This window comes from Puccinia triticina, chromosome 11A, assembly GCF_026914185.1.
Source record: "Puccinia triticina chromosome 11A, complete sequence".
In the NCBI taxonomy this organism is placed as follows: domain Eukaryota; kingdom Fungi; phylum Basidiomycota; class Pucciniomycetes; order Pucciniales; family Pucciniaceae; genus Puccinia; species Puccinia triticina.
Window position 1 is genome coordinate 958,477 of NC_070568.1, and position 122,772 is coordinate 1,081,248.

At 46.5% G+C, this 122,772-nt stretch overlaps 13 protein-coding genes across 13 annotated transcripts; 5 read left to right on the top strand and 8 right to left on the bottom strand.

Moving 5' to 3' along the window:
• Window positions 1-8,703: 8,703 nt before the first annotated feature.
• On the top strand, window positions 8,704-9,301 carry PtA15_11A96 (uncharacterized protein; the record flags this gene model as incomplete). Its single annotated transcript, XM_053161672.1, has 4 exons — window positions 8,704-8,756; window positions 8,863-9,048; window positions 9,129-9,161; window positions 9,268-9,301. 4 exons carry the CDS (start codon window positions 8,704-8,706, stop codon window positions 9,299-9,301), a joined length of 306 nt encoding a protein of 101 aa, XP_053024963.1.
• Window positions 9,302-11,870: 2,569 nt separating this feature from the next.
• PtA15_11A97 (uncharacterized protein) lies at window positions 11,871-15,006 on the top strand (the record flags this gene model as incomplete). Its single annotated transcript, XM_053161673.1, has 8 exons — window positions 11,871-12,356; window positions 12,461-12,613; window positions 12,686-12,835; window positions 12,901-13,637; window positions 13,717-13,933; window positions 14,003-14,144; window positions 14,221-14,897; window positions 14,983-15,006. The coding sequence occupies 8 exons, from the start codon at window positions 11,871-11,873 to the stop codon at window positions 15,004-15,006; spliced, it is 2,586 nt and encodes an 861-aa protein (XP_053024964.1).
• A 12,037-nt stretch (window positions 15,007-27,043) lies between these two features.
• PtA15_11A98 (uncharacterized protein) lies at window positions 27,044-28,076 on the bottom strand (the record flags this gene model as incomplete). Its single annotated transcript, XM_053161674.1, has 3 exons — window positions 27,044-27,378; window positions 27,483-27,543; window positions 27,627-28,076. The coding sequence occupies 3 exons, from the start codon at window positions 28,074-28,076 to the stop codon at window positions 27,044-27,046; spliced, it is 846 nt and encodes a 281-aa protein (XP_053024965.1).
• Window positions 28,077-28,992: 916 nt separating this feature from the next.
• On the bottom strand, window positions 28,993-31,677 carry PtA15_11A99 (uncharacterized protein; the record flags this gene model as incomplete). Its single annotated transcript, XM_053161675.1, has 9 exons — window positions 28,993-29,321; window positions 29,404-29,495; window positions 29,576-29,999; window positions 30,065-30,236; window positions 30,340-30,445; window positions 30,538-31,049; window positions 31,121-31,230; window positions 31,310-31,418; window positions 31,492-31,677. 9 exons carry the CDS (start codon window positions 31,675-31,677, stop codon window positions 28,993-28,995), a joined length of 2,040 nt encoding a protein of 679 aa, XP_053024966.1.
• An 884-nt stretch (window positions 31,678-32,561) lies between these two features.
• Window positions 32,562-33,967, top strand: PtA15_11A100 (uncharacterized protein; the record flags this gene model as incomplete). The annotated part of the gene is made up of 3 exons (XM_053160975.1): window positions 32,562-33,314; window positions 33,389-33,694; window positions 33,779-33,967. The coding sequence occupies 3 exons, from the start codon at window positions 32,562-32,564 to the stop codon at window positions 33,965-33,967; spliced, it is 1,248 nt and encodes a 415-aa protein (XP_053024967.1).
• A 1,026-nt stretch (window positions 33,968-34,993) lies between these two features.
• On the bottom strand, window positions 34,994-36,934 carry PtA15_11A101 (uncharacterized protein; the record flags this gene model as incomplete). Its single annotated transcript, XM_053160976.1, has 6 exons — window positions 34,994-35,056; window positions 35,143-35,255; window positions 35,361-36,248; window positions 36,354-36,382; window positions 36,456-36,546; window positions 36,646-36,934. The coding sequence occupies 6 exons, from the start codon at window positions 36,932-36,934 to the stop codon at window positions 34,994-34,996; spliced, it is 1,473 nt and encodes a 490-aa protein (XP_053024968.1).
• Window positions 36,935-50,195: 13,261 nt separating this feature from the next.
• On the bottom strand, window positions 50,196-50,684 carry PtA15_11A102 (uncharacterized protein; the record flags this gene model as incomplete). Its single annotated transcript, XM_053160977.1, has 1 exon — window positions 50,196-50,684. A coding segment is annotated over one exon (489 nt), but the record flags the coding sequence as incomplete, so codon positions are not given.
• A 3,793-nt stretch (window positions 50,685-54,477) lies between these two features.
• On the top strand, window positions 54,478-56,290 carry PtA15_11A103 (uncharacterized protein; the record flags this gene model as incomplete). The annotated part of the gene is made up of 2 exons (XM_053160978.1): window positions 54,478-54,597; window positions 56,210-56,290. The coding sequence occupies 2 exons, from the start codon at window positions 54,478-54,480 to the stop codon at window positions 56,288-56,290; spliced, it is 201 nt and encodes a 66-aa protein (XP_053024970.1).
• Window positions 56,291-64,898: 8,608 nt separating this feature from the next.
• PtA15_11A104 (uncharacterized protein) lies at window positions 64,899-66,343 on the bottom strand (the record flags this gene model as incomplete). The annotated part of the gene is made up of 4 exons (XM_053160979.1): window positions 64,899-64,994; window positions 65,118-65,583; window positions 65,683-65,916; window positions 65,988-66,343. 4 exons carry the CDS (start codon window positions 66,341-66,343, stop codon window positions 64,899-64,901), a joined length of 1,152 nt encoding a protein of 383 aa, XP_053024971.1.
• A 54-nt stretch (window positions 66,344-66,397) lies between these two features.
• Window positions 66,398-66,757, bottom strand: PtA15_11A105 (uncharacterized protein; the record flags this gene model as incomplete). Its single annotated transcript, XM_053160980.1, has 2 exons — window positions 66,398-66,601; window positions 66,683-66,757. The coding sequence occupies 2 exons, from the start codon at window positions 66,755-66,757 to the stop codon at window positions 66,398-66,400; spliced, it is 279 nt and encodes a 92-aa protein (XP_053024972.1).
• Window positions 66,758-80,122: 13,365 nt separating this feature from the next.
• On the bottom strand, window positions 80,123-80,419 carry PtA15_11A106 (uncharacterized protein; the record flags this gene model as incomplete). The annotated part of the gene is made up of 1 exon (XM_053160981.1): window positions 80,123-80,419. One exon carries the CDS (start codon window positions 80,417-80,419, stop codon window positions 80,123-80,125), a length of 297 nt encoding a protein of 98 aa, XP_053024973.1.
• A 614-nt stretch (window positions 80,420-81,033) lies between these two features.
• On the bottom strand, window positions 81,034-83,204 carry PtA15_11A107 (uncharacterized protein; the record flags this gene model as incomplete). The annotated part of the gene is made up of 6 exons (XM_053160982.1): window positions 81,034-81,326; window positions 81,396-81,449; window positions 81,512-81,737; window positions 81,805-82,072; window positions 82,455-83,043; window positions 83,111-83,204. 6 exons carry the CDS (start codon window positions 83,202-83,204, stop codon window positions 81,034-81,036), a joined length of 1,524 nt encoding a protein of 507 aa, XP_053024974.1.
• A 19,113-nt stretch (window positions 83,205-102,317) lies between these two features.
• On the top strand, window positions 102,318-102,887 carry PtA15_11A108 (uncharacterized protein; the record flags this gene model as incomplete). Its single annotated transcript, XM_053160983.1, has 1 exon — window positions 102,318-102,887. One exon carries the CDS (start codon window positions 102,318-102,320, stop codon window positions 102,885-102,887), a length of 570 nt encoding a protein of 189 aa, XP_053024975.1.
• Window positions 102,888-122,772: the final 19,885 nt, after the last annotated feature.

A 122,772-nucleotide genomic window follows, 5' to 3' on the forward strand; every position in this document is an offset into this window, starting at 1 on the left:
AAAGCTACAATGAGGTATTTTGACTGGTGGTTGACAGGTCACATGAGGTCATGATGTCATATAAGAGAATTTAGCTAGTGAGAGACAGGAGGTGAGGTGTTTTAGCTGGCCTGGCCTGTCAAATGATGTCATCTGCAAGCTGCATGAGGGGTTTTTGCTATCTTGACACCTGCATGATGTCATCTGTCAACTGTCAGACTGCAGCCCCTATTACACTAGTCTGCATGCACCTGCATAAGACTGCATAAGCCTGCATCAAGTGTGCATAACACTGCATGAAATGTGCATAGCACAATGTAATGAGTGCAGCTGATGAGGTAAAGTATATGTAAAGGGTAGACAAGCTGTCAGGGTGGTCCATGTAACGGATTACATGTCCTGGGTAAGTGTGGTTCATGTAACGGATTACATGACCTGAGTATGGTGTTTGTGTGTGTGAAACTGACTGATGGTGTCTTGTGTAGTTTTAGCCGTAGAATCCAGTGGTGCTGCCGTATTGGTTGATTTGAGAGTGTACATATGAGAAAAAAGGAAATTTTGAAATGGGCTTAGATGGGCAACCATAAAGCATACCACAGCGTATTGGGCAATTCAATGGCGGACAATACAAGCCGGTGGCAAAGAAGGTGCGGCCGCAGAACTTGGCAATGCCGCAGGAGCTCAATCCACCGTTGCAGAAGATTGAGTGGAGTTGGGACCCGTTCAAGACACCGTTACATAAGGTTCTGCCAAAGTTTGTGCCAACAGAGCAGATGGCTAGCCTCAAATTTGGCCCACTGGAATGGCTTTACCAAGAGGAGTTCCATTTTTAGCAGAGGCTATTACGTTGCAGGAAAAAGTGTTGTCATTTGGTCCAGAGGATCATGGGCTGCTTAAGCGGAGTATTGGGGACCCTTATTGGATGCCCTGGGGGACACAAACAAGCAAGCTGAAGCCTACTTTTATAGACAATACGGTACTACAGCTCACCACCAGCAAGCTCGACTGCCACATTCATCAAGCCATGACAACTACGCCACTGCCACACCCCTCCAGTACCCGTGACCTGCACGGCGGTTTTTTGACTGGCTAGGCGTTGTCAACAATAACCTTGTGTAAGACTATCTTTTGGGTTGCGCTTGACAACAGCAACCTTCTTGGCTCTTCCTTAATTATCATGAAGATATTACTGTTAGAGTTGGACATGCACTTATGTGAAAACTAGGCTTTATCTTCTATGTACTTTCCCTTATGTACATAGTTGCTAACCTAGTCGGTGACAGGTACCAACCTTAACTGTCACCGACGCGCACCTACAGTACCGGTTCTCACGTGCCCGGGATCCTCTCTCTTTCATCACCGAGATTGGAGACCCGGGACCGGCACGTGAGAGCTGACCCCACCGCCGGACTGTATCGTGCAGGTTAGTCAGCTCACTTAGCAATGCAATTACCGAGATTGGAGACCCGGGACCGACACGTGAGAGCTGACCCCACCGCCGGACTGTATCGTGCAGTTTCCGAGCCTTTCTAGTTACTAATCTGCTGACAGTTGCTTGGCAGGAGTCGAAATGGATCCCAAATAATATCCAGAAGCCGCCCGAGCTGCGAGCAACTCAAGCCCAAATCAGTCCCAGGGCCAAGATTTTCACTTGAATCCACGCCACCGGCCTGGTTGTCCCCTTGACCAGCAACGCCTTCCGCTTGGGCTCTTGAGCATGTTGAAATCCATCGACTCATAGATCTGCGACCGCCCGCTCAACCTCCCCCAGTGGCACGGTAGGTGTCCTCTGTCGTCAGACTCCTCTGATATGTGTTGTCTGTCCGTCAAAGGCCCCATCCACACCCTTGACAAGCACTTAACCAGCAGGCCGGCCGTCGACCGCTAGCAACTTTGTGATTCCTTCCATCACCCCTTCACCTCAACTCAATGGCAATCCGGGAAGCGTAAGTGTCCTCTTCACTCCTTGGCCCAAGCATCCACCCCTCCCCAAGACTAATGAACCTAGCTCTACCTTCTTTGAACCTAATTAGCAGACTTGCTCTAGCTTGATAGATCCACCGACCTTTTTGCTCTATTCCGAGAAGGAGAAAAACCGCCAGCAAGCAATACACGAGCTGATCCAGACGGAGTCGGGATTTGTCGAGATCTGCCAGACCCTCTCGCAGGTGTTTTACCGGTAGCTCGAGCTGCTGTGCTGATTGGTGTGTGGGCGGCGACAAACATCTTTGCGAACGTCAAGGAGATCATGCTGTTTGGGACGACTTTTTTGAGCGCGCTGGAGGGCCGCCAGCCCCAGACAGCCGGCGCCCTGGTCCAGGTCCTCGGCGGCATCATGTTCGACTACATCCGGGGCGGCGAGATATTCAGACACTACTGCAGCAACTAGCCTAACGCTTCCCACACCCTCGCCGACTTGATACTCCGACAGTCTGTTGCTGACAGGCTCAATGGACTCAAATCCAAGGGCCTCAAACTCAATCATTACTTGCTGCAGTGTATTCACAGATTCACGCACTACCCGCTGCCTTCTGCTTAGGTATTTGGAAGGCGAGCTGGCTGGCGTCCGCTTGGGCAGCCCTTCTTGGCCTCTTCTTGTCTTTTTCTTCCTTCCCCTCAAACTTCAACTTGCATATTGGCCCGGGACTCAGCGCCGACGGGAACAGCAACTATGGACCCAAGGTACTGAACGGTGATCCACCTGTGCAGAAAAGTCCTCTGTATCTTAACATACTATCTGTTTTCCTTGACTATAGAAACAAAAAAGAGGATTAGATTGATTGAATTCTGACCAAAAGATTAAGAAGAAGAAAAAAGCTCGCTCACAAGACATAGACCAGTTTGCAATATTCATTGTCACGTTTAGCGCCTGGTCCACGAGGCTTTTCCCCTGGATGGACGAGGAAAGGAATTGTGGGACTGTCTTTAATTGGACATGTCTTTAATTGGAAAAGATTTAGATGAGACAAGGCGGCGAAGGGCGGGACACCCGGCGTCAAGCAGACTCGCGGACTGGTTCAGGCAATCCAGAAGCCTTCCTACGTCTTGTTTTGTGTGATCTCTGCATCCCGGTCTTCATGTGTATATGTTTATGTGGGCTTTTCTATTTTTCTTTGCTTGTTGTGTGTCCCTTTGGTGGGTCATGGGGCCTGCGAGGTAGATTCCTCTTTTTTTACCTCTGAGCAGAAGTAACACATTGTCTGCCTGTAGCTTGCCACAAGCCACCCCTTATCAAAAATTCAATGTAGACCTGACCAAACTGACTGTTGGCAATGACCAAACATTGAATGCTGCACTGAAGCACAAGACTGAGTATCAACAAAAATCCTTGTATCTGACAAGAGTGTTGAATTAATATGATTAATAAAATGGTGTTGGAAGCAATCTGTTGAATATGATAAATCCATGCTTAAGTCTACATTTAGGTTTCTCAAAGTTTTGACATGCCAGCATATTTCCAAAAAATTAACACCTTCTTTTCAGGGACTGAAAACTATCTGTTTATTTTCCTGCAGAGAATGTGATTACATCAGTATGCCACAATGTGAGAAGTTTTTATGTTTTTAACTTTGAGATTCCCAAGTGATAACACACACATTCAGATCAATTCAATTTCCATGAAATTTTTGTTTGACAGACCAGGAGTAGAAATCAAGTTGTTTCAAACAACAACATAACATAATTTATGCTGCTAAAATAACAAAGCAAACTATGAAAACAGGCTCTGGGGGGTTGCAGCGGTCAACGGTGGGTCGCTACTTTACGGTTATCGATATCGTAACGTTATCGTAGCAATTTTTGGTCCCTTTACGCTAACCGGACCGGTAGCAATGGGGAAATGTGGTGCGATATCGATATCGCACCGGGCGGGTGTTTTTTTTTCAAGGCCGCTACGATATCTATGGGCAGCGCAGCAGGTATTTATCAACATATTGAGCAAGAAAAGGCCATTTCAGGGCTGATTTGGCCTTTCACTGCTCAATAAAGGGTTTCTCTGCTTGATAAGGGCCAATTTGACCCTTAATTGCTTAATAAAATGTTAATTTTCTCAATAACACGTTACTTTACTAGTGACGGCTGTACAAAAAAAGGCCAGTTACAATAACCGTGACGCGGCGATCCGCGCGCTAGCGTTAACAATAACTGTAAAAATGTTAGGCGCAGCTCGCTACTTTACTCTACAGCCCCGGTTATCGTAGAGTAAAGTAGCGACCCACCGTTGCAGCGGTGCAGCCGCCTTCTGGGGGAGGTTGAGCAGGTGGTCGCAGATCTATGAGTCAATGGATTTCAACATGCTCAAGAGCCCAAGCAGAAGGTGTTGCTGGTCAAGGGGACAACCAGGCCGGTGGCGTGGATTCAAGTGAAAATCTTGGCCCTGGGACTGATTTGGGCTTGAGTTGCTCGCAGCTCGGGCGGCTTCTGGATATTATTTGGGATCCATTTCGACTCCTGCCAAGCAACTGTCAGCAGATTAGTAACATCTTCATGATAATTAAGGAAGAGCCAAGAAGGTTGCTGTTGTCAAGCGCAACCCAAAAGATAGTCTTACACAAGGTTATTGTTGACAACGCCTAGCCAGTCAAAAAACCGCCGTGCAGGTCACAGGTACTGGAGGAGTGTGGCAGTGGCGTAGTTGTCATGGCTTGATGAATGTGGCAGTCGAGCTTGTTGGTGGTGAGCTGTAGTACTGTATCGTCTATAAAAGTAGGCTTCAGCTTGCTTGTTTGTGTCCCCCAGGGCGTCCTCTGCCGCTGTACTTCCAGCGTGCGGTTTATCCTCAACCCCCTCCGCTGTTACACTTGCGCAGTTTGAGGGGCTAAAGCTTGCCCCCCCCCCCCCCTGGTTCTGCAGCCTTTGCTGCGGGATGGGGGCTTTCAACACCCTTCCTTTTTGACCCGTGCGCTTGACGCGGGCTAGAGGTTGGCCCAGACGCAACAGCCATTGCTGTTCACAACACCTTTGGTGTTGTTTGGGGGCATCTCATATTTCTTTTTTCCAGTTCTGTTGTATGTACATTAAACCTTGTATTTTTTTGTGTTTTAAAATAAGGGGAAACCCTTGATGTTTTTTTTTCTATTTTGACAAAATGTAAGGGGAAACCCTTGATTTTTTTTTTTTTTGATTTTTTTACAAAGCTGTTTCTTTAATAAACTTGGATTCAGAGGATCAGCCAGCTGCAAGATGAATCCTTTGAGCATATTTATGTCATGTGAATTCCCATATCAAATTGGGCAGAAATTAGTTTGAAATCAATAATTTGTATTCTTCAAGTATCAAGCAGTGTCAAAGCTAAGAAGACCTGCGTAATGTGGGCTTGCACTCCAAGCAGTATGAAATGTGAAAATACCGGAGTTGGTTTTCCTTACCATTTTTACCAAGGTATGAGCCATAAAATAATTTTCAGTGTGAATAGCTGTTCATTTGGGAATCTACATCTTGCCTAGTACATGACTACACTTGGTACAATTTCTGAAACTTTACCTACAACTGACTGGAAAATGCACGGCCTAGAGGCCAAAATATATAAAGGGAAGGGGGGTATATTTGTGGATATTGACAGGCGCACCAATATTCCCTTGCTCCTGGAACCAGCTGGAGAAATAATTCAACAGCTGGTCTGAGAACTCCACAATGAGCAGTCAATTCTTAAATTTTCACGCACATCCCAGTGTGGGTAACACCTTTTATCTTGTGGATTGACCATCTTCACATCTTCTCTGCAAATGTTTCCCGCAAATTATCTCCTACTTGAAGCATTATTTCATCACACGTACCTTTATTTCCATGTGCATGGGTCAAAAAAATAGTACTGAATGCTCTTATCACATACAGGTGCTCACGTAGCACTGGCTTTTAATTATTAATTCCGCACTGTGGACCTGCTGTATCAAGACCACTCAAAATCATTGGCCTTAGGATAGCAGGAGCAGCATAATTATGTGAGGACAAATATTAAAAAAATTGTCTCTGGGTGTTTGAAGGTTGGCACAAGTGGACTATGGCCGGGTGAGGAAATTTGGATTGGCTCAGCATGGCCCTTAATTTCACTCAGGAGGGTTTTTTTACTTCTTTAATGTCCACCCCCATGTTCGCCTGAACGTCAGGGTGGACATTGGCCAGCAGCTAACACATGTACCCAGACTCAATGAACAGGTGGTGCTGTCCATTGCGCTGGGAAATTCCTGGCTTGTTGACCACCACATGCTGGTCTTATAGCTGGGCTTTCCCGAGCTCTTTGGACAGTATGTGCTGTCAAACAAGCTCGGAAAGGCCGGTGCGATGTCCAGTATCTGCTGGTTATCGGGATAGGGCTTCCCCGACTCGGGGACCCCTGTCATTTGTCCACTGCAATTTTTGCCCAAGTGTTGTGGTGGACAAGTGCCATGGACACCAATCTGCTGCCTATCCAAGCTCAAAACCAATGACCAGTACCTATTGGTCATTACATGGGCAAAGCCCTAGCGCGATGAACAGCACATACTGGTCATCAAGCCAACATTACCAAGCTCTGTAAGCAGAAGTGGCGCCCCAGCTTGCAAAAGCGCCGCCAAATGGCCAGAATTTACTGGCCTTTTAGCTGGGACTTGCACAGCTCGATGTACAGTAATGGCTGGTTCATCAAGCTGGTAAAGATACTCCTCAATTACCTACATGTACTGGTTGTTGAGCTGGTCCTTTCACAGCCCAGTCACCTGTAATCAAGTGAAGGATTTCTGCACCCAATGGTGGGTATACACAAGTAATTGAGATAAGATGCTCTCCACTCAATGAACATAGAAAATGTCCATGCAGTGGAGGATTTCTCCACTTGATGGGCTTTATACTTGGTCAGCAAGTGGAGGATTTCTCCACTCAATGGTCAATAGTGAAGATCATAGAATGGAGAATTTCTCCACTTGATGATCATCTAAACCAGTCATCAAGTGGAGGGTTTCTCCACTTGATGGGCATCCAACCAAGTAATCAAGCAGAGGATGTCTCCACTTGATGGCGGGTACAAATTGGTTGGCAGAGAATCCCTTTTTGTGCACTTGCCACTGAGTGGAAATACCCATTAGTTCAGTTTAACTTGCCAGACACAACAAGATTAGATACAGATAAGATCAGTATGATTTGATTATAAACATACAACCAACCCACAATTCAGTTACACATGAGGCAATGGAACATATCTGCCAGAATTCTAGATAGAAATTACAGTCTGGCACTCTCTAGAGAGTGCAACACATCCCCCCCTGGTGAAAGTTTATGCTGAAAAGCATGATGCATATTCATTTTGGGATTAGTCCCAGGATTAGTGGGGTCTATATTTAGACCCCACTAGCTTCAAACAGAGCTTCGGGTTAAGTTGATCCCTGGTTGATCCAACCCGATGCGGGTGCGGGGTCAAACTAAGTGCCCTAATCCGGGCTAACTTAGCGCCCGGTGCGTATCACATCAGCTGTATGCGCCGCAGCACTTTGTATACACCAGCGCGCAAAGTTCTGGTTTCTCTTCTCCACCAATTTAGAGGACCGGAACCGGACGCAACGGTAGCTAACCGTATTTGCATTGGGTCACCTTAGTGCCCGTTTGGTTTCTCACAGTAAACACCTGTTGTATGTATTGCGCTGAACTCCTTTGCCTGCGGGACAGCCTGCCCCCCCCCCCCCCCTGGGCCCCTGGTAGTTGGCGGTGCATCAGATTCATGCTCCTGATTTGCCCCGAACTTAACACATCATGCCTACACTTGGGGGGAGGGGGGGCTACGGAGAGCGTCCCGCGGGGTTTGAAAGGCTTTGTTCAGCTTGGATTTGCTCCGGGTGCGTCAATAGTTATGGTGTTCAAAGTTGGTTTGCATAATTTTATGCATGCATAAATCATAAAATCATAAAAATATTTTGGTGAGGAAATTTTGCATTACATAACCAGACAGTCATATCCCCTCCAAAAAATATTTTATGATTTTATGATTTATGCATGCATAAAATTATGCAAACCAACTTTGAACACCATAAGTGTGTGTGTGTGAAAACCATAAAAAGTCTGGGTTTCTTCTGCATACAGATTTATTTATGTAGATTTCTGAAACTAGTTCCTTCTCTCTTGCAAGGGGCGGGCCCTGGATGACTCCTTCAGTACCTTCAAGTCCTTCACGCGTCGGCCAATCAGTTTTTGAGACATATGTATGTAAACTTTGTACCCAAGACTTCTTGATGCCGGTCTGCATCAAACAAAACTCCCTGAACCTGTTGAGTCTTGACATCGAGCGTGCCGGGTGTGTCATGAGAGCCTCGCGCTGAAACTCCATTCGCTTGCCCACCCTCAACAAGCACCTAGAGTAACTTTGATCCAGTCCTATCCCCGTCCCGGAGCCTCGAGTCACTGAACTGCACACGAGGAGAATGTTTCTCCATCCCGGTGCACTGCTAACGATTTTAGTCTTAGTATCTTTCTCACATGGAAGATGTTTGCGTCGAGGTCTGTGGAAGCGCATGAACGAGCTGGAGGTTCCTCTGTAGGTGCCAAAATAAACCTGTGAAGACAATTTCTTCAATTTTGATGTGCGTTGCACTTTTTCCGCTGGCAGACTTTCCAAAGATTATTCCAGGGAAGGGGCAGAGTAAGCAAGCATCAGTGAAAACACCATAATGCTTGAGCAAGATCAGCTGATTTTTTCAACCTTGATCCATGCCATTGTGAAATCCGACGTGACTCAATGAAAACAGAGCAGCCGATAACGGCATGAATATTGCAAGGATAGCCGATGGTACCCAGATTCCTAAGTATTCCGTCATGTGAGCATTTCTTTCAAAAATTCTCCGATGAGCCGAGTACCCTGTGATCCAATCGCCCTCCTGCTATAATTGATAAGTAATGAACACCTACACCCATCATACGCAGAGAAAAGCCAGATGGGCTCAATGGCCTCAAACACAATCCTAAACCCCCCAAAACAGTCTCAAAGAGTCAAAAGGCATTAGTGGCCTGGTCGAAGTTCAAAAAAGGCATACATGTGATCAGAGGACAACGGATGTACAGAGAGGATGGAAGGAAGTCCAACGGTCTTGGGCAGGAGCTGGTTCCTCTGTAAGTGTCAAAATAAACTTGTGGAGATAAGTTCCTCAATTTTAGTGTGCTATGTAAATATGTTCTTTTTCCTCCGCCAGAATTTCCGATGACGATTTCATTGAAGTCACAGGGTAAGTAACCAGCAGTGAAAACCCCAAAATGCTTGAGCAAGATCAGCTAATTTCTCCAACCTTGATCCATGCCACTCTGAAATCCAACATGAATCAATGCAAACAGAGTAGCCGAGGGTCAAAAGTATTCCATCATGTGAGCATTTCTATGTTGAATTATCCGATCAACCGAATATCCCAAATCCCCTCTCCTTCCAATTTGCTAATACATATTTGATAAATCATAACCATTACCTATCATACGCAGAGAAAAAGCAGATGTACACAATCACCACAAACACAAGCCCCAACCCCTCAAATTAGTGCCAAAGGATAAAAGTAAAACGGTGTTAGTGGCTTGGTCAAAGATCAAAAATGGCATACTTGAAAACAAAGGATCACATCTAAAAGGCAACGTTAGAAGGATGTCCGGCGGTCTCAAAGGACTCAAGAATCCTATGATGTGAAGATAGTTTCAACTTTATTTGATAAATTCTGCAACCATCCTAATAGGCTTATTTGTATCTGACCAATCCTCTTTGGCCAACATTTGTCCTGGATAACAACCATATTCATACAGCATAACATCTCATGGCCCAGAAATACACATTCCCCTACCTTCTGAATTGGTTCAATGGGATGATGGCGAGCCAAAGAAGATGTGAGTGGCCTTTTTGACAATCAAAAAAGGCATACCCTCATTTGACATCATTGGATGCATGCCAAGTAACTGAAATAAATTCCTTATTTGCAGCAAATATGATGTCCTCTTGGCGATTGGACCCCGCATGACAGGTATACCCCGCACCGCTTTCAATATGGCAGCCAAATACTATCAGTGGGTTACTGTTTTGTCTTGAAAAAAGCGGGCCAGGTCCAATTCATCAAAACACATGACCACCTATAATAGTATGATTCAGCTTCATTGGAGATGGCTAATTTATGATCACTCACCCTCTATCTTAGAATGGAATACAACCATGGTCAGGAATATGTTGAAGCCTCAAAGTGCCTGCCACAGCTTTACCAACTCATGGAAGGACAAATTGGCTATAAAAAGTCGGTTTTTTTCCTTGTTTCTATCATTCTTTGGCATTCTGCCAAAAATCTTGAGCATAATTTTTTTACCATTCTTCCTCTCTTGGTCAATCAAGTTTCTCCCTGGACAAAGATATACAAAGAAAACAATTTGAACAGAAGTTAAAAGAGTGGTTACCACATCTTAAATATATGTAAGCATCTAGTCCTAATTTCTGTGCTCTTATCTATTGAAGAATGAAACTTGCCATCCGTTGATCCACTCACATCCAAATGGTTTCGTAAACTTGAAACAGGAAATTGGCAGAGTGGCTTGATTACAATCATCCAGAAACCACCAAAACCATAAAAACCATAAAAAGAAGCATTTCCAAACCTTTTCACTGAAGTTCAATAAATCAAATCAATGTTTCTACATTCAACTGGGATCAAGCACAATTTGAAGTATTTTATGAATTCTGGAAGGAAGGTGAAAAACCAAGCACCTTTCATACACGTGTTCTCAAAGACAGGTTGAAATCTGTCAGTAAGAAGGAAAAGTGATACCTTTTCATGGGTTGTTTCCAATATCTGTATTTCAAATTAGCCTCTTTCATTTTTTTAATTTCTTCCAATTTGGCTTGTGTTTTTTTTTTTTTTGAAAGCGTTGTTTCTTAACAAATTTCATCCCAGTCACTTGATTGATCTGTTTTCAATCTTATTCAAGGTCCTTCCGAGCATCATTATATCCCGAGTATTGCTTATTTGTCTGGAGTGAGCAGAACCTCCTAATTTCAAAGCTCAATTATGAAAATATACCGCTGGCAGTGGCGAGTGCGAGACAGTGACGAGAGACCCTTGAGAAGTGCAAAATACAAAATGGCTCTGACCTATCTCTATTATACTTTCCTAGAGGCCTCGTCATTGGTCAAGCAGGTCCGTATGAGTATTATTCAGTCTGGAGGTTTTGGTGCCCAGTCATCATCCTGATGTTTTTACTTGGTCGACGTGACTTGCCTCTATGTCCCTGGCCTTATTCTCTTGTCCCTCGGCACGCATCATCGCAGGGTCGTGCCCTCATGGAGGGTTCAAGACGCTCTTTCCATCGCTGCCCCCGCTTAAGAGAAGTCATTGAGTCATCAAGCCCTTAGAGTCAGCTATTCAAAATCAATCGATTTCAAACATGTTTTTCCAGCAAAGTCTCCATCCTGGTCATTGGTTTTGGTTCAATGCTGGCTGCGCGATCCGGAAAGAATCGTTGGCACTCTTTTAGGTCCTGTTGTAAGTTGCTATTTGATTCAGCGGTAGCCCGGCCAAGTGGAAAGACTTTGAGGTTCAGTGCGCTGTGCCCGCTGTCCGCGGTGGGTTTTGGATGTTTTTTCGGTGGTTTTTTCCTGCTTTTTCCCGTTTTTTTTCTGTTTTTTCGAGTGTGTTCCCTCTCTCGCCTCGCCCAGCTCCCTTCACTCGCCTCGATCACCACCCTTTCATTTTCACCATACTCCATCACCACCCCACTCCCAACCACACGTAGGTCACCCATCGCCAGCGTAGTCCTTCCCATATACACATTGTCCAGCCACCCTCCCCACCTTCCATCCTGTCTCTCTCCCTCTCAGGGCATTCCCTTCCAGACAGAGCTGAGCCTTATCTACGGAAAACTGATCCTCAATTGATCTTCGTTCGCTTTCTCTTGACGGTTTAGAACCAAGCATCATGGACGCTGCAAGCCTGCTTGCCAATACTCTGTCGCCCGATCTGACCCTCCGAACCACCGCGACCACCCAGCTCGAAACCGCGTCGAGGGAGCATCCCGCTCCCTACCTCGACTCGCTCCTCGGCGTCCTCACCTCGGCCGATCAGCCGGCGCATATCCGGAATGCGGCCGGCTTGGCCCTTAAGAATGCGCTGACCTCTCGAGATGCCGGGCGGAATGAGGAGCTGGTCGAGCGCTGGAAGTCGATCTCCGACGAGCTCAGGCTCAAGATCAAGGACGGCCTCATCCGCCTGCTTGCCGACGACCAACGCGCCGTCCGTCAAGTGTCTGGCCAGGCTATCTCCGCCATCGGCGCCGTCGAACTGCCTCTCGGTATGTGGCCAGGCTTGATCGGCCAGCTGCTTCAAATCATCAACAATCCCGAGGGTGGCGTACCACTACGGCAAGCCACCCTACAAGCCATCGGATACCTGTGTGAGAGTACAGTTAGTATCCATCCCCCGTCACCTCCTTTTTGGATAGAATCCGGAGTATTAATCATTCACCTGCTTTCTCTCTCTCTCTCTTCTTTGCCTTGACGCCATCTCAGCTTCCTGAAGTCCTGGCTGCCCAGTCCAATGAGATTTTGACAGCCGTAGTTTCGGGGGCCCGGAAGGAAGAACCCAGCCCAGAGGTCCAGCTTGCAGCAGTCAATGCCCTCTACAACTCGCTCGAATTCGTCCGAGCCAACTTTGAACGCGAGGTGAGTCCCCTCAAGCTTCTTCCAATCGAGCAGAGCTCTCAACCTTTGTCTCTTTTTCGTCCAATATTTCAGGGTGAACGGAACTACATCATGCAAGTCGTCTGTGAGGCTACTCAGTCGCAAACACCTGACGTACAAGTGGCTGCGTTTGGATGTCTGGTCAAGATCATGCAATTGTTTTATGACAAGATGCGATTTTACATGGAGAGGGCTTTATTCGGAGTACGTATCGGTCATCTTTTTCCATTCATGGAGTTGGATCTGATTTTTTTTTTTACCCTCTCAAGCTCACCGTGCTAGGAATGAAGCATGCCGATGAACGGGTAGTACTCCAGGCGATCGAATTCTGGTCCACTGTGTGTGACGAAGAAATCGAACTACAGATCGAGGCTGAGGAAGCTCTCGAGTACTCAGAGCCGACGGAAAGAGAGTGCCAGCACTTTGCTAAGGTCGCTCTTCCGGAAATCCTGCCAGTCTTGCTCCAGCTCCTAACCCGGCAGAATGAGGATGCAGACGAGGACGAATGGAACGTCAGCATGGCCGCCGGAACGTCGCTCGCCCTACTCGCCCAAACCGTTGGTGATGCAGTAGTGACGCCGGTGATCCCGTTCGTGGAAAGCAACATCAAGTCTGCTGACTGGCACCAACGGGATGCAGCCATCATGGCCTTCGGCTCAATCCTTGACGGGCCAGATCCCAAGATGCTGGACCCACTCGTATCACAGGCTCTGCCGACCCTGATCGAAATGATGCAGGATCCCTCGATCCATGTCAAGGATACCGCCGCCTGGACGTTGGGTAGAGTGACCGATCAACTGATCGGCACCATCAAGCCCGACGTCCACCTCGAGCCACTCATCACTGTCCTGCTGGGTGGCTTAGGCGACAATACACGTATTGTCGGGAACTGCTGCTGGGGGCTCATGAATCTTGCCGAACAGTTGGGTGATCCTAGCAAGCCTAATTCTGTTTTGAGCAGATTCTATGAAGGAATCGCCAACTCATTGATTGCCTTCTCCGATCGGTAAGCCGTTTGATCAAACTCCTCCGAAACTTTGATCGGTCTGATACTGATATCAATCTGGCCACTTACTTACCTCCAGTGTTGCCGATGAGCCAACCTCACGCACTTCGGCATACGAGGCTCTTGGCACTTTAATCAAGTTTGCCTCCTCCGAAGCACTGCCCGTTGTCTCCAACGCACTTGTTGTCATTATGGAGCGGTCCGAACGCCTATTGGGCATGCAAGCCCAGCTTGTTGGTGACGATGATCGACGCAACTATGCTGATCTTCAGGTCGCCTTCTGTGCCGTTTTGACAGTATGTGACCGTTCATCATCTTGCCGTTTAGGTTAATATCGTGCTTGACAGACATTTTTTTTTTCACAGCATGCGATCCGAAGATTAGGTCCCGAGGTAAAACCTATGGCCGATAGAGCCATGACATTGATCTTACGTCTCATCCAAGGTGCCGGGCCCAAGTCGCCGATTCTTGATGATGCTTTCCTCGCCGTTGGTGCAATGACTTATGGTGAGTTTTCTTTTTTGTCCTACCACGCCCCGACTTGTTGATTTTTGACATAAATCTCTTGCCCTGCCAACTTTAGCACTTGAAGCGGACTTCCTGGCATACCTCCCTGCTTTCTTACCATTCCTCAACGCTGCTCTAAAATCCCATGAAGAGTACCCGCTATGCTGTATCGGAGTGGGTATTGTTGGTGATATTTGTCGTGGTTTAGGTGAACAGGCAACACCATTTGCACAAGGCTTTATGGAACTACTGCTCGAAGACCTCCAGAGCACCGTTCTCCATCGCAGCGTCAAGCCTCCTATCCTGTCCTGCTTCGGAGATATCGCATTGGCCGTCGGTGGCAACTTTGCCCCGTACTTGGAAACGACAATCGGGGTCTTACAACAAGCTGGAGCGATGCGTGCGGATCCGACGAACTACGACCTCGTAGATTACATCAATCAGCTACGCGAAGGAATCCTGGAAGCTTATGCTGGAATCATCGCCGGTCTCAAGTCAGCAAACAAGACCGATTTACTGCTCCCACACGTGCCGACGATATGCGCATTCCTCCATGTGGTGGTGACTGACCAAGACCAGACAGAGGAACTATTGAAAGGCGCACTGGGCATCATCGGCGACTTGGCTGAGATCTTCTCGGGCGGACAGATCAAAGCCGCGCTCGATCAACAGTGGATTGCGGAAGCCATGAAAACCGGAAGAACGCGCGTGGGAGGCCCGGAGACCAAGAAGTTGGCTAAATGGGCCAAGGAGGTCGGTGCCGTTCATCTTTTCTTTTCCCTCACACAGTCTAGCACCCTAAGACCACTTCTCTGAGAATGTTTCTTGCTTTTCATAGATGGTTCGACGAGCGACTCAATGAGAACTGTCCCCGGGGGCATTCATGGGAACCTGATCGAGCTGTGGGGTTTTTGTTAGCCTTGTAGCCCTTGAAAAGGAGACCTTGCGCTCGGACGGAATCGTGTCTGCGCCCCTCGTACCCTCCCGGCCACCCATCCCCATCAGCCTTATATTCAACTCCGTTTCATCCTATCCTTCTCATCTCCAAACAAACCGACCTACACCACTTCAATCCATGATCGGCCACCATCTCCTCGTCAATCATCTCTGCCTACCGACTGTTCCGCTACTACTACTTCTTACTACTACTACGACTCTCTTGGTCCTGCCTCACCTCATTGTTGTTTCGGCCGAAGCGGTCGACCCTACTAACCTGGTCGTTATTTTTTTTGGTCCAATTAAGAGGTCCAAAGGATCCATGTATTCTTGAAACCATATCAAACCGACCCACCAACATCCACTAGGAAAAAAGAAGACTCTTGACTGTCGTTGTGACTATCACACATATATATACATATCTATATATAGTCATATACGATCCTTCACCGATCACTCTTCTCGCGCTATTTGTGATGAAATTCATCTGCATCCATCCACAAAAAGGCTCGATAATCATAGCTTGTCATACAGCCTACCTACTACCAAGATTGTAAAACCTTGTGAGATATCTTCCCCAACCCGGTTCACATATTGCAACCAAATCAAAAGGATATCTTCTCCCGGTTTATCTTCATAACAACCGTACCCCCCCCCTTTTTTTAACTTGATCACCCTTTTCTTTGTGTGTTGTCTTGTTTTTTGTTTTTTTTGTCTTCTTATAATTAGCAAGAAAAATATCAGTTTTCTTTTTTACATTTCTCCGAGAATTTTGTAGGATCCCCCTTGCCTCTCACCCTGTCCCCTTTTCTTTGGCCATCATTTTTTAGATCTTTTTTTTTTGGTTGGTTGGTTGGTTGTGTCTGTCTGGTTTCTGATCCCACGTGCCTTTTTTATATATAAACATAATTATTGTTTCAGTATAAGAGCAACTCCAGTGGGGGGGCTTTCCGCGGTGCTAAAAGTTTGCCATGTTTAGCTCCCGAGATGCTGCGGCCCACTGCGGCATCCACCGCGCGAGAGCTATCCTCTTAAAGCAAAACTTGGCTTTCACCAAGCCTCGAGGGCGGTAGTGGGTGGGGGTTTGGGTAGGCATGGCTATCAGGCGGGCTTGCCAACAGGACACCCGAGCCCGCCCAGGTTTGGGCCGGGTGCGGGCCATCAATGTTGGTCCGGCCTGTCAGACCCGCGGCATAAGGGGGCGGGCTAGGGTTGACGGCGCCACAGGTAGTGGCGCGCCAAAGTGCGCGCCCCCTGCGGGCGCGCCCCTGGCGCCCCTCATTTGGGAAAAAAGGGGGGTGGCGCGCCCTTTTAAACCTAATTTTCCAAAAATGTTATCAGTGAGTGTTCCGAGTCTGGGAGTGGCCACGGGGCTCGCGCCGCATTTCAAGGAGGACATTATGCAACTCTCAATGACACACATGAGATCCCACAAATAGCAAAGGCAAGGCTCTTACTCTACAAGATGCTACCAATTGGTATTACAATGTTGACAAGCCTTTGGATTACTGGATGACAGTTCCTGAAACACCCGAGTCAAATGCTTTAAAAAAGCTATCCATCAGTCTCCTTGAAATCGTTCCTCACGCTGCCGGAGTCGAGGGCCTATTTTTAATGATGAATGCAATTAAAACTAAAGCTCGCAATCAAATGTCTACAAACACGTTGAAGATGATGACTCAACTCAAGCTTCATCTACTTCAAGGAGGACCCTGGCAAGCGCGGCCAGAGGGTACGCATGAAAATGTATGAATGTTTAAAGCCACTTTGGCTCACAACCAAACATGATAAATGGATTCTGAAAAGATGGGCACATGTAGGCTTAAAGGGAGAATAATGTACTGCTAACTTTTCCTCAAAATGTGGTAAATGTTGGCAAGAAAAGCCAAAAATGACTTTTAAAAATGTATGAATCCCACAATTTTTGAATTGATTTTCATGCGTACCCTCTGGCCGCGCTTGCCAGTGTCCTCTTCAAGGCGATTCATTACTCAACAACAGAAAAAAAAGAAAACAAAAAGACGGAAAAGACTCTACATCCAAATACAGAAACATGAATATTTACGATGCATTTCTCGCCACAACAGAATTGGAATAATTTGAAAACGGTGTTTATACCGAAGAGCAAACAGCTCTAGTTACTGTGAGGGAGAACGCTTTCATGGAAACACTGTTTGATTTTGATAAATGGGAAAACCCCACTCAAGAAAAAGAAATAATCAACCTTGATCGAATCCAAGAAGACCCTGCTGAAACCAACTGGAGCCCAGACAAAATTTGGGCACCTTGAACAATTTTCCATTTGTCTTGATATCTCCTTGTACATATTTTTCTCCTTTTATACATGTGAAATCAATCTTTGAACCACAATCAAGCCTGTTTTTTTTTTTTGGTGGCGCCTGGCGCGCCGGGGCGCCGCCTGCCAAAGGCGCCATGCTCCGCCTGCCAAAGGCGCCATGCTCCGCCTAATGGGAAGGCGCCCCTGGGCGCGCCCCTGTCCCAAACATGGCGCCGTCAACCCTAGGGCGGGCGCAGGCTGCCCGACGGGCGCCCGGTGGGCTTCCTGTCCTCCCCCGGGAGGCCCCCCAATGGTGACTAGTGCGGTGGCAATGCCCATACATAGTTAGTAACTACCGACTGGCCGGGCAGAACTGGTCACTATCAAAGTCGACGATCCCGGATTCCCAATTCACAAACATCATTTGGCGGCCGGCCACCCTTTGGTCAACATGGCAGCTTCTGATGCCAAGCAAAACAATATCACCGTGATTCCTCAATCTGATTTGCAAGATACTACAACCGGGTCCGTCACCAATAATATTAATACAGGCGTTAGGACTCCAGCAGCAAACACTGACAACACCAGTGAATCACAAGATCAAGATGAGATGACCTCAGTTGCATCCAAGCAACGGTGAAACAATCCAATACAATCCAGGTATTGGCTGATACGGTGTATTGTATTGTTTTTTCAATAAATACAAATTTGATACCATGTATTGTATTGAAAAAGAGATACAATACACTGTATCACGTTGAAACAAACAATACAGTGTAGATCCCACCAATACACAGAATATGGGACTATATTGGCAACCCACTATGCATGCATGTATTGGACTGTATTGGATTGTATTGGCAACCTGATACACCGTATTGGATTGGATCAGCCAACCAATACCATACTGATACAATGTATTGGGACCAAAAACAATCCAATACATATATTGGATTGGTTGCAGTGTTGATCCAAGTCCGCTTTCTCTACAGGCGGACAAGTTCTTGATGATTTCCGGATGCGCTTGAGCAAAGACACGGTCAAGGCATTGATTTTCACTCAAGATTGGATGAAGGCCAGCAAGCTAGCGGCCAAGACTGAAAGGGTTATTTTTTCTTTGATTTCTTTTGTTTATGACTGGCCACTCCCTCCATAATAGTAAAGGGAGTATTTGATAGGCTCAAAAACTACATGACATGCTCAATTATCAAAAAAAATGTTTTTTCAATTTTTTTGTTGGAGCCTGTGGGCAGCCCGTGGGCTACCCAGCCTGGCAGCAAAACAGGTTTGGGCCGGGCGACTATTTGAGGAAAATTTGCCCGGCCCAACCCACTCAATAATATTGCGGCCCAACTCGGGCTAGCCTGCGGGCAGCCTGGCCCGCCCAATAGTCATGCCTATGTTAGGGGGTGTGAGATGTCAACAAGAGTTGAGGTGTCACAGGAGCTATTTGGGAGCTCAGGTGTTGCTATGTTTGGCACCAAACTTATCCCTTGCATGCCAGGGGCGCAAAGCAAACAGTCAGTCCTCCCTCAGGGTGTAAACAGGTTGGGTTTGGGTCAAAAAACAGCACCTGAACCCAACCCAACGTTTAGCGCGGGTTGGGTTGGGTCGGGGCAGATTTTAAAATATGCTGCCCAAACCCAACCCAATGTCATACTTTTTTGGGTTGGGTCAGCTTGGGTCTTGGGTTGACCCAACCTATTAGGCGCCAAAACCCCCCAACTTGACTGTTGGAGGCGCCATAGCTGGGTTGCAGGCTGACCCGATTAGGAAATAGGCTGACCCGATTAGGAAATAGGCTGCCCGGACCCAACCCAACAATTTTACAAGACGGGCTGGGTTGGGTTTGGGTCATTCCATTTTCTTTAAGAATGTGCCCAAACCCAACCCAAAACCCGACAGGTCTCGGGTCAGTTTTGGGTTGGCCCAACCCATTTACACCCTGAGTCCTCCCTTCTGGGTTGGTGTGCCCCTTGCGCAAAGCGCAAGCCTCCAAAGGAGGGACTTGGGAGTAAGCAGGGAAATTTGGTGTGAGCGCTGAGGACTGCCTCCAACCATTTGGCTAGTGTCAAACTTTGACACCACACTAAAATTGTCTCCTGCGGGCCAATAAGGTCGCCCTGGTGCCAGATTGAAGGCCTGCATCTTGCCTTCAATCCTACATAGATAAAATGTCATTAAGTTAAATGGTCTTGAAGTTACAAAGCTTGTAACATTATCTTCCCAAGATTCTTGGATTGACTGTACATTTGTACATGCAAGGCAAGTACATGAGAGCTAAATACACATGCCAATGTGCATATTATCATTGTGAGGGTGTCTTCAAGGGCAAATAAACTTGTGCTAGAGGCTGTTATTTGGTCATCATAACTGAATAATAATTGCACTGCTATCAAGATGTACAGTTATGGTGGCTTCTATACTATGTGTTTGTCATGGTACAGGTAGGATACAGCAAGTTTATTGGATACTGGTGTGTACAGGAGTGAAAAAAACAAGAATTTTACTTTTGGAAAACAGCTCATTGTGTTTTTTGAAAGGATGTCTAGCACTGCTCTGGGGGGGTGGATAGATGGATGGCTGCGCAAGAAGCCAGGCCACAAGGCTGTGCTACTCATGACCCCGTATGTTGCGTGAAAAATGTGTAGGCATTGATTTCGTGAAAATTGGGTGCTGGCCAGGACTACGGTCTGCCAGGCTGAGCAGCTCTCACACCGGAATTTGCTACTTGGGGGCAAACTTCTCTGTGAGACAGAGACTCTGAAGGGCTCTCCTCCAGATAGGCTTGGTTAAGCTTGGGCGCAAAGCACCTCACACAAAGTGTGACCTCCTGTCAGGGAGGGACTTGCGTGCAATTATGGTATTCAAAATTGCATAAGATTTTTTTACATAAAATCATAAACTGCAATTTTGGCTGGGAGATGTCACTTAGAATTTTAACTTTTTTATGCATGCTGAAATCTCCCAGCAAAAAATTGGCTTCATGATTTTATGTAAACAGTGACATATTAGGGGGTTCACAATAGGATAAAAATAAAACTTAATTTTGAGGCCTTTATGATCCACTTTTTAAAAAATGAAGAATTTGCTTTGATTCTCAGGGGACAACCAGTCCTGTACAACTTGCCAGATTTAAAAAAAAAACTTGATAAAGGCCTTAAAATTGACTAAGTTTTATTTTTATCCTATTGTGAACCCCCCTATTAGGGGGGTTCACAATAGGATAAAAGTAAAATTTTAGAGTCAATTTTAAGGTCTTTATCAACAAAATTTTAAAAATCTGGCAAGGTGTACAGGACTGGGTATCCCCTGAGAATCAGAGCAACATCTTTATTTTTTAAAAAGTTGTTCATAAAGGTCTTAAAATTAGCTCTAAAGTTTTATTTTTATCCTATTGTGCACCCCCCTATTGTCTTTTGAAGAACTGTTGGAATTTTTCCAATTTTTCCGGTTTTGTTATGCACTTAACTTAAAATTAAAATTCTCGCCAAACTTTAGGCAAACCTTGCATTCAAGGTTTGTTAAGCACATGCACGCAAAAATCCACACCTAACCTTAAAAAAACTCAGATTGACTCCTGCCTGGGATGTCCGTTGGTAACAACCCAGCGCTTGGTTGGCGCTTGGTTGGGCAGAGGGCAGCAGCCAATGGCCATGGGCAGCGGGTGGTAGGGTAAAGAAGGCGCTCTGGTTCTAAATATGAACTCAGTTTGTCTCTAACCCAACTCCAAGGCAACCTACTGGAGGATTTTGGCTCTGGGGGTAGATTTGGCCTTGGGCCTCATCTGACATCTGTCAGGTGCACCATGCGGAAAACATATAAAAAATGGGGTGGATGATTTTTACAATGCCCACCCATTGCAAAGTGTGCACATTGTAAAATTGCATATGAGCCCCAATTAAATTAATTTTGCAATTTATTGGGTACATACCACACAATGTAAAGTTACAAATTTTAAATCACATTTTGTAAAAATTTACAGCCTGGCTGCCTGTTAACTTTACTTTTACAGTGCCGCTGTGGTAGACGGAAAAGTGGAAAAATAAAAAGTTTTTTCTATGCCACATAATCACTCATACTAGGCCTCAGTATACCATCAAATGGACCCCAGAAATGGATTCAATGGCCAATTTCACCCCTAGTCACCACTGGAAGTACCCCTGGACCCCCTCAAGTGTGGAAGTTACACCTCATGGACACCTATCACACAGCCAGCCCCAGTAACCCAGCTGTCACCTGCCTCAAACCAAGTTTCACAGTAGTACACATATACACATCACAGGATACAAACATACATCTCCCTGTCAGGCTACACTCATTACATATTAACTACATACACTCCTTTATATACATAGTATGACATCATTTACACTGTTTCTGCAGCCTCAGACTTTGTGTATACACTAATTCCCCCTGTATGACAGCTCATGCAGTCTACTGTCACCTCATGCATGCGTTAGAATGCTCTGTTTTATATTCTGACATCATGTATGCACCCCTGGCATGTTTAGAATGTTCTGTTGTATATTCTGACACCATTCATGCGCCCCTGAGGGGTTATGACATCATTTGTATCTACTCCCACCAGCTAAAATCCCTCACCCTGTTGTCTAGATTAGCTGAAACCCTGACCCACAAGCCCCTTTGGGGCTCCACTTTTGTCTATAAAAGGAGCTCTCTCCACCCCCAGTGGCCTGCTCCCCAGTTCCTCACCCAGAACTCACAAGTCACCCAACACTCATCCACACTCAAATCCTAAAACCCTTACAATAATAAATCAACCCTTATAACAACTGTCAGCCTTAGAGTCATCACAGCTGACCTAAAAGCTGCCTGTTCTACCTTTGTTACATATAAATTACTTTATATCTTTTTCATCTTAAGAGATAACCTTGTTTTGACTTCATATTCTGTTTCCTCATGCAATTTTAACCCTAGTTACAACTTATAAATTCCTTGTAACTATACTCCTTCCCTGAGTTACTGAGTTATGGCGCCCTTGCACAGTTGTGACGTGTCAGCGCTACCAGGCGCGCCAAACCACATGTACATATGTAAATTACATAAGCAAACTGTGAAAATTTTCGTAGTCAGGATCCCCCTTGCCTGAGGCGGATCTACAGACTTCAGCACACCAGAACCACCACCCAGATAACCCCAGGATCACCACCAAAGAGCCTACTCTACTCCCAGTATACCTACCGTCACAGGCGCCTAGGATATTGACAGTAAGTAACCTCTTTCACTGAACCTTGATTATCTCAGAGGTACAACTCTGTGTCTTGCTTGATCTGCCTTTTCTTCTTGCTTTGCCTCCTCCTTGATCACAGGGCTGTCCCTCCAATTCTACAGGCCTTTGCCTCTATCTTGATCACAGGGCTGTCCCTTCAATTCTACAGGCCTTTGCCTCTATCTTGATCACAGGGCTGTCCCTTATAATCACTTGGCCTTTGCCTCAAAATCTAGGTTGCAGGGCTGTCCCTCAGGTTTCCCATTAAGAACCTTGACTGTCCAGAGAGAAGTCTAAAAAACTGTGGCTGGATTAAACTTATCTAATCCAGATACCCTCCTGAGAGGAAGCTGTAGCACTTCTAGCACAGATTAGCAGCACTCTTCTGAAGAGTAGCATTGCCAGTGGACGTGCATTCCCACTAGAATAACCTAGTACTTCTCTTCTATCTTATCCTGCTTGGTTTCTTTCTCTCTCTTTCTCTTTTTCTCTTACAGTTGTATTTTCTTTATCCCAAGAAATCAAACTGTTGTCCCCCATTTCTTGTGTCCTGCTGTCACTATAGAGACTCAGGCTCACAACAACAATCAAAGCCTTATAACAAAGTAATTAAAACACTTACACGTTGCCAGTCAAACAGATTTCATCTTGAACAGACCAGACCTATCACTTAATAAAACTTGCCAAGCTGAGCTTGGTGGGTCTTGTTGACTGATAACAGAAGGGCAGAGCTTGCAACTCCATCATACCCTTCACCATTCAGCAAAAGGGTTTCATTACAACTTTTGAGTCTTACACTGCATGTAACAATGCATGTAAAACTGTACATAGCCCTACAAACAAATAAAATTACCCGTCATCGCCCTCACAATTTACATTCCCTTAACTTACAATGTCCCGTCATCACCCTCAAAAGATCATTACCAAGCTTAATTGTACCTCTGGGAAGCTTCTATATATCCTTTGCAGACCTAGGTAAGGCTAAATAGATAGATAGACACACACAACCATCATCTGGTTGGTCAAAATGTGTCCAATCACTTTTTTTGCTGCTATTTGCTGATTTACCACCTGCAGCAAGGCTCAATAGAGTTTCTGATTACATACCCTGCGCTCAAGCAGCAACCTAATCCAGATAAGCAATAAGCTTGAAATTCTTGTAGTTCATAGAAACACCGCTGCTATGCCCCGCAAGCAATGATTCACAGCAAGTATTCCACTTCCCACCCCTGCCAGCCCCTCCACTCAAGCCTCCCACAAATTCTGCAACATCCAATAACACCACCATCTGTTCTACTGATAGCATCCCATCATCCACTGCCCCTAAGAATAACACCAACGTCAATAAAGAGCCCAAAGACATCCCAAACTGGCAATATCCCGTCGGCATGGACCATGAATTCAGTACCTTCATCAACCATGGATGCGGGTTGGACTGCTAGGGTTATCCCCTTTACCCAAACCGATTGGCCACTTTTGTCCTCTCTCCCAGCGCTGACATTGAAAATTTTGGAAACACTGGGTACACCAAGACAAGTAGCAATGGTGTGAAGTCCAACGACTGGAAAGTAGTTTGAGTCTATTGCAAGGGAGTTGTAGTTTGTGATCGTGAAGGATGTGATTATACCGCCGCCCCCCCCCCCCCCCCCCCAACTGGCAAAGGTAAAATTGAGGAGCTGCTCAGCAGGTTAGTCCCTTTTCTTTGATTTACCTTGGAACATATTCTCATTGCCATGATTTAGACACTTTTAACTTTTGCATTATCATTATCAGTAATCCCACCTGCAAAGGTCTTTAATGCATGATTTATTCCAATGGCAACTGTAATTATCTTGTTTTTGGCCTATTTGTTGTATACTGTTCAATTTGTTAATTTTACCATATCTAAAAACATTACAGGAATGGTATGGAGTTCATTTCAATCGTGGTCACAAACACATAAACCTCCAGACCAATTGGATGTCTCAGTGGCTTCTTGATTGTGGCGAGGATGGCCATAACTTGTACTCTGGTGGATTAATTTTGGATGTTACTTATTGTTTCTTTGAGTCTGGATATCTTCTCACTACCTCAATGTATTGCAACAACATAGGCCAATGGATTCCCATACAACTTAGCTGGATCTGTGTTCCAAGCAAATCCTACTACACAGTTCACTTCACAGTACTTTTCCGTCAATTTCTCATTCCATCTCTCTTGAAACACAAGCGCAAAAACATGGCACGGAGTATTGTGGATTTCTCAAAGGCTCAGCAAAGCGGCTTTGTTGCGGCGTACATGGAAGTCTTTGGCGAATCCAACCCTGATGAAGCTCTGCGCCAAATGAAAGGGTGTCGGGAACACTCTCACCTTGCAAATAATATTAATTCTGCCTATTTTTAGTTGGCTGCAGGCGCTGTAATTGATTCATGCTGTAACGTAGAGGTAATCTATCCATTCTCCAAAACACACCTTTGCAATAAACTCTGGTTGATCACCAAACATCACCTTATCCGGAGCTGTCAATGGTTGATGTCTCCCGTTGAACTATGTCTCAAAGCTATTCAAAAATAACCTTGGGTCTTTAGAAACTATCCAAAGGCAGGACTCACTTATTTTTGAATCATTTGATTGTAAGTACATTGTTGCAACTGGTTGTTCTTGAGTTTTACTTACATATTCTAAAAAGAAAAAATTAAATTAGTGTTACCATTGGGGGCAACCAACTTTTGGCATCAACCTGAATTTTTAGTGGTTCTTTGCACATGAAAAAACATTAAATCCTCATTCAGTCAAATTGTAGGTACATACACTGAAAATAACATTTTACAATCAAATTTCCACTTGATTTTGATGTTCACAGGTGGCTTTCCTGACTGGGATTTCATTGAGAGCCCAACATCTGAATCTAAACAGATTGGTAGCGCGACCAGCCATACACGGCCGGCTAAGTCTTGCGATACCGTAAGTATGATTGGCAATGGAAGCATTATCTCATACGACAATGAATACTTATGCTTCAATCAACTTCAAGGTAATGATTGAATCAAAAGGCAAAGTCTCAAATAGTACAAAACCAACATGGGAAGATTTTTTGCACCACTGTTGGGATTACAGTGTACCTCATTGCCTTGGGCTGTGTAACAAGACGTGCACGGGGTGCGCTGCACTTCATTGGAAAGACGAAGCAATCATCATTGACTGATTGAAATTATGTGCAAGTTATACAATGTTCTGTCAGAAAAACAAGGTGACAATCCCATTTGCGGACAAGTCAGCCCAGAAGTATCCTGTTTTAAGACAGCTGCTTATCAAGAAAGATGAAGGTTAGAATTTATTGAAACCTTAGGCCCCGTTTGGCTGCCGCGTTATACATCATAAATGGTTGAATTTATGACGCCGTGACCCAAAGTTTGCCCCCTGTTGCCACCAAAACTTTTAAACCCCCAGGGGTTGCGCGTCATAAATTTGACCATTTATGACGTATAACGTGGCAGCCAAACGGGGCCTTATGCTTGAGCAGTACTCATTGAGTTGCTTTTATTAGAATTGGTTCAGTTCCAGCAATTAGCGCGAATGTACAACAATGCTATTTATTTCACATCTCTTGGCGCCACTATTGACCCATCCATCCAAGGACCCTACGGCTTAAACATTTTTAAGGTACCCGGGGCTTTGACACATCTCATTTCAAGCTTAGAGCCAACTTCTGGAGGCGACCCCGGGTTTGCGCAAATTTATGTTGTTGGCAACAAGGGGCTTCAAGAAGCCAAATTTTGAGTTGACAAAGCACAAGGCATCAATGGCGACACCGGGAGGGCATCAAATATGGATCCAAAGCTCGTTCTAAAACTGATGCAGTTCTTATCTGCTAACAATCCATACGCTAACCAGGTACTCCAAAGACCATGCTTTCCTGGAGTTCTCAATGACCGGTCTATACCGGTCATTGGAAGGAAATGACCCTCTAAATGACCAGTGCTGGTGATTGGGAGGACTCATCCCTCTCAATGACCGGTCTGTACCGGGCATTGGATGGCCTTATCCCTCTCAATGACCGGTCTATACCGGTCATTGAGAGGAAAAAACCCTCTCAATGACTGGTGCTGCCATGGGTCATTGGGATGACTAGGCCTCCCGAGTCCCAACGACCAGTCTGTACCGGTCATTGAGAGGGATAAGTCCTTCTGATTACCGGTACAGACCAGTCATTGAGAGGGATGAGTCCTCCCAATCACCAGCACTGGTCATTGAGAGGGTCATTTCCTCCCAATGACCGGTATAGACTGGTCATTGAGAACTCCAGGAAAGCATGGTCTTTGGAGTACCTGGCCTGCACTCCATGGAGCTTGGAGTGCACAGACATGCACACCAAGTAATATGGTGTGCACAGACTTGCACACCTTTTTGGTGTGCGCGGGGGAATTCTTTGGTGTGCAAACAGCAGACCCGGAAAAAAAGGGAAGTGAGGTGTTAAGATTTTTGCTGCCGATGAAGGTCCATCCAAAGTTTGAAATCAACAGGAGGTTCCGAGATGCCGAGTGAGCGCTTGAGCTGACTGATGGGGGTTTCCCAATTCTTCTCCCATTCAACACAGATCAGTGGTTTGCAACTGCTTCCCATGCGGAGCGCCCAAGGCACATAGGGCCTCAACAAGTCCGTCCGCCTCTGTGATTTTAGCCGCAGTGGACCAAAGATTGCCGAGAGCGCTGCTACCGGTAAGCCCATGTTCGCTAACTCGACCCATTTCACTACTATCTCCGCTGATATGTTCACTGGGAATGGCCCCGATATCACATGATAAAAATCTTCACCAAGAATCATTTCACAATCTCAGTTTTCATTCTAGTGCTTGGCTTTCCCTCTGTCCAGTAGTGTATCTTCTTGTTTTGGAAATCTTATGATTACTTACCATGACATTCACGATATCTTTGCATCACATACGCCAATTCGGGTGAATCGATGAAGCGCACCTAAGACAGCCCAAGATATGACGAAAAAGTCAGACAAGTTGAAGGAAGGGACCCGGGCGAGTGGATGAGAAGGATGGACCAACGGGTTTTCTGGTATCAGGCGAGACGTTACACCACCGCAACCAACTGCAGTACTCTTTCCCAAAGGTTCCCTTGGGTAATTTATCAAGCAGGTCAAGGTCGACGGTCGAGGTGTTAATCCTTGGGCGATCTCTCAAGAGTCTGCGGCCGCCCTCGTCCTCCAACATCTGGTCCCTCAGCCGGGCCGGAAACGGGCCCCCAGTCGTCTCTGAAGGCACGGCAATCATGTCCGCTGGATACGGATTGTTCAGGGACGCAAAGGCCAAACCGATCGCTAGGAAGCCCCGCTGGAAGTGATTCAGACGCACATGGTTCGGATAGATCGGCTTCGGCTCCACCGTCTGGTCGACGGAGTTACTGAATGCTCGCAGCGGTGGCCCGACTAGGTGAGAAGCTTGGACCGGAAGTCTGGCTGAAAGAATCCTGGGGGCTATGGCCAATATTCGAGTCATTTTCCTCAAGCTTGACAAATCAAATGAATTGTAATGGGTTGGCTGTCATCTGATCGTGCACCCCTGGAGATTGGAAACAACCTGCCCAATAGCCTGCTTAAGTGATTTATACAGGCTATAGGAGGTCTAACTTAACAAAGTCCCTCCTCTGCGGGGCTGAGTGGGGAGCAGAGTGTCGCCGACCGTAGGGAGAGACTTGATGTGTTGGGGTGGGTAGTGCTGTGTCCCCCTCGTCGGAGTAAGATCCTTTTCGGGCAAATTGCGCCGTTGAGAATGGTAAACACATAATTGAATTCTATGATTGAAGCCTCAATCATGCGTGTAGATCCACCTGAGGGTACTGAGATCAACATTGGGCTTTTGTTACGAAAAAGAATCCAACGAACGCTTTTGTTGAAGACAACCAAACATATCAATTGTTTGTACAATGGACAGATCCTTGTTAGACCATTCACATTGGTTCCGTTGAAATTCAGGTTAGGAAACCCGGATTAGAAGTCCGGGTTAGATAACCTCCACAGCGGGACTACCCCGCGTTAATTGGAACCGCAACAATGACGCGACAGTAGCCGTGGCGTTGTGCGACGCAGTAGGACGCACCTGTGACTGCAAGTCCCCGTGTCGCACAGTGCCACTGACTGGGACGTGCCCAGTCACTAGCCCGGCTTCCCCACGCACCTGTAGGTCTGCTTCGCAAGATACACGCCCGCAGCAGAGGGACTTTGTTAAGTTCAATATGAAGTACATACTTCACTTACAAGTTCCGAGCCCATAGTAGTCAGACCTGCTCCACTGGAGACTTCCGTTCTGCTGTTCTGAGTCCCTGAGCATTCTGTGCTCCTGACCTTTCCAGCTCGTCTGAAATATATTGCGGTATACAACGTACTTACATGTCCAAAAAAGAAAAATAAATGTGCTAGATTTGTTTGGAAAAGAAAGAATTAACAAAAGCGTAGACTTTGACAAACTCGTCAAGATGTGAATGGTTAGAGACCGAGCATCCGACAAGCTCCGATCCGCGAGATAGAAGCAAATGTTTGAGAGATTTCTTGCGAGCAGTTTGGTCGGCCATCTCTCGCGCATGGCTTTTATCTGCAGACTGACCATGAGCAGGATGAGAAGATGCGTCAGGGATTGTCCTCTGGCTTGCTCCTCTGTTCCCGTCTTTGCGCGTTGTAGGACCTCCATTCATGTCTGACGTCGAGGGTGAACAAAGAGGGAAAAATTGATTCTTGAACGCGATATCTGGGGCACCCATAAAAGATTAACCAGGACCGTCAACAAGCTGCGTTTTTTGAGTGGTTTTCTTCTGTTGGGTGCTGCTTACCACTTGGTTCCGGTTGATCTTTCAATAAAAAGTCTTTCGCAAAAGCAATATACGAATCAATTTCCTTGGAATCTAGCTCCTCCAAATTCTTCCTGGTGATAATGATAACCAGTCAACAACAACAACAACAAAACAAAGAAAAAGACTGGAACAATCAAAAAAGAGACTCAACTCCCAAAGTGTCTGAGGTTTTTGATCTTCGTCCAGTTTGATTGTTTGGGTTAGATCATGATACCATTGATCCAGATTAGGGATGAACTGAGTGACCAACTGGAGCATTTGATCGAGGTCTTCTGGATTCTCATCAGATGAGGAGCCGTCATCCGAATCACGAGGATCATTTGGGCAGCTGGCTACGATTGCCGATTGGGCGACGATGTAAACAACGGCCATGATGAACCATTCAGGCGGATACTTGACCATCTGGATCCGAAAGACACTCAAGGCCTTGTTCCCCGTCAACGCACCTCGTCGATCGGTCGACTTGGTCGATGCGGAAGAACTCATGCTGCGGCTCGCGCATGAAAGGGGACTAAACGTTAAAAAATAGTTGTCTAGCCTGCGGACCAGATTCAAAGCGAGAAGTTGGAGGTAATCTGTGGTAGAATGTCGACCAGAAGTCAATTTTTTGACATGCGTGGTTGAAAAGAGGGAAGCTAACCGGGTAAAAGTAAAGCCTTCGAAAAACGCAAGACTAGGAGGGTCAGATTAGGCGTAGTGTTTTCGGGGAGCAAGACGGACGGATTGGCTTCTTGGAAAATCTTCAGCAGTTGGCGACAGACGTGAACCAATCCATTCGAATGATCACGACGACAAAACAGCCGGGGGGGTTTCTAGTGTCCCGCCAATTAAAAGCAAGAGTTCAAACGTCCGAGTCAGACCAAGACAATCTTTTTGTTATCATTCCAGATAGGCTCGTCGGTTTGTTCGGCGTACCTCGGCTGATAAGCTCTGCATAACCGGTTGATTCATCTTCTTCTGCACTTCGGACGGGATCGAGTGGATGAATCCAATGTGGGGTAGTTGTTTAGTCGAAATGAAGCTGCGGACAAGAGTTCGATGGCCTCAGCAAGAGTGATACGTTGATTGAATGGAAAGAGCCCGCGGATTGACGGGGCAGGTGAATGAACTGACTTGATAAGGTCCTGCAAGATGATCGGGAGCCGAAGTTTTAAACAAGCTAAGTAGATCGTACATATCGTGACCACCATCCGAGGATGGATCTTAATATTTTCAGCGTGAGCACGACGATATCTCCGTTGTGGTCGTTGAGATTTGCCAGTTGGTGGGGTGGACTGGCGCGAGCTATCTGAGCTGGAAGAAGCTGAGCTAGTTGATGATGAATTGTCGGATGATTGGTCGGAAGATTCGGAATGCTCTTGGGTGAGTGCTTTCAACGCTTCTGGGGTGAGTTGAGTTTTTGTCTGCTGGCCTCCTGCTACTGAATTATTTGAAGAACTGGGCCGAGTTCTCCGGGAAGTGGTGTGGGAGCTGTCGGCGTCTTGGGAAGAGTACCCGGCCGATTGGGAATCGTCGCCGAATCGAGAGCTCGCGATGACCGGCGATGAGGAGCTGTTTGGAACAAATAAACTATCATCCAGATCGAGTGCCGAGAGGTAAGCCTTCCATAAAGTTTGGGCGATTTCCTGGATGAGTCAGACGTTCGAAAACTTGAGTCGGTCACATAGTCAACCTTCCAATAGGTATCAAGACTGACTTCAAGCTGACTTGGAGCATTGATGATTTGAATCAATGCTTCGATTTGTTTGCGAATCAAAACGGTCAAAGCCTGAACCAATAAGATCCGGGCTCGTTGGTCCTGATAAGCTAGATCAGCTCTTGATCAGTTTCGTTCGTTCCTCTTACTTGGGGATTTGTGAGGATACATGAATTCAAGATGGCTTACCTGCTTTAGGAATGTAAGATTTCCTTTGCCTTGGGGCGGCCGACAGTCTACGTTTGCGGAGAGAGTACTGGGACGCCTCGGTCTGCTCGGTGCTTTCGCGCAGGAAGCCCTGGGGTGGATTATGAGCAGATGATTAAGCCCTTGGATCTTGTTGGGGGGGGCTGGAGTGGATCCGAGTTTACCTCTAGGACATGGCCTTCACCGCAGACCACGACGCCTCGATTGGGATCCCGTCTCCACTTCCGTGAGCCGCATCGTGGGCAGGTCCGATGGTTTTTGGAGGCGCTTGAGCGGACTGTTGATTGGGAGGGCGTCTGGGAGAAGACGGAGTGCTGTCGACTGTGCTGGGAATAGGCTGGCTGAGACATTTGCGTGGATGCCCCCGGTGCTGGGGATGGCAAGTGTGCATGGCAAAGTCTTGGCGGCAGACGGCATGCATACACCCAGGCACCCCGCCCGGGCGAAGAACCACCCCGCTGGATATGTACATACCAAACAAGAACAGCTTCCTGGCCTCGACACCCATCACATCGCTTCCTGGATCGCAGCCAGGCGTGACCAATCGAAAGAGCCCATTCCACAACCAGCGTCGCACCCATTGCGTTCTCTCCTCCGAAGGTCCAGGAACCAAACAACCAGTAGTTCAAACCTTGCGGATCCAGGTATGTTGCACGTACGATTGGTATCAATGTTTCCTTCACCCAACGCGCTGAGCGCCGCTGACTGCTCGGAATATATATATATGTATCAGACAGCTCCGTCAGGTCAGCCAGCCAGATATCCACCCAGGTAGTAATGAATCTTTGGCCTGGAGGACGGATATCAAATCAATTCCGAAGCGCCCGGAGCACATCGGCCTCGCTATGCCAAAGGAACACGTTCCAATTGGGCCGATGCCATTGGCCGTGTCGCGTCCTGCGGATATACACAACGGACACCGTCCTCCTCCGTCCAACGCGTCCAGCTCCATACAACGCGCCCCATCGGCGCGCCATACCATATGCCACTTTCATGCAAACTCATCACTGAGATCCAATTGAGCAAGAAGGCCACCGGAGACATCCACACTGGGATGGTGTGGCTATATAAAGCCCCTCCATAGCTTCCTCCGACAGTTCATCAGCAATCTCAGAACAGTGCACTTTGTCTTGGGAAGAACCAGTTTTTCGAATTAGCAGATCTTTCTACTACAGATACCCAGACTTCCTCGGCAAAACCATTACTCTCTAACGTCCAGGCCATCTGCACAGTCATGCATATCAAAAAACTGTCGCACTCGCCCCCTGAAACTAAAGTTTCGATCAAGCGACGGATGAGTGATCCGGATCCACCTTGTAAGGATGATGAACCGAAGTTTCTCGGTACGAGCACCAGGGGCAGGAATCAGCTGTCCTTGACCGACGCGTGGGGCTTGACTCGCTCGGACGACATCGGCCCCGAGAACAGTTTCAAGCGGGCACGAATCGCTAAGAATCCCAAGAAAGAAGCCAAGCCGGCGAAGGGCTCCTCGACACGGGCGGCCCAACCGATCAAAATCCCGACTCTTTCCAGCTCGATCGGCTCGCCCACGCCGAGCCACAGCTCGCTGTTTTCGGTCGAGAGTTCGTGGGACAACTCGGAGCTCAGCGACATGTTCAACGACCTCGACTTCGGCTTCGACCCCTCCCTGTTCCCGCTCGAAGTCAGCCCGGTCCACGGCCTCCATCCCTCCTGGCTCGAGCCCCTCAAGACCGTCCTCATCCTACCCCAGATCATCAGCCTCCACCAACAACTCGGCCCGAATTATCTCGGCTACGACTATAAGCGCGGCGAGAAGCCCCTCCAGTGTCAGGCTGAAATCTCACCCCCGCCCCAAGATCTCTACAACTGGAGTCGGCTCACCCCCCTCGATCGCGTCAAAGTTGTCATCCTCGGCTCTGCGCCCCATTTTCAGCCCGCTCAAGCCCATGGCCTGGCATTCTCCCAGCCCACGACTTGTGCACGCATTTCAGGCACAATCAGAAATGTTTGTATTGCTTGCAGGTTCAATGTGAAGGGGACAGGGAGACTGATAACCTCTTGATGATTCTTTGCCTCCAGATACACCGAGAATTGGCGTATGAATATCCGGACAAGTTTGTCCGTCCACACCACGGCTCGCTTGTTTCGTGGGCCCAGGCCGGCGTTCTGTTGCTCAATATTGTCCAGACCACGCAGCGGGATGATCAGAAGGCGCACGATAAGCTTGGCTGGCAAGAGTTCACTGCCAAGATCTTGGAGATTGTCAGTCGTGACGGCGGCTCGTCCTACACCAACTCCAATCAAAGAGGTACCTCAAAAGGCATTGTGTTTATTGGCTGGGGTGAGGAGGCCACTCAACTAATCAACTCTGTGGGGGTTCTTTCCGTCAGTCGATTCTCTTTCTCTTGCCCATCTCAAAAATTTAATACCCCTAACTTTCCCTGCCTTTATTTTTCCAATCATTGATAGTCAAATAGGCACCATCAAATCTTGACGAGTCCAGGAGGCCCTACCCCTTTGTTGTCCAGCAATCGTGGATTCTTTAAGTCGAATCATTTCCAAATGGCAAATCAGTTCCTGAGTGCCACTTATGGCCCTAAGCATACAATCGATTGGTGGGATCTGCAACCGCTAGATCCCTATTCAGTCTCTCTTTGATCCCCTCTCTTCTTGCCCGCTTCCCCCCCTTTACCCTCAGCTGCCTATTTCTTTTCTTTCTGATTGAAAAGCAACAAAAATTTCTTATGCTATGTACTCCAAACCAGTCCTGAGCTTCTCCATCATCTGAACCAACCTGATCTTCTTCTATGTACTTGGATATGTTTGTTGTAACTTTCTAGCATGTTCCCCGGATCACTGTACCTTGAACTTCCAGCCACATTCCCACCAGCAGCTCAAAAGCAGCCTATCTCACCTTCTCTACCCTCAGCTTGTTAGTCAAACAGACTTGTATTTGTACCTCAGTCATTTATTGCTTTGTGTGGGCTCTACTAGGATTGTGTTTTGTATTTTTTTTCCTCCCTCTAAAAGCATTGTGTTTGTATCATTCTTAACAGTCAAATTGGCAAGACACCACTGGTCCCTTTGGACGACTTACAGATTCCAGATGTTTTGTCGTGTGAAAATTTGCCTTGGTTTTACGGCTTGAAGTTCAAGCAAGACTTGGTCCATAACACATCAGCCATAGCCTGGAACCAGTGTTGCGCGACTTAATTTTTTTGGTTTTGAAAAGATACAAGCATGTTTCATTATATTTATCAAGTACAAACAAATTAGAACATTAAAGCGTGATACGATGACCACCTCGCCCATACCAGGTCTGGATATCTTCGGATGTGATACTCTAGAAAGTCAAGAGAACCTCGACCCAAGAAATACAAACATAGGATGAGGAAAACAACACGACCTGGTACATACCCAGAAATAAAGAAAGACGTACAATGCAGTGGTACATACGAAAATGAGGACAGGAAAACTGACAGATTATGTATTCAAGATTTTTTGGGGCAGAACGATGAAGGCATGACGAAGGTAAAACTGGCAACTGATACAATACTTTCAGACCCGGCGACTTGTTCTGCACTCTTTCTTTTTCTCGACCAGGACTATTGATTGTATTCGTTGCCAGCCATGATATTTTCCTGCCTTTGACTAATAAAAACGATCGATCCCCTGCGAACGCACTTACAGCCAAGTAGGCAACTGTTTTACTGATCGACCTTTACTCAATAGGATAAAACAGTTCGCCTAACGTGGCACGTAATCCGAGGCAGAAGAAATGGAAGAAATTAGTTTGGTTCGTTTGTTTGTGTTTTGGATTAGGCAGTACTGACAAAGCCGATCAACGGGCTGATGGAACCATTCCATAACCAGGTGGACCATTCCAACTTCAAAATCAACAAGTCGCCGATCGAGATGTTGTCAGGATATTTGAAGGAATTGGCCACTGTGAGGAGTTGAGAATCGGAAGTCAATGAGCCAAATCCCTTAATCTTGCTGATTTGATTATATTCGGCTGAAATAGTCCGCGCAGTCGAAGAGCAAGACTCACTGATACAAAAATTCAAAACCATGAAGCCTGAACCACAGGTTCCAATCAGAAGGAGAATGGACTTGAGTTTTTTGACATAGTTTGATGAGCGCTTCGATTGTTCAGCTTCACTTCCAGGGCCTTGATTGTGATCGCCATCAACCGTTGGGACCAAGTAGTTTTCCGAAGCAAATGAGTCCGTTCGATTAGCATAAGCGGATTGTTTGTTTTGAATCGTTGATTTGTCACCAAAACTCTCAAGGTCGCAGTCTTTATCATGATTCGTAATCTCGATCGAAGGTTGTCCTCCAGATATATTTCCATTATGGTTGGCAATCAGGACTGGCTTGGGTTCAGTTACATGATTCAATTGGTGAATTTTGTAGCAATCGTTTTGATCGGTTAAAGTATCGGTCTGGTCATCATCCCTGGAAATTGTAGATGGCTGCTGAGGGTGAACTTCTTTGACGACTTGGCGAATGATGGTCAGCGAAACCCAGAGACAACAGGCTATAATTACGAAGGTTAGGAACAGATGAATGGCTGAAAGCATGCGAATATGGGTGAAAAGGAAATTAGAAGATTGATCGAGTTTGCTGATTGTTTGTAAGGCATCAGTGACCACATTGACCGCAGGTTGATCGCCACTTTCCAAGACGCGATTGACGGTGAGCACGAGTTGTGCGTCAAGATTGTTGATATCCTCGATTGCTTTCATCGACAAAATGATGCATGGCAGAGGAACCAAAAACACAATCACCAGACTGGAATATACAATCGAGTGGAGTCGAGATGGCTTAAGCGTCCTCTTCGATTGGATGGATGGAATGCTCGGTTGGCCCCATCGACTTCGTGGGGCTCCATACATTCCGATACGCAGTGGCGGCAGGCCGCAGACAAGCGCCCAGGCTATTAAAAGAAGAGAAGAGCGTACGATCAGTCCCAGTTATCCAATTGCCTTTTTGGGGGTTTAAAAGAAGAGGTTGATTATCTTTCTCGCAAAGAAAAACTGACTCAGTAGTATTCCCGCGGACAAGAGGATACTGGAGCAGATGGTGAAAGATAGGGTAATTATCAGGATTTGTCACCTTTTTGGTAGGAGATGAGCTAGCTGACCTATAGTTAAACTGCTGAATGGCCATAGTATAACCCTTAAATTGCAACCGAGTGGCATCCGACAATAGGCTGGATAGCGATGCAACATTGACTGTTTGGACATACCCACATGTTTGGTTATTCAGAGTTTGATCAACATGTGGCCACCACTCAATCGAAAGATGTATAACTGGGAAAAAAATTGACACACGAATGGCGTTGATGAGGAAGATGATCGGAAGGATGAGTGTCAGGTCTGGTTGATGGTAGCCCAAGATTGTGGAGCCAATAATACGCCTTGAGGAGGAAGGCTTGTTTCTCAACCTCAGCAAAAGCGAGCAGAAGTGGACGAAGATAGACACCGAGCAAAGCGCGATCAAGATGAAGGATGACTGCCTGATAGAATCGGAAAGGGTTGGCTTGGAAGTCGAGGCAATCTGATCTCGAAGGACTGCCCATTCGGTCGGTCGAACCGTCCAGGCAGGTATATTTTCAGCCATCGGTTCTTCTGTGCAGCTTCTTGTGCGATAAGCTAGCCACTCAGGTTAGATTTCAAGAGGCAGGCGATATTTGGTTGTTCTTGATCGAAGACTGTTAGGAGTTGAGGGTGCCACGATTACAAACTTGGCAAATCTAATCTAAATCTACATTATGTACTAAAACAAATCTACAATGGGGGGGGTTCACGATTGGATTTTCGCCTCCTGGTGACCCCATAAAATCTTCCTTGCTGGTGTGCTTTTTGGCTTAAATTTAAGCTTAAACCACCGGCACAAACAAACACCAGAAGAGACCAGAAGCCATAAAATTCTACTGGTCATCAATCAGCGGCCATAAAAATTTAGACACCCCCTGCCATAAAGCTATACATATCCCCTCCGACATCGGAACCCCCTTACTCCCTCAGTTGACCTACACATCATCGACTGTGAGCAGAAAATCTTCAACTACATCTCTCATCCCCCCTTCCCTCCAGCTCGGGCTTTTTTTCTTCCTCCCCTCATCCAACATTCCGTGTTTCACCAGGACCGATCACCCGGTTGGATTTTTCCCACGCCTTGTTCATCTGCTTTTTTTTTTTTTTTTTAAGTGTAATTTTGCCTTGAGCATTGCACACTATGAATATTCAATATCTGACTACTTACAAGCAGGAAAGAGGGAAGAGGGTTTAACATAGAGAGATTGTTAAACTCAGGAGAGTACGCGGTAACAGGATAGCTAACCAGAGAGGAGTGAAAGAGAAGAGAGAAATAAAAAGAAAAAGAAAAGGAAAAAGGAAAAAGAAGAGAGTACATGATGAATGGAGGAGAATACAAGCTTTTGCAAGGAATCAGTCCAAAAAAGGAAATCGACCTGACTGCCAGATAAACTCAAAAATCAGGCTATGTGCCTTTGGGAGATTGAGGAGAAGGTGTGGTCTGTTTGAGTCAACCTTGATCTTCTTAGATCTTGCTTTCCTAATGAGTGTGTGCCAAAGGTGCCGGTGCTCCGGGCAGAGGTCAAAGAAGTGATTGGTAGTTTCCCGGCTTGTGCAGAAAGGGCAGATGGGGTCGAGTCGTCGTTTGACTTTGAAAAGGTAGGCATTGAGGGGCGCATGGCCCGAGCAAAGTTGATTGATCAGTGCCGATTGCAAGATTGGAAGGTCGGAAATCCATTTCTTCAACTCCTTCCGAGAGGGCGTAAGAATCTGGGATTGGAGATTGCTTGTGAGTTTGGAAGCATTATGGTGGAGTTGACGGTCAGGGGTTCTGTTGGAATTTCACTCATTTCAGCTCTCCTAACCATTTCCCTTTTCTATGTCATAACACATGTTTCATGTCTCCTTGATTCTGTTTGACTTTTTTCTTATTCATTATGCTTGAATAATTTGCACCCACAAGTCAAACACTTTGTATCTAGTCTATTTAAAACACCTTAGACTAGAAGCAAAGAAAAACATCAGTCCTGACCATCTTGATCCTTTGTGCGCACTTGAGCCCGCACTCTGTCTTATCTGCGAAGGCACTTAAGCCCCTTCGAGTGAGTTATTAGGTCTTATTTTTCAGACTTCTTGTCTGCTATCGGCTAAGCCAATCTTTTTCTCTCCACCCGCTCTGCTCGCCTCCGGTTGTAATTTCTTCACGATTAACAGTCGAAAGCGACTACCATCCTCTCATCCTCTTTGACCTCGCTTTCTTTTCTATACTTGACCAATTGCAAACTCCAACTTCTCCTCAATCATGACTTCGGAAACCCTCATCCGAGAATCGAAGATCCTCTTGACCAATGAAAACTACACGCTATGGCTCATCCCGATCGAAGCTAGACTCCACAAGATGCAAGTCCTCAACATAGTCACCGGTCTTGTCAGCGCCCCCGATCCTGAAAAAGACAAAGACACCGCCAAGCTCTACATCAAGTTGAATGGCAATGCTTACGCGGAGATTGTTTCCTACCTAAGTCAAGAAGTCCTTGCCTACGTCAGCGCATCGCTTCCGATCACCAACAAATTCAACGGCATCAAACTCTGGCAGCTTCTTAAATCAAAGTTTGCCGGCGACGATCTCACTGCGAACACCACCGCCCTCAAGAAGTTCTTAGCTATTGAATATGACTCCTTTGCATTGTTTTTGCCGCTCGTTCGATTGGCCAAGCAGAAGATTGTGCTCTCAAGCCTCAATCTGGACGATCAAGTTAAGACCATCCTCATGCTTGACAAGCTTCCTCGCGAATTTCATTCCTTCAAGACAAACATCTCCATGAACTTTGAAACCAAACCCTTTGACAAGGTCCTGAAGAAACTCGAAGATTTTGCTGCTCAAAATCAGTTGGACAACAACAAGAAGACCTCGACCCCGATGCAGTCTCTTTACACTCACTCTACTGACCCTGAAATCACCTGTCCCCACTGTAAGCGCGGTTTCCGAGCCTGTTCTCACTGCTTCAAGAGCGGCCACACCAAAAACAACTGTTATCAAAAACATCCGGATAAGAAACACCAGAAGACTCCTGCCCCCACAAACAAATCTCACTCTGCTCATCTCACTCAATACACCCAAGAAGATGAAGAAAACCTTGAATATCTCCAGCAGAAGTATCCAGATCTTCACCTATGAATCAAAGTCAATTGGCAACAAGTTCGGGAGGCGTGTTGGAATTTCACTCGTTTCAGCTCTCCTAACCATTTCCCTTTTCTATGTCATAACACATGTTTCATGTCTCCTTGATTCTGTTTGACTTTTTTCTTATTCATTATGCTTGAATAATTTGCACCCACAAGTCAAACACTTTGTATCTAGTCTATTTAAAACACCTTAGACTAGAAGCAAAGAAAAACATCAGTCCTGACCATCTTGATCCTTTGTGCGCACTTGAGCCCGCACTCTGTCTTATCTGCGAAGGCACTTAAGCCCCTTCGAGTGAGTTATTAGGTCTTATTTTTCAGACTTCTTGTCTGCTATTGGCTAAGCCAATCTTTTTCTCTCCGCCCGCTCCGCTTGCCTCCGGTTGTAATTTCTTCAGGTTCTGTTCCTGTTCGTTGCTTCTTTGGCCAGGAGGTCTGCGGCCTCATTGCCGCGTATTCCACCATGTCCTGGGCACCATACCAAATTAAGTGTTAAGTCAGCAGGGAGCGAGCGCCATATGTCAGAGATTTCGTAGAAGAGGTACTGCCCCGGTTTTGCCGCACCGCAGTTCCCCAAACGTTGTAAGACCCCCACATTATCTGTGAGGATGAAAACATTGGATAACCTCTGTGTCTGTAGTGCCTGCACGGTGAGTTTGAATGCCAGAAGGACTCCGACTGCCTCACATTCATGATTGGAGAAGAGGGGGTCTACCCCCAAAGACATGGATAGGGCCAGGTTGAGGTCGGAGCTGATGGCCGCACCTGCTCCGCCCTTGGTCAAGTCATAAGAGCCGTCAGTATAGATTACAACAGAGTCAGGAGAATTAAAAAGGGCGTCAACTAAGCTGGTTGTGGCCTTGATGGCGGCCTCCTTTGATAGCCCCAGGTTTAAAATGTGTGGTGAAGTCGGGTGTGGGTCCAAAACGTTGTTGTATTTAATGTGTATCTTCTCCGGGTTCAGTCGAGCAAGTTGGTCAAGTTGCTGTTGGGCGTCAGGAATGTGTTTGCCAATCCAGTCATCTCGGCAGAAACCTCTCCCAACCAGAATATCTTGTATTTTGCTGCTGAACCGGCGTCGAATCAATTTCCGGGTGAAGAAACCAATTGTTACACTTCTACACATTGCAGAAACATCCACTACCGCCAATCTCTCCCGATGCCATCGGGTTGGGGTCGATTTGAAGGTGCCTAGGGTATAAATGGCTGCAAGATTGTTGACTTTGTCAGCTAGTCGTTGCAACTTGGCGGAATTAGAGATGGTTGCCCAGACTGGGGCCCCATAGGATACTCGTGGTAAAAGAACCGCGTTCATCAGTCTGACGCGGTCCTTTTCTCGGAGTCCCCATCGCGAGTTACCCAGCTGCTTTAGTTGCGAAATCGTGGCCAAAGCTTTGCGTTCTAAGAGATTAAACATTGCTGTGTACGTCAGTTTGGTGTCAAGAAGGACACCTAGCCACCTAACCTCTTGGCTTGGTTGTAAAAGTTGATCCCCAAATGGGAGGGCATCCAAGGGGTGTGCCCTCCTGGTTAACCACAAGAACTGGGCCTTCTTCTTGTCAAAAATGGCCCCGAACTTCGAACCCCATTGTAGGGAGCAAGATCCCTGGTTGCCTAGCATCCTGAATGTGTCTGTTGCCGATTTGTTGGCAACCAGGTGGACCACATCATCGACATAACCAATGGAGACAATATCGTCATCTAATTCAAAGGACTTGATTAGTAATGAGTTATTGTATAAAATATATAGGATAACCGAGAGAGGTGATCCTTGAGGAAGGCCAATCTCAATGTTAAATGGGGAGGATGTGTAGTGGTCCATTCTGATGGTTGTACGGCGGTCAGCTAAGAACGATTCAATGATTCTGACTAGATAAGCTGGGCAGTTCAAGTGAGAGAGGTAGTGAATCAGTCTCCGCGGGTGAACAGAGGGGTAGGCAGATTTGACTTCCAGAAACAAGCCAGCAACATATTTCTTCTCCTGCCATTTCCAATGGACCCAGGTGTCCAAAAGAACTAGAGCATCTTCTGTCCCCGCTCCTTTACGGCCTCCGAGGTGTCCATCAGCCAGAACTCCTGATTTCTCCGCCCACGCCGTCAGTCGGCGTGCTATGATGAGCTCAAATAACTTGCCCATACCGCTCAGCAGGGCAATGGGTTGATAAGCATTGGGATCAGTATAGTCATCTTTTCCCGCCTTAGGGATGATGGCCGTGACAGCACATTTCCAGGAGGTTGGGAAGGAGCTGTCAGCAAGCGCAATGTTGAAGACATTCAAAAGAACGGGAGCCAAGAACTTAGCTCCCAACTTGATCATTTCGTTTGCAATGCCGTCCACTCCAGGGGCCTTTTTGGGCGTGATCTTCCCAATTGCCTCGAGAACCTCTGTGGTATTGGTCTCTGGGTAGCATACAATCCTACTAGGATGTCTGGTGGGGACGTCCGACAGATCAATGGGGGCATTGACACAAGAAGTGCCAGCAAACAACAACTCAGCTTGCTCGAGTTTGTCCGTAGTCACTGTGCCATCCTGTCTCTTCAAAGGAAGGATTGCCCGTGCGGAGGTTTTCTTAGTGAATTGAAGGGCCTTGAATACCTTCTTGTCCGATGGGTCGGCTAAGAAACCCCACCAGGCGTTCCGCTTGAGAATTTGGATGGTTTCCCTAAAATATACATTCCACTGTCTATAGCATTCAGCGGCTTCAGTGCTTCTAGTAAGTATAAACCACTTTCTTGCTCTGTTTCTGGTGCTAATGATGGGTTCTAGGGTGGACTTGCACCACCAAGACTTAGCTCTAGATTCATTCGCCGAGACCGGCCTCCCAAAGCTGTCCTGGGCTTCTACAACCGCGGCAGTAATTGCTTCAACCTGGTCGTCTATGGAGCTGTAGTGAGGCTGAAAGTGTTTATCAGCAAGCTTCTGCAATCGATAGCAGGCCGTTTGAGAATCAATGACTGCCCAGTTGGGTTTCGTCCTCCGTAACTCCCTTGTCGGCCTTTGAAGGTTGAGGTGAAGGGCAATTGCTTGATGGTCCGATCCATGGTTCTCTAACAGGACTTCGGCAGCGGCAATGAGCCGAGAAGCCAAGAAATTGGCCCAGGTCAAATCAATAGTGTATCCTACACCTTTAGAAGAGTAAAATGTGGGGATATGCTTAGGGGAGGCCACCCGGAAGCCGTGTTTTCCACAGATGTAAAGCAGGTCGCGTGCCTGGCGGTGATTAGAGCAAATTCCTGGTGGGTTCCAGTGGGGGTGGTGAAGGTTGGCATCCATGCATAAGACCGTAGGAATTGCACGAGAGTTGTGCGCCAAGAGCCAGTGTCGAAGGAGATCTAGAGCGGGGAATGTTTTAGGGGTATTATATACATTGATCAGTCTTATTGTCTCATTTTTGGAAATAAAAATATCAAGGCCTAAAAGAAATTGGCCGCCGCCACTTAGCTGATTAATGTTACTTGACGGAATTGAGTGTTTTACATATATACATGTACGATGCCGTTTGTTCCAGGTGGTTGGTCAATGTTCAAAGGCTGTGAAGGCTTTCCAATCCTGATGTTCGGGGGGGGGGGGGAAAGAGTAAGAGAGTTAATCCAGGGTTCTTGTAGGACTAGAAAAGTGAAATCAGATGATTGGTTCAGGATACTTAGCGTGATCTCGCGGGAGACATGACAGTTTAACTGCAAGATCTTTAAATTTTGGTTGGCTGGATTCTGATTGATATCAGAGGAGGCTTCCATTGCATTGGTTACAGATCTATTAACAATAGGTGAGCTTAAATTGGGGGAGAAAGGGGGGAGAGAGGGGGGACGGGGGAGAAAGAGGAATGTGAAATGGTGGATTCTTGAGGTTGTACTATCATTGAGACCTGATATGCTTCTTCTCAAGCCACGTCTTCTTGAAAAAACACGTGACATTAAATGGCGTATGGTCGATTGATTCAATCCCTTCAATTTTCATCTTGAGTCCTTCTTTGCAGAGAACTCACGACTTGCTACCTCCAATCCCTTCGGGACAGTCCTTGGTAACGTGTTCATCACCACACTTACCGCATCTGGCCTTCTCTCTACACCATTGACCAAAATGGCCCATCTTGAGGCACTTGAAGCATTGGGGGGGTCGGGGCTTGAATTTAGCTGTTCGGTGGTAGTCGTAGTTAAGGAACAATCCGGCTTTTTCAACTCGAGCCGCAAGTTCTTTGTTAGCAAAGGCAAGAACAATTGATCCGGCCTGCTTGGGGGTTTCTGAGTTATCCGCTAGCCACTTAACACGGACAAGATCGCCTTCCGGGAAGTTGTTTTCGGCTGATAATCTAGTGATGGCAGATGCTGCAAGAGGGTTGAATTCCTTTGGGATACCGTGTGCAATCACGGAGAAAGTGCTCGGCGTAGCTTCAAGATCGGGATGGACTTTTTTTGACCAGTTGTGCTTGTTTTCCATGAGCCACTTCTGGTGGGCTTTGTTCTTTGAGAAGAAACATACGTCGTCAGATTTAAGGACCTGTGCCGCCCTAATTGAGATTCGTTCTCCTTCAACTTTAGCGTTGAGTTGCTCCAGTACTTCGTTTGCGCGCTGAACCAGGAATCCTCGCGCAAGGTTCTGGACTTCTGATTTCTCTGGGGCTGAGTGTATGACCGCCTTTCCAGGTTTGAGTGATTTGAGGATTGTGTTTGGCGGGGGGGCAATCGATGGGATCCTGGGAGCAGCTGACGGACCAGTGGCCTTTGCGTACGACTGTTTCGCAGATTGAGTCAGGGGGGCAGGTAAAAGAATTCACAATACTAAGAGTTTATTGCTCGTAAGAAATTGGTCTATCTGTCAAGTACAGAGACGAGAGAAAAGAAAGGAAAACAATTGTTTACCTAAGAGCGGATAGGTGGCCGACTCTAAAGAAGCAATAAAAGATATAAAGATGAAATGATATGACTGCTAAGCAGCTAGAGTCGCGCAGAGGCGACTAGGACAATTGCGTCTGGGAGAGGCAACTGCGCTTGGCGTCAGTGCTAAGTCTTCTTGGAGAGAAGATATTAATGGGGAAAGCATCTCTTACAAGGACTCGGTAGGTGGAGCGCTTAACACTTGCCTAACCGAGCTGTGAGGCTTTGAGCGCTGCTGATATCTGCAGAATAGTTATTCCAACAGTTAGCATTTATGTGCTATTATAAGGCACTGCAGCGCAGGACTCACCTTCTCTCGATGGGCTAGTGATCCTTCTGCTGAGGCTGGAACCGGTTAGGTCTGGTTGGGCTTCGGAAGCTGGCGTGCTGTATCAAGGATAAGTATCCTGTCAGCATCGCTGTCCTAGCTATAACAATCCCAGCGTTCCTACTTACCTTGAAGGTGTTTGGGTCGGCTTGGGTCGTTTTGGCACTCCGTCTGCTGTTGACGTGGCTAAGAGTAGATGAACAGGGTTTCAGCTCTCGCTTACTCCTCCTGTCTGGGAGCCGCATGCATATGCATGGACCTAGGGAATGCGCGGACTCACCATTCCCCCTTGCGGGGTTAGGGTTTCGCTCCTTGCGCTTCCTTTGACCTGGGACGAGCCCTGAGTCTTGACATCCCGCCATGCTTTGAGCTGGTAGGCTTGAAGCATCCAAAGACAAGGGCTTTATGCCGATGAAGTCGAGCGCCCTGCGGATAATAGCTCGTCCGACTGGTTTAGTTAGGAAATCGGCGGTGTTCGCCTCGGAGCGGATGTAATTGAGCTGAATCAATTTTCGAACTACCAACTCCCTGACAAAATGAAGGCAGATCGACATGTGCTTGGTGCGGAAACTGTTCTGAGAGGTTTCAGATTTTGCAAGATCAATTGCTCCTCGATTGTCCACTAAGACCTGGACATTCATGAGATTTTGCCGGACTTTGACTTCTGAGATGAGATTGGAAAGCCAGGCAAGCTCTCTACCCAAGTCCGACAGAGCCTTGTATTCGGCTTCTGTCGTTGACAAGGACACAGTTGCTTGCTTTGAGGACTTCCAGGCTAGCAGATGCGTTCCGGCCATGATGGCAAATCCGGTAGATGAACGCCTGGTGTCCGGACAGTTCCCCCAGTCTGCGTCAACGTAGGCTTTGATCGAGTTATCCGAGTTCTTGCTACAAGTGAGCCCGAAGGATCGGGTGCCTGACAAGTATCTGTACACTTGTATTGCTGCATGGTAGTGTTGAATGCCGGGGTTTTCGAGAAACTGGGACAACGAACTAACAGCATAGGAGATGTCGGGTCGTGTCAAGACACTCAGATAGTTGAGCGAGCCGATTAGCGCACGGAAGTTGACACCTGTGCGTTTGAATTCGGTGATTTCTTGTTGCGTCGCTTTCTTCAGGTAGGCCTTGGGGTTTAGAGGACACAAAGCTGGATGTAGCTTTTCCAGACCGAACTCTTCCAGCTTGTGTTCTATGAACTGGGATTGATTAACATGCACACTCTTGTCGGACCTTTTGATATTCATTCCCAAAAGAAACTTAGCCTCACCCATATATTTTATCTTGAATTCAGCTTCCATCTCGCTCTTGAAGGCCGAGGGCTTCTTGCTGATAAACACTAGATCGTCCACGTGCGCGTAGATGAAGGTGTCTTCTCTTCCAGTGACGTTGACTCGGAAGAAGACGCACGGGTCTGCGACTGATATCGAGAAGCCGATTTTCTTCAGATACATTGAGAGTCGGTTGTACCAAACCAGAGGAGACTGTTGAAGGCCGTAGATCGCCTTTTTTAGTTCTAATACCGTATTAGGCGGCATATCCAGGCCAGGAGGTGGTAGAAGTGTAACCTCGTCCTCTAAAGGACAGGTTAAGAACGCGCTCCGAACGTCTAGTTGATGAATTTCCATGTTGTTATCCACCGCGAACGAAATGAAAAGCCGCAGCAAACAAGGGCGGCCCGTTGGCGCATACCGGGCTTCATAATTCAGGCCGTAGACTTGCCTGAATCCCTGCGCACAGATGCGCGCCTTAAATTCCGTAACCTGATTATCCGGACCAAGTTTCTTCCGGAAAGCCCATGTAGCTGGTATTGGCGAGTCAGACGGAGTTCGCAGTCGTTGCAGCCATACATTGTGTTGCATCATGTTTGCAACCTCTTTGAGTTTGGCTTCTTTCCAATGTTGCGACTCTTTAGCATTCATGGCCTGCTTATGGTTTTTTGGATCAGTTTCCACCGTTGTGTGATACATCTGACGCCTACTGTACGACCGAATGTTTGCTGGGTCGATGTCGCTAGTAATGAGCGTTGGATGTCTTGGGCCGATAACTTCTAACCGCAGCCGAGAAGTCGGTGCCGGAGGGTGTCCTTGATGAAGTTGCTCATCTTGTTCGTTACCCGAATTGGCTCGCTGATCTTCATCTTCTTGCCCGTCGCTCACATCGTCAACGAGGCGGGGTCCCGGAGCGAGCTCGTCTAAGATTCTGTTGATGTCGGATTCCTCCTCTTGCCCCTCATCTTCCATCTGCCTTTGCGTTTCCATCTCCTCCTCCTCGCTAAATGGTAGCGATTCGGCATCAGTGAAGGCCGGAAGCTTGTTGAGGCCGTAGACATTATAGCTCTTGTGTAATGCTGGACATTCAGGAAAAGTTTGTTCATCGAAGTGAACGTGCTTCGAGGTTACAAATGTTTTGTCTTCAGGGCGAAAGATCCGGTACGAGGTGAAGTCATTGTCGTATCCTAGCATGATTCCATCCCAGGTTATGGGGCCGAACTTGGTTCCTCTGTTCTGCTTTGGCTTCACAATCCAGGCTCAACAACCAAATGGTCGAAAGAACCGCATATTTGGCTTGAGCTTAAACATTAACTCCATTGGAGAAGCTCGAGACTTGCTGAGAGATGGCAAGCAGTTCGTAGTTGCCGTAGCTGATTTCACCGCCTCCCCCCACCATTCGGGAGCCATATTGGCCTGCATGAGAAGAGTACGAGTCATTTCGATAACCGTACGATTAGCGCGTTCTGCGAAGCAGTTGTGCTGGGGCGTGTATGGAGGCGACACATTATGTTGTACGCCAGCTTCCTTGAGAACCGCGCTTAGAGCTTTGCTGACGAATTCGCCTCCTCCATCGGATACAAGCTTCTTGATGGTTTTTCCTGTTTGATTTTCGAAGAAGGCTTTGTATTCTAGAATCGCCGCCGGCGCATCGCTCTTCTGCTTCAGGATCTCCGTATGAATGTATCCTGAGTATTGATCAACTAGCGTCAAGAAATACCGAGCACCGCTATTCGTAGAAGGGGTTATAGGACCGACTAAGTCCGCATGGACCACTTCGAGCTGGCTCGAAACAGCTTTAAAATGGCTGTTGAATGGCAATTGAGTGACTTTGCCTTTCATGCAGGCTTCGCAAGCACGGGTTGCCTCGCTCGGTAACTGTTTTTCGAGCATGGTTTCAATCCTCTTCTTGCTTGCGTGCCCCAAGCGGCGGTGCCAGAGATCGAAGTCGCTGAGTTTCGCGGCAGGAGTAGCTTCAGTAATATGTGCCACTGGCGCATCCAGCGTCTCTTTAAGACCGGTGATTTCAAAAATTGAGTTGGAGGTGTCGATACTCAAAGATGTTGCGTCATCAATTTTTACTTCGAAACCACTTTGTGTTGAAGAGATCACCGCCTTGTTCTCCAGCAGCTGTGCAAACGAGATGAGGCTCCGAGTCAGGTTTGGTACATATAAGGCGTCCTTCAGGACTACAGTGGAGCCTTTGTCGAGCTGGAGCGTAGCATTGCCTTTAGCCACTGCAAATAGCTCGTTCTGATCCCATTTATTGCCAGTTGCAATGCTAATTTGAACAGGAGATGTCGTGTTGAAAAGCTCCAGAGCATTGAGCATATGATGACTCGCTCCCGAATCGAGGACCATAGGCAGTTTCTTGTCGCCAGAGTTCAGTCCAGTCAGGTAGCCAAAAGTTGGTCTCACGATGTTTGCTGCGTCTGCGGGCGCAGGTGGAGCCGCAGTCATCAAGCCTGTCGGAGGGTTCTGACGTGATTTCTTGTATAGACCGGGGTGTACCGTCCAGCAGTTTTCCTCAGTGTGCGTCGTAGCAAGAGGATTATGTTGATGATTGGTGCACGGGTGCGGGTTAAAGCGCCTCTTCTTCTGCTTGTTGTTTCGATTATCAGATGACTGAGCTTGTGCATTGAGGGCCGTGGAAGATATGTCAGACGTTGATTCTTCACGGTTCATCGTAGCCGATACAGCGTTGTGATGAGCAATGTCACGCAATTTAGCAATGATCTGCTTAGGGTGAGAAAGCATTTCGGAGTTGCTGATCAAGGTCTCCATGAGAGACGGTTGTTTTCTTGAAATCCTTGCAATGATGGTGCAGCTGAGAATAGTACCGGGCACGTCCAAGCCCATGGCAGCAAATTCGGCCAACATTGATTCAAGTTGGGTGATATAACGGTTGATGTCGTTGTTATACTGTATGTCCTCCCATTTTCTCCAGGCGTGATAGATTGCAAGAACCGACGCAGAAGCATACTCTCCTTTTAATTCTTTCCAAAGTGTGAAGGCATCGTTGACGTTCTCATCGGTAATGACGTGGTTGTAGATATCATCTTCAATATGTCCGCTAATGATCGCGGCAGCTCGTACATACTCCAATTTAGCCTCGTCCGTCGCGTTGGGGGGTAGTGGGTGTTCAATGCACTTGAGAAGACTCTTGACAGCCAGGTAGGTCTTAACCTTTCTCTGCCAGATTGGGAAATTTTTGCCGTTGAAGGTCGGGCATTTAAATAGATCCCTATCATCGCTGGTGGTGGCTGTAGTGCTTGAGTTTGACGATGAGGCAACAAGATTCTGTCAAGTTCCGGCCATGGATGTCCGCTCTTAGTAGATTGTGATGAAGTCGGGTGGTTTTGAGAATCGTTCGAGACTGTAAATCTAAAAGAATTCACAATACTAAGAGTTTATTGCTCGTAAGAAATTGGTCTATCTGTCAAGTACAGAGACGAGAGAAAAGAAAGGAAAACAATTGTTTACCTAAGAGCGGATAGGTGGCCGACTCTAAAGAAGCAATAAAAGATATAAAGATGAAATGATATGACTGCTAAGCAGCTAGAGTCGCGCAGAGGCGACTAGGACAATTGCGTCTGGGAGAGGCAACTGCGCTTGGCGTCAGTGCTAAGTCTTCTTGGAGAGAAGATATTAATGGGGAAAGCATCTCTTACAAGGACTCGGTAGGTGGAGCGCTTAACACTTGCCTAACCGAGCTGTGAGGCTTTGAGCGCTGCTGATATCTGCAGAATAGTTATTCCAACAGTTAGCATTTATGTGCTATTATAAGGCACTGCAGCGCAGGACTCACCTTCTCTCGATGGGCTAGTGATCCTTCTGCTGAGGCTGGAACCGGTTAGGTCTGGTTGGGCTTCGGAAGCTGGCGTGCTGTATCAAGGATAAGTATCCTGTCAGCATCGCTGTCCTAGCTATAACAATCCCAGCGTTCCTACTTACCTTGAAGGTGTTTGGGTCGGCTTGGGTCGTTTTGGCACTCCGTCTGCTGTTGACGTGGCTAAGAGTAGATGAACAGGGTTTCAGCTCTCGCTTACTCCTCCTGTCTGGGAGCCGCATGCATATGCATGGACCTAGGGAATGCGCGGACTCACCATTCCCCCTTGCGGGGTTAGGGTTTCGCTCCTTGCGCTTCCTTTGACCTGGGACGAGCCCTGAGTCTTGACAGCAGGGACTGGCGCATTTCCGCTTTCGAGAGCTTTGAGGCGAGCATTGAAGGTTTCGACCATTCTGGACATTTGATTCATCTGACGGTTCATTTCCTTAAGACGCGTCGACTCCGCGTTCATCATCACGAGGATAGCTCCGAGCGAGTTTGGGTCAACGATTACCTCTCCTTGAGGTGAACGGTTGCTGGGATTGGCAATGAAATTTTCCAGGTACGCGAGGAGGACTGAGGGAGGTGGCTCGTTGTCCGGTTTGGCAGGGAGACGCGTTGTAGACCCGTCGGCGAGATCCATATCATCCATGATTGCGTCAGGCGCGCCGCTGGGTCGGTTGGGGGGGGGGGAGGGGCCATAGGCTCGTGGAGGGAGTGAGTAGGAGGGATTCTGGATGTTGGGGGTGTGTTGAGGGCTGTTTCGGGGGTGGTTGTGCAAAAAGGTGGTGAGATGTTGGTTGCGGACAGAATCCTGCATACACGTCTGCTTTTGGCCGACCCACATGAGCATGTCAATAAGCCAGGTATGCCTTTCTCTTTTTGTTTCAGTCAGTCCCCAACAGGAAATGTGGCTAACTATTTTTCCGCTTCAGTTGGACCCCAGTCTGCTTGAGTCACCATCCGGCATACACCAGTCTCCCAATCTATCGGACCTTCACATCGACTCGGATTACTCTAGTGTATCTCTCTCGCGGGACCCAATGGCCGTCCAGACCCGATCTGCTGCTTCAGTGTGAGGCCCAGCCTACTATCAATTTGCTATGTGGCTATGAAACTATCCAAGAGGATAGTTCGCCGAGATGCTTGATAGCAGTTTCTGGATTTATGCTTTATACTTTGCGAGAACGATAAACTTTGTGATGTTTGTAATTCAAGAATGAATTACTTCGGATAAATAAGTATAATGAGATCAATAATAATAACAAAGAATATTCCGATAAGGAAAGAAAGGAAAGAAGAGAGGAAAGACAGAAAGCGAGGAGAGAAACATGTAAAAACCCCGGGGAAGGAAGAAAAGGTACCACCCGACTACACGATCGTAGCGGGCATCAACTCTCCCCCGGAGAGGTACACACCAGGCCATAACACTCCCCCGCAAGCCAATATCACTGATAACAGAGGTGATATTGGATTGGACACCAAATGGACTGGTGTGAAACTACATACAAATCTAAGTGTTACTCCCCAACAGACTTGTTAACTGTCAACTTTCACGCATACTGGCTACTATACTAATGCTATTTTTAAAGACTATACTATGATTTATCCTAAAATGGGACTTTTGGCACCCATGAACCGTGGAACTATTTTAAGGCAACCACACTCCTAAATCAATAATCAATAATATGCTTATATATAAGACTAGGAGTAGCTAACACAGTTATGTCATGTTATGTGAGGGTTACAAGCTGGGGAGATGTGACATGTGCAAGATGCAGGCAATGGGAATTGAACACGCGACAGAGGTAACACTGGGCTCATAACCTGTAAAAACCCCGGGGAAGGAAGAAAAGGTACCACCCGACTACACAATTGTAGCGGGCATCAACTCTCCCCCGGAGAGGTATACACCAGGCCATAACAAAACATAGACAACAATCTGGTCATCCCGAATGACGACATCGCCGATCATCATACGTCATAGCACCATGTAAATCGAATTCTCTCGCCATCCTGCCAAGCAGATCGAGTTAATCCAATTATTAGTAATTGGCTTATTAATCTAGACGCATAATAGTCTGTCAGCTCAGATAATTAACGTTAATTATCTGCTTGGGTCGTTACATTCAGCAGGACCCTGGAAACCCCCTGTAAATGGGGGTAATGTAAAATCCAGAATTTCGCCAAAATTCATACATTTTTTGACTTGATTCATACACGTTTCATGCCTACACTCCGGGGATTTTCCAGTTTTTCATACATTTTTAATGCCTACCATTGCTGCCGAGGGGGGGGGGGGGGCGCAGAAGAATAAAATCTTGCTTCAATTTTGCAAAATTTCCATTTTTCTTGTCCTCTATGCAAAAAAGAAAACAATAGGAGGGTTCAATTGTGGGCTTAAGAATGCCTTCTGGTGATTTTCAGGTTAAGTTTTAAGAAGTATTGGGGGAAATAAAATTGGTAAAATTGACTTTTGATGCCCTATGCCAATGGTATAGGCCCTAAGACAAGGGGGGCTGCTGAGGGGGCGAAGGGGATTTTCTGTTGCACTCTCAGGAATTTCATACATCTTAGTTATTACCCTCCCTTACCCAGCAAAAAATTCATACACTTGAAGTGCTTACCATTGAGGCCAAAAAAGCCCATTCATACCGTTTTTGTGCCTACCATTTTGGGTTTTTGCCAAAAAATTCATACATTTTCATTACCCCCATTTATAGGGGGTTTCCAGGGTCCTCATTCAGCCCCTGAGCCCGCAAGCGGGAAGCCCAAACGAGCCCGCCGAACGAAGGCCGAGATGATCCTTTATCGCGCGCAACTGGCCCAAACCAAGGCTGAGGAGGAGCGATTGAAAACCCTCAAATCTGCCGAGAAGCTCAAGGGCCAAAGGGGCAAGAAAAAGAATACCGGCGGGCGTGCGCACAATTCCCGTCCTGCATCCCAACGATCAACTTGAGACTACACCTCCATATACGACGCTGCTGCCGGCGCGGGGGCAACTGATGGCTCAACCAACGACTTGAGCCCCCCGTTTATTCTTGAAGACTACAAGAACGTCTGCACATACCTCAAGGACGAAGCAAACTACACCCGTATCTTTGGTGATGGGGCCAAGACGGTGGTAGGTACCACTAAGGTCACCAAAGGAGCGGCGTACGACATGTTTGCGGTATTCATTAATCACAAGTCAAAGAATTGCTTGCACCTCACCGGTAGTCAGCTTTGCCAACGGATTGATGGCTACAAAAAACGTTTTGTGAAGGCCAAACAATGGGCCAAAAACATGGGCGCGGGGATCGAGGAAGGAGACAACCTCCCCACACTTGCCCAACTCTTGGAGGGGAAGTGTCCATGCTACAAACGCATGTACGCTATCTTTGGCCCAAAAGCTAACATCACCTCTTTGGGGACTTCAACTCTTCGGTTTTGGGCCGTCTGTACAACCCCACCTATGATGAGGACAATGGTTCTTTGCAGGAGATCTTCTATCCAGGATGGGAAGAAACTCAAGACAAGCCGTCCGCCATGGCCAACCCTATCCTAGTTGCCGACAACAAGCTCCCAAGGCCGCGCGCGAGTTGTTTGACCAAGGGAAAACTGTGGCCGAGGTCGAGGGCCTCTTAAAGGTCATTTTTGGGTGATACAGATGGTCCGTGGTTTTCTCTCTCATCTCTTCTCTTAATAGGGTTGGATGTCTCACCTCTTTCTTCATTGGGTCCGGTAGGAAGGACTTTGCGGGGTTCGCAGATCAATGGCTCTTTGGTCTTGCCCCCCCCCCCCATGCCTCATATTTTCAGCTCTTCTATGAGCCTGAATCGTATATGTTTCATCTCATTTCTATCTTCTGGGCCCACTCAGGGTAGTCCAATGTGTGCTCAATCATGACACCTGTTTTTCACCACTTCCATCCTCACCAACCCTATTTGATTTGCTTTTTTCAATGCTCTTGGCCTAGTCGGGCCAGTCAGAAGGTTCCTTTATTATGAAAGCTGTGTTTTTGTTATCATGATACCTCCCCATGCCACAAGCTTCTTTTCTTCAAATGTTTGTTAGCCACCCGGGTAGTTGTATAGCTACCCACCAACGCAAAATCTACACTTAGTTAATCATTTACACCTGATCGCGCAAGGAAAACTTGGCCTTTGGAGGCCTGGGTAGCTCATTGACGGGCAAGATTTTTGCCCCAACTTCAAAATCCGCTCTTGGATCGCAAGCCTGTACAAGCAATACAGCCCGCCGACTGTATTGATTTGCCCGTTGGGGCTATGGAACTGGTTAGAGCCCAGAAAAGTCCTCTCCATCCACTTAGTCCCCCAACCATGGCGTCTACTCATCCTACTATCACCAAACCAGATAACCCAAGGGAACCAAGGAGGGTCCAACGTTGGACTGACGGGTCAACGGCGGCCCATCAAGCATGACCATTCTCCTGCGCTGGCTCTCGGTCCCAGGCAACTACATGCAATGGAGGGCCGCGTCCCCAATTGGCAGCAACCGGCTGTCCTGAGCCGACATATGCCAGGAGATAGTTGTGATTTTAGAAGATAATCACCTACATCACCAAAACGACTGGAGACGTAGGTTGCCTCGAATGATTCCGCGGCTTTGGTGTGAGAGAAATTGACTGACTGACAGACATGTTCTGGGATTTGGTCATAGGGGTAGGCCATCGTATATTAGACCTCGAAAAGTCTTACCGCACCGCTGCCGATTTCATGGAACGCACTAGAGGACGAGGTCATGATAGACTCGGCGGTGTGACGGATCAGATAGTCTTAAGTCAGTTTTCTCTAGTACTCCAGTGCAGCAGCTGGCTGTGGCCGCTAATAACCATGCATGATTGCTGCCCCAGATTATACTCGGAGGCTATGCAAATATTGGGATGTACTGCATCATATCATGCGCTCTGGAGGTCTTCACAAGGGAACACCAAGCAATGGGGCTCGCCTGGGGGCACAAGACATAGGAGAGCCGACCGGAAGCGCACAGAGGCGCACACTGCAAGAAAAACTCTAGAAACTGCTTGCAGTTGAGATGCAAGAGCTCAAGGCAAGCTGTGCCTCATGCATGAATCAAGCACTGGTTGATTCCATGCACATTGCCTCATTTATGCAAGAGTGAGTCTAGGTACAAAAAACTGAGTACAGGAGTTGATACCTGTGCAAATTCCCCTTTCATGTGAAAATTCCCCTTTCATGTGTACATACCCCTTTCATGTGCACATATCCCTTTTGTATGTATTCAACCCTTTCATAATGTGTACATAGCCCTTTATGTGCTTATACCCCTTTCATGTGTGTATATCCCTTTCATGTGCATGTATCCCTTTCACAATGTGTACATACCCCTTTCATCATGTGTTCATGACCCTTTCATGTTTACATGCCCCCTTTGAGTTGTTTAAATCCCTTCCAATACCCCTTTCATCATTCAGGTTTACATACCCCTTTGATGTTTACACATCCCTTTCATGTGCAAATACCCCTTTCATGCATGAATACCCCTTTCATGCATACATACCCCTTTCATCTTGTGTACATATCAAGGGTGAAAGCGCTGCGCTTCAAAAAGCGCAGCGCAGCGTGAAGCGCAGCGGTTTTGGTGGCCGCTGCGCTGCGCTGAAAGTAGCGGCCCCGCCCGCTGCGCTACCGCTTTTTGGGTCTGGCAAGAAGCAGGGACCCGCTACTTTCAGCGGTAGCGCAGCGGAACCATCGCTGCGCTACCGCTTTTTGACCTGGCCGCGTAGCGCTCCCCCGCTGCCAGCCAAAAAAGCGCAGCGCAGCTGTTTTGGTGGCCGCTGCGCGGCGCTGAAAGGAGCGGCCCCGTCCGCTGCGCTACCGCTTTTTGGGTCGGGAAAAAAGCGGGCCCCTGCTATTTTCAGCGGTAGCGCAGCGGGACTGGCGCTGCGCTACCGCTTTTTGGGCTGACTGCGCAGCGGTTACCCGCTGCGCTGCGCTAAAAGACCGCTTTTTTGTAGCGCAGCGCAGTGTTTCAGCCTTGTACATATCCCTTTCATATGTTAATACACCTCATCACATTCCCCTTTCATGTGTACATATTTCTTTCATCTGTACATATCCCTTTCATGTGTACATACCCTTTTTATGTTATTCTGGCTGGATTCAATGGCACATGGAGTTTTTAATAAAAGAAAAAAAAGGGTGCTCAAGGGGATGCTCATTTGCCTCAGCCTACTGCATGAGCACTACAGCATGTTCAACATTGAAATGCTGAACAAGGTACACACTCAACTTGAAGGTGCACCAGCACAGAATTTGAGTGCTTGACTCCAGCTTGAGCTGAGCGTTGATTGAAGCTTGCTGCATCTCAACTGCAAGCAGTTTCTAGAGTTTTTCTTGCAATGGCAAGGCCTTCAACCAGGCAAACAGAGAGGCCATCACCGAAGGATCTGAGGACGGCTCCGACAGCAAAGCCACCAACAGCAACTGATTCAACAGGTTTTTCATTTGTGATCAAGACACATAGATAGAAGAAATTTTTAGCTGTTATCATGTTTGTTTCATGATCACCCTTCACAAGCCTAAGAGATATGAGATGAGATAACATGAGATACCCAAGAGAAAAGGAATGAGCAGGAACAAAGTGACACAATTGAGATATTTATTCACAGGGGCAAGACCCCAAGTGAGTAATTCACCTCAAGGCATTTAGCCTGTACACTGTCCCGATGAGCCCAAGCATTATCAGAGTTGGTTGCATCCGGCAAAGGAGCCTCTTCAGCCAAATTCTCATCCCCGAGTCGGGCAAGCATCTTGTGCAATTTCACACAGCAGTTGATCCATCAAATTATCTCCTTCATGTCTGAGGGCTTCTGGATGGCCAGGCACAAGTGTTGAACGGAGGCCCATCGTCCATTGAGGATCCCAATTGTATTCTTGTTCCAAACTCGCGACCGTGCAAGGCAGTAATTGAACTCGGTGTTTTCCTTGATGTAGGCGGCAGGGGCCTTGTAAGCTGGGATGCACTGCGGACTCAATTCGTACACTGAGTCTGCAATGAGATACTGGCCTGTGGATCAGGAGATTGTTAGTAGGCATACACATAGCGTGCGATAACCAAAGAAATTGACCTGGATCAAAATAGGTTTGGGGATCTTTGTAGAGCCCCATTTTCTTGAAAACTAAACTATTGCCGCACGATCCAGGCCAACCAGTCATGTAAGCTGTGATAAACCAATCACAGTCACATATTACTGACAGTTGATCAAGTATCGCTTCTTGCAATCAAAAAAAACCTCCCCATCTATTGTGGGACGCTGGTACAGTGGGATAGTAGTGCCATTGACGAATCCAACGCACCCTTTGAACCCTTCCGCCTTCATCACATCAGATATCTCCTTTTGCCTATTTGAATCGGGCCAGACTAGGCATAATTTGGAAAAATCATTGATAGCTTGGACCACTCAACAACTGACTTTGACAACAGTACCGCGGCCCACAGAGAGGTTCCTTGAGAATTGGCCAACCAAGGCCCCGTTGCCATTGGATCCAAGCCTCTCGAGGGTGAGGGCCAACTGATGTGGTACTGGTAGTTGTTGGCGAGGGCTCTTGCTGTAGAAGATGGGGTTCAGATAGATCTGCTCCAGAAGCCACACAAAACCAGGCTTTGTTGTGCGGACTGCTATGGAGCTCCGCTTGGTGCTAGGCCGGCGGCAGCACTGGCAGGGGAATGGTGTCGAGTGACTGCTCTCACGGATGGTCCAGTAGAAAAGCCGTAGAGATTCAAATGGATAGCGTAGTGGAAGTGGTTTTGCCGGGGTTTTAATCCTTGGTGGCGGTTGTGTTGGTTTGGAAAAAGGATTCTGGGAAGGGACTCTGGGGATTCTTTGGACTCGGATTTGGAAAAAGATCAATGAATTGATAAACCCTGACTTGGATCAGAACAGGATGCTATGGCCTCCCATCCTCCAAGTTTGCCCGGAACTTGGATTCCTGGAGGTCTGTCACAGACATGTCATCATCTCCTCGCCCGCCATGCGCGCGCACCCACCGCAGACAACAGAAAGAGAGGAGAGGAAACAACACAAAGAAAGGAAACAAAAATAAATAAAACAAGAAGAGGAATCAAGAAAACAAAGAAACCAAAAATCTAAGAAATGAGGAAGAAGAAACCATAGGAGAAAGAAGGAAAAAAAACAGAGGAAATAAAGACACAATTCACAAATAAACCCACAGTACATTCTGTGTTAGGACCAAGAAATGTGAAGGTTGACTTGAGAGGGAAGAGAGGATAACAAGAGAAAGAAATGGGGGGGGAAGTTCTTGAGGATCTTGAAGTCTTGAGGATGAGTGAGAATCTTGATGGTTGCTTTTTGATCTTGATGCTTGCTGATCTTGATGGTGATGGCAGCAGACTGCTTCTGACTAGCTGACAACCAAATGGGTCACCACACCACTTGCTTGAAGTCCTCCTCCCGCATATCAAACAACAGTGCCAGGTTGTATTCATTGTGAGTCTTTCCTGGGGATTGTGTATGCAAGTATCGATTGCTGAGTACTAAACCAAGAAGATCTGAAATCATTGATTCGTCCTCAAACAGGAGGTCAATGACAATCGCGTGCCCGGGATCATCAGGAGCCACTATTGCGCCAAGGGAAGGGACTCTCGGAATTCCCACTATTGAGTCAAGGAGGTCGTTGGTCTCCTGATGGTGGAGGAAAACCAAAATCATGAACAGATCACTAATGATCTGTTGGCGCTCACTGTATCTGTGCATTGAGCGGGTGATGGCTTCGCGGGATGTGACAAGAGGGTCAGCAGGGGAGGCCGATATGACGGACGGCGAGGCAAGAGCGTCAGGGGGAGATGGTGGTACATATGGGGCTGCTGGTTGTTGAGGGCTTGTACTCCGGCTGCCAATCACCAATGGATGGAGTGAGTTGAGGTGAATGCCGGAAGGGTTACCGCAAGGGGTTGATGAGGGCTGTTGCTTGGGCCGCCGAGTTGGAAATGGTATGGGTGTGAGGGTGAGGGGGGTTGTTGAGGCCGCCAATGGTATGAGCACTAGTACGTTTCCGTTGCTCAGCCAGCATAAAAACGTGCTGGCGGGGTTTTGCTGGTGAGTTACAATGAGGCTAAAATTTTAATTGCGCAGCGTGCGCATTTCTACTGGTGAGGAGATAAAAACTTGCTGGCGAAATTCAATCGTGAACCCCCCTATTAAAAACATTAATCATCTTGTAGTTTAGAGTTTGCCACGTGTCTACTAGTCACTGCGTATGCGCAGCAGTTGTATGTAGTCAGTCAGGCCGCGCGGTACCGGTTCAACTCTTTTCCTCACCGAGTTTGACCAATGCCGAGCGGACCTGAGCTAATCAGTGACATGGATCTTTTTGTCAGGTTAGTAATCAATCACCAAGTTGGACCAATACTGAGCGGACCTGAGCTAATCAGTGATGTGGATCTTTTTGTCAGACCACATTGTGCCCCAGCTTCTAATAAAGAGTATGGGTGGAGCAAACAATTGTATAAACATCAATTGCAAAGCATGCACTTCAAACGTTGTTGGATTTCCCGCGCAGAATATCCGGTAGCGGTCACGTGATATCCGGTAAATACCCGAATATCTGGTTGGATTCTTGGATTGGGCTCCCCACTCTCATGCCCATTGGGCCCTGTCTTGCACACATCTCAGATCATGTATGCAAAGCTGCCAACTCTCTTGCATCCATTGGGCCCTGTCTCGCCCGCATCTCAGATTGTGAAACTACCATAAAACCCCCAGTTGTACGTGCGACTTGCACCCAGACAATGAAAATAAATGAAATAACAACAGGCCATGAACGGGTTAAGGGGCTTCTTTTTTTTTTTTTTCAAGTGCAGATTTGATCCCACTTTCTTAAATCCACAAAATCCTAGACCTCTGGATCTAAGTTTTGGGGTGTTTTTTTTTTACAAATTTACAACGAAAAATAGCACACACAACAGTTAAACAAAGGCACAAGTTGAAATCCCCAAAGGCCCGAAGGCCCTATGGATGACCCTCCAGCTGTGCCGCAGCAACAAGCAAAAGTGGGCCGGTTGTTAAAGGTGTCCAGGGAGGGCCTAACCAAGTGGTTAGGGGGCTCCCAGGGAGGGGGTAGGACGAAACCGGATCCCCTGGGGGGATAAAACGGTGCAACTCCCTCTCCTTTGAATAATCACGCTGGGCCTGATGCCACCAGCATTCAACACTGCACACCCCCGACCGCATGTTGCTAACCCCCTGGGTGTTATGATTCGCCAGTGCTATCATCACCGTATCAACCCAGCGGGGCCAGCGCCTTCCAGCCGCTTTTCCAACCAACTCAGCTTGTTGCCCATTCACCGCTGGTTGGTTACTCCCCTCACCTGCGTTCCTTGTCATCACCCCACAGCTGGCTACTGAAATGAGTATTGGTTGCACAAACGTGCCCCTTGGCCGACAGTTTTTCCAACCATACAGCTCCCACGCTGCCTCGCTCATCCCACGCCCGTTCTAGACGCAACCATTGCTTTCCTACACACAAGCCCACGCTGGTCATGTGTTTTGCCCTGTTGTTCCTAACTCACCCCTTCCATCAGCTCGATGTACCGAGCGCTCCCACCATCTTTCTTTCCGTCAGTACTCGCCACCGCTGCGCTTGCCCGCCTACCTGTTTCCAGTCACTTGGGGGTTTTCTTACTACACAGCTCGTTTGAGAGGAAGGGAATCATCAAACCAGGTACCCAAAAGGAAAAAGATGTTTTGAGTCCTAACACTGTTAACCATCAGTTTAGTTGCGATACAAAATTAATCATTTTTGGAACGTTTTGTAGTAATCTCTTCTTGGGCGCGGACAACTACTATAGCGCTTGTAACAAATCTTACTCCAGCTGGAAAAAAATTTCTCTTGGATCTTGGTTGGAATGTCATGCTATTGCTAAACATCTGGTACAAGCACGAGATTGTTTATTCAAACCCGGGCAAGAAAACTGTTGGATTGGAAAGGATCTTAAACAAAGTATTATCATTGGTGGATGGAGCAAAAGCCAAATGAGACAGGATTGCCTTTAATAATCCCGGTGTTCATGGATGTTGACTGACAATGAGAATCTGATTTTCTCTACATTCGAATTGGTTAATTGATAATGGATTTCTGAAGTCCGACTACTAGGCCAAGAAAGAGGAAATCTTAGACCTTTTTTCAAAGAAGTATTCCGATTTCGCCTCGAAGTCAAGTGGATATGTCAGCTGGTCAGACAATCGAGCGCGCGGGTGGCTGCGTATGCATGGGGTGGAGGTCCCAATGAGCACCAATCGCGAAGAACTACTTTAGTTAATGAACAAAAATTGTAAGTTTTTGATTCACGTTACATCACCCTTATTCCTCTGTGTCTGGAGCTTGTTAACCGACTGCATGAAAATTTTTGTCAAGACGCCGATTCAAAAGGTAAAATGTGTAATATCCTAATTTCCTCAGTTACCTGCATTTTCTTTGAGCGAGCAGGCTCTCGAAGACCCTGCTCGCTCAAAGACACTATCAAAAGGCTCAAGGAGCCTGTTGGGTCTGCATGTATCAAGCAAGACGCTGCTGGCTATAAGGACGCAATCTACGAGAACACTGCACAGGCTGCCAATTGAGATAAACAGGAGCTCTGAAAAAATGAATCATATCTGAGAATGTGACTAGCACTGTTTAGCTAGCTTGGTCAAGGGCTGCAGTTGTGCACCAGTATTCATCAAAGAATTTATTTATTTGTAATCCTCAGTAGCCCAGATTTACCTTTTCATGTATTGTATTTGATTGACCCAATTGCATTTTTCGTTTTGCACATGTGAAGGGGTCTTATAACTTTTGCATCGCGTTTTTTGCCGAACTTAACATTCATGAATCCATCCTAATCTAGCGCCCTGACAATGGGTGGTCCCCTCGCGAGGGCTCTGTTTTCAACCTAATTGCTCCAGTACTTTTCTGCTCTCACGTTTGAGAGCCCCGTAAACCAGTGATCCAATCTACTGTCATTCCTTCGCCATGAATAAGGGATGCGGATGGCTAATTGAGGGATGGTCTGTCTTGCATCAGGCTCCAGAACCACGATGGCTTACATCTATTGTGAACGTCAAGCAGTCAACTAGACACCCAAACATGATTGCCCCCTGTATCTCAAGCTGAGTCTATCTAGCAACAACCAATACTTGGTTTGAAGCAGCTCTACGGTCAAGATCTTCCCCTGGGACACCAGTTCTTCTTTGACCGTGCACGACAAAGAGCTTGATCATCAACCCAAACCAAGAAACGCTCCATGATGACCATGCCTCCAACTCACCTATTGTCCTGCCCAGCCTGATAATCACATTCATCTGCAGCATCTTCATTAGCATGTTTTTCTCTCTCTGATCTTTAATGCCTTGTCTTGGTGAGGACAGAGGACTATAGCAAACCTAATAATCCAATCTCTTGAAAGCTGGATCTTCAGAAATGAACTCTTCAATGAAATTTATGCTTCCAGATCCACAACCAAGGTCAATTCCACGGGAACATTGTCCCGCTCACAAAGATTATTCTTCAAATCACCTCCCACAAAGCTGTTGGTACAAACGGAAAAAAACCAAACTAAAATAACAAATCACTGCAACTATCAACTTGTTGTACGTACATTGATTGTGGCCCTGGGTGCATATTGAGAGGAAGTTGCCTGCTATGCTGACTTTTTGAGCCAGTTAAGGGGTAACTGGTTTGAACTAGCCAGCTGACAGTCGAGGTGTGGTAACACATCTCTGGCAGAGTGGGTGATTTGAATACATGTAGCAAGGGGAGAAGACTTGGAATTGCTATTTTCCCCCTTGTCAGTTTATATTTCAAGCAATCAAATCAGCAATTACCTCAACAAAAATAAAAAACTATAAAAACCTACCAATCAATATGATTGTGTGTTCTGCCCAGGGAATTCATATCACACATAACTTGTGGCGCTGCCTGGAAATCTTGTGTGAGGATGATGAGAGCCACAATAAAAGAATCATGTTGTGATATTGAGGCTACAAATGTCAAATTGAAAATGTTTACTGGAAGACTTGGATTGAATGAGCAGGTGTGGGCGTGTCTGGGGAGGGGGCCTGTGACAAAAGAGGTGTTTGTGGCACAGGGGTTCAACTTAGCTCCATGGGGTATTCAATGGTGGAGGCCGCAGAATTGTGGGTTAGCAAAATGAGATTCAATAGGAGGATGGGGTGAGATCCAACAGCAAAAAATGGGTTTACATGGGGCCGTAGGCTTCCACCCTGCAGCGGCGTAGCCGCTTTGGCCTCTAGTATTTAATACATCAAAACGGTTTCAAATTTACTACCAAATCTTTGTGTGCAGATTGAAATTCATTTTGAACAATAGATGAATCAGGAATTTTTCCAAAGAGTTTCTCTTTTCCATGCTCACATATCAAGTTTATCTACAGCTTTATTTCTTATGAAATGACTCTCTGTAAGCTTCAAGGATTTATCTTGAGCATCTTCTAACACTCAGAAGGGTGAATTTCACTCTTTCACAAGAAGTTGAGGAATATCTCCTGGATATTTCGTAATTCAAGTTGACAAGATCTTCTCATGGAAAAGTTTTTTTTATCCTCACGAGAGCCTTAGAATTCAGTCTCAAGCGAGATTGAACCCATCTCAAACTTGCCTTGAGCTAAATTCAGCATTGATTCATCATTAATTCAGCATGGATTGACAACAAGTTAATTAAGTGGAAATTGAGTGTAACTTGCTGATAGATTTCCGGAAGTAAGTTTAAAAGGTTGAAAAAATTATTGAATGATTGGAATTGCATGCAAGTGCTGAGCAAGCTCCGCTGGTATAACCCCATGATTAATCAAAATATATTATATAGTAGTAATATGAGAAACTAGTGTTTCTGCCAAGCAGTTGACAATTCCTTGCAGTGTGGTTGTACATATGTTTTTAAAGAGTTAAAGTAATTTATACGGTCAAGTTGCAGTTGGTATCAATATGATATCAGACCCTTTCCAACAAACATTCAGCATAACTTCAGCAAAAATTCAGCACAAAATTACACATCACTTGGAGCCAAGTCCTTGCAGAGATCTTAAACGGTTCCTAAAGAGAGGGGTGAAGGCACTTGCACGCAAGTGCTGAGCAAACATCTGTGGTGTCTATGGCCAAAAAAACAATAAACACTCAATCCATCGCCCTCCAGAAAAGCACAGCCACCGAGACAGCTGGTAGATCAACAAGGAACAATTACCATCCGGCTGGTTGACAATTGTGTTAAAGCGATTTGGAGGTGTGCCAGTTTTCCCGCCCTGAGCAGTAAAAACAAAACCTTGATCACCAGGAGTGAAGAGATCAAACAGGGACAAAATATTATTTGTCAAGGCAAAAAAAGGTTCCTTCCTGGTCAAGATGTCTAGATGATTAATCATGTGGGGTGAAGGGAATTGCTGGGGTGCCGGGGAATGGAGACGTCCGCAAGGGATGTGGCAAATCCAAACAAGCAAAACATTCACTTAATCGGAAATTAACACTCTCATCCTCTGGGACTTCTGCTGTTTTTGCCCCTTGATCAACTCACACGTCTGACTTGTTTATCATGTCAGACAAAATTGTGAAGAAATCTGACAGAAGAAGGGCGTGCAACGTGCTGCCGCGACTTGATGGATTTGCCACTGGCTAGTGAATGAAGCCCCTTCGGAAGGTAAAAATAGCCGCCCTCAAATCATGATCCTGTTTCCAAAAGTGAAGCTACTTTTGTATCAAAGCAAGACTAGGACAAGCTAAGCTCCTCAATGCGCTCTTACGGTCTTGAAGCTCTCGCCTCCCCACACCCAAATATGTGCTGTCAATACCTCATAACGAAGCCGCTCTATGCTTGCACAGGCTACAGTAAATAATGCATGAATAGGGAATCTCCGGTTGTTCTTTCAAAATGCTTGTTGGAGGTAACTACATTAAATTAACGCAATGGTCGAATATTTAAACTATACATGGCATGGTAAATAATAGTAGGTACAAAACCCAAGAGCAACAAAAAAGGTTTTGATCATTGACCACATCATCAATACTTGGCAAGTTGGGATACCACGCTCACTTCGAGTGATCATCCGAATCATCGGAAGGAGATTCTGCTGAATCACATTTATTGTAGATCTCATTGACAGCGGCGCGAGTCTCACGATTTCCCTGGATGAAAAAAGCATACCGGGAAGAAAACAAAATCAGACATGAGAACAGGAGAGGCTCTTCGAGGCGGCACGAGGAGGTCAAAACGTTCGGGAAGAATAGGGGAGCCAGTGAGACACTAACCGTGCAGTTATCATTGCAGCAAGACTGATATGCTTTCACAAATGGCTGGGATTTGCAAATGCAAGTGAATTGATCAGCGGAGCAGCTCGGCGCCAAGTCTTTCAGCTCGGTCAGTTTTTGCTTGTAACAGAGATCGGCACATCCTGTGTTTACCGCTGCTTTGGAGTCTCCATGGTCTGCCGGGCTTGACGTGTCTGAGGAGTCTGTTGATTGGGTTTCCTTGCTATCGGTGTCCGCCGATTTTGTTTGGGCTTCTCCTTTGGAACCTTGGGCCAGCGTCACCGGGATCGGCAAGGAGTCCGGGCTGATGTTTCCCGGCTTGAATGCGCCCGGGAGCTTGACGGTAGGTTGATCATCGTCGGGAATGGGACTGGATCCTGACCCTCCTTTGACAGCTATTTGCCCGCAAAACACGTAGTATTGATCTTGGTGCCCTTCCTCGGAACTTGATTGGCCGAATGCAATCCTGAGAGGGGGGGCGTACAATTCTGTTAGCTCATGTTGCGGGCGCCATTGCTTGGCCACTCATTGCATAACCGTTGAGGTGGACTGGAAGACAGCTTACATTTCTAGCCGAAGAATATAACTTCCATCTACGATGTCTTTGGGAATCGGAACGTCCCAGCGGTGGCCATCTTGTTCAGAATTAAATTGCTTGCGCAGCTTGTTAGAGATACCATCAGCTTCCGCTTGGATCCTGTGGTAGTCGGTTGTGGATGCATCAAAATTCTGACAAGCACTTGAAGATGTTCCGCAGTAACCAAGATAAGCCAGCATATGGCCTTTCGGGTGCGGAAAGCTGTTTCACGTACAAATAAGGGTTGCTAAGTTAGGCGTAGTTGTGGAAAATATTCAAGCTATCTTGCTTACCCTTCACCCTCGTTTCCTGCAACGATTAGTGTTACCTTACCGCCTGCGTTAACTGATAATGTCTTCTTGGCACTTTGATCCTGAGAGCTGAAAACTGTACCGCCTGGTGGGGCCACCTGCTCGTTGGGTGTTTCTGAAGCACCGCAAACAAATGCAGGGGTGTTGATGAATTTACTGCCAATCCAGCCAATATTTGAGGGTGCATTTCGGAAAGCAGTCTCACTAAGAGGTTGCTTCTGAGCCTTCTGGAATTGTAAATCGTCAGATGCCCAAGACTTGATATAACCGTGGCCAGCAACGACAGGTATCAAGACGAAGTAGAAAACTGGGAAAATAAGTAGTTTGGGCCCGCCCATATTGAATTTTTGGTCTGAGAATTAGATTTTCAGGTTCGACCTTCGATTAGAGAACTAGATGGGATTGCCGATGTAAATGGGGCGCTCGGCGAAGGTAATTAAATGTAGGTAGTCGTATTTTGAAGCGGGTGGATGTCGGAATGAGGGCGAAGAAGAGGGGGAATTTATCGAATTCGAGCCTTGGTGAGTCAGGGTGGAGATGCTATGAGGAATGCCTCGAGGATAGGAAAGAAAGCACAAGGGGATAGTTGAGCTGCTCTGAAAAGTTGCCACAGAGCGGATAAGCTGGGAGATGGAAAGCGCAGGCCACTGGGGGATATGCGATTAATGTTGACAGACACTGAGGAATGCGCTGAGGGAGTTGGACTCAGCACACTCGGAAAAGTCATGTAGCCTGTTAGCGAAAGCCCACATACGAGAGAAAAGTAATGATAGCATCACCCAACTGTCGTTTAGAAATGCCGGCCTGCGAAATGCCAGGAGAATCCTGGGCCAAAAGCAGCTGATAGTAGAGTTAAACATATTCGAATGGAACTTCAGCGTGACTGGAGCTTTTATGCAAAGTGCTGAGCGCTGGAGACAAAAGAAAAGATTACTACCCATACAATGCAATGTAGCGAACGAAAAAATGTTACCAGCAATTCTCGTTGGGACATATTTTTAAATGCTCCATTGACGATCCGCGTTGAAGGCGCGTCAGGTAAAAATATGCAACTGGGTAACAGTTTAGTTTTGGATCATCAACCAGAGAAGGCCGTATGTTATAGATCTGAGTTACTAGCTGCAGTACACAGTCATTAAGGCAAGCCCTGCCGACGCCCACGTCAGCTGCTGCCTTACGATTCTTGCCCTTGAAGTGACCAAAAGTATGAATATCGTAATAATGATGGAGAATAAGAGCATCCACCACCGTATCTGTAAACCCGCTCGGTAAGGCATGTTTACCAAGTATGTAAGCCATTTTCCACCCCTAACTTAACTAAGTCCCTCTCTATGTGGAGGGGGGACGCTGTCCCGCAGGAGGTCGCTTCGCTCCCCCGAGGAGGAGGGACTTAGCTAAGTTAGTTTCCACCCCCGTGTCCTCTTTATTGTGAAAGACAAAAGAGGAAACAACCTTCTTGATATTGCATAGGTGAAAACTCTGGTATATATGTACATGACTGGCAGAAACTACTACAAGGTTCCATAACCTTCTATGCAAGGTTTGTACAGCTAACTACGTAGTCCTCGACACTCCTCAACACTCTTTAGAGCGACGAGGGAGGCTTTTTTCTTTAGCTAAGCAACCGAGCCTCGCGGGACTCGCTGTGGATGCTCAAACTCTGCAGGTTAGGCCAGTGTCTCCAATTGTAACCTAACTGATTTTGTAACCTAACTGATTAGGTTACAACAGCCCTTTCTCCAAAGGAATCTTTCAACAAAAGGAGCGAGCCTAACATGCATAACACACAACGCACAATGGACAAACATACATCCATCCCTGTTAGGTCAGCAGGTACTCGTTATACCGCTACATTGAGGAGTGGGAATATGATTTCAAACAAGTGAAAACCTTTGGTAGACTCCTCCAAGCCTCGAGTTCAGGGCTAACTCAACCAAGTCCCTAGCGAAAACGGAGGCGGGACCCCGTTTCGTCCCGCAGGGACCCTCGAGGTTAGCTCAGCCGACTGTTGCTGCATAAGAGAGATCGAGAAGGAGAGATCGGAAAACCTCTTCCATGATAAGGCGGAAAAATAGTAGCACCTGCCGGGTCTTCTTAACACGCGCCTGGCTTTCTCAACACCCGGGTTTGAACTTAGCTAAGTCCCTCGATCGGAGGCGCGCGAGCGCTTTTGTGAAGCAACCCTCCGAAGGAGGGACTTACGCCCTACCTCGCAAAACAGTAGGCAGCAGAAATCCCATTTGGCTGGGGAAAATTTTCAAAATCTTCAACTCTTGATATCTCGACTCAAGTAAAAGCCATTGAAAATCGGAGCAGACAGATTTGTCCGCCTACATCTGCCCTTTCACTTTCCACCTTCCTGAGGTCGGATCCCTTCAAAAACACTCTTGAATCCCAAATGAAATAAAAAGGAGTTCATGGGTTTTGGGAGGGCATTGTTCAAACAGGCCTCGGTCAAAGCCATACTTTTGACACCTGTCAAAAACTGGCAGCTCTTATTTTTTTTTTTTAAAAATCAAGGTCATGTGTTACAGGTGTGAGACACCAAGTATCAGCTGTGAGCTAGGAGGCCAATGACAGGAGGCCAAGACAAAAGAGAAATGAGAAACGGGACGACTTATGCACCTGTGAGACACCAAGTAGCAGCTGTGAGCTAGGAGGCCAATGACGGGAGGCTGAGACAAAAGAGAAATGAGAAACGGGACGACTTATGCACCTATTTGGGTGCGTGAGGAGAGAGACAAAAACGGATGAGTGAATTGCATGGTGAGCAAAAAGAAGAGAAAGAGCCAGAGAAGAAGAAGAAGAGAAACAAAAGGATACCTGTGAGACACCAAGTAGCAGCTGTGAGCTAGGAGGCCGATGACAGGAGGCCAAGACAAAAGAGAAATGAGAAACAGGACGACTTATGCACCTATTTGGGTGCGTGAGGAGAGAGACAAAAACGGATGAGTGAATGAGAAAGAGAAGCAAAGCCGCTACAACAATCAGACTAGATAAAACAGCTTAAACCTAATCAACGGTGGGCCGATGCGTTACGTTACAATATTTAGGCCTAAACGCGTAACGCATCAACCGTTATTTTTAAGAAAAAGGTGTTAATTTTATCAAAAAAATATTGAATTTTCGATACTTTACAATAAATTACGATACGTTTTTGGCTGTATCTATGAAAAATGGCCAATATTTGCTGTTATTTAGGGTATTTTTGCATATTTTTGCACCCGTGGGTGTTATAGTTAACTTATTTTATACACTCGATAATCTTAATTTTCTGTATTGTAACTTATTTTTCGATACTTTACAATACTTTACAGTTACGGTTAACTGTAACGGCCCACCGTTGACCTAATCAGATGATGAACTGACTGAGAATATCATCCTGCTTAGATGGAATGGCTACCACGATCTTGGGGAGAGGAATTCCTCGCTTCATGAGGCGGCCGGACTGCAGGAAGAAATCCGCCGATCTGCGCTTCAAACCACGAAACTCTTTAGTGTTCAGTTCTGCGGGCCTCTCGAGTGTTGCTAAAAAACTTTCCAAAAGCCGCCAGAAACCCTCCTGGTAACCTATGTATTCATCCAAGGAGGTCGCAGCGCCAGCAAAGCAGGGTCAGATGAGGGCCTCCTCCTCATCAAAGTCGGATTCCGGGATAGTCTTGTCCTCCTCCAGGGGGCGCAGAGACAGCCCATCAGGCATGGTGAAGGATTTACCTGGCCGGTGAACAATGTCAAATGAAAACAACTGGATGAAGGACACCCAGCGTGTCATCGGAGCGTTTGGCAGACTGGGGGCATTGATCATCTGAATTAGCAACTGCGCGTCGACCCGGAGCTCGAAGTGTTGTCCCCACAGGACTGTCTGAAGCTTCTTGAGGATCCTTGCTACCCCGCAGAGTTTGAGTTTAGGCTGTGAGTACCTTGACTCAATGTTGGAAAACAAAAGCGACTCGTACAACGCTGGCCAATCCAGGCCATTTACGTCTTCTTGAGTGAGAACCGCGCCCGCGGCGTGAAAGCTAGAGTCGACGGCGAGCTTGAGTTTTCCCGCTTTGGGTTCATAGTTGATCTTGACAAGCACAATGTCCTTGCCCACTATGACTTTAAGTCTCTGAAAAGCCGCCTTGCACTCCGTCGTCCATACCCAGTCAGTGTCTTTTTGTATCAACCGATGAAGTGGAAGACAGATCTCGGAAAGGGATGGAATAAAAATGTGAACATAGACTACTACGCCCAAAAATCCTCGCATTTCCATAGCGTTAACCGGCGTAGGCCACAAGAGAATCTTATTGACTTTGCTCCTTGCCATCCTCCGCCCCTCCTTACATACCACGTGGCCGACAATTTCCAGCGCGGGAACGCAAGCCGCCAACTTAGACGCCAACACTGTGAGCCCACTCTCCTCAATCCAAAAGAGAATGCGCTCCAAAGTCGTGGCATACTCCCATATGAAACGCGGGATCCCTGGATGCCATGACAGCTGCTCGCCGTCGTAATTGGAGACAGGGCCCTTAATCCCTCCGTCGTCAATGTAAATCCCAGCGTACTCGGGGATCTCTTCCTGTAAGATCCAGACCATCTGGGCCTGATAGACAGCTACGGAGTTAGTAGCGCTATGGGGAAGCCGAGTGAGCTGGAACCTTCCCAACGGTGTGTCAAACGTTGTAAGAGGCCTAGAGATGGGATCCAAGGCTCGCTCGTCGTAGCCGCCCATGATATCTCCCAGGCCGTAGCAAGCTCGCCCCGCGAAAGACTCCACAAACTCTTCCGTTGCTGGAGGAACACCGGCATCCTTAATTGTGACCCTATTCAGTGGTTGGAGATCGTGAACTACCCGGAGTTTCCCGTTGCTTTTGAGGACACAGAAGACCGGGGAGGAATAACTAGAAGTAGACTGCTCGTAGAGGCCAGTCTTAACCCTCTCACACACCAATTGGATAAACTTGTCTAGCTTTGCCGCAGGGATTGGAATCTTTTTCTTCTGCCACGGCTCGTGCTCCACGACTGGGATGATGTAAGGGAGGCCGTAAGTGTCCTTGAGTAGACCGCGCTCCGCCTCCGTAAAAGCTATGGCCAGGTTACGCTCTGATAAGACATTTTTTATCAGATTCAGCTCGTCCAGGAACAACCAACTGTCTGTACCAAAGTTCACGACAGAAAGCCTCTCCTCAGTCACCCGACCTTTAGGCATGAAAGGGCCGGCTAGAGAACAAGCAAGGCCGCGGTAAGGATCATGTGAAAGCGGAGGACGCTGGAGAGGGGGGTTGAGGCCTTGAGGCATAGGTCAGTTGACCGGCTTGATCTTCCTGTCAACCGGTTTGTACTTAGCCGCGAACGCCAAATAACTCCCTTTGGACCACGCTTCAGAGAGTGCTGACTGATCCGCGAGCCATAGGCCGTGCTCCATCAAATTCCAGGTGCGGTGCTCTTGCTGATCCTTGAACGCCACCTTGTCTGAAAAAAGAGAAACCAGACGAACATCTTCTGCTCAAGATAGTGGCACGAGGTAGGGTACAACAAGTTTGCGTAGCATCACGCTCCGGAGGTGCACTTTGGTCAGAACTTACTTTGTGTCCAAAGCCCCCCCACGGCACCTCAAATTCCACTGCTCCTCCTTCAAACTCCAAGGAAAATAATAGTTTTACCTCATCACGGAGGATCTTTAGTTTTACCTCGTTGCGGAGGCTCGGGAGTTTAGACTCATCGCGGAGTCGAGCTAGATTACCCTCATTGTGGAGGACGTCGAGAGACGTATCTAGTTTATTCTCATCACGGAGACCGGGTTCGAAGGCTAGTTTTTCCTCATTGCAGAGGCAAAGTTGAGCCGACAGATTATCCTCATTGCTGGGACGCCCCGCAAGCGACGTTGGGCAATCCAAAACTGAAACAAAGGACAAAACGCGGGGGCGGCTCATGAATGTGGCAAACATAGAGTTTTTGACAACAGGGGCGGCATCATGCCTGGAGGTGCATAACTGGGAGGAACTTACTTTTAGTTCTCCAGTCCTCCGCGGATACCCAGAATCCTCCAAAATAACCCGTGCCTTGAGATCTTGACCCGAAATTGCCCCACACGCGCCCGAAGCGGTGCCAAAAGTTGAAGAAGAGATGAAAGAAGTCGAGAGATGAGAGGAACCAGAAACAGGGCCTATTTTATTTTTGATTTCATGGGTTTTGAGCTGTTTTTGAGATTTAGTGTTTTGATCATCTTGAGAAGCCGGAAACAGAGAAAAAGAAAGACGTGGATCCTCTTGAGACTGAGTTGAACCAGCGGCGCGTGTAAGAGCCCGTAGGCTCTTCACTGATCCGTTGGGCTGTCCGTACAACAAGGTTGAAAGTCAACCTTGAGGAAGAATTCTAGAACCGTGGTGTGTATTGCTAGCACGGTAGAATGAGATGAAAGGTGGTCCAGGAATTCTCCTATCAGTATATACAAGTGTGGATCTGGAATGAGAAGGAGGAAGAGATGGAGAGAACAACAGAGAGTGCTTACCTAGCACGGTAGAATGAGATGAAAGGTGGTCCAGGAATTCTACCGAGCTAGGAAGGAGAAGGAGAGCTGAGACTATGTAGGCTATGCTTATGTGATCTTGTCTTGTGAAAGCCCAGGGAGGGCGGGGGTTTCACAGCGCGAATGCGAGGTCCTATATTAAAACGGCCGCTTCTTGGTTCAACGTTCTTCATAAAAAATGACGGCCCTCCGTAGGGTCTTCGCGGACCTTCCCCATCCGGGTTAGCACCGCCTTCCTCCCCTTCCCAGGAAAATCCCTCTCCCAGCGTCCTTGATTGGTCGCACAGAGGGAGATTTCAATTTGCTGGCCGTCGGAATCAGGCAGCAGGATCTTCTCCCCGCTGCGGCCTGAGAAAATGAGTGTCGCTTCGAAGTCAATGAGAAAAGGGCGGCCCAGAATGATTGGCCCTTCTGCACAGGTGATCCAGACATGACAGGATCCAAGAATTGTACACCCCACTCGAATCTGGACGTCTTCAGCGACTCCCACGAGCTCGCACGATTGATTGCCAATGCCGTACACGGCCGAACTGAAGTTAACACGGGGACTAATGCTAAACTTATTTTCCATCGCATCTGAGATCAGATTCAGCTGTGATCCTGAATCAATGAGAGGGGAAGCAGTACTCTCCTCGTCACCAATCAAACAGGGAAGAAAGCCCAATGGGCAGGAATACAGGCGCGAGTCGCCTACGGGACCTTCAGGGTCGGGACCTTCCGCCAGTAGGGTTCCAGAAGACACCTTGAAGTCCTCTTCGCCAACCTTCACGCGCCGCTTGGAGACCCATTTCTTCATTCCCTCCGCCAACGAAGGCGAAGCCGCCAAGAGCTCAGAGACTGTTACGCCCGGAACCGGAAGGTCAAATATCTTCTTCAACATCCCTTCGGCAGCCTGAGGATAGTCCTTGCTGACCCCTCTCTCAAATCGGACCTTTGGGGCGGGAACTTTGGCTTTGGCCTGCGATCCTGACGCTTCAACGTTCGGAGAAGACGCTTCTTCTTCGTTCGGTGTCGCCGGAACTCTCTCAAACAACTCGGGCTGATCTTCCATGCCCTCGTTGTCGGATTCAACAGGCGCCTTCGAGGCCTTTCGCAATGGCTTGCGCGCTGCAGTAGGCGGAACCATTGGAGCCTTGTAAGGCTTGGGTGCTTCATGTTTCTTCCTCGCAGGATCAGCCTCGTAGGTACCGGAGACCGACTGAGAAGAAATGGCTGGAGGGTACCAGGGCTCAAGTGCGCCACAAGTAGCGCGAAATTCAGGAGCGGTTGCCGCTGCCGAAGCTTTAGGCTGATAGGACGCCACCACGTGCCGAATCGGGCGTGACGAGTCGAAGGGGATCAAGGCTCCATTGGGCAAGAAAAAATTGCTGCCCTTCTGCTTCACGAGGTTGGCCTCTTTGTCCTTGGCCAGCTCCATACAGCGCCCTGTGCCGTGTCCTTCGCGATGGCAATAATAACAGACCAAAGGGCCGCGAGGATCGCGTGGGGTACCAGGCGCTGCCGAGGCACCCTTAACCACGAACTTCTTCTCCAAACGCTGCTTGAAAGACTGCAGCATCTTGGAGATTTTGTCTACTGTGGCAGGGGTTTTATCGGAGACAGGAGCTTCCTTAGGACGCCGATCGTCCTCCATCTTTTGCATGATGTCGTTGGCCGTCTTAAAATCTGATTTCGGGATGGCGACAGGCTCGGGTTTGATCTGCTCAGAGGTGAAGGCCACCTCTTCTTCCATCTCCGACTTAACGGCCGCCCTGAGTTTGCTGAGTACCGGCAAACGATAACGTCCATCCAGCGTCTTGACCATCTTCTTTTCCTTAACCAAATACGACTTGATACGCTGTTGAAAGGCCGATGAAAACGAAAAGAAGAAGTGATCTACCGCCAAATCCTCGGAAGACAGGTGCTGATAGCGGATCAAATACGACAGGATGACGTCAAAAACTGATTTGAAAGCCCGGTACGCGTCCAAAGTAGAGATGCCGCCCTTGGCGGCCCACGTATTTCTGAGGGCTTGCAGATCTGCGACGGTGTAGCGGACCAAGTTGACCTGACCCCAACGCTCGATCATCTGCTCGCGGAGAGTGGTCCACGACTTTATCGCGTAGCCGCTCATATCCCACACTGCATCCTGGATGTCCTTGCTCCCGAGAAAAGAAGGAATCTGGAGGACCTTGTCCTTGTCAGATGCGCCGTCCAAGTTGGCCGCCAACTCATACTGGCGCAAGAAGGCTTCGACCCGCGTCCTGGTGAACTTGAGAGATCAATCTTGCGGCTTGATTTTTACCATCTTGCGCGATGATCCGGCGTTTTGAGGTGTGTCCATGGTAATCTAGCTGAACAAAAGAGATGATCAAGGGCGGCTCACAGCTGTGGCAACGTAATGCTTCGAAAACGTAGTAGAGCCCTGGAGGTGCACAAAATGGGAGGACTTACTTCTAGTCTCCTGTGCCTCCACCGCTGAAACCCTAAAAAAAAAAAAAAACTGAGGAAAAAAAAAGAAGAAGACCGCCAAGCATCTTGAAACCGTGAAAATCGGCAAGACTGTAAATCTTGAGGTCGCTGGTTTGATCCCGGCTCAGGGGACCAAGTGTGGAACTCCGTCCGGTGCAGGCCGGCGGCAGTTAGCTGGAGGGGAATGTGGGAAATGAAGTTTTTATGTGCCCTCCGGGTGATGGTCGGGATGAGCGATGAGGATTGGTTAAGCAATGCGGTTTGGGGGGGAAAGATTTTTACAACCGCGTTGAGCGCGCGTCGGCGGTTTGGTGTTTTGAGGAAAGAAAAAAAAAAATCTGGATCCGGGGAGAGACTCCCGAGATCAATAAGATTCAGTATGGCGCTTTGGAGGGCGTCGGATAATCAGCAATAAGATTCTGATGGATTCCTATATGGGATCAGCTAGGTTCCATGCCTCCCTTCCTCTGAGTTCGTGGGCGAACTCAGACTCCAGGAGGCGCCGCGCGCTGCGGACCTATCATCACGCCCCGCACACGCACACATACACAAAGACACAACAAGAAACAACAAGACAAAATAACACAACCAAACCCTCCCCACTGTAACCATCCAACGCGCGCGGTAAAGAAAGGAAAAAAAATTAAAGTTTAAAAAAAACAAAACATCATGAGAGAAAAAAGAAGAAAAAATAAAAAAGATTGAAAAAGCTCCTGAGACTTCTTGAAGCAGATGTCCGCCGCGCCACCAGAGATCTTGATACCTTGAAGATTTGATCTTGACGTCCTTCCGCGCGCCGCGCCGCAAAATGAGTGTTGTCCCTGCGTGTACCAAATGGCGCACCACACCGTCAAAATTTCCAAGGACAACTCTGCAAACAAACGCACGCGTCACTCAGAGCGTGAGTGTTTCTACATCAATGAACATCTGCATTGCAAACGCCTCGCCATTGAGTGGGTTCCAACCAACCAACAACTTGCTGATATCATGACCAAGGCCCTTGGCCCCATGCCTTTTGAGAGGATTCTTGCCAGCCTCAAAATGTCTGCTCCAACATGAGCGGCATCCACTGTGGCAAGTACCTGGGGGGACAGCATGCGCTAGCTGCGAGACACATGCGCCCCCCGCAATTGTCCGTCTTACTCTTAAACAATTTTGGTGTGAAATCAAGATGACAACACATTACTTTCTTTGCTTTTGCAGATTTTGACCGGAGTTTTTTTCATCTCCTTTTTTCCTTCTACTCTTTTGTTTTTTGTCTTGTTTTCTTTTTTATTTTTCTCTGCTCAATTTTTTGATCAGTTGTCGGAGTCTTTTCGAGGAGGTGGCTGTTATGGCGTATGGTTATATCTCACTATTAACATATATATTTAGATTATGCTTGTACAATGTTTCTCTTTGTTACTCTAAAAGCCTCCTCCCTGCGGTGCCGGTGAACTTTCTTTTCTTCACTCTTTTTGCCTTCTATTCACCGGCACCCGTCCCCAGGTAAGCACTTGATGTTTTCCATTTTTTCTTTCTAGCTTTGTTTCTCTTTTCTTTCTTTTCCTCTTTTCCTCTTCTTGTTCTTCTCACTCTCTATTGACCAAAATCAACCACTCTTTTTGCCTTCTATTCACCGGCACCCCAGAATAAGAGAATTGAGAAAGACAAAGATCACTCTCATGATACCAATAGCGTCAATAGTGTTAAAGGTTAGTAAGGCTCTCTAAGTTGATGAGATGCATATTACTACTCTCTAAGTTGCTAAGATGTTGTCAGCTGGCTACTATGGCAGAGCCACCGTGACATAAAAATATACAAATAAAATATGAAAAGTAGTTTTACATATGAAAGAGACATTATTACTCTTACATATGTAAAACCACGTAAAAACATACAAATAATTAATTATTTAGCTTTGTGTAAGTAATAAGTAAAATATTATGGAAGATTCTGATTCTACGGGTAAAATAACCTAGGGTACCTCACTTACACGTACCCTTAATTATTATCCCTTCCTTGTGTAAACTAACTTCAAAGTTCAAGCAAGTGCATCACGCCCGTGGGAATGCACTTGTATGCATATATATATAAGTACATATGTTTACACCCATTTACAGTGACGTAAATGAGGTGTTGTGTATAGTTTAAAAGATGACTTTATTTGTTGCATGGTGCACCCAAGCCCGCGTGCTCTGTTGCCTACAGTGCCCCCCACGACTTCTCAACTACCCCGCACCTGCAAAAAAAATTTGAGCTTTGAACAATGTGCTCAAAGTCACCAGACATGTATCACATGTAAACTATACATTTTTGAGCCCTACGGACGTAGGAGAACTCAAAAATATAACCTTCAAGTCTGTGCAATGCCTCAAAAAACAGTTTCATTTTTTTCAGATGCAAAATTAGGAACAGCTGGTTTTAAGACCATAGTATGTGGTTACAGACATGTACTATGTACTTATAGAATATGTATTATGTGTTTAGAGACTAAATTATCTATGTACATACATACTACAGGTGTAGGTATTTATGTAAATATGTACCTCCTTAGTTATTGATGATTGCCATATCAATCAGTACACTCTTTGGAATGTGGCAATGTTAAGAATATTTCTTCATTGCTCTCTTGGCAGCAAGTCCAGTGAAATTTCAATGACTTTGGACTATTATCATGCATGTTACCAGGTCTGGTTGGTGAAATGTGACATTTGCATCAAAAAATGGGCCAAAAAGAGCCCAGCATTAGCCCACTTTTAAAAGAACTTTTGGAAAAAAAATCTCCAAAATTTGGAACCCCCCTGTAGGGGTAGTTGAGAAGTTGTGGGGGGCACTGTAGAGCTCAAGCCCGCGCTCATAGGGTACATATATGCATAATGCATAAACTAGCCCGCAACCAAAGCGCTCAGGTTACCAGTAAGTAAGAATGGGCCAGAATACGCCCCAATAGCAATATTACATGTGTTATATGACTTGTACACATGTAATTAATCACCAAACAAGATGTAATTACCACTTCATCCAATATAAAAACATTCTAGATGGAAAAAGGCTCTTGCAACGTGCACAGGAGACACTAGAAAGCACCCCAGCTTCTCCCAAGCCTCACTACGTGTAAATTACAACTGTAATAAATATGTAGAAGGGGTCAAATGAACTGGAGCACTCAATAAGCGCCTCCAGAACACGTATGAAGCACTGCTTGCACGTGTACAAGTGCACAAAAGACAGTTCTAGTACCTTCTGTGGCACATTTCCACGGAAATGAGCGTCACAGAACCCCCAAACCAGCCCCCATGACGTGTAAGGCTTGTGTAAAAACACGCAGAACCTCTGTAAAAGGCTCTTGGCAACCCTTGTATCCAAGCCTCAAGGTTCCACGACCCACAGCGCCTTCTAGCGCAACCAAAATGCCTCAGAATGCGCCCACAAGTGTCCCCTTGTCCCCTGGGCGCCCCTGGAGGCCTGCCTAGGCTATAAAAAGGGCCCTTTCTCCGCCCAAAAGGAGATTCCCCAGCTTTAAATTACCTACTAGAATTTTACCCGCCTTCAACAGCCTCATTAGCCTGTGATTTGCCAGGTAAAATACCTACTTTTGTGATTTTTAGCCCCAATTTCCGCCCTGAAGCTGTCCAGTAACCACCCTGCCCTCAAGATTACCTCCTCTGAGCGCCTCCAACTTCCCAACTTCACGCCTGAAGAACCTCAAGTGCCCCTAGGGTCTTATACTAGTAAGTTTAAGCCCCTTCTCTTGAGATTCTCCACCATTTCTTTCTGGGATTTGAAACACCCCTGTTTACAGGCCCCAGTTCTTCATTCTAGAGGGATTAAACACCCCTGATTTATCAGGCCCCTCTTAAAATTAATTAAATCAATTTTATTACTTCTAAATTGGCCCAAATTGCCCTATTTTACGCCATAATTCCCAACAATTACGTTGGAATTAACCCTTGTAACCTTGTTTTAGAGTTTTATAACTCTAATCTTTTGCTTTGCACCACGTGTAGCTAGAAGGATAATATCCTTGGCATCACGTAGGCTGACAGATGTAGTTAAGGAACAATACTCATGAATTGTAATTTGCTTGATGTCATCTTTAGAAATACCTAATCCCAACCCTACTAAGGGGGCTCAAGGCCAGGATACCGCGTCCAGATATCGCAACTTATTATCTGGTGTGCCTGAAATAATTGAGCCAGATGGTACTCTTCAGGTTAATAATTCGTCAGTCGCTCCCGCTACGCCAGAACTCTCCTTTGAGAAGTCAGACAAGCAAGCTATATGGGATAAGGCGACAGAGGCTCTCGCGAGAGGCAATAAGAAGTCCGCCGATTTGTTTTTACGGATCTACGCTAGAATGAAGGACGATTCATCCTTAGACGCGCCAGATAGGCCAGATATTCTCAGATCGAGCTCAAGCGATGCTTTCAATCCAGCTTTGAATACCGCCAAACGTGCAGTCAATAAGACGACTATTGTTTTCATCAAGGGATCACTCCCAACACATTTTGACTTTGGATTTACACCTTATTTTGACTGCAATATCAGGGAGTTCAGAGGTCCCATCCCGTTGACAATCTTCGAGAAAAATTGGTAAAGAGATGCCATTCAATTCCATACAAACAGGAGGACGCGGGGAGATGAGAAGGATGGAAATTATATTGGAAACAAATATCCGAACGAGGGATTACAGACCTTTAGTAAATGGACGACTAATCACAGAAACTTCTATCTCACATTCAGAGACCTCTACAACTATCCAGATTTCACAGAATGGATCTTGTTACACAAAGAAAACGTTGACAAGATCATCTCGGCCAAAGGTTTCATGACCACATTTAGATATGACATGATCATTAGACAGAATGCTTTCTCTTACCAAGTCACGACGGATTCCGGAGAAGTTTTGGCAGTTGATATTTCGATTTTCAGAGATGACGTCAAGAGAGAAGCATGGAGGATCACTTAGACTCTCAACAAGAATGACAAGACCAATAATCCCTACGCGATAGGGGGCAAGAAGTTTGGTTTTGATCCGAATACCGGCAAACCTTGACCAAAGAACTCTAAGGGAGGAGGCAACAAGGACGTGGCCACGTGGACAATTCAGCAGGTGACATTCAAGGCACCCAAGGACCTCTCCGGCGACTCTGTCTGTCTCTCACGCTCTTGATCAAAGCCAGGACAATCGGCAGAAGGGTTGGCTTTCGGCTGAAGGCTTCATCAAACGTGCAGCCGCCACCAAATCATCTTCATTGACAACGCCTGTGCGCGCCGTGCCGAAGGCCTTACTGGCCAGGATGAAGATGCGGAGCAGCAGCTCAAGGACGACGATACCGAGAGGCTGAGACGGCTCGTCCTCGTCGGCCGTAGCCCCATCATCAGTATTAACGACTTGCACGCGGCCACAGGCTTTCATCCCGCCATGCCCTTCAACTTGTTTGCCCAGATGTCCAGAGGCGTCAGGCATGAGTGGACCGGTTGCGCCCGGAGCTGTGGGTGCAAAGGTGTAGGGGGAGGGGGGGGGGGGGGGGGGGGGGAGAAGCCGGTCACTGTGGCTTCTGGAGGCCGGATCGGGAGGAGGACAACCTTAAGTTCCAGCTCGCCTTGGACAAACTCAACATGGACTGGCAGCTCGGGCCTGCCGGATCCATTAATCCATTCCTTGCTGAATGCTACAACTCAGACGTAATCCTACTACCGACGGTGGTGCGATGGGTAGAGGGAGACGGCTGACAGGGACGGCGCGGATGCTTGCGGCGCTTCCTACCGCGCCGGCGCAGGCCTATATTTCAACCTGCTTGCTTTCGGAAGCGCCGCCAACATCCGCTCTGTCAAGTGCCCCTCAGAGTTCGCTTGTCCAGTCATTGATCACATTCAAAGGGACCTCACATAGGGCTGTCAAGTACCTTAGAGAGTTTGCTCGCTTGTCACAACCACCAATTGGTCTCAAGGTTTTTGCTTTTTAATGATAGCAGCTTACAAATTCTTCACATTCAATTTATGTTTGCACGTTATTGTGCACGTTATAAAAAGCATACACTAGAAAAGAGCAGGCTAATTAGACAAAGAGTTCGATCACAATCAAGACTGTGGAGTGGCAATCAAGGGGGAAGCGGAGGAGGTTGCAGCATAGAATTCCTTGGGCGTAGTAACATTGGGAATAGTTGGATCATAAATAAGATCAATGAGGTTGTTGTCAAGATCAAGATGGATGGTAGCTTTGGCATCCGCATGCAGGCCTCGACTTGGTTTCTTGAGCCACTGCAATTGAGTCTTTGCTCCGGGGAGTAGCGTGAGTTTGTACTTGACCTTGGCCAGCTTCCAATTGTGCTTGGTCCAGGGCCATTGGGTCAGGATACCGTTAGTCTTTTCCGCTGCAATAGATAACATCAGTGTCACTCAAGATGGGAGGAATCTGAAAAAAACAAACAAGTTGCTCTTACCAATAAGTTCAGACATGCGTACAGCAGCTGAGACAGTTTGAGGTTTTGGGATACCTAAGTAAGTGGTTGTGTTAGTAAAGCAGGCTGGTGGACAAGAATTGAGTTCAAGGACTTACTTTGTTTGGATTTTGCCACTTTGGCAATATCGGACACCTCATAACTGGTTAGATATGCCTGCATTCGGGCCGGGTAGTGCTTGGTCCCATCTAGATTTGCCATTGAGGCCAGAAATTTGGTTGCACCATGGGTAGCCTTGCCAAATTGGAACGAATGCACCGCAAGATGTTGGGAAACTGCAAACAATATCATCTCACAGTTGGCAGTCCTGGCAATGTGAACAGCCTAAACAGGGTGGATTGGATGATTCAGCAAGCAGCTTGGAAGGATGGACAAAGCAAGAAACACCAACCTCCTTAAACCAGTTGTCCATAAAGTTCTGGACCTTGTCAGACGCCGCTTTAAAAGAACTCAACTTGCGTGTGCCACTGTCACCTGGCTTGGTCACATCATCATTGGTCTTGTAATCAGATTCCATTTCACTTCCATTGTCACCTGTAGGGCCATTGGATCCATTTAAGGCTGTCGGTTTCCCGTTTTGATATTTGGCCTGTTGCTGCGGGGTAAGTTGGTGATACAAGTCAGAGACCTCTGTCATGGCACTCTTGTGCTTCACTCCTCTTCAACCTGGATGTAAAAAGATGTGAGTTAGCAATGGGAGCTTGCGGGAAAAACTGATTGAAGTGAGGAGGAGCTTACGGCCACAAAAAACTGCCCTTGCCTTCTTGGTTGCCATGAAGTAATTCCATCAAGAAGGTTTCTTCACAGCCATCCTGCGACCCCTGTTCTCAATCAATGTGTTTGTTAGTTACTCCCCGTGCTACAATTGTACAAAAGGTGCAAAGGAGAGCCTACAAATAGCCATCTACTATTGGTAGAGAGACACCTCGCTCAATTGCTTGGACACACAGCTCTTTCCGCTGCTTGTGATATAACTTGGCAAAGAAAGAACGGTCGGCATCAGACATAGCCTTCTTTGAGTACTTCCTGGTGTTGATGGACAGCTGCGCTTCGGTGAGCTTCATAAGCTCCTCATGCGACCAACGTTGGGTTGCTGGCTGATCACTTTCTTGAATTTTTTTCCGCTTGCGTGATCTGGTTTGTTTGAGGGAAGCAAGAGGAGCAGTAGATGGAGGTGGGACACAATTGGTAGTGGCACGACCTGGTGGGGCTAAGTGAGTTCCTGAAAATGGTGTGCTACTGATACTGGATGAAGGAACACAGGGAGCTCGTTTGGCTCTAGACCAAGCAAAATTGATTTGAGATGACAAGGGACTAGCGGTATGTTGAGCACTGGATAGAGGCATGGATGGAGCATTGTAGTTTAAAGGAGTACAAGAATCAGACGACTTTGAAGGGGAGCTGTTATAATGGGGTAAGTAGTCACGACGCTGATGTGCATGATTGGATGAGAGGTACTCAGAAGACGAAGCAAGCTGATCAACAAGATCAGACAATTGGGGGATGTGAGGTGTCAGGTTAGGATTCAAGTGGGTAATACGTGGACCTTGTTGGTTTTGGTGTAAGGGAGTGACTGCCAAGAACTTGAGGTGGTGGAAGGATGTGAACAAGAGTGGAGTGGAGAGTGATGCTGCAATTGAGGGTGGAACCAGTGGGAAAACCAGAAGGAGTGGAGTGATGGGGTGAGGATTGATAACCCCATGGATGAGCAGGGGAATCCGAATGGCTGTGACTGCTAGGGTTTTTGTAATTGTTATTGGTGCCGTATTGGTATGGTGTGTTATAGGACATGTTTGGAGAAACTTGAAGCAAGAGGGCAGTTGAGACTTGGATAGAAGGGAACCGGAGCACACCGAGTGCTACCCACCAGGTGGGGTTTCTTATACGAGCTTCAGTTGGGCATCTGCCAAACAGCTATTTGTTGTTGCTGCAAAGGCTGCGGCACTGCTGCACAGCATGTAGGTATGGGTTCCGAATCATATGTAAATACTTGAAGGGTGTTTACATATGAAATGGCAGGCGGGGGAGTGAGATGTAGCGAGATGGTTTGAGCAGCCAAAAACATCTATCCGATAGGATCCACCCCGTGGTTCCACATGCTATTCAATAGTATGTGTGGTACCGACAGGGGTGGGTAGGAAGACTCAACCACGTCTTGTATATATTACTGCATCTCAAGTGTCACCTCAACTCACTATGCAGGTAGCTTATGTGCTGGCAGTACAGGAGAGCTTTGTGCCCGACTCCGGCGGATGTTCTCGTCGATTTACAGGTCTGGAAGTCGACGCTAGAAACTTTTGAACATACTAGGATTATCAACTGCAGGCCTCCGGTAGATATAGGTTGGGTTGGTGATGCATCAACCTCCTTTGGGATTGGTGTGTTGATTGGCAAGAAATGGGCTCAATTCAGGCTACACAACCCTGGAGACACCGCGGCACGCATCTCCTACCTCGAAACGGTTGTGATTCGCCTAGGTTTTCTGATGGTCCTGCAGCTTTGCAACCAACGCGGCAAGTCTTTGGTTCTTTGGACCGAGAACGGGATAAATAACAAAAATTTGCAGGACAAAGATGCGAATAACCAGTGGATGATGATTCAGGGTCTCCTGATCAAGGAGGGTGTTAATCTGGTTGCAAGGAGGGTGACCTCCAAAGAGAACAAAGCTGACAAATTGTCAAGGGGTATACGTTGTGGAACTACTCAAGGGGGAGAATAGAGCTTGGAAGGGAAATGGATAGCAACACTAGTACTAATGTAAGCTATGCAAGGGTGCTGATGAGGCTGCCTTCCCGACTAATGCTGAGGGGATGAGAGTAACACTAAGAAAAAGAAGAAAAGGTGTGGCTGATTTCTGCTTGATCTTAGGAGCTAGTACTATGAGCTTAACTACTGACTACTGAGGGTAAGAGAGTTGGAGCAATGGTTGAAAAAGGGGGGGAAAGCAATGGGCAATGGTTCAATGGCAATGGGTTGATGAGAATGGGCACTTATAATTTTCTGTATCTAAAATTATCTATAAGTTCTGCATAGGGTACAAGTAAGGGGAGGGTGAAGACAGTTCTTATAGTAAGGAGGGATGAGCACAGACAATGAGGAGTTCTGGCTATGGGATTGAAGGTTGTACAAATAAGGAAGAGTGATGTGAACATAGTAACAGTATGTAATGATGAGCAATGCTGAAAGGGGAATGCTGGTTATGGGAATAAAAGAATGTACTAATGGGGAAGGGTGATGAGAACATAGTAACTACTTGTAATGATGAGCACTACTGAAAGAGGTAAGCACAGATCCAATGATGTAAGGTGTACAATAGGCATAGTACATAATGAGAAATGTATGTAAAGGGTTTAGTATGTGAGAATAAATATGTAAAAAGAATTTACTGTAATGATTCAAGTAGGTTACTAATGAAATGAGTATTGTAACTAATGAAGAATGTAGGTTGTCTGTAAGTCTTATATCCTCTATAACTACTGAACCATTGAAGATAAGGGGGTACTATGTATGAGTGACTATAGGTGAAATTTGGCGTAGAATCTGAATATGCAATAATAATGAGGTATTTGTGAAGGGTTATGGGGAGATGGGAAATGTAATGATGAATATATGTAAAGAAAAGCAATAAAATACTACTTATGGTTTGGAATGGAGCACCACATCCTCCCCCAACTTATTGTCTGTCCCCAGGCAATGCACCAAAGAGAAAGGTGATCCAGAAAGAGTTTAAGAATGTTGAGTCCAAGAGTCCAAGGTCCAAAGTCCAGTGTTCTTCCTCCAGAAGGTGAAATCCAAAGTCCTGAGTAGTAGTCCAAAACCAGAGTCCAGTGCCCAAAGCCAAGGAGAAAGAGTCCAGTGTCCAAAGCCAAAATAGAATCCAAGTATAATCCAAGTCCAGTATATCTGAGTCCAAGGTATCCAAGTCCAATCCAAAGTCCAATAGTCCTATGTATCCAGAGTTTCCATAGTCCAGTATCCAATCCAAAGAGTCCAGTATCCAAAAGAAGGTCCAATTATCAATGAGGGGTGAATGTTTAAGAAGATCTAACTCTGCTGAAGGCAATATCCTTGAGACAGACACATATTAGACTAATTTCCACTCTGAAGAATACAATAATGTTTCCCGCCTAACTGAGGCTAAGGTAAAGCAATGCAATGATGATGATGATTGATGGGGTTGATAATTGTAGTTTCTGAAGGTTTGTGAATGATTTGGGGTTGAATAACTGAGTTTCTGAGTGTCTGAATATATAATGTAGAGTCCTTTGAAGAGAATTTGAAGTCCAGGGAGGTTGATAAGCTGTCCAAAAGAATATTCTTGCTCTAATTGGGTGGTTTCTGAACTGCAATGTGTTGGAAGAAATTGATTATAATGGTGAATGAATGAGTGATTGGATTGATGGTTCAATAATTCCTCCGATAAAGGGTGAAGATGATGAAGAAATTCCAATATTGAGGTGGTTGGATGTCCAATAATTCCTATGGGATGGTAAGGAATGATGATGGATTCTTCATGTTCAGTGCTGGCCACCTTGGAGTTCACCATTTCGTCGAAAAAGCTTTGATTTTTGTCCAGATGGGGAATGGAACCTAGGTCCATAGGCATGTGCTGTCGAAAGAGGGGTCCTGTTGTCTGAGCGGGGGCTCCATGCGGGAGGCGCGCGTGCGGAACGTCGGAAAAAAAAGAAGGAAACGGTCGACCTGTATCTTCGGAACGGCTTGATGAAAATCTTCGAGACCGAGTTCATTCGAAAGAGCCGATTCTGTAGATTAAAATTGTATATACTGGTTATTTTTAAGGGTTGAGTATCGATTGTGTAGGGCCGGTTAAAGATCCAAGCGAAATCCGCGGGCGCGCGTAGTAGGAATGCCGTGCAGTTTAAGAGACCATCTTCCTTCGCATATAACTCCAAAACCCGTCGATGAAATTCTCTGATTACGATCTTATTTGAAAGGCAGGGACGAGGAGATGAAACTAGAATAGATTAATATTGAGATTCCTTTCGGCCAATAGGTCGCCGTAAACGTTTAATGAATGGCACCCGCGGGGCCGCGTAAATCCTTGGGAAACTTTGAGGGGTTATATCTTCTAAACAGCTCGATAGAATCGTCTAGAACCGAGTTCAGATGAAAGGCAAGATCGGAAAGATCAAACCTGAAACCGGGAATGTTAATTTTGTGGCCGGCCGAATGGTTGTTGGAGCCGTTCAAAGCATCATTATAATTTTCCGCGGTTTTCATCTAGGGTGTTCAAAGTTGACTTGCATAAAATCATAAAATCATAAAATTCTAAGCTGAAAAAAATATGTTGCACCCAAGCACTCAAATTAGAGCAACATTTCTAGAATGGTACATATGAAATCATCACTTGAAAGTTTTATGATTTTATGATTTTATGCATTGAAAATTTTATGATTTCAACTTTGAACACCCTTATCGTATAAGAGTTGAAAGAAGATGAATACATAATGAAATAACTTTAAGGTAGCGCCAAGGAGCTGTCCAATTAGACTCCTGACGCTGGCCAATCGATTGAAAAAAAGTTGCAGGCAGAAAGAATGACGTGAAAGCGTTCCACAAATTAATTAGACTGGGTCGAACACCAGAGTCAATATTAACGAAATGAAAGAATAACCGCGCCAACCAATTCTGAAAGGTGAATGCGTCCATAGTGACGTCATGAAGTGAGTAAGGAATAATTTCTATAAGGTTTAGGTCATTGGTCAACAGAAAAGTTCCCGTTATCACCGTTTGTTATCCGTAATGTTTTCCTCCAGCGCCACTTCCACGCCCTCGTCACCGAAAGAGAACCTTGATAACTCATTAGATTATTCGTCAAACACATCCATAACTTCATCTCAACTTGACGAAGAGGCCGCTATTAGGCCTTCCTACGAAATCCCATTCTCCATTCGCAGAGCGCACTCGTTCGTCGACAACGTTCACGCGTACAACGCCGGTATGAGAGACTCTTTTAAGCCCAAAGAAGTCGATGCCTTGCGCCACTATATCCAACAAGGACTCCTTGCCTTCGCTCGTGAGGACCTCGACGACCCGGTTGCCGCACGAAACGCACGCCTTAAATTGTATAGCCGGTTCCACAACGCTTTTACACATGTATGTCGAGTGGATTCTGTATGTATATGAATAAGAATTTGAAAAAAAAAAAAAGAAGATTGATTATAATACTGATATTTTTCCTGTTTCTATAGATGGATACCCATTCAATCATAGATGCCATGATAGCGGAAACTGAAGAAAGGAATGCCCTGGAGTTGTTAAGGGTGAGGGACCAAGTGGAAGAGGAGGAAGATGGTTGGAGGGTAGAAGCAGAAATGGAGAGGATAAGAGCTGAGGGTAAGTTCTATTTTTTTTATTCTACTAAGGTTATGCTTAAATTTTCTTTGTTTGTCTTTTGATTTTTATTTTTTTAGATAAGGAGAAGGGAAAAGAGAAGGAGAAGGAGGAAAGTGAAATGGAAGAAGGTGATGTAGTGATAAAAGAAGAAGAGGTGAGCTTTTTGATTTTTATATTTAGTTATTTTATTTGAGAGTGTTTGAAACTGATTTTTATTGATTTATTTCTGATTTGTTTATAGATTTGATTTTGTTTTGTTTTTATGTTATTTGTGTAAGAAGATGAGAAAGAGAAAAGAGAAGAGAAATGAATTGATTATTCCTTATTTATTGTTTTTACCTGGAGTGGTATTCCTTGACATGAGTTGCAGCAAACCTTCTGGCCAATTCTGTGCCATCTAATTCTTCCAAGATGTAAGATCCTCCTGGATTTTGAGCCTTGATTCTGTAAGGGCCATTCCATTTATTTTCAAAGAGCTTGCTAAACTGAGAGTCCAAAGATTTGTTATACACTACTACTAATTGACCTTTCTTTAGTGGCTGCCTTGATGTTTTCTTCTTGTTCCAATAGTCCACAGAGTTCTTCCTGGAATCCATGAGCTGCTGGTGTGCTTGCTGCAAGATGGTATCCCTGTTTTCAAGCTGCTGAGTCCTAGCCAATAAAAGATCCTGAGTTGATTCTACCTTTGACCAATCCACTCCAAAGAAGGTTTCCAATTCTAAATCAATGGGTAAGATGGGGGGCTGTCCAAGAACTAGTTCATAAGGTGAGTAACCAGTTGATCTCTTGGTGGAAATTCTGTCTGCAAATAAAACTAAAGGTAAATAATTCCTCCACTTCCTGCCTTCTTTTCCACAAAGCTTGACCAAGGTATCCTTAATTGCCTGATTTCCTCTTTCTACCATACCATTTGCTTCAGGATAATAAGGAGTGGTGACTTTGATTTTGATTCCAGATTCCAGAAGAGATTTTTGAAATTGCTGTCCAAATTCAGAGCCTCCATCCACTGTGACTGACCAAGGGGCTCCATATTTGTAGATCCAGTTTTCCAAGAACCACTGAGAGATTTTCTTTGCCTGAATCTTTTCTAGTCCAACTGCCTCTAACCATCCAGAAAGGTCATCTCTTGCAATTACCAGGTACTTCCATTTGCCAGCTTTGATGTGAACTGTATCCAAACTGACCCCTCCAAAGATGGTTGCTGCTCCTGTAGGTTTCTTGGGTTCCATTGGCAATTTTGAACTCCTCTTCTGGCAAGTTTCACAAGACTGGACCCACTTGGTAACACCTCTCTTGAGACCTGGCCACTAAAATCTGAGTTTAATCCTTCTGTAGGTTTCAGCAATACCTCTGTGGCCTAAGGATTCATGAAGGGAATTGAGGATGGATTTCTGAGCTGAAGGAGAGGTGACTACTATCTGGGAGAATGGTTTGTTGATCCTGTGCAAGACTCCATTGGAAAGGAAGAAGTTGGCTGATTTATGCAAAATTTGCTTGAATTCCAGGCTGCTGCATCCTGGAGGTTTGTTCATGGTTGAAAGGTATTCCTGGAGGTGCTTCCAAATTCCTTGCTGCAAGTTACTTACCCCCTCCCCCAACTTAGCTGATGTCCCCAGAAGCAGGCCAAAAGAAGAATGTTTAGTTCCAAATCCAGGGTGAGGTTTGATCCAGGTTTCATCTTCATCAAAGCTAGGACAATCATCTTCATCAGAATCAGGAGGTCTTCTTGAAAGTCCATCAGGTAAGGTGAAAGTTTTTCCAGGAGTGTGAACAAGGTCATAGGAGAATAACTGAATAAATCCAATCCATCTGTTCATAGGGGCATTGGGAAGTGAAGGGTTGTTGATCATTCCAATAAGGCACTGGGCATCCACTCTGAGTTGAAAATGTTGGCCCCACAGTTTGGTTTGAAGTTTCTTGAGGATCTTGGCAACACCACAGAGTTCTAATTTGGATTGTGAGTACTTTGATTCCCTGGGTGAAAAGACTACTGACTCATATAACACAGGCCTATCCAATCCGTCAGAATCCTGTTGAGTAAGAACAGCACCTGCAGCAATAACACTGTAGTCCACTGAGAGTTTGATTAAGCCAGCATCAGGTCCATAGTCCAATTTCTTTAGGGTGATATCAGTTCCAACAATCCTTTTAAGGTCCTCAAAGGCATCCTGGCAATCTTCAGTCCAATCCCAAGAGGAGTCCTTCCTGGTGAGTCTTCTGAGTGGAGCAGTCACTTCAAGGATAATTAAATTTCCCAAAAAAAATACTCAAAGTTTGAGGTTGGGAAAATCATTGAAAAAAAATCACTCCGTGTTGAAAAAAAATGCAAACTGAGCGTGCTCAGCCAAAAAAATAAAAATGTGTCAGACTGAGTAAAAAACAATGGGGCACATTTTTGGGTTGATTTGTTGGACGGGCCTGCACAAGGCCCGCATGGGCCCCTAACAGGCCCGTTGGGCCCATTGAAAAAGTAGTAATTGTTTGGAATTCCCATGCTCTGCTAAAATGTGAAATGGGTTAAAATGAATGAAAAGTGAGGGGGTACATTTCTGGGGAGATGTTTTGGACGGGCCTGAATGAGGCCCACATGGCCCCCAAAAAGCCCACTGGGCCCATTGAAAGAGTAGCCTTGGTCAAGAATGCCTATGCTCAGCTAAGAAACAAAAATGTGTCAACCTGTGTAAAAAACATGGGGCCACACTTTTGGGGAGGGCTTATTGACAGACCTGCATCAGGCCCGTCAGGGCCCACCCAAAGCTGGTTGGGCCAACCCAGAAGTAGTCTTGCTTAAGATTGCCCATATGATGTTTGAGAACAGCACCAATTGACCACTAATCAAGAGAAGATATTGAAGGGCTTCTGACATCTGTGTGACATTTGTGAACTCACAGAATGTATGTCCCTTTCCTTCCCTTGGAAATCTGTTGGCCCGTACGGGCCTGATGCAGGCCCGTCCAAAAAGCCTCCCCAGCAATGTGCCCCTAGGGTTTTTACTCAGTCTGACACATTTTTATTTCTTAGCTAAGCGTATGCTTTCTTAACCAAGGCTACTCTTTCAATGGGCACAGTGGGCTTTGTGGGGCCCATTTGGGCCTCATTCAGGCCCGTCCAAAATAATCTCCCCAAGAATGTACCCTCATGGTTTTTATTCAGTTTGACCCATTTCACATTTTAGCAGAGCATTCAAATTCCAAACAATTACTACTTTTTCAATGGGCCCAACGGGCCTTTTAGGGGCACGGGCCTTGTGCAGGCCCATCCAACAAATCACCCTAAAAATGTGCCCCATTGTTTTTTACTCAGTCTGACACATTTTTATTTTTTTGGCTGAGCACGCTCACTTTGCATTTTTTTTCAGTACGCAGTGATTTTTTTTCAATGATTTTTCCAACCTCAAACTTTGAGTATTTTTTTTGGGAAATTTAATTATTCTTGAAGTGAGTGAGGGTTGAGTAATTTTTAATGAACATTCTAACATATACACAGATACCTAGGAATCCTCTGACATCTGAAGGAGTGGTGGGAATTGGCCAGGTTTCAATTTTGTTGAGCATCTTGATGGATATCCTTCTGCCTTCCTTACAAACCACATGGCCAACCAGATCCAGAGCAGGTACACAGCAAGCAAATTTCTTCCCAGAGATGGTGAGTCCAGCTTCTTCAATCCTGAAAAGAATCCTTTCCAGAGTAATGGCATATTCATAGATAAATCTTCTAATCTGGGGGTTGTCCTTTAGAGTTTCTTCATTGTAGTCAGAGGTTGGTCCTTTTATACCTCCATCATCCACAAAGATTCCCATATGTTGAGGTAGTTCATCCTGGAGTATCCACATCATTTGGGCCTGGTAAACTGCAACTGAATTGGTGGCTCCTTGGGGTAATCTGGTAAGTTGAAATCTTCCAAGGGGTGTTTCAAAGGTGGTCAGAGGTCTGGATTCTGGAGCTAATTCTCTTTCATCATATCCTCCCATAATGTCACCTAGTCCATAGCAAGCCCTTCCAGTGAATGATTCAATGAGTTCCTCTGTCTTTGGTGGTAGTCCAGCGTCCTTAATGGTGACTTTGTTGAGTTTCTGAAGGTCATGTACAATTCTGAGCTTACCATCCTGCTTCTTTACACAAAATATAGGGCTGGAATAACTGGAAAAGGATTGTTCATAGAGGCCAGTGCTGAGTCTTTCCCTTACCAATTCTATAACCTGGTCCTTGATGGGTGCAGGAATTGGAATTGGTTTCTGTTGCCAAGGTTCATGGGGAATGACTGGAATAATATAAGGCTGTCCATAGGTGTGTTTAAGAAGGCCTCTTTCTGTTTCCACAAAAGCCAAAGCACCTTGTCTAATCACAATTACCCATACCAGCAGGAGATATTCTTGAGGAGAGAGCCATCCAGGAGGTCCAAAGTTGATGAGGTCCAGCCTTTCTTGAGTAATCTTAGAGGTAGGAGTGAATGGTGGAGGAAATGGGCTCAAAGGAGTGAGGTAAGGATCTCTGGAGAGTGGTGGCCTTGATAATGGGGGATTGAGAGATAATGGCATTGGTTGGTTTACTGGTTTTATTTTTTTTAGAGTTGATTTATATTTTGCTGAATGAGTGTCTACAGTTTGTTGCTTTTGGTTGTTTTCCAGGGTTGCAGTTGTAAGGGAAGGGAACTGAAAACCTGGTCTCAATCTAAAAAATTTAACAGTCCAGAATTGGAAGGTATGCTGGTTTCCCACTTCTGATTACTGGGGAGTATGATTGGAACCAAAAAAGTCTGACCAGCTGAATCCATGATTGAAAGTGCTTCTCCTCTGGCTCCATTGTAGTTGATGTTAGCTGAGACATCCATCAAGAAAGGCTTTCCAATAATCATCTGAACTGGTCCTTTGGCTACCCAGAAATGAACTGTCCTGACTACTTTCCCAATGGTTACCTCCACATCTTCAGCAATTCCAGGTATATCAGTAAGGTGACCTCCAATTCCTTTGAGCTTCATAGATTTAGCAGTGAGTACTAATCGAAGTTTATGTGCAAGAGTTTCAGGAATAATGTTGACCATAGAGCCAGTATCCAAGAGTGCTTGATGTTTCTCTCCTCCAATAGTGATGGTGATGTATCCAAGGGGGCAGGAGTAGTGAGTAGTGGGTTGCTCCTGTGCTGGTTCTTCTCCATCCTCCATGTCTGTGAAGTTTGCTGATTTGACACCATCCAATGGGACCCTTCTGTTGGTTATCTTCTTCCTAATACAGTCAGTAACTCCTGGTGATATAGCAAAGATTTCTCCAAAGGCCAACTCCATCTTTCCTGCAGTCAACATCCTACTAGCCACTTCCTCTTCAATTCCTGGGTACTCCTTGGCCAAAGTCTTTTCCAAATAGGTTTTCTTAACTGGTTTGTCCTTAGGTGCAGTGGTTGAATCCTTGTCCTTATCCTGGAATCTGACCTGAGGGGAGCCTTTTGAAGTAGGGGATTTGGAAGCACTAGGAGTGGGGGGCTGTGTCATGTGAAGTAAGTCCTCTGTATCCATGTCCATTAGGTCCTGTTTCTCCTTCCTGATCCTTTCGTCTGACTTGGCTGATTCCTCTTCATCCTGATCCTTAGAGTTGTTTCTGGTCCTCTTTCCAAGGTCTGCTTCATAACTATGGGTTTGATAATAGACTGGGTCCTCCTCTAGTTGGCCAAAAGAAGATGTGAGCTTAGTTTTAGAGTACTCTTCCACTGGGGTTCTGATTGGTCTGCTTGGAATCCAGGGAATAACTGATTTGTCTGGAAGTCTGTAATCTCTGCCATCCTTGATAACAGCACCACTAGACATGTCCTGGGCAAGTTGAGAGCAGCTGTTGGTTACATGGGTTTCTTGATGACAATAATAGCATTTGAATGGCCAGGTCCTAGCAGGTTTGTCCATGTGGGGAGGTAGTCCTTTGCCAGCAGTGAGAGATGCAAGTTGTTTGGTAAGGAGTTCCACTTGTTTGTCCAGAGAAGTAGAAGCAGTAGGGGCAGCTCCCTGAGTAGCAGGTGTGGGTTTGGAGGTCCTAGGTGAGTTGTCCAAAGTGAATTTCTCTTCTGCCCTCCATTCAGTCCTTCTGTTGACCACTGATCTTGAGTAAACTTCCTGGTGAATGTAGTTAAGAAGAGTTTCAGTGTCTGGCAAGATATCACCTCCATCCTTTGAGGCTAGCATTTGATTGTCCTTCATCAAGCTCCTAGTAACCCTTTGATCCAGATCCTTGTGAAGAGTTTCCAAAAGAAGGTGTCTGAATTCCTCCAGGCTGGTACTGTACCCCATCCTTACCAAGTAGTGAGTGATGGTTTCAAACTTGTTTCTGAATGTGTTGAAGGTTTCCAAGGTGCTGATTCCTCCATCCTGAGCTGATTTGTAGACTAGTTTCCTGAGATCCTCCCTGGTATATCTGACCAATGGCTGAGAGGTTCCAAATCTGGTGAGTAACTGTTTCTTCAGGGTTTCCCAATCCAAGTTTTCATGGCCTGACATGTCTTCCACTTCATCCTTAAGGTCCAACCCTTTGATAAAAGCAATGATTTGTCCAGCCAGTTCCTTAGAGTTAGCACCATCATCTCTTCCAGCACTTTCATACCTTCTAATGAATTTCTCCACAGGCATGTTGGTTCCATCAAAGAAGAGCTCTTTGTCCATGGGTTTGATCTTTACTCCTCTGCTGACAGGATCCTGATACCTAGGCATAGCTGGTTCCTTATTTAAAAAGTGAGTGTTGGACCTGGTGGAGTGTGTTGAGTTGTCCCTTTGGCTCTGGAACCTGGGAAAACGGGGTGGAGGTGCCTCTAAATCTTCTGAATCTTCTGAAGGCTGATTGGTATCTCTATATCCTGTGTATCTAGGGATACCAGAAGTCTGAGGTCCAAATGGAGGTCTGTAAGAACTGGAGTTGACTTGTGGAGTAGAAGAAACCTGAGGATCTGGAGCATTGGAAGAAGCCTGTGGACCTGGACCAGTAGAAGAAGGTTGGTAACCTGGACCAGTAGGAGGAACCTGAGTCTGACCAGCATTGGAAGTGGTGGAGTCCTGAACTGCAGCATTACTGGAAGGATCCACTGGAGGGTAAAGACTGGGAGCAACATTGGTGTTGGGAGATCCTTGGGCAGACATGATTGAAGCAGGTAAGTTGAATCTAAACCTGAAGAGTGTTGAAGGTTGATAATGGAGATGCTGATAGTGTTATTATTGGTTGAAGTTGATTCTAAAAGCAGGAGGTTGATTTATAAAGAAAGGAGTATGAGGATGTGTAGGTAAAAGTAGTATGTAGCTGATGGTAAGAGTGTTACTAGATCTGAAGATATCTGAAGTATATAAAGGCCACTGTTGGGACACCACTTGTGGAACTACTCAAGGGGGAGAATAGAGCTTGGAAGGGAAATGGATAGCAACACTAGTACTAATGTAAGCTATGCAAGGGTGCTGATGAGGCTGCCTTCCTGACTAATGCTGAGGGGATGAGAGTAACACTAAGAAAAAGAAGAAAAGGTGTGGCTGATTTCTGCTTGATCTTAGGAGCTAGTACTATGAGCTTAACTACTGACTACTGAGGGTAAGAGAGTTGGAGCAATGGTTGAAAAGGGGGGGGAAAGCAATGGGCAATGGTTCAATGGCAATGGGTTGATGAGAATGGGCACTTATAATTTTCTGTATCTAAAATTATCTATAAATTCTGCATGAGGTACAAGTGAGGGGGGAAAGACAGTTCTTATATGAAGGAAGGATGAGCACAGACAATGAGGAGTTCTGGCTATGGGATTGAAGGTTGTACAAATGAGGAAGAGTGATGTGAACATAGTAACAGTATTTAATGATGAGCAATGCTGAAAGGGGAATGCTGGTTATGGGAATAAAAGAATGTACTAATGGGGAAGGGTGATGAGAACATAGTAACTACTTGTAATGATGAGCACTACTGAAAGAGGTAAGCACAGATCCAATGATGTAAGGTGTACAATAGGCATAGTACATAATGAGAAATGTATGTAAAGGGTTTAGTATGTGAGAATAAATATGTAAAAAGAATTTACTGTAATGATTCAAGTAGTTTACTAATGAAATGAGTATTGTAACTAATGAAGAATGTAGGTTGTCTGTAAGTCTTATATCCTCTATAACTACTGAACCATTGAAGATAAGGGGGTACTATGTATGAGTGACTATAGGTGAAATTTGGCGTAGAATCTGAATATGCAATAATAATGAGGTATTTGTGAAGGGTTATGGGGAGATGGGAAATGTAATGATGAATATATGTAAAGAAAAGCAATAAAATACTACTTATGGTTTGGAATGGAGCACCACAACGTTCTGGCCAAGACGTGAAACATCAACTACTTGTCCCTATTCCTGAAGACCTGAAACACCTGCTGTCTCAGTTTGTCTTCTTGATTTGATTTGTTTTCTTTCTCTTTGCAAATCCATTCACATTGTCTTGCATCTCATATCAGATCATGAACCCATCTGTGTTCTATTCATTTAAAGATTTCACTTCCACGGGTTATACACTCAAACAACCCTCAGACTTGGATTTCTTAACCTTGCGCGGCTGGGAAATTGGCACCCTACGCAGTTATAATACTGCGGTGAAGAAGTTCCTCACATTCAAACGTGCGGTTGGCGATAAGACTTTTGACCTCCCGGCCACAAAACATGACATTTACCAGTTCTGCAAGTGGGCTGGCAGGAAGCCGGACAAGGAGGAAACTCATGAGATCTCCTCAAATACCCTGAAGAAATACCTGCACGGGATGAAGGCCTGGCACTTGTATCATGACGAGAAGTCCCCACTGGCTTGCAATATGAAAGTGGCATTAATCCTAAAGGTGTTGGCAAAGAAGGACTCACTCAGACCAAAACGTGAGAAGAAGGCGGCCGTGATGATTTATGATCTCATTGCTTTGGCCGACAAACTCTTGGGGGGGACGCTTTTGATTTAGCTCTCTTGGATCTGTGCGTGGTGTCTTTTTGGGGTTTGGCCAAGCTAGGCAAAGTGACATACTCTTGTCGGTCTGGAGAACCAGACTTAAACAAAGGGATTCGGAAATCCAACGTGTGGCTGTCCATGGACGGAACCTCTGCTACCACATCTCTTTGCTTCGCCAAAACGGCCCAACCAGGCGACGTCCAGTACCTACGGTTGATGGCAACAAATAACATCTTGTGCCCGATTAGGGCTATCAACAGGCGGCTTAATAGTGGTGGATCTTTGTCCAAATCCCTGTTTGGTTTTCAATCACCGAGTGGCCGGGTCAATCTAACCAAAAACGCGGCACGCGCACGACTAGCTCAAGCGTGGGCTTCCATGGGTAGAACAGGGATATCGGGTCACTCCTTTAGGTTAGGAGGCGCGTCAATTAGAAACGCAATTGGCGTGGACATTGCAGCTATTTGCGCTCTAGGTAAATGGAAATCTTCGTGTTACAAGCTGTATATAAGGCATTACTCGCCGGGTGAAATTTTGGCTACTATTGCGGCCTTAGAGTCTCTGGACGTCAATGTCTGTTAAATTTTTCCTCAATTTATGTGTGTCGGGCAAGTAAGAGGGGTTGAAGTGTGGGGGTTTGGGTAGGCTCAGGCTTCTCCCAGAGTTGAGGGTGTAGCCCAAAACCCTTTTCCACACCTGCCAACGGCAGCCACTCCCTCTCTTCTCTCTCTGCTTCAGGAGGAGAGTTGTTGAGAAATACTGGCTCTCACCCAGGAGCTCCTACCTTCCAGGTAGGGAGACTCCATGGGTATGAAGAAGCTCAGCAAGCTCAACGCTCTTTGCCAAGACCCAAAAACTGGCCCTGGTGAAAACCTACTGACAGGTAGGGACCACCGGAGCCTACGGGGAGACCTGTCGGCAGCTGCGGCCGCCGCAAGGGTCTCCCCGGAACGTGTGCAGACGATAGACGATTGGAGACGGCTTGGACATAACCTTTGCACCATGTTTGAAAGCTGTGCAAGAGTTTGTACTGCTGGTCAAACAATTCTCTCAGCGACTCTCCAGGTTGTGAGATTATTGTTTTTGGGCAGCCAGGAGTGGCCTGTCAGCAATCAGCTGTCGAGCCACCCGTCATGTGATGGGTGCGTGGGATCATGTACTCGCACCTCTGCCGTGAGAGGCCGTGAGAGTCCAGGCATGAGACACTCAGCGCGCGGCAAAAATATCTTCCAAGCAAGCCTTGAACCCATGTTGCGCTGAAACCCAAGCTCAGAGGCACTGCTTCTCACTACAGGCATGTAGCTGTTGCTGCGGGATGCAGCGTCACCCTGTCGTTGCAAGCCCGCGTGACTGCGCAAGTAGGCGCAGTCACTGCGGCCGCGACACTAAATGCAACGTCAGGTGACGCTGCGGGCCGCATGGACACCTAATTGCCCGTAGTGTCTGCCAACTTGGCCAAAGACCAACTTGTTGGTTGACACTGCGGGCATCTTTGTCAGCCTCCTGCTAGCTTAGACAGCGCAGAGGACGACAAGCCGCGCCCAAGCGCAGCCTTGCTAACGGGTCGCGGGCCTCTTACGGGCTCTTCACCCCGCCTCTCCGAGTGAAGCATCCAAGGAAACGCCTTGGCTCACAAGCAGGGCCGACGCCGGCGCGAGAGTAAGCACATTTCCGTCTACCCTGAGGAATCATCTAAAATGATTCCCAGGATATGAGATTCCCTGAACCGTCATCTAAAATGATTCTCAGGATATGAGATTCCCTGAACCGTCAGGATGTCGAGTATCTTTGGGCCAACCACAAGTTGGCCACGCAAGACATGAGTATAAGTACGAGGAGCTCGTCCCCAAGGAAGAGCTCCCAAGATCAGTTACCAAGCCCACCAATATTGTTGTATTCGACCACCACCGCCGACTTACAACGATTGGGGCCCATTGATCCACCTTTCCTCTTTTTTCCAACTTATCCCTTGACTTTCCGCGCTTCGCCTCAGTAAGTCAACCCTTTTCCTTTTATCTCTCTAAGTCCTAGAAAGGACCCTTCTTGACGAGTCCGTGGACTCCGGTTGTATTTGCTCAACCAGCCCCTTCTGAAGAAGGCGCGGCTTTTCTCCTTGCGCCTGCGCGGCCAAGTCGAGCACCAGCTTTCAGCTGTGACAGCTGAGAACAGCTCAAACCTTATATATCTCTAGGTTTACATTCACGGCGGTGTCACTTTAGAGACCCGCCCTGACAATCTTGATGTTGGTGCGGACCGCAGCAACATCTGACAATTCAGTGGGGATTTGAACCCAGTGCGACAAGTATTGCAGCAACACTTGGCCGGCTGTCCATCAGCCGGCCACCAGGGTATGTACACACAACACACCTCTTGATGGCCGGCACAACAACCGGTCACCAAGAGGAGTACGCACTCGTCTTGATGGCTGGCCTAAGGACCCGCCATCAGGAGGAGTCCTTGTGCCGGCCGTTGAGAGTTGTCCACACTCCTCTTGATGACCAGCATAACAACTGGTCATTAGGAGGAGGAGTCCACACTCCTCTCAATGACCAGCACAAGGACCGGTCGTTGGGAGGAGGAATCCATACTACTCTCAATGCCAACACAGGCCGGCGTTGAGAGGAGTACATGCACCTCAATGCCCGGTCTGTGCTGTCCATCGAGGAAAGTGTGTATGTACTCCTCCCAATGATCAGGCCTCGGGCCAGCCATTGAGAGGAGTGCATACTCCTCTTGGTTACAGGTCGTTGTGCCGGCCATCAAGAGGTGTCTGTACTCCTCTTGACGCCGGTGTGTGCTGGCATCAAGAGGAGTGTGGACTCCTCCCGATGAACGGTCCATGAGCTGGTCACCGAGAGGAGTGAGAGGAGTGTGTAATCCTCTTGATGGCCGGCACAAGGACTGGTCATTGAGAGGTTGTTATGTATGTACTGCGGTGGCCGGCTGTCCAAAGGCAAATCAGCCGGCCAGTTGTTGCTGCAGCTGACGCTGCATTCTGTTATGCAGTGTCATGATGTCGCTGCGGGCCGCCGCGACAGCAAGATGCCCGCAGTGTGACAGATAGGATTAGAGTACACGGCGGACGCAAAACTCCAAAGTATCTCCAAAAGTATTTCGGAGAGCCTCCAAAGTACCCGCCAGCAGCAGCGGACGGTCGGCACTTGGTCAAAATATCTGACAAAGTTCCTCCGAAGTAAGATTTCAATGGAACTTCGAATGTCCTTTGGAGATCCTTTGGAGGAAAACCTTCCTCCAAAGACTCTCCAAAGGACATTTGAAGATCCTTTGGCAGGCCTTCGGAAAAACTTTGAAGAATTGCTAGTTCAAAGCCCCTTCAAAGAGGCTTTGAATGCATTTGAACTGGCCTTCGAAGGCACTCGGAAGATTCTTCGAAGGCCATTCAAAGTGTGCGTCCTGTCAGGCTCCCCAGATCGCCCCCCCCAATTGGGCCCCCCCCCCCGATTGGGCCCCCCCGATCGGGCTCCTCTGATCGGGCACCTCTGATTGGGCTCCCCCGATCGGGCTTGATTGGACAGAATGCTCCGGGATCGGGCGGGCCCTTGGGCCCGCCCCTCACAAGTGCTTGGGATATTGCTGCGTGTATTTCTCATTCGGCTAATATTTCATTGTACGTACAGAGGAGAGACAGAAGGGGGGGAGAGAGACAGAAGGGGGAAAGAGAAAGGGGGAAAAAGAGAGAAGGGGGAAAGAGAGAGAAGGGGGAAAGAGAGAGAATCAAATGAGCCGAAAAACCAGACAAAGCTAGTTGATCAACCCGTGACGACCGCTCCTCCTTTGGCGAGTGGGCGTTGTCGTCTTGATTGTTGTCGTCACCAAAGTTGCCGGAGAAGAACTTGTCCGTCTGTTTGACAAACGTCTCCAAGAATGACTTGCGTTTTGGTGGCCGGGGGGGGGGGGGTTGGGGTCGTCTTCTTGCGACGCCACATTGTCTTGTTGGGGGCCAATAGGCGGCGACCCATTGCAGGACTCCTCGCGAGCCTATCGGGTCAAATCATGTGGTCAATGTGTGTTCTTTCTTGTCAGCAAGGAGGGAAGAAAAAACTACCCGCTTACCGTTGGGTGGGTGCCCTCCTGCTGAGACGACATCGGTGGCTTCGTTGGCGGAGGGGAGCTGGTGGGGGATGTCGAGGAGACTGGTCCAGGTGAGCGATGCCCTTTGCCATGGATGTTGGCACCACTCGCCTCCATCGAACGGGTTGACATTCAAAGGGCCTCCGGAGGTCCTCCAAAGAATATTGGGAGGGGAGGGCTCCGCCTCCAAAGATCCTTCGAAGGGCCTCCGGAGGTCCTCCGAAGAATATTGGGAGGGGAGGGCTCCGCCTCCGAAGATCCTTCGAAGTCACAGGCATTCGAAGGTCCTCCGGAGGTCCTCCGAAGAATATTGGGAGGGGAGGGTCCTTCCTCCCAATGGACTTCGGAGTAGAGTGAGATGTCAAAAAATAAGGTTTTATCCGGTCCAACCCGGTGGTCGGATGGATATTTCTGTCACCTTTGAATGTCATTTGAAGTTTTTGCCCCACCTTTGGAAAATCTTTGGATTTTCTTCAAAGATCATCCGAAGGACGGCGACTTCGGAGGTCCTCCAAGTGAGAACCCTCACTTCGAAGGTTTTTCGGCGAAAAACCTTAAAAGTGCGTCTGCCGTGTATAGGCTGTAGCATCCTCAAGGTGGGCTGACCCAATTTTTTGCAAAGTCATTTTTTGTCAAAAAAAAAAAAAAAAAAAAACTCTTCAATTTTTTTTCTCTCAATCGAGCTCCCACATGAAATAATAACCTCTGAGATGAATAGGAAATGCAACGCTGAGGGAGGCCTCGACGGCAAGCCGGCGGCAAAACGCGGTCATCCTGACCCGGGTGAGCCTCGGCGAGACAGCTTCCGGGTTGGTTTGACAGCCTTGTGAGCTCAAGTCTCGAGTATCAGATGTGTCAGAAAAAAGACTGACCGTCGCGAGACACCGACGACGTGCTGCCCTGCATTCGCACGGCAGCCCGACAGTGTGTCTTATGTCGTCGGGTTGTCGCTCCGAGGGAGCCCAGGACGAGGTCGGCTACCGGGCGGCTGACAGGCAGCGCGAGTTGGGTCGAGCCACCGGGTCGCCGCCAGGCAACTGACCGGCAGGCTTGCGGCGGATTGACCGAGGTGGTCGCCTGTCGTCAAGAGGTACGGCAGCCTGACGGTTGGAGATCCCGACGACGTGCTGCCCTGCATTCGCACGGCAGCCTGACAGGATGGACACTCTGACGCCGTGCTGCCGTGCATTCACACGGTAGGCGTGTGTCCCTTTCTCGTCGGGTTGTCGGTCCGAGGGAGCCGAAATCGCTCTCGTGGTGTAAACAGAACCTTTCGTGAGCAAGCTTCTGTGATTTCGAGTTTCGTGAGCTTTCGTCTGCTTTCGTGTCTCAGGTAAAAGACTTGGGTGGCAAAGCTGTCAATTCATGCACAAGCTCATAATACATATTTATGATAAAATTCTTAACATTAATGGAAATAAGAACCTCTCGCGATTCTGGACTGTGAAATATGTTTACAGCCGGACAGCTTGTGCGATTGTATTGGCTGGAGCTGGCTGGAGCATCGGCGATCCGGGAGGAACAGGCAGCGATGTTGGACAAGAGAGCTTCAAGAGTTGATTCGGAAGACTTAAAATGGAGCCAAGTGTACCATTCCCACTCATCCCCCGCCAGTGCCACATTACGTTTCGGCAGAAACATCGTCAACCTCACTTTCATTGCCAAAAGACACGATCTCAAAATGCGTTCCGTAGTAGCTGTTGTTGCCACACTTGCTCTTATCCAGAGCGCTTCTGCCCTACCTACCCTCGACAAACGGACTGATGCTCAAGCGAAACCTAAAGGTCAACTCGAGGCGAAGTATGCGGTCACGCCCCAAACCGAGTGCTTATTCCATAGCAGCTACTGCAACCCTTTTTCCAACGATTTCAACATCAACGACTATATCAACCAGAGGCCCAATTTCTGGTTCCACCCAATCCCAGACAGAAACATCCCGCCACCGTACCAAATTCCGGACTGGAGCCAATGGCCGAACTTTTACGGGCCTTCGCGTTGGCCGACCTTCCCAACCGACTGGACGAACCCACCTGGGACCACCCAGTCCTACACGCCCACGAACCAACAGCTCCCGCCGGCATTCTTGGACGGTGTCAATTAAGAGCAATATGGTATGTCACGTCTCGCCAAGTGACCGCCTGATGCACAATCATGTTAATCTGGATTTCCTTTCTAGACCGACAATGCGAAGGATCAAAGAATAACTTGGTCGCTTGGGCGCGAGCGGTTCGCGGCGTGGCTATTATCTGCTATACTAGCAATGCTCCCTACATATAACGATCTTCCTAGACTACACATTCACCCACATTTTCCTCTCTCTCAAGCGTAGTCTTTCTGATGGATATGACGACTTAACTCGACTCACATCTGCGGCACTTCTCTTCGTTTCTCTTGAGCCATTCATGATTCTTCTGCTTCACATGGACTCGTAATCAATCACTCTCACTTGCCTGGCTTGATTACTGTTGCCTCTTCCCATTCTTGCCGGGAGCTGTCACATTCCTGCTGAGCCTTTGTTTTTGAGCCCCTGTGAGTTGAGCTTGTTACACTTCTGACAGTGTCAATGTCCCCAATGTCTGGACTCTGCTCTGAAAAATGGATCCATCCATCACTTGGTCGATTTGAGCTGACCAGATAGCTGTGTGCCCAAGAACCATTGAAATGGGTGACTGCTCGGGCATCAGACTTGACTTTACAGCAAGACAACTCCACCCTGAGCAAGATATTTTCACAAATGTGCAATTCCGCTCAGATTTTTACAACCCACTGGGTGCTGATCTGAGGATCTTGTTTGGTACGCAAATGGAGGACTTCCTGTCGCAATCTGGGAGCAATCTGAGAGCCTCCCAGAGTCTCAAAGCCAAAATTTCCCTGCAAAATTTGGCTCAGATCTGGGTCTGGAAGGGGTTCCCAGGTTGACGGGAAGTCCTCCAATGCCTGGACGTTTTGACCCACAAATCCGATGTCAACTAATTATGTATAGCCACCAATACATCTGTGGACCACTCAAGCACAAAATTATTGAAGATGTTGCCCTTGGTAAAGCAAACAGGCAAACTTAACACAAGTGTACCCTCCTCGGGGGTGTGGTTGTTGGCGCCAGGGGTAGGACCAGGTGCGCACCAAAGTGCGCCGGGCGCGCACCCTCGCACCTGGGTGCGCCCTTTTTCCCAAAAAGGGGGGGTGGCGCACACCTTGCAGCCCTAAAATCTGCAGGGAGACCTGGCACCGAGCCTAGAGCACTTTAGCTTGAGAATTCCTATTTAGATGCCCCTGGGATTGTTGATGTTAATTCAACCAAGTACTAGTGATGAGGGGAATGCGAGCATCAATGAGATTATGTGTCAAAAAAGTCTTGCTCAGTTTGCTGTTCACATCAACACTTAGGCCCCGTTTGGAGCTGATATAAATAGGGAGTTGAAAAATCGACTCCCAGGAACTAATAAATCGCCTCCCAAAAGTTGTTTACGTTGCGCGGACCGTCTTGGGACGTCCCCCCTGGGCCCTCGGGACCTTGCACAGCCCCAAAAGCATTTTGGGAGTCGATTAATTAATTCCTCTCTTGAGGATGGGAGTCAATATGTTAAGGGGGTTGAGAAATTGGCTCCCATAAATTAAAAAATCAACTCCCAAATGCAGTTTACGTTGCGCGGACCGGATCGCGACGTCTCCCCCGGGTCCTCATGACCAAATTTTGACCCGGGGTGGCTTTGGGAGTCGGAATTATAATTTCGCAATCTCAAACGGGAGTTGGGATTTCAATTTTACCAAAAACCCCAAAAAATAAAGAAATATTCATATCTCCTCACTGGAGGACCCAAACAGTCCCAAATTGTTAAGGCAATCTAGATACACTGTATAGAAAATATGATGAGATTTACAGAAGTAGAAACAATCAGGAAGGCCGTGCGGAACAGGGGGATTAATTTGGCGTATTTCCTACTAAGGAAATCACGCAAAACCTTATCTATGGTGCTCCAAACACCCCCAGATTTTTTCTCCCATAGGAATACCCTCTCTAGAAAATATGTTGAGCTCCTAAGAGGTATTACACATCAGGAACACCTTGTGTAGCCGGGGGCTGATTTGGCGGATTTCCTACCAAGGAAATCCCACAAAACCTTATCTACAGTGCTCCAAATGGCCCCAATTTTTTTCTGACATAAGAATACAATCTTTAAAGCATATTTTGAGCTTCACAGCATTAGAAAACATCAGGGACACCTTGTGTAGCCGGGGGCTGATTTGGCGGATTTCCTACTAAGGCAAACCGCCAAAACCTTATCTATGGTGCTCCAAACACCCCCAGATTTTTTCAGCCATAAGAATACCCTCTCTAGAAAATATTTGGAGCCCCAAGGAGGTATTACACATCAGGAAAACCTTCCATAAGTGGGGGGCTAATTTGATTTCCTACTAAGGAACTGCACCAAATCCTTATCCACAGTGCTTTATAGAAGGCGTTCCTGATGTGTAATACCACCTTGGGGCTCAAAATATGCTCTATAGAGTGTATTTATATGGTAGAAAGAATCTGGGGGTGTTTGGAGCACCGTAGCTAAGGATTTGGCAGATTGCCTTTGTAGGAAATCCGCCAAATCAGCCCCCGGCTACACAAGGTGTCCCTGAGGTTTTCTAATGCCGTGAAGCTCAAAATATGTTTTAAAGATTCTATCCTTATTTCAGAAAAAAATTGGGGCCATTTGGAGCACCTTAGATAAGGTTTTGCGAGATTTCCACAGTAGGAAATCCGCCAAATCAGCCCCTGGCTACACAAGGTGTCCCTGAGGTGTGCTAATTCCGTGAAGCTCAAAATATGTTTTAAAGAGTGTATTATTATTGCAGAAAAAATTTGGGGCCATTTGGAGCACTTTAGATGAGGTTTCATGGGATTTCCTTAGTAGGAAATCCGCCAAATCAGCCCCCAGCTACACAAGTTGTTCCTGATGTGTAATACCTCTTTGGAGCTCAACATATTTTATAGAGAGGGTATTATTATGGCAGAAAAAATCTGGGGGTGTCTGGAGCACCATAGATAAGGTTTTGGCGGTTTGCCTTAGTAGGAAATCCGCCAAATCAGCCCCCGGCTGCACAAGGTGTCCCTGAGGGTTGCTAATGCCGTGAATCTCAGCATATGTTCCAAAGAGTGTATTCTTGTGGCAGAAAATGATTGGGGCCATTTGGAGCACCATAGATAAGGTTTCGGGGGTTTGCCTTAGTAGGAAATCCGCCAAATCAGCCCCCGGCTACACAAGGTGTCCCTGAGGTGTGCTAATGCCGTGAAGCTCAGCATATTTTCTAGACAGTGTATCTAGATGGGAGAGTTTGGGAACTCCAGTGAGGAGATATAAATATTTCTCTATTTTCTGGGATTTTTCGAAAAATTAAAATCCCGACTCCCATTTGGGATTGCGGAATTACAATTCCAACTCCCAAAAAGCCCCCGGGTCAAAATGCGGTCACGAGGACCCGGGGAAGACGTCCCTAAGCGGTCCGCGCGACATAAACTGCGTTTGGGAGTTGATTTTGTAATTTGAGGGAGTCGATTTCTCAACCCCCTATATTAATTTAACAAAAAATGACGGAATATACAAATTTTTTTATATCTTGTCACTGTTGTACCCAAACACCCTAAAAGTTTTACAGCAATATAAATACACTCTTGAGAGAATATTGTGAGCTTCACGGCATTAGTACTCCTCAGGGACACCTTGTGTAGCCGGGGGCTGATTTGGCGGATTTCCTACAAAGGCAATCTGCCAAATCCTTAGCTACGGTGCTCCAAACACCCCCAGATTCTTTCTACCATATAAATACACTCTATAGAGCATATTTTGAGCCCCAAGGTGGTATTACACATCAGGAACGCCTTCTATAAAGCACTGTGGATAAGGATTTGGTGCAGTTCCTTAGTAGGAAATCAAATTAGCCCCCCACTTATGGAAGGTTTTCCTGATGTGTAATACCTCCTTGGGGCTCCAAATATTTTCTAGAGAGGGTATTCTTATGGCTGAAAAAATCTGGGGGTGTTTGGAGCACCATAGATAAGTTTTTGGCAGTTTGCCTTAGTAGGAAATCCGCCAAATCAGCCCCCGGCTACACAAGGTGTCCCTGATGTTTTCTAATGCTGTGAAGCTCAAAATATGTTTTAGGGGGGATTTGGTGGATTTCCTACTAAGGCAAACCCCCAAAACCTTATTCACGGTGCTCCAAACGGCCCCAAATTTTTTTAGCTATGAGAATACACTCTTTAGAACATATTTTAAGCTTCACGGCATTACTATTAGTAATCCTCAGGGAGAACCTTTGTAGCTGGGGGGCGGATTTGGCGGATTTCTTACTAAGGCAAACCCCCAAAACCTTACCTATGGTGCTCCAAATGGCCCCAAATTTTTTCTGCTATAAGAATACAATATCTAGAAAACATCATAAGCTCCAAGGTGGTATTACACATCAGGCACACCTTCTATCGACCGTGGTGTAGCATAGCGCAGCGCAACTGCACTATTTTTTAACGTAGCATTAGCACAATGGCGTGTATCTGCGCTAACACTAAACTAAAAGATAACATAGATTTGCACCCTGTGCGCGTAGCTTTAGCGCAGATGCGCGCGATCGCACTAACACTACGCTAAAAGATAGTGCATTTGCGCTGCGCTACGCTACACCACGGTCAATAGAAGGTGTGGCTGATCTTTAATACCTCCTTGGAGATTATGATGTTTTCTAGAGATTGCATTCTTATAGCAGAAAAAATTTGGGGCCGTTTGGAGCACTGTAGATAAGATTTTGGTGGTTTGCCTTAGCAACGATGGGTAGTTACAATACGCTACAATAACCAGCGTTATCTGTGTAGCGTACCGCCCGTTGTTACTATCCAGAGCAGTTAGCGGTTTTAGTAACGGCGCAATTCCCCCAGAGAGGTTATTGTACCTAGTCCGGATTGCCCCCCCCCCAAAAAATCATCCGTATCGTATACTTCTTGGTCTGTGTTAACGCGTTAACCGCGATAACTACACAACGGGGCGAATCAAGAATTGGCGGCGCGCCCCGCGGGTGTCACAGCCTCAAAGCGCCACTTGCGCGCCCCCAAAACGCCACACTCGCGCCCCAACAGTGAGCGCTCCCTGAACGCACCCAGGGCTACCCAGGGTCGCCCCTGGGGCCGGTGGCGATACCGGTACGCCCTCGGTACGCCTTGGAGACCGGTGCCGGCCTGGGGGTGACCTGGTCGCTGCCCCGACGACGGTCGGGCTGTTGCGCCCTCGGGGCCCTACAGTCAGCGCTCCCTGAACGCACCCAGGGCTACCCAGGCTCGCCCCTGGGGCCGGTGGCGACACTGGTGTGCCCTTGGTACGCCTCGGAGACCGGTGCCGGCCTGGGGGCGACCTGGTCGCTGCCCCGGCGGCGGTTGGGCTGTTGCGCCCTCGGGGCCCTGCAAACCGCCGAAGCGCCCCAAGGGCGTTCCTGACCCCCAACGGATTTCCACCCCCCACAGCCTCAGGTACGGCCTAAAAATCACCTTGTGACCACTGCGAGTCAACAACACGGCCTCAATGCAGGTTGCCGAGGCCTCTCGCATCATTTTTTTCATTTTTTTTTTCTTCTCACAACCACCTCAAAAGATGCTCTGCCACGTGAGAGCCCGAGAAAACAACTTTTTTTTTGACTTGTCATGATTTTCTCCCAAAAGTGTTGCAAAACACAGGGAAGTCCGCTATCAAATCTCAAATTGCTGTCGACCTCCATCGAAGTAGCTGTGTAGTGCAGCTGTCAGGAGCGGCCTCTTGATTAGTTCGGACCACAGACTAGGCGGTTCGAGCCCCGCGGTAGCCATATTTTTGGCTTCGCTGGCCTCGGGGCTCCCTCTCGGCCCAGCGGAGCTGGCTCTGGGTGGCGTCACAGTTGCGCCCCTCAAAGTGAGAAACGCATCATGGGAACCCCGGCGGGGCGCTCCTGGGACCATTAGAGCATTTCCACCGCGGGCCCTAAATCGGGGCCCTAGTTGGAAATTTCAGGAGTTTACCGCCTCAACCCGACCCACCGCGGGCGCTATTTGTGTCGAAGATTTACGGCCGTCCCTAAATATTGACCTCAAGTCCCTACATGTAGGGACTCCAAGGGACTCACTAGGGACTCATTCATCCCCACCTCAACTCCCTTTCACACACCAAACTCCTTGTGAAACTACAGCTCACCCCATTGCTCACACCCCCAAATGTACAATCCCTTCACATGATGGCCAAGGCAGGCCGGCCATCAAGAGGTACTCCCCTCAATGGCCTGTTTGTTCCGGTCATCGAGAGGAGTGCATACTCCCCTCGATGGCCGGTTCCTTCCGGTCATTGAGAGGAGTACATACTCTCCTTGATGTCCGGTTCCTTACGGTCATGAAGAGGAATAGTACTCCCCATGATGACCGGAACAAACTGGGCTGTTCTGATCATTGAGGGGAGTACATACTCCCTTTGACGGCCGGTTCGTTCCAATTATTGAGGGGAGTATATACTCCCCACAATGACCGGAACAACCCGGATTGTTCCGACCTCATTGAGGGAGGTACATATTTACTCCCCTTGATGGCCGGTTTGTTCCAGTTATCGAGAGGGGTATCCCACGATGACCGGAACGACCCGCTTTGTTCCGATCATCAACAAGAGAACTCCCCTTGATAACCGGGTGGATTTGACGGGGGAGTGGACCGGGGGCGACGTATGCCTTTCATGAATTTTTAGAGACTCTCGCGGTGTATGCCGCAGCAGTTTGGGGCGCCAAAACTGGCTGCGCACTGCCAGAGATCAAATTTTAGCGCCCCAAAAATACCGCCCGCGGTGGAAATGCTCTTAGACTCGCCCCCGATGCGCCCCATCAGGGCGTCTGGGGGGCAGCAAGTTACGAAGCTCCCTGAGGGCGTTCCATGCCCGCAGGGTCCCGGCGACGCCCTGGAAGCCGCCCCCGGGGCGTCGGGTTTGACCCGCTGTGTAGTAACGCACAATTTACGATAACCGCTAGCATGTTACCAATGCGTCACCTGCAAGTTATGCACACTAAACAGGGGTGAAACCCGCCAAGCGACGTGTTTTACCCCTGTATACACAGGGGTGAGGCAGAAAACACCACCACCTGTCCCATATTGGTTGCCCGTGGACCAAGGCACGAGTCGCCGGGCCCTCTCTTGTTTCTTAAATTTTCCAGCTTCATTGCCTGCTTAGCGCTTATTACCTTGTCATCCTGAGAAAAAACAGTTTTTATAATTGACACTAGAACCAGAACTAAAGTGAACAACGTTAGAAGATGAACAGTATTTGAGAAAACAATCAAGAGTTGAAGAAAATGAGCATACCGCGATAGTTGTAATATTTAGGTGGAGAAAGAACAGACAGACTAAAGTAGACAAGATCAAACAATGAGGTATAATAAACACTACGCAAAAAAGGACAAGGAATAGAATATGATTAACGTGAGCACTGTGAGAGTTTTGATTGAGGCGGCAAGGTTGAGTTGGTTAGCTTTTTTCTCACCAAATTGGAAGCAACCAATTGATGAATTCAAGAGACCGGATCGGTGGGATCAGGATGAGCGGTGGAGTTGTTGATGGATAGTCAAAATAGAGTCGACGTCGATTGGACTGGATGATGAGAGAGAAGAGCGATAGAATGTAGAGAAACAGGGAAGGGATAAGGCGAAGTCGGATGTGAATGTTGAGGAGAGGAATGATGGTTGATGTGGGAGCGGTGAGTCAAGCAAAAAGGTGGAGAAGATTGGTCGTTGAGATCAATGGTGATGCTGCTGAGGAGATGAGGGTATGTAGAGATCACGAATTTATAGGTGCAGTCGAGATGGCCGAGTTGTGGTTTGAGAGACTTGTTCAGAGACATATTGGCCGACTTGTGGTTTGAGGTCGGAGGAGCGGTGGAGACAGAGGATCAGGAGTTGTTTCAGTTGACGTTTTGATGAGGTGAAACTAGGAGATAAGAATTTGATGAGCGGTATCAAGAGCGATGGAACGAGACAAGATGGTGAGCGGGGAGTGGGATTGTGAGGGAGCGCAGATGCAGAGCGCGGAGCGGAAATGAGTCAGAAGAGCGCAGAGCAAGGATTCAAAATTCCAACACATCCCACAATGGTCACCCAAGTACAAAGTTCCAACCTCAACAAAGAGAGTGACTCCCATGCCGGCAACATTACGGACCAATCACAGACCCAACGCCGCCGGTTGAGACAATCTGCCTTAATAGTAATTCCACCAGGCATGGTGCCTGCTCCAACTGACTCCTGTGTCAAAATAACCCGGCCAGCGGCTTCAAAAAGGGTTGTAGAATCCTCTCTGTTGAGTTCGGGGCATTCGGTTTCCGTCCAAGGAAAGAAAAAAAAATTGCAAAAAGCAATGCACACAAAAATCGGGCGCAAAGGAAAACTTGTCCGCTTTGGATTCTAATCCAAGTGGGACAACTGCGAAACCAAGTCAGCCGGGGAAGACCAAGAAATCAGGAAACCCCTCAAAAAAGGTCTCACCTTTTTACTGTCTTCTTTTCTTGAAAAGAACACCTGATGTTTACACTGATGAATTTGTTTATTTTTTACTTATATTTTCTTCTCTAGGCGATTACAGAAGACATGGGCTATGACTACGACCAAGACACTGATGAAGGCTCTATCAAGATTGTTGCTAGAAAAACAAAAGAGGAAAAAAAATCAATGTATGACAATATTACACATTACTTTGAAGAGCCGGTGTGCAACGAGACTGACAGCGCGGAGAACCCCTTGAGCTTCTCCTGCAAGTGGTGTCCTGCGATCTGCCGGGGACATGGATCTTCACAAGGAAATATAAAAGCTCATTGAGATGGATACTCCCAGAAAGGGAAAAATGCTAAAGGCTGTCCTAATTGCCAGAAAGCCATTCTTGCAGGAGCCAAATTGCCTCCTTCGGCTGCGGAGGTCCGGGCCGCTGCAGTCAGCTCCAGCAATGTCAAACAGCCAGGTATTGCGGCTTTTATGAACGTTGGGCCTGCTTTTGACGTTAGAGTTCTCAATCAGCTGATCATGCTTTGGCTAATTTGCCAAGCCTTGCTGTGGTCTCGCATAGAAGACCCATATCTTCGGGCCGCCATCAAATACTGTAATTGGAAAGCTCATTTATATGGTCGCCGATGGGCCGCTGATGAATCTAAAAAGTTATATTCTCTGCTCAAGACCTCTGTCTTTGATGAGTTACATGTGAGTTGCTTCTTATTCATGCCACCGGAGAACCAACAATTACTAATGCCGTTTTCAAAACAAATAAAAAAACAGAATATGAATACCAAGTTTACCCTGGTCCATGATGTATGGACCACAAAGGGTAACCGCTTTGCTTTCATTGGGGCTGCAGCTTCTTATGTCAATACCAACTGGCAATATTGCGTTCGCCATTTGGCTTTGAAAATGATACCGTGGAAACATCACGGACATCTCTTGGCTTGCCTGATTGCAAGTATCCTCAAGAAGAAAGATTTGCATCACAAGATAAGCTCCCTCCACTTCTTGTTATGCCTGGTTTTGGAATGCGGTAAATGAAACATAGATTGACATCACCTATTACTTTATCTACATGCTTGCGCAGACCACGGATTCGGGGTCGAACAACAACACAATGGCCAGTCATATGCACAAGCTTATTAATGACAGCCCCGATGGAAATGCTCGTGCGGATTCGTGGGACCCAGCAAACAGTCAAATCCGCTGTTTTTGCCATAAGCTTGCGTTGATCGTCAATGCAGGCTTGGCAGCGTTGTCACTCAAGACCCTCCCTCCCGGTAAAGCAAAGGAGTCCATCCTTGGCTTTTTCCCCGTCCTGGGTTGGCTAGCTGAAGCACTGGAGCCAGACGAGTCAACGCTAATCAATCCGTCCGAACATGATGTCGGAAATCTCAATGCTAGCGATGCGGATCAAGACTTTGATTTAGATAGCGAATGTGGGAATGCAGATGATGAGGATGATGAACCACGTGCACTTGAGACTGAGTCTGATGCAAGTTCAGACAACGAGATAACCCAAGATACAGCAGCTAGCACACGTCCGCATCCGAGTAAACACCAGAAGAGCTTGAAGCTTCAGGAACTATGTAAAAGGGTATGTTCACTTTCTGTCCACACTGTCACGTCATGGATTTCGCGAACTTACTCAATCACCTGATAGCTTGACACCGTCATAAAGAAAATCACACGATCAGCGGCTCAGCGCGCTTATTTCGATAAAACCGCACGGGAAATGAAAATCAAGGTCGCCCCCTTGATTGCGGGCTACGGAATCCGCTGGAACATAAAATTTCAAAGCTACCGCAAAGCTGTTGATGCTCGAGACGTCATCGACCGGATATTGAAGGAAGATCAAGAACCAAATGCGCCTGGGGTATTTGAGGATGCCTTTTTCTTGCCGCGCGAGTGGAAAGAGATAGACAATCTCAACTGCGAGCTGGAGGTGAGTGTGGCCATCATCCTAGTAGTACCAATGGCCATTCAAACACAGCTTGACTGATTATATTTTGATTTCCTCAATTTTTCAACAGGTATTCCTTGACATGACCTCCTACATGGAAGGCAATCAGCCCACCGGAGCCCATGTAATTCCAAAATACCTGGAGCTCAAAGAAAGCCTAACTGAGAAGCTTGGTAGCTCCCTCAAAACTGATTCGCTATACCCGATGTATCACGCTATGTTAAAACGAGTCAACAAGTATCTAAATGAAGCAATGTGATGTCACACCCTTATCCTGGCTACAATCTTACACCCGTGCTACAGGATGCACCTGTTTGAGATCGGTTTTGGATCGGATAGTTCTGAAGTGGTCGGAGCAAAGCAGTTACTGAACAAAGGATTTGGAAACACCAAGGAGAGAATCAAGCTTAACCGGCCAGCAGCGCAGACTGTGTCTGATTCCGAGGTAATGGCCATTGAAAAACCAATCAACGCTCCGCTGCAATCAATCATGGCCCGTCTGGCCTCGCGCATGTCCCATCAAACACCTCAAGAGAACGAAATCAACACTTATTTGAAGGCCAACTTTACATTCAAGGATGGAGCCATCGCACGCCATGAAACTCCCTTAGAATGGTGGAAGGTAATAAATACATTTTTGGCCCTCTTTATGCCTTCTTTTGTCTTTGATGACCTTGGCTGAAATCATGTGTTCCTATAGTTCAATCAACAGGCTTATCCGACTTTGGCCGTCATGGCGCAATCATATTTAGGAGCAGTAGGCTCCTCCTTTTCAGTGGAGAGACTCTTCTCCGCCGCAGCAGTAACCGCGGCCGCTTACTTCCTTCTACAATGTCGCACTGTGTCAGTAGCCTCATGTGGTTTCGGGAGGAGGTCCCTCTGACTGGGACTTTTGCCGAAGCTGGCGAATGCTTAGGTACATTCCTACCTGGCAACAATTGGCATACAATAACTATATACCTCCTTGTTTTTTGTTACTAGTAGCGAAAAAAGAACCTAGTTCCCAGTAGCGTAACGTTGTAATTCCAGATGTACGCAGTACCGTAACGGAATCAAAAATTACCCCCGCGTTGAAAACAGTACCATACCGCGCATGCGTTACGGTTATCGGTACCGATAACGGCCAGAAAATTTTTACGGTACCGTTACGGTACTGTTACGTTACCGTTAACCATACTGTAACTACCCATTGTTGGCCTTAGTAGGAAATCCGCCAAATCCCCCCCCCCCCCCCCTGGCTACACAGGGTCTCCCTGAGGAGTACTAATGCCGTGAAGCTCACAATATTCTCTCAAGAGTGTATTTATATTGCTGTAAAACTTTTAGGGTGTTTGGGTACAACAGTGACAAGATTAAAAAAAATTTGTAAATTCCGTCATTTTTTGTTAAATTAATATATCAACTCCCATCCTCAAGAGGGGAATTAATTAATAGACTCCCAAAATACTTTTTGGGCCGCGCAAGGTCCTGAGGACCCAGGGGGGACGTCTCGAGACGGTCCGCGCGACGTAAACGACTTTTGGGAGTCAATTTATTAATTCCTGGGAGTTGATTTTTCGACTCCCTATAAATATAGGTTATATAATCATTGGTTAATTCAATGAAAGCTACAAAATTCAACATAAAGCCTCCAAATATTTTTTCTAGGCAACCTACAATACTGGTCTCTTCAATTATGAAGTCAGATTCAACTGATTCAGCCATATTCAGTACTGTAGTACCATTATATTGCTTTTGACCAAAAGAAAGCAATATAATGGTATTATGGTGTTGAATATGGCTGAATCAGTTAAATCTGACTTCATAGTTGATGAGACCAGTACTGTAGGTTTCCTACAAAATAAAATTGGATTCTTTATGTTGAGTTTTGTATTTTTTAATATTGAATTTACAAATGATTATATCACCCATATTTATATTGGCTCCAAGCGGGGCCTTAGGGTGTTCAAAATTGATTTTTGAATATCATTTTACATAAAATCATAAGATTTATCTCAAAGTTTTGAGAGGCGCTTGAAATGAAGAGAACCCTCAACTTTCATCCCATCAAAAGTTTGGAAATGTAGACCTTATGGTTTTATGTAGAAAGTGGTTTGAAAATCAATTTTGAACACCACAACTTGTTGGAGAGCAGACTCAGAGAATGTGATAATTTCATCATACAGCTAACGCGGAAAAGCTTGCCAAATTTTGTGGCTGAAATGACTTCTGCGTTTCAGCCACAGGCCTGTACAGCTTCACTGTACAGGCAGTCAAAACCCGTTTGGCTGACTGGTATTGCTTGACATGGGTGCCGGGCCGGGCGAGGGGCGAGGGAGGCAAGGGCGGCGAAGGGCCGGATTGACGTAAAATCACTCCAGGAATCCAATGGTGGGGCCCTCGAGGCCCCAAAGTGGAAAACAAAGAAGATAGGTTTTTTCTTCTGATGGCATTCCTGACGTACAGGAGCCATGCAGGCTTTGAGGCTGAAATCAGCGGTCCAAAAGCTGGCCGCAAGCTTTTCCGCGTTAGCTGTATGTGAGGAAATAGAACTATATAAGCTATGTACAGTCACTGGACAGATACATTGGTACCACCAAAAGCTCATTCTAGAAGGCCAACCCACAAACTTGAAGTCATGAGGATCTGAGAACAAGTGTGTGAAATGACTTCAGAAGAATGAATATAACAAAATAAAAAGTATTTGGGACATCACAAAACTTAAAAACTTACTTGCATTAAATGATGATTTTGGAAAATCTTCAATACCATTCCAAAAAAATAATGAATAATCAGAATCAATAGATTGACATGTGAAATGAATGATAATAAATGAAAAAAATGAAGTCCAAAATCCATTCTGAAATTTTGCGGGCAGTGAAAACACTTCAAACACTAATTTTTTGTTGCCTGCAGTGCAGTTTTGTACTTTTTGATGTGTTTTCACTGCCCATAAAATTTCAGAATGTATTTTGGACTTCATTTTTTTCATTTATTATCATTCATTTCACATGTCAATCTATTGATTCTGATTATTCATTATTTTTTTGGAATGGTATTGAAGATTTTCCAAAATCATCATTTAATGCAAGTAAGTTTTTAAGTTTTGTGATGTCCCAAATACTTTTTATTTTGTTATATTCATTCTTCTGAAGTCATTTCACACACTTGCTCTCAGATCCTCATGACTTCAAGTTTGTGGGTTGGCCTTCTAGAATGAGCTTTTGGTGGTACCAATGTTTCTGTCCAGTGACTGTACAATAGCTGTGAAAGGTGTTGCAGTTGAGTTATCAGACAGTGTCACAACATCCCCCCTTGACAAGAAACCTATACTAATGTATGGAAGAAAAGGAAAAACAGTAATAAACAAAATTGAGCAAGAGAAGAATTAAAGAAATAAAGAAGCAAAGACAAGAAGAAAAAATAAATAAATGATGAAACCTTGGATTACCGCACTGCACTTTGCATGGGCAGAATTTCCCAGAACTTTTGTGAGGACTTCAGCTATTTGCTCACACCCTGGGATCCACTTAATGTTGGTTTTCTTCTCATACATTGCCTGGTTAGTGATGTAAAACTCACATTCAATGTGGTGTGTTCTTTTGTTAGACGCGTCTTCACAACCAATCTTGATGGCTGACTGGTTGTTGCAAAAGATGGTTACTGAAAAATTGGTGCCTGTGATGTTGAAAACAAGGTTGCGTATCCAGAGCGCATGCCTTGTTGCATGCCCTAGCGCCATGTACTCTGCTTGGCAAGTAGAACTAGCTACCGTGACCAACCTTGGGGAAACCCACATCACCGGCGCACTGTACAGCCGTATCATTACTCCGCAAGTTGATCTAGAGTTTGACCCTCCCCAATTTGCGTCTACGTAGCATTCAACTGGAGTGCAGCTTGTCGTGTTTGGATGAATCCTAAGAGGTGTGGTCTTTGTTTCCACCAGGTATCCGAGCAAGTGGCGCAAGCATTTCCAGTGTATTTGTGACGGCCTTCTTGAGAAGCGTGCCAGATAATTTACACTGTACGCAATGTTGGACCTTGAACCTACCGCAACATAACTCAGACTTCCTATTGTTGACAAGAAACCAGAGCTGTTGATACCCGGGTCATCGCCGTTGGTGTTCGCAGTGAAACCTTTGGGTAATGGTGATTGATGGACTGTCACACCATCCCAGTGGTCCTTGAGTATTTTTTTGATGAGGTGTGGCTGTGTCAGTTCAAAACCAGAAGCGGTCCTGGTGATCTTGACCCTAACCATGCTAGTCAGCCCTTCGTTCCATTTGATTTCTAGACTACCTTTCAATTGTTTCTCTAGTAATTTCAGTGCGGCGTCAGATGATCCAATGACAATACCGTCATCCACGTGTACCCCAATAATGGACCGATCCTCCTTATGGCTAAGCGTATATACACTCAAATCATAGTAACTGGAGACATAGCCGAGCTCGGCTAGTGTGCTACTAAGGTGTTTCCACCAACATCTGGCGGCTTGTTTTGTTCCGTAAAGGGCTTGACGTAACAGACAAGCATTGCCAATCTCCACGTCTAGGCCTTCAGGGGCTTGCACCCAAACTTCTTTGTCAATTGGGGCATTGAGATACGCGGTCACGAAATCAAAATTGTATATAGGCCAGTTGTTCTTGGCCGCAATTGATAGAAAGATCTGCATAGAAGTGAAAGTCGCGGTTGGGGCAAAAATGTGTGCAAATCTGTTCCTGCTTTCTGATTGAACCTTTTCGCAAAATACCTTGCTTTGTATTTAGTGGATCCATTGGGTTTTTTTTCCTGGCAAATACCCATCTTGCTCCCAATTTTTGACAGTTCTTTGGCAGTTTTCTGACGCACCAGACATTCTTCCTCCGCAGGTTGTCTAGTTTGGTGTTGACAGCAATTTTCCAGTGTTCAGCCTCCGGTGAACACATGGCAGCTTTGAAGGTAGAAGTTACAGCGTCGAAGTCATCTGCACAGTTTTCTTGACATTGGTCAACTAGATTTTCTTGATGCTCAAATAATTTTTCTTGGCTGAAGTCATTAATTATCAATTTTTTGGCTTCAAGGGTTGGGCCATCGCTTGGCGCTGTTTTGTCTGTCTTGATTTCTGCTAGTAGCTTCAGGCGCATCCTTTGAAGGTGAAGGGATTGTTTTCCTCCCAAAGTTGGCTCACGCCAAGGACACCAGTTTCTTTTTCCTGATCAGTAACCAGAACATCCATCCCTTTGAATTGGGGAGGTGACCAACAACAAGTCTCAGACCAGGTATTGCTCCCAGACAAGGTTTTGGATGCAGATGTCCAGAAGGAGGTTTGTTATCAGACATGTTGACTGGAAACGGTGGGGAGATGGTGCAGGACGGGTAGAGTTTGGGAAAAGAAGAAGGAAGAAAAAGAAAAAAGGGGAGTTGTCCACGGTCGGCGTAGGCTTTCCAAGGTTGACACCAAATCAGTTTATTATTTTGTCAGCGGCGTTGTAGCTATGGATGATCAGTACAACACAAATATCTGCAGGATATTCACCACGAGCTTGCTGAAAAGAGTAATAAACTGAGAAGTTGCCCACAAGGGTATCCAAACAAGACTGGGATTTACAAGATTCAGCTCTTCCGAGGTCAAATTTGGTTGGATAATCAGGAGAGAGAGAGGAAGGAAAAAAGGTTGTTATATGTATATATCTTATTTATTTATTTTTATTGTTTTTATTATTATATTTTTTTGATTTATTTGAGATGTGTAGTGTTTTGATTGGGATGGAAAAAAAAACGGGAGCGGTTGGCGGAAAGAGAAAGACAAACGCTTGCCGGCGGACTACTGTGACTTGTCTGGGGTGACTACCATGCTTGTTCATGACAGAACTACTGAGGGGGGCTCGTCTTGGTGCTGGCTACGGGATATTTTGTTTGATTGAATTCTGTGAGCTACTCTGGCGAGAGGCTCATAACCTGTTGGAGAGCAGACTTGGAGAATGTGATAATTTTATCATATGTGAGGAAAGAGAACTATAAAAGCTATTTACAATAGCTGTGACAGGTGTCGCAGTTGAGTTATCAGACAGTGTCACAACACAACTCACTGTACTACTACTGTGATTGGAGTCAAGAGATCTCTAGCACCTGAGCAGTTCTCCCCGTTTTTGTTCTTCTTAGCTATCATTATGCCACCAACTAGAGCATTTTCTGGTCCACAGGAATGGATGAAGCCTTCTAAATCCCATGGTCCGCAGTGGAAATGATTCTTAATGTCAAATTTGTGCAAAAATCAATCTAGGCGATGGCGTGCTGAGTGTACTTATTGTCATTGAGTCTTCAACCAAGGAAAGCCTCAACTGCTATTCCACCACATCAAAGATGTCTGCCCAACTATTTCTGCTGAGCAAAAGTCAACTTAATTGAGTAACAGCGCTAAGGTTGATGAGTCAACTCATCCGGAATCATCTGATCAAGACAATGGCCAAAAGATTTCTGTCACAATTGGCCCTACTAGCAAAAAATCTAGCCAATCAGTCAAACAGTACTTCCAGCCCTTTTCAAGTGAAAAGACTATGAAACTTCACAAGCTACTTGTTAAATCTCTCATTAGCTCCAAGCTACCATTTTTGTACCTTGAGAACCCCTACTTCCAAGAATATCAGTTAGAACTAGCGTGATCTGTTTACAGGATGCCTTGTCAAGTACAGACAATTGAAAAAATATTGCCAGTAGTATATTCTCAACATGAATTATTGATGCTTGAGAAAATCAAAGAGCAAAATCAACTTACACTGTCTTTGGATGGCTGGACAGACAACTCTGGCAACAGTATATATGCATTAATGGCTCTCAAAGGTGCTAAGAAAAAGTACTTTATATTGATATTCTTGATCTCAACCACGTCAAGCAACACACGGCCAAACATATATTTTTGGCTCTTAAGGCTTCACTCAGCTCAAAGCAAATTCAATTGGATCAAGTATGTGCTGTAGTCACAGATTTGCCATCAGTTATGCTTAAAATTCGTGTGAGTCTTTCTGCAATGTAACCTATATAAGTTTTATTTTTGCTAATTGGCGGTAATCAGATCATTTGGAGACTCTTGAACAACAAAAATCCTCACATTCTGAAAGTTCACTGTGCCTTACACGTTTTCAACCTTGTTGCAAAGCAAGTTTTCAATCACCCAACAATGGAAGCTGTTGTCAAGAAGAACAAAACATTAGTGAATTACTTCACAAATTCTGGTTTCTGGCATGAACATCTGACTATGTGGAAAAAGGAGAACAGTGTCAAACACTGCATCCAAACACTTTGTGAAACACAATGGTACTCAATGGCAAAGGTCTGCTTGGGAGTTCAATCACACAAAGTTGGCTTTTAAAAATGACTTGAACTGCTCCAAAACCCACAGGTCAACACTACTTCAATGCTCGATGCAGTTGTCAAGGTCATCAAGGATCAAGACTACTTCACCGCAAACCAAACTCTAGTCCAGCTCTTAAAACCAGTGGTTGATGCAATCAGACATCTGGAACACGCAGATACCACTCTTGCTGATATCTGGAACGAAATGATAGAAGCTTACAAGAGCATTTGTAATGCTGAATTTTACTCAAGGTTTGATCCATTCAAACAGCATTGCATCACTGTGCTTCATTCACAAACAAAGATCTTTCACAAGGACATTTATGTGCTTTCTTTCTTCCTTCACCCATCTTATTGGTGTGTAGCTGTCTCAAAGAAGCACTTTTTAAGCAATATCAGTCAGATGATCCTCTATGTTACAAAACACTGGAAGATGTCTAAGTCCAAGGCATCTCTTCTGCAAGATGCTTTCCATCACTATTAAAACGCAAACTATCCTTACAATTCACAAAAAATTGATAAACCTCTAGATTACTGTCTCATGGTTCCTTATACACCTGAGTCAGAACCACTGAAAAAACTCGCAATCAGCATCCTCAAGATTTTACCTCACGCTGCTGGAGTTGAGGAAATTTTTCAATGATGAAGGCAATGAAAACCAAAGCACACAATAGAATCTCGCCAAACACTTTTGAAGCTAGGACTTTTCCGTGGCAACTGAAAGAGCAAAAGAAGGAGTGAGCTCCGTGGCTTGAGAGAGAGAAGGGCAGTGAGGATGAATCTCTCACTGGATGCTTCTCAGTTTGGGAGCGGACAAAAAATGGAGGAGAACCAATGCTTTGAGTCACATGTAGCTAGCACAATATAAATAGTCTATGTACATGTGATCAAATTGTGGGTGAGATGAAAATGAATATGCAGAAATGACCAAGGCTCATGAGTGGATGTCAAACAAAAAGATAAGACATGCTAGAGAGTTGATAAGTCAGGGATGTCAGGGTTCAATGACTACAGGACATGTGATAAGACATACATAACTAGACACTGTACAGACTATGATGAGTGGAAAAACAAAGAGCAGAAGGGGGATGATGGATCTGGGAATTTGGGGTGAGTAAGAGAAAGAGACAAAGTTTCAAGAAACACTTTGAAGATGATGGCTTAAATAAGATTACATCTTCTTCAAAGTGATCCCTTATTAGCCGCTAGAAGAAAGAAAAGCAGAGCTGCCTCAAATTCAAACCAAGATCACTTGGAATATGAAAACATGAAGGCTTACAACTTGTTTCTAACACCGGCCAAACTTGAACTCTTTGATTACCAAGAGCCAGAACTCAACGATTACTTCAAGAGAAGATGTATTCATGGACACAATCTTTGACTTCAATTTGATGGAAAATACTCCTGAGCAGCCCAGCAACTGTAAGAGTCCTCCGAAAGGACTCTTCACTGGGCAGACACGGAAGTTGGCACAAGGCCAAGGTGGCTCAGAATTCTAGGAACCACTTATGTTTTGTATTTCTAACCCAGGAGAGAAGATCAGCTTCTCTCTGCTAACTACATACAGTATGATAATGAGGAATATAAGGAGGTGCTCACCTAACCCAGGAGAGAAGATCAGCTTCTCTCTGCTGAGTTAGGTGGGACGCGGGGAGGGTCGAGTTAAGTACTCCCAGGTTGCTGATGTAATCTGTCCGTGATCTTCATGTGAAGCCTCTGGGTCTTCACAGTCTCCCCCCCTATAATGCGGCGGAAGGGCGGTCATCCGGCCGGAATGTCGGACTCTTCCTGAATTGCGTCCTCCGGTCGCCGGAATTTTTTGAGTTTTGAGATGTGAAAGACGGGGTGTAGTTTGTCGTTTTCCGGCAAAGAAAGGGCTACATTGACCCCATCGTTGAAGACCTTGATAATGTTTTACGGACCCTCGAAACGCTCCTTGAGCTTGTCCACGCCAGCCTGATGTTTCCCCCGCCAATCTGCCGAATTAAGGAAAACTGGGTCGCCTACCGCAAGAGTTGGTGCCGCTGATCGATGTTTGTTGTGTTGGGTCGCTTGTCGGACGCGGCTCGCGATGAGAGTGTCCCGCGCTTCGGCCCAGGCCCCCTCTCTGGACTTGATCCACTTGTCCAGTGCCGGTATTGCTTCTTCTTCTGGATTGATCCGGGGATGGGCTGTGAAAAGTGATGGTTTGCGG